Source organism: Mustela lutreola, chromosome 1 (genome assembly GCF_030435805.1).
Source record: "Mustela lutreola isolate mMusLut2 chromosome 1, mMusLut2.pri, whole genome shotgun sequence".
Lineage (NCBI taxonomy): Eukaryota > Metazoa > Chordata > Mammalia > Carnivora > Mustelidae > Mustela > Mustela lutreola.
In genome coordinates, this window is record NC_081290.1 from 182125902 (window position 1) to 182270080 (window position 144179).

Sequence of the window (144179 nt, forward strand, 5' to 3'; positions counted from 1 at the left end):
CCCATGGAGCCACCCAGGTGCCCCTCATTTTATTTTTTTAAAGATTTTATTTATTTGAGAGAGAGAGGGAGCACAAGCAGGGAGCAGGGGAGGGGTAGAGAAGCAGACTCTCTGCTGAGCAGGGAACCTGACTTGGGCTCTGAAATCATGACCTGATTGACCGGAGCCGAAGGCAGATGCTTCACCAACTGAGCCACCCAGGCGCCCCGGGAAGAAATGACCTTAAACATGGTGTGGGAAAGCACACTCTGTAAGGCTGCGTGAACACACACAGAGCAATTCTTACTTACCTTCTCTGCCAAGCCGTGAATCAGCAATCTTCAGCCGTCACCAACCCCATCCTCTTCATAACCTGCAGACACACATAACTGATGAATTCTACTTTACGCAGGTGTTCCTAGAGAATCCGCTCACGACCTCTGTCCCATGTCCCATACATCAGCCAAACCATTCCTAGTGTGTTCTGCCCTGCCCTCCCTCCCCCGACTTTCCCAAAAGCCAGCAGGCCAGTACAGCCTCATGTCGGTGCAAATTCAGCCTCTTTTCCGAGACTCTATTGCTTGCCTCTCCTGTCATGCTTTTTTAGGCCCTTAGGTTCTCCGTCCCCGTGTCTGCACTGGAATTCCCTCTAATCCTCTTCGGAACAGGCCAACTGCATCATTCTTTATAGGGTCTCCTGGTAGGTGACGCGCCACCAGTTTTCATAATAAAGCAGCTTTCTTAAAAGCTCTCCCCCCATTACCCTAACACGCACACGTGCGCACACACACACGCGCGCACACACACACACACTCACACATCCATATATCCCCCGTGGCTGGCAGCTTGTGAAGTCAGGGGTCCCACCCACCCATTCATGTTGACCGTGACATTACAGCCACACTTCCCTCCTGGGAGTGGTTACCTCAGAGAAACTGACAGTTCTCCCCTATGTGCTTTTGCAGACGCCGGAGAGGTGAATCAGGATGGTGCTTTGCTCTGAAGCTCCCTGGGGACGTTCTTGGAGCTCTCCTGGCATTCTCCATGCTCCCCTGGGTTTGGTGAGTCGTCACCCTGTTAGATGCCGAGGTTGATTTTTAACAAAATGCTGACTATTTAGCTTGTAGGGTATCTGTCAAGAGTGACAACGATCCACGAGAGCATGGGAAATAATTCACAAGTGAGCAATCCTGTCTTGAGTTTTCTCACAAATTGCCATACCTTGAAGCTTGTCTGGGTTGGCAATAGAAAATCAATGCACATAACAAGAGATGGTTTAATCTCCTTAGGTATGTGTCACATCACTGCACACGTCTCCATTCCTTGCAAACACACCGGAAGGTGTGAGAAGTTCCAGAAAGAGGTGTGGCGCGTGCACAGAACAGTTTCAGAGAACAGAGAAAAGGCAGGAATTCCACTGGCAAAAACGAAATGCCCCTCAGGGACCCATGTGCCCCCCACCCGGTGTGGCCAAGTAAGATTTGGGTGGTCCGTCTCACTAGACTGAGCACAGAGCACCCCTGTCCTTCTCAGCTGCTGAGAGAAGTAGTGGGTGAGTCGGCTGAGTGTGGAAGCTGGTTGTCTGCGCTGCTCTGGCATGGGTGGTCCCCCATCGGTGAGCTCAGGGGTGCCAGCGCTCATGACCTCCTTCCCCACTCTAGCCAACCCTGCTTCTCTGCTGCCATGACCCAGGAGGAGACAGTGTGGCAGAGTCACCGGTCTTGGATTCTGGAAAATCCAGCGGCCGTTATTCTTGGGATAAGGGGCATGATTCTTAGGAATAAAGGATCGAATACTTTTGTCTTCTGCCACCAAGATTTTCCATGGAGTAGAATACTTCTAATTCACATTTCAAATCCTGCCATTGGCCTGAGACAGTTTCAGAAAATTGTCAAAAGGTGGTTTGAAGATTAGTGAAATAAGCCGGACACAGAAAGACAAATACAGTTAGGGTTCCCATTAGATGGGGTCCATAGAACAGGCAAATTCCTATAGACAGAGGGAGAATAGAAGGTACCGGGAGCTGTGAGGAAGGTGGTGGCCAGTTACTACTTTGTGGGTACAAAGTTCTGTCAAGGGGCATGCAAAAGTTTGGAAATCGTGGTAATGATCGTGCTATGTAACGAGTATAATAAATGCCACTGGATTTTACACGTAAGATGATTCCAGTGGGACATTTTATGTGATAAATATATTTGCTACACTAACAGATATTCTGAAAAGGGTGATCTAAAGAAATTAGGGTGGAGTTTTTCCCCTCCTCCTAAAAGAAAGGGGCTTTTTCTCCATCCCCCAAAACTAAATTATTTAAAGAGTTTGTACCATCACTCAGGAGAGGTTCAGATCCTCATGTCATCCGATGACGGAGGCATCTATGCTCCTCCTTACAGACTGGACACCAAGAGGGCTCAGAAATTTCCTTGGGATACAAATGTCATGTGTATAAATTGTTTAGCACCACAGGCTTATTCTAATGGAGAAGACCAGTTATTCGGCCAACCCATCCACATCTGTGATGTCTTTTTCTAGAGGGCACTGCTTTTAAATGACTCTTCCGGTGGTTGTTTGTAAACCTCTACCCAGTATGCTTACAGGGCTCTTTCATGATGTGTCATCGTTAACGATTATCTGCAACGTCCTGCTGTGGTAGAGGCGTCAGTGTATAGTCGTAACCCGTCCGGCTTCCTCCGCCCCCTGCCTCCCCAGCACCGTTAGATCACTGTTCTCGCTTTGCGTCTGTGACTTCCGAGTTAACCCTCCACATCTAATTCAGACGGACAATTCTCTGGGGTCCCCCTCTTGGGAGCTGGTGGTCTCAGTGGATTCCCTCTTTCCTTCACTTTTCAACCCCCTCTGACATCTGTCAGCTCGAGCTTTCCTTTCGTGTTGTCGACGCTGAGAGCAGTTACAGTGGTTGCTGGTCATCGTTTTCACGATGATTTCTTTACACATTGATTGCCAAGGTCAATGCTAGTGAATGGTGTTTGCGTGATCGTAATCACATAATATTAGATGCAGAGACGCTGGGTGTGCCACGAGTCTTCCTCTTGCTCCAAGATTGTGATGTTATAACCCCTCTGCTGCTCAGAGAATAATCCTAAAATTTAGTTCCAATGAATTCTCCTGCTTTATACCTACTGATCGCTAAAAGTCATGCCACATTTGGTTTACTGCAATTTTGGATTATAACCGTCATATGTAATTTGTTGGTTGGTTGGGTTTTGTTCACTGGAGTGTCAGAGAGCCTTACCTTTTTTTCCTTGCATTCTGTGCCCTGATCATTTCCCAGAGTTTCTCAGAGTTTCAGTCTTGTTACCTAGTCACTCCGTCATGTTCTCTTGGCGCCAAGGACATACCTTGCAGAGTCCTCCGTGTTTCTGCTGCTGTGCACACCATTGCTTTCTCAGCTTGCTGCAGAAATCCCCCTTCGCTGAGCTCAACACGGATTCCCCCATTTGTTTGAAGTTTTTATGGCTTAGCCTGACTTCCTCTGGGGTTCTTGTTTCCGGTTTTGTTTATCTTCTTGGGAGCGTAGAAAGAGGTCTTTCTTTTATGTTTCCCTATTTCCTAAGTATCTCTAGAGTCTTGATGCTCTAATCTTAATTTTAAATGAAGCAGTAAGTCCACCGTGTGCATGGGGCTTGTTGGCCAGCAAGATTCACTCTGGGGTAAGAGACCCAGAGAATCCCAACGGCCAGAATTGGGAATGAATGTATATGTCCTCCATGGTACCGTGTGTCTCCCTAGCAACTTAATTAAATTTTGTAATTTTTAAAGATTTATTTATTTATTTGTCAAAGGGGGGGGGGGTTTCTGGGTGGTTCCGTGGGTTAAGCCTCTGCCTTTGGCTCAGGTCATGATCCCAGGGTCTTGGGATCGAGCCCCACATCGGGCTCTCTGCTCAGCAGGGAGCCTGCTTCCTCTCTCCATCTGCCTGCCCCTCTGCCTACTTGTGACCTCTCTCTCTGTCCAATAAATAAATAAAATATTATAAGAAAAAGACAGAGAGAGAGAGAGACAGAGCACAAACGGGAGTGACAAGCTGAGGGAACAAGGAGCCCAGTGAGGAACTCGATCCCAGGACCCTGGGATCACTGACCTTGACGCTTAAGTGACTGAGCCACCCAGGTGTCCCTAATTCAATTATTAAAATAAAAACTGATTTTTTGGTGGTTGTTGTCCAGAGCTGTACCTGACCACCTTATGACAAACTGTCCCCACACCCAGTGACCCTATTAACCCATGTGTCTCCTCCATGACTCTTACCACCCTGAAAACTGCCTAATTTGTCTCCTTGCTCATACTGTCAGGAAGACAAAGTCCATGAAAGAACAGCTCTTTTCCTTCTGGTTCACTGTCACACCCTTAGTGCCTGGAAGTTATATCTGAGCGCATAGTAGATGCTCACTGAGGACGGCTGGAATTAACGAAGCAATGATCAATGAATAAAAATGTGATGTCTGGACGAGTACAATCTCAAGAAGAAAATACAGAAAGTTGCACAGCGGGAGGAGGGTAGTTGCTTGATGTCGTAGAAAATTGAGTATGCTTCCTACTTCAGGATATTTCTTTATGAAACCAGAAACAAAGCCAATCCTTAGGCCCCAATAAAAAATGAAAACTTCTGTTTGGGTGTCCCCACAGCTGGTCGTCACCTAGAGGGAGCTCATCTCTTCTCACAGTAAGTGGAGCCCAAACTCCGTAGCCCACTCAGTGCTCACAGCTTCACCTTGGAAGAACCTCTCTTCATCTTCCCCACATCAGGCACTCTTCCGACTTTTAAATAATTCAAGAAGGAAAATTCTTACCAAGAGAGGGCTGAGATATAGATACTGGTATATCAGATTATTGCTTAGGGTTCTCCTGGGTAGAAAATAATCGAATTTTGTGGAAAGACTTTTGATTTAAGAGTGCCTCTTGGAATCTGAATTTTTCATTAACTGCTTTAAAAAAAAAAAAAAAGTACAGGTTTTCCCTCCTCTTTGAGGTAAGGGCGTTCCCATGTGAGCTTTTATTAGATGAAATAATGTCAAGCGACGACACGATTGCCATTCAAGTGTATAGAGACATTTTTGAGCATTCCCAGACCCAAACAATAACCTCCTTTAGGTTTTCCTGATACCTTAGGACACATCGAGCTCACAGCGGCACAAAATAAATCAAGATAAATCACAGATGCTCACAGACACAGTGCAAAGCCACGGAAGCTTGGTACAGAGCTGCCGAGAAGAGTTCCCAGGCCAGGAGCTTGCTGGGGGCCACTCTCACGGCTCGGGGTGCAGACTCTCTTTCTAACAGCTCACTGCAAAACAAATACCGGATGCAATTTGCATTTCTTGCCTTTTTTTGGAGGGGGTGGATAAAAATGAATACACTCTTTGGATTTCCTTAGGTCAGTGCATACAGACACCCATGCAGGTCTTTGGTAAAAGCGATGTGCTGTATCTTGAACTTCCAAAAAGTGGGGGATAGACCAGGCAGGGAGCAAACATAAGACATTGACTGGACCATTTACTAAGACTGTGCTGTGAGGATGCTAGAAATCACTAGAAGGCGATCATCTTCTGATTGAGGCCATGACAACTAATACAGTTCATTGTGTCCCATGTTGCTTTTACTGCCTGTCCTTCCATTGTATTCCAGGAAACCACCCTCTTTCTGTTCGCTTCAGCAAACATTTAGGGCTTGCCTACTGTGGATTACAATGCAGTTATGCAATCTTTTTTCCAATCCCACAACTATCTTGGGTTTTTCATTTCCTGTTTCCACTTTAAGTGGCTTTTTCCATACGTGATTACCTCCTGAACACCGCTAAAGAGTAACTTTTTTTTTTTTTAATTCCCCCAGTTAAACTGTGGTACATCCAGGCAATGGAATATCATTCAGCACTAAAAAGAAATGAGCCATGAAAAGACATAGAGGAACATAAAATATATATTACAAAGTAAAGGAAACCAATCTGAAAAGGCTACATGCTGTGTGATTCCTGCTGTGTGATAGTCTGGAAAAGGCAAGATTCAGCGGATGGTGAAGGGATCAGTGGTTGCCAGGGGTTAGCAACGAGTGAGTGATGACCGGATGGAGCACAAAGGATTTTTTGGACGGTAAAAATACTCTATAGGATATCATCATAATAAATACACTTTATTATACATTTGACCAAATGCATAGAATGTTACACACCAAGAGTGAGCCCTCATCTGAACGATGGACTCTGAGCAATAATTATGGGTCAAGTGTAGTTTCATGCGTTGGTGCCTAGATGCCCGCAGTGGGCAAGGCCGGGCCTTTATGGGGCCAGGGTTGCATAAGAAAACTCTACCTTCTGCTTGATTTTGCTGTGAACTTATGCCTGCTCTAAAAAATAGACTATTAAAAAAATCCTCAGTTCTCCCTACATAAGTCATCCCACAATATGATTGTACGTGGTTATTCAGAACACACTCATGGAAGAAAATATTGCCTATAATTCAGTTTTATTTCTTCTGAATTCACCTTCCTTTTAGACACACAAAGGCATCGCGAGTGTGTGCCTATGCCTGCTGGAGCCTGTGCTGCCCGAGCTCCCCGCTCATGGCCAGGACAGGAAAGCATGTTTGCGTCTGCATCTGTCATTTTAAACTCTGGGCCAATGAACCTCCAAGTACAAAATGTACTTGTAAACCACTGACCTCTGATGAATTCCTGTGCAGACACAACCTTTAAAATGTTGGAAAGCCTTTGAACTAGGGGGAAAAAAATTAGTTGCTTAAGGCAGTGATTAATCAATAAGCCAACTAACCCAAAAGGGCATTATATTACCAGGTAAATAAATAAGCACTAGAAATTGGAAAATGTTGTACCTATTTTTACCTTGTGAACCTGAGACACAGCCAAGAATCAATAGCTGAAAAGATCACCCAAGTGTTCCAACAGTTGCATTGGTATGCAAAAGCCATATTTCTTTTTTTTTTTTTTAAGACTTATTTATTTTAGAAAGAGCCACCCAGGTGCCCCCAAAACCATATTTCTATAGTATAGTGTTCTATTTGCTTAACAGAGAAAGACATTTCCCTGAATTTCATATAACCAGAAATCGGTACTGCAAGGTGGATATTGCTGCATTTCCAGAACTAATTCTGTGTGTGTAGAATTTGAAATGGAACTCCCACACCCATTTCCCCTCTTTCTTTGATGGAGCTTCTGACTGGCTCCTGAGCCAGCCATTGGGAGCATAACACCAAGCTGTGGGGGACATCCTGGGGTTGTTGGATTTGCAACCCAGTAACTCCACAGTAGCCTCATGTGGGCTCTGGAAGGTGGACTTGTTTCTGACAAACAAAGGTGGAAGTGAAGGGGCACCTGGGTGGCTCAGTCAGTTAAGTGTCCAGCTTGGGTTTTGTCTTGGGCTGTGATCTCATTGGTCCCATGGGTCATAAGATCCAGCCTCTCATCAGGGTCCACGCTCAGTGGGGAGTCTGCCTCTCCCTCCGCCTATTCCCACATGCTCGCTCAGTCTCTCGCTCAAATATATATATTATTATATTATGCTATGTTATAATACAATAATATATGTATTATTAAGATATAGATAGATACATAGATAGATACATAGATGATAGATCTTCTTTAAAAAAGGTGGAAGTGGAAACGTCAAGATTATGCATGTAACAGATGAAGGAAGTAACTCTAGGTTTCTTTTCTGGTGTAGTCCCCACTATATCCACAACTGCTTATAATTCAGGAGATTTCCTTCATCTTGCTTAGTTGTAAGAAGTAAAGACCCACCCACTGCTTCCAGTAATCGGGAGTGGGACGGATCAGGAACATTGGTCCATACAGAAGAACTCCGATCAGAGCTCAGAAAATCAGGGAAGTAGGAACAGCTCGGCCTCAGAAGAACAAACACTGGAGCATCGAGAGATTTCCAACGCAGAGATATTTGGTTTTCGTTTCTGATTCGGCTAGAAGAAGAAAACACAAATCCTCTCTAAGGAATTCCTTCCTCAAAACAGGTCTCAAAGGATTTCTGTGAACTCTAAGTAAAGGAAAGAAAGAGAAGAAAGAAGGAAAGAAAGAAAAAAGGAAAGACATCATTAGTGACATTAGCAAAAATGTAGAGGAACTACAACTTCCTACATTGCTGGTTGGAATGTAACAATGGTACAGTTATTTTGGAAAACTGCTTGGCTCTTATACAGTCAAATGTACACTTGCCACACATCCAGCATCCAGACAGTTCCACTTAGGAATTTACCCACGAGTAAAGAAACCACATGTCCACTGAAAGATTGGGACTCAAATCTTCATTGCAGTTTTATTCCTAAGACCCCCAAGCGTAAAGGGCTCAACTGTCCTCCAAACAGATGAATGGGTGAACACATTCGATACAAGCATACAGTGGAATACTACTTTGCAATAAAAGAAAAATAAATGAATTATTGATAAATGCAAACATTATACTTAGTGAAAGAAGCCACAAGAAAAGAATATATCCTATATGATTCCCTTTATGTGAAATTCTCGACCAGGCAAAATCAATAGTCCATCAGAAAGCAGAATAGGGCTTGCTCTGGGCAGTGGGTAGGGAGGGAATTAGCTGCAAATAGACTAGGGACATTTTGATGGGATAGAAATATTCTTTATCGAGATTGTGGTAGTGATTACAGATACATACATTTGCCCAAACTGATCAAACTACATGCTTAAAACACATTTTATTTGCATTTTATTATATGTAAACATACCACAGTAACACAGTTTTTTAAAAGTAAAAAGTCTTAATTCAAAAGTAAGAAAAAATAATTATTTCATCCTTTATGAAATAAGATATTGATGGGTTCTTTGTCCTCTTTCTGATTTATCACAGGTATTTGAAAAGATACCTGTGAAAAGACTTGCTTTTGTTTTTAGCTGACTGTTCTATTTCTTTAATATTTAATGTTAAGATTAGTGGCCTTTGATGTAAATTATTCCCATGAAATGAGTAAGTCATTCCCTCAATAAGCTAGATATTAACCTCTTTGCTCTCAATTTTTTCCCTATTAATTTTTAGCCTTGGGGAAAAAAAAAAACAGCAAAACACAAATTATGAGTACAGTTCCTTGAGCAAAGAGAAACTGTACATTTTCCAACTAAAATTATGTATTTAGAGTCATCCAGACTGCAACATGGCTTTGGAAGGAGATTGCATTTTTTTCTCTTTAATACGTTAGATAATGAATATTTGAAAGACATAGCAAGTCGCCTTGGCACTCATCAAAACACTTACATGGTTTTTTTTACATTCCTGTGGATTGAAGTTGAACGCTTCGTTATGTATGGGCAAATATGTATCTATATTTATTTAGACTTTCAACAACAACAGTAACATTAAAGAAGCTTCCGTCGTTCTGTAACATATGCTTCTCAGGGATATTCATAGGACACTTATTACCTATTGCATTTATTTTATTTTAAATGGTGTCATACTGACTTGTTCAGCGGCAGCCGACCGGAAGCAAATGGGCTCTGGTCGTTAGTTCTTGGTCATGGGCATCCAGAAATCCCACCTCCAGGGGTCGCTGTTGCTGCCTTCTGAGTGTCTCCCTGAGGTGTGATTCTCAGCCCCCTCAGGCCTCGCCCTGAAACCTGGGCTCTTCATCTCTGCGATGCACCATCTCCGGAAGTTCACAGTCAAGCCCCAGACACAGGGCCAATTCATGTGAGATAAGCACGGCCCATTCTGGGCGCACGTTCCTCTCCGCTGGGAGGGGACCCGACGGAGCTCCTGCTGCTTGGCCTTCTACCAGCACCCCCTCCCCGCCCCCAGGGCAGGCCCTCTGTGCGCCTGGCTCTCGCTGCTGCTCCGGGGATGCTGAGTCATGCAGGAAGAGATCAGAGGCTGGGGCCCTTGGAGACTCCCACCACTGAACAGGTACTCTCTTAAGCTCTGCTAAGCCTCTCCAGTACTTGGGAATTACTGACGGTCTTTGCTGTGGGATATTTAGTGGCTATTCTGATTCTTTTCATTCCTTTACGTTTCTGATGATTAATCTAGTCTCTATCAAAGAACAGATTTCACATGAAGATAAATATGATGTATCATGATATTATGGATCTTGATCCTCATTGAAGAATTCTCAACATCTTTCTTCTCTCCCGACTCTCTCACTCTCTCCTCGACTTTCTTCAGCTCTTCTGTCTCTGCACCAGCCTCTCCTGTTCTCAGAGGCAGTACCTCCCTCTCCACCCCTCTTTCCCTTTGACCTTCTCAAGCAGGCAATGGCGCCTACACCTCTCTGTATGAGGGTAAGGCTCCCCTCTCCACCTCCTCAGTGGGGGTCCCTCCCCAGTTCCCTACATGGGGTTAATACCCCCATTAATTAATTAATGCAGTCTAGTGACATTATAGAAAGTAGTTAATGATAAAAAAAAAAAAAAAAAAAAGATCACTTTCTACGTATGGGGTCAAACACAACTCCCTCCATAAAAACTGTACTCCCAGGGCACCTGGGTGGCTCAGTGGGTTAAAACCTCTGCCTTCAGCTCAGGTCATGATCTCAGGGTCCTGGGATAGAGCCCCGCATCGGGCTCTCTGCTTGGCGGGGAGCCTGTTCCCCCTCTCTGCCTCTCAGCCTGTGATTTCTCTCTCCCTGTCAAATAAATAAATAAAATCTTAAAAAAAAAAACCAAAAAACAAAAAAACTGCACTCCATAGCTTCTGACACATTTCATACATGTTAAGCCCCATGTGTTCCCAGTGCCCTTCCCTGCCTCACGGGTCTCTTAGATATTTAATGCTGGAACCTACACAGAGCATGCTTCCCCACCGTGATTTCCCGTCCTAAGGATCATATCTGACTTCGGGCGCCATGTCTTTTCAATCTGGACTGTTGTGACAGATTTTTAATTTACTCTTCTCCCTTCTAAATGACATTTCACCGTCGTCTGTGATCCAAAATACTCAATAACTAATCATATGTTTCCCATTGCTCCTCGAATCCATGGTCTGAATTCACCTCTTGCTTTCCCTCCCCCACGTTTATTTAAGCTATTCCTCCTGTTTAGAATGTTCTTCCCCGAATTAACCCTGGGGAAATTCCATTTATTTTTCACAGCTTGGTCCAAATACTACTTCCTCCATGGAGTTTAATCTCATTGACAGTTTCCTTAAGAATTCCTCCATGCCAGGGCGCCTGAGTGGCTCTTAGCAAAGCGTCTGCCATTGGCTCAGGTCCAAGCCCTACTCAGGTTGTGATTCAGGCTCCTGGCATCAAGCCCCCTGCTCAGCAGGGAGCCTGCTTCTCCCTCTCCCTCTGCCCCTCCCCCTACTCCTGCAATCATGGCTGTCTGTCTGTCTCTCTTTCAAATAAAAAAAAGGAACTCCTTTATGCCTACTCTATGGCCTTTTCACAGTTGGCTTTGTTTTACTATTGTTTTTATAAATTTCTTAATTCTTCTGTAAGATTGTATGACCCTGGAGGGTGCAGGACCACATGCTTCGTTCACATTTGTATTTTCCATGCCATTAAGTATAGTGACTTCCCCATTGTAAGAGTATGTTCCAGTTTTCTTTTGTCGTGTCGCCATTAACGATACAATATATTGAAGAAAGTCCCATGGGAAAGCAGCACATACTTCTTAACTGTGTACTGAACTTCGTAACTTAAGATGCACACCATTAACCAACATTTCTTTCTGTGACTTCAGACGTTTTTAGTCACAGACCTTTTGAGAGACCATTCCATGTAACTAATTTACAGATCCCATAGAGCCAGTCACAAACTTCAGCTTAAAAATAACTGCTTTTTCATAGTTCATTGTTATTATCATTATTATAAACATGGTCAGTTGTCTCTACAACATGAGAGATCAGAGTGGCCCGTGTCTGGGGAAGAATTTTTCCCTTGCGGTCCAGGAGAGGGAGAGACACTTTCTTTGAGAAGAATGTCTGTCCCCTATTACCATACTGACTAACCCAGAAACAGGAAGTTGGTGGATCTGAGTACAGATCTCCAAAAGCAGCAATGCTGTGTGTAATACTATTCGCAGTTGCTGAGGTCACCATGGGGAAGCAGATCTAAGAACAGCTAACCCCTGAAGAAGGAAAGGTACAAAGTCTGACAGCCATGCTTCAGACCTACGTGAACTGTTTGCTCTTCTGATTAAATTCTAAGTCTTCATGCTGGTGTAATATTTTTCTTATTTTACATAGCACAGGTTATGTCTCCAATATTCAAAAATAATGAATAATAGTTAAGGAGATTAAAAGGGCAAAGCTTTTAATTTTGGGTATTATTTATGTAAATCAGACACTTAAGGCAAGTGCAGGCTACTGCGGAAGGTTTTCAGTTGTGTTGGCTGGGGTTATTAGTGATGTTTAAACGTATTATTAGGATAGTAATTCAATATTCACTTGTGGAATGCAATTTAGAAGAGATGCAGGATGTAATTATTAGTTACCCTGAAGCTAATTGTTTAGACAAGAACAAATATTTCATTATCAGTTAAAACGATTACGCATTCATCGAGGTGGTCTATTTTAGGACATTGCTGTTTCAATTTGCCTAGACCGAGATACGCAGTTAAGGGATTTTTCAAATGTCCTGACTCAGAAATCAGAAATATGTTGGCCTTTCTACTGACAGTGTTTTTCTTCCATATATTACAGTTTTTATTAATTAATATCATCCATTTGCAAGGGATTTTATAATTTGCAAAGAACTTTCATACACATTAGTTAGCGCATTTACTCTTTTACCCTTTGAGCTTATTTTAGATGAAGAAACAAGATACGAGGTCCTATGGACTGAATTATATACCCCCCCAATTTCATATGTTGAAACTTTAATCCCCAATGTGACTATATTTGAATATAGGGTTTTTAGGAGGTAATTATGGTTAAATGAGGTCATCAGGGTAGAGTCCTAATCTGATAGGATTGGTGGCCTTGTGAGAAGAGGAAGGGAGACCTAGCTTCCTCTCTGCCATGTGAGCACATAGCAGGAAGGCGGCCTGTACCAGCCCAGAGAAAGCTCTCACCAGAAGCCAACCACCCTGGTGTCCTGACTTCCAGCCTTCCAAACTGTGAGAAAATTCACTTCTGTTATTCCAGCCAAGTCTATGGTCTTTTGTTATGACAGGTAGAACAGACTGTACACTGGGGAATTTGCCCCAAATCTCGTAAGGGGTGACACTGAGCCCGGGACCTTGATCTGCCTCTTACCTCAGGGCTGTTTGCACCAGAACATACCACCTCTGGAGAAATCATCAGACAGGCTGAGAGTGATTTATTTTTGCTCAAACTGTTACATAAAGGGCAAGAAAGAAATTTGTACTAGCATGAGAATGAAGAAATCAATGCATTGGAAAGAAAATAATAAATATTTAACTGGCTGAAATCCCATGGCCTTTGAGAGATGTTCATCTTCTCTTGTGGTTTTCCTTTATCTTAGTGTGTGGTTAGGTCATGTTTCACTTTTACCAAGTGAAATATCCTTGTTGCCCCGAGGTCTCCTGATGGCCCCACTCTGCTCTGAGGCCCCACCCAAGGTGGACTTCCTGCCTGAAACAGCAGCAATTTCAACTAATTTTTTTAAAACCCCAAGTTATGAAAGCATGGGGGAAGCTGTTTCTAATACAAAGGATGAGAGAAATAGTTTCAGGTCAACTATGAGAAGGCAGATTCGGGAGAGGAATTTCATAGCACTCAGGGCTGATCCTGTCTTTATGAGAAGCGGTGAACTGTCTGAAACACAGTCGTCAGGACACAGCCTTTGAACTGGGAAGAAACATTCTCTTATTTTAAAAATGGCCCCATGGATAATTTCATCCACTTAGTGTTTGTCAGATGTTTTGTGTTTAGATGGGAGCAGGAGCCCTCCAAACTGGCCCAGTGCCCACCATCGCTTACAGACATCTGGCCCTCTTAACTTTTCTTCAGTGCTGAAGAAGAAACAAAATTCTGATTTTCTCCTCCATTCTCCAATGCACCCCCCCCCACCTGGCCATCCCACTCTTGCACATTTGCACATATTTGTACATATTTTTTAAACTGTGCACACTTAAGAGTGTGAGAGACACACTCTTCTTTTTGACAGAGAGAAAGATCACAACTAGGCAGAGAGAGGGGAGGAAGCAGGCTCCCCGCCAAGCAGAGAGCCTGATGCAGGGGTTGATCCCAGGACACTGAGATCATGACCTGAGCCAAAGGTAGAGGCTTAACCCACTGAGCCACCCAGGTGCCCCTCCCCACTTTTTAAAAATAACTAAATGGAGTTTCTATTTCATGGCCCCAATGTACCTGGTGGTAAACCTTGTCAGTTTTAAGGATTCTTTCTCTTAGTCCTCTTTTCCTTGAGGTTAATTTGAAGTCCTGGCATCATGGTTTTTGTCTGTAGTGAGTTCTGGGAGCACTGGCTTTGAACGTTAGTCGTGTTTGTCTGCCTGGGGAAGCATGTGCTAAGGCAGGGTCGTCCGACATGAAATGCTGGGGTATCAGGTCATTGCACAACCTCCTCTCAAGTGTGGGACTCATTCAACTCAACCCACTCTCTGTGCTCACTAGTATTTGTACCTTCTTCACAGCCCATGGGCCTGGGAGAATTGGGGTGCTCTGCTGCTTCCATGCCTTGATGACACATGATTTAGGTCACATGCCAACTTCCAGGTCTGTCTTCAGATCTCCGAATATACAGGAGGCAACCGTCACCCATCACCCGCCTCTGCTTGGCGCCTGAAACTATCCTTTCGTGAGAGACACCCATCAGCATCTCTTTCTCTTGCCTTTTGTCTCACGTGCTCCTCAGTCCCCCAGGCTGGGGAATTTGCTTCCTTGTCCTGACCTCCCATCAATTCTGGAACACTGCTAGATATTGAGGATATTTAGGTCAACATTCTGCTCTTGACATTTAAAAAGATCCAGGATCTTGCAATTCAACCCTCTCCTGCCTTTTTTCCAAACCCATTGTCCCTGCTAGGGTCTTCAGATGTCAACTGTGACACTCAAAGCCTAAATCATACCTTCCCTGAGGAGTTTTTCTAGGAAGGAGGTATGTGTGGCTTGCCTAGTTAATTCCCAAAGTGAGGTTAAAAGGGAATGTGAGGACGGCACCAAATATATACTCAGTATATTGTCCTATCACATATGCTATTTTGGGAATATAATTATTTTGTTCTCTCCCTACCTAACACCCTCCTCCAAACACACACACACACACACACACACACACAACCACCCAAAAGATGTTCTAGGCATACTTTGTCAAGAAGGGAAATGAAAGGAACTAATACTTATTTAATGTCTGCTCTATGTTCCAGGCTCTTTGTTAGCTCCTTTTATATAAATTGTCTCTTTTCTTTTTGCCAAGAGAGAAGAACTTGTTTCTACATTGTCCCAGGGTGCACTCTTCCTAGTTTTCCCTAATCCACCTCCATCCCATGAAGAAAGCCTAACATTTAGCAGAATGTCCCTACGAAAAGATGTGTATAACTCACTCTTCGTGCTTCCACATCTACTGTCCTTGTTCAAGTTTATCACTGGGATTGAAAGCAGACAGATGTTATTCCAAGAGGGCCCTATCTAGCCTGTTGAAAGCAGACAGATGTTATTCCAAGAAGGCCCTATCCAGCCCGTTGAAAGCAGACAGATGTTATTCCAAGAGGGCCCTATCCAGCCCGTTGGCCAAAAGATCTGGAAGAGACCAAGACACACCCAGCATCAGGCCAGAGGCTGTCCTGAGGTCACTTTGCATTCAAGTTAGATTCTGAAGCCACCCCAGAGACAAACTGGCATGAACATCAACTTAATTCCAAAGTTAATGCAATTATTAAGACTGTCCTCTGGCCCAAGTGGTTTCATTCATTCGAAAAATATTTCAGTGTCCACTCCACCAAGGGCTAGATAGCAGAAGTTGTCACATTAATAATACCCACCTCTCGGGAGTTCTTTGACCTTCCAAGTGATCCAGTGTGTCTGTTTCATAATTGTTTTCATCTAAACATGCCCTTTCATGTCATACACAATTGGTACATCCAAAAAAATTTTTTTTCATTTTTCTCCAACTCAATTAACTAATTTTCTGATTAAAACTTGGCTGAATTGTGAGTGATTTTGATGTAATGTGAAGACAGTCCCATAACTCCATCTCACCTATTGTCCACTCAGGAAAGACTCAGGAATGGCCAGATCCACGGCAGACACCATAGAAGAGAAAGCAAGACTCTGTTTTACTGTTTTAATCTGCACTGGTAGAAAGGGTGTTGCCCTTCCCGGGGGACATTCCATGAGACTTTCCGTCATTTCTCATTGAGATACCCCCCAGTTAATTTCCCTAAGAGCTTCATAAGATAATGAATAAATAAACACAGCATTAGTGAAAAAGAAGAACAGGACCGATGTTTACTAATGCTGCTGATGGCATTTTAATTCGGGTTTTGCCATTACAGACGCTTCCTCTTATTTAAAATAAATGTCAGTCAACAGAGTTGTTGCTCTACTTTGAGAATTTTGTGGATTCCATTAATCATGTTTAATGATTTATATCTTTCTTAATGGTCCAAGGGAAATAATTTAGAAACCCATACCATAATTAAAATACTCTCTTGAGTATCCGTGCTGAGCAACTCTGAAAGATGTCTTCCTACGTTCTAACCATTAGTAGTTAAGCAATGTCTTGTCTCCCCTATTGAACACACATGTTCCTTGTCATCATCACCAAAACTTTCAGCATGAGTTGTGACCATAAAATAATGAGACTGGCTTTCCATTTCATCACCCATAATCACATTTTCTGCACTGTCTTCATTCTCCTTAATAGCAAACATCAAATAACGTAGAACAGAGAAGCGGGGATGTGTAGAATATAAAACTTGAATTGGCCACACTGCCAGATTGCAGCCTGGTATACTGAGACCATCACAGAGATTCAGAAGCAGAAGACCCAGGCTTGATTCCTAGGTCAGCCTCTAACTCAGTGCAGAGTCAAGTTGCTCATTTGGGGCTCCCCCTACCACCTTTTTCCCTGTGAGATGAAAACAATAGCTATTTCACAAAATTCTTGTGGGAACAAAAGATTTCATTAATTGTATGTGACGGTGTCTAGCGCCTTTTGGGTCAAATAAAAGGTATGCAATAAATGTTCATTTCCTTCCTTTCTACCTCTCTTTCTTTTTATGAGCCATGTGCAGGGTTCAAGAGATATAGCAATTAAAAAAGAATTCAATCTAGAGAAAGAAATATTCTCAACAGAGTAATGGAGCTCCCAGCATGGAGGTGTAGTGTAGGAACTGGATCTGGGGGGAGTCATGCAGGATTCATCTTGATGGAGATCTGCAGTTGGGCCCAGCTACACAACCGGTGTTTAAGAACCAGCTCCATTCCTAGGAGGTGGCCTGGCAGAAAAACATGGCAGGGTCTCAGTCAGGGAGGACACTGGGATACTAGATAGAAACCACCACTGGATAGAGAAGGGGTCAGGGAGAATGTCAGGAATATGTCTTAGAGCACTTGAGACAGAGTGGGTTTTAAAGACAAAGAGAAACCCAGTTACCAGGATTGAGACACATGAAGGAGGAATTGGGCCTTGGGAATGATAGAGGAACCCAACCACGAGTACCAAAATGTCCCCATAAAGTCACCTTGGTGGCTGGGTGATTCAGTGTTGAGTCCACAAGACAAGCAATCCTGAGCACGCAGGTGGGGACTCAATGACCCTAGCTCTGGGAGCGGATCTAGAAGATAGGCTAGACGTCAAAACCATTGTTGAGATCCAATAGAAGCCTTAAAAGCAGATTTAGGTGACTGTATTTAAATGACTTCTAAGCTTTTGTTGTGAAAAATGAAACAATGAGAGCAATACTGCTCTGGGGAAGATTTATTAGTCATGCGCTAAAAAAATAATAACTAAAGAAAAAGTTAACTTTCCATGCAAAGAGAAGACAAGCTCCACAGTGAAATGGTAGATAAAGGATTCTTGGCAGAACAGGGGATTTTGGAGCGACTTGGGCAGCAGGAGGAAAGGGTATGAAAGGAGGGTTGCTTTCTGAATATGAAATGTAGGTTGAGAGAAAGCACAAGAAATTGTAGGAAGAAGATTAAGTAAAACGGATGTTTATAAGACAGAAGGTATGAAATCAGTAGGAAATGTTCTCAGAATCAAGGTAATCGGACACCAAAAGGCACAACATCTGTCTGACAAATCCATGTAGTACAATCCAAGAAGGATTCATATTTACTTTTTTCTAGGACTGATAGCCACCCTGCATTTTTGTAGTACATATCATCCTCAAATTCTTTATATGGACTCTTTAAAAGGCAGCATATTAACAAAGGGGGGAAACCGTAATATATTCCGCACAGACCTGGTCTTAAAAGGATTTGCTCACATTGCATTCCAGGCTAACCTTCTGAGAATATAGTGTTCTTTTCATTCCTATAAAGATAGATTTAGCAGCTACATGCATTATGTACTAATTGGTCAGTTCAGGAAAAAGACATATTCATTAAAATGGTAATGTCTTTTATAGTAGAACTGTGTGCCTTTGATGAAAAGTGACTTCTCTAGGGATGACTTACAGTAGCTATTTAAGAAAGGTAAGCAATTCTTGGTTAAAAGCATGAAATTTTTGTATTTTTAGCCGGGTATGTGAAATAAATTCTGTCAAAACCTGCTAGGGCCTTCCCACTGGGGCTCCTTAAATAAGTGTGTAAGCAGAAGGTTCATCTGGGTCAAGAAAAAAAAAAAAAAAAAGGCATGAAACTAGATACTTAAAAACAAAAGTTTTTAAATCTGAGCCCCATAAACACAAAAGTGTGATTTTTTGCTAAGTCATTTAACCTTTCCTTTCCTCTGTTGTGTGTGTGTGTGTGTGTGTGTGTGTGTGTTTCCCATCTACAAAATATCATGCCTCTCTGCTTTTCCATAAACCTTCTAAAGCAATATTTAATGTCTTAACTGTCCGCACTACTCCCGGAATATGACTTACACCTTGAGTCTCTTCTTCTATGTCCTCAGAGATTATCAAACTTTCCAAAAAAACCATCTTCTATGTTACTGTTGAAAATATAAATTCTATAAAATAGGAGACAAAATTAAGTCTTTTCTACTCTTTGAAAGACATAAGTAATGACTTTGATTTCTGTTATGTAGTAATAGAATTTTGCAAACAGATTATGGCCAGAATAAATGCTGGAGAGCTAAGATACACTAAATAAGGATTCTGACTTCAAGTATAAAGACAAAGATCCATGGAGAAACCTATAAAATTCAGGAACAGATTTTTTATATTGTTTTTAAAGCATGAATAGACTTGCAGCTGACTTCCAGGTAAATGCAGTAGATGGAGCATGCATTTATCTGTTCCTTTCTGAAAAAGGAATTCTTTTTTTAAATTAAATTAAATTTAATTTAATTTCTTTTCAGTGTTCCAGAATTCATTGTTTATGCACCACACCCAGTGCTCCATGCAACACGTATCCTCCTTAATACCCACCACCAGGCTTACCCAGCCCCCCACCCCCCTCCCCTCCATACCCCTCAGTTTGTTTCTCAGAGTCCACAGTCTCTCATGGTTCGTCTCCCCCTCCAATTTCCCCCAACTCACTTCTCCTCTCCTTCTTCCAATGTCCTCCATATTACTCCTTATGCTCCACAAGTAAGTGAAACCATATGATAATTGATTCTCTCTGCTTGACTTATTTCACTCAGCACAATCTCCTCCAGTCCCATTCATGTTGATACAAAAGTTGGGTATTCGTCCTTTCTGATGGAGGCATAATATTCCATTGTATATATGGACCACCTCTTCTTTATCCATTCATCTGTTGAAGGGCATCTTGGTTCTCTCCATAGTTTGGTGACTGTGGCCATTGTTGCTATGAACATTGGGGTACAGATGGCCCTTCTTTTCACTACATCTGTATCTTTGGGATAAATACCCATTAGTGCCATTTCAGGGTCATAGGAAATCTCTATTTTTAATTTCTTGAGGAATATCCACACTGTTTTCCAAAGTGGCTATACCAACTTGCATTTCCACCAACAGTGTAAGAGAGTTCCCCTTTCTCCACATCCTCTCCAACACATGTTGTTTCCTGTCTTGTTAATTTTGGACATTCTAACTGGTGTCAGGTGGTTTTGGTTTTTCTCAATGTGGTTTTGATTTGAATCTCTCTGATGGCTAATGATGATGAACATTTTTCCATGTGTCTGTTAGCCAAAAGAAGACATTTGTATGTCTTCTTTGGAGAAGTGTCTGTTCATGTCTTTTCCCCCTTTTTTAAAATGATTATCTGTTTTGTAAGTGTTGAGTTTGAGGATTTCTTTATAGATCTTGGATATTAGCCCTTTGTCTGTACTATCATTGGCATTACATTCTTCCATTCCATGGGTTGCCTCTTTGTTTTGTTGACTGTTTCCTTTGCTGTGCAGAAGCCTTTGATCTTGATGAAGTCCCAAAAGTTTATTTTCACTTTTGTTTCCCAGACCCCAGTTTCATTCTCTGCTCCTCTCTCAAGAAGCTGGACACAAGTTTGTACCCTCCCAGGGGGAAATGGGAGGATTCCTGTCAACCAGCCAGGAGTAAAGGTCTGCAGATGCTCACAGGTGCAGATCTCCCAGTGAATCGGCTCAGTCCGTGCTCACCAGTCTCAGGGAGACCCGCCACTCAACACTCCCTGCTGTCCAGTTGTTTAATGTCCCACTCTGAAAGTGGACAGCCAGGGATCACTGGCCATTTGAGGAAAGGCTCTAAAAAAAGTATATTTGATGAAGGAACTTAGAGAAAGATATAAGGTAGATAGCAGGAAGAAAAAATTTAATTGAAAGTAATGTTACTTTCAGAAATTAAAAGAACACAAAGACTAAAATGAAAACAGAAGAGCTAGAATATAATATTGAAGAAATTGTGCAGAGAGTAAAACAAGAGATTGAAATTAGAGAAAATGTGAGGATCCAACCAAGAGATCACATACTGAATAATGAAAGTTTGAGAAGGAAAACAAGAGGAAATGGAAGAGAAGAAATAATGGAATTATTAATGCAAGAAAGTTTCACAGAAAGGAAAGAGATAACTTTGAAGATTGAAAGAACAAATGCAATGAAAACTGGAAACAAGGAGAGAATCCTAAAAGCTTCAAGTGATGAAGAATGGGCCGTGTAGAAAGAATTGCAATGAGAATGGCCCTAAACATCATGCCAGTGACCCTTGAGGCAGAAAGCAACAACCTAGTAATCAAGTGCAAGTAGAAAAACAACCTTGTAGATTTGCAAGTCTTCAAAAAATTTACTTTTGTCTTTTTTCAGGAAGTTGCTAGAGCAGTGATTCTCAAGGTGTGATTCAGAGACACCTAGGGATTTCTAAGGCTTTATCAGGGGGTCCACTAGGGCAAACTGTTTTCATTACCATACTGAGATGTCACCTGTGTTTCCCCCTTATTCTCTCATGAGCGCAGAGTAGGGTTTTCTGAAGCTACATGGGATTTGATGTTACAGCGGAATGCAGAAGCAGATATGAGAATCCAGCTCTCCTTTATTCAACCAGACATTAAAGAGATTTGCCGAAATGTAAAACAATAAGACGTGTCTCTCCAATTTTTGGAGATTTGAACATGTAATATGTTCATTATCCTTATTTTGAATAAATGCATGAATATTTTTAAGTTTCTCAGTTTTAACTTCTAAACACATAAAAATTAATAACTAAACACATAATAATTAATAGACGAGAGATGTAGCTTTCTCTCGTCAAGCCAGCTTTCAAGATGGTGCTGAAAGACAAGAAGCAGAAGAAGTCGACTTGGAAATTTAATTTGGACCTTACCCACCTAGTAAAAAACGGCATTTTTGATTCTGGAAGTCTTGAACAGTTTCCACAGGAGAAGGTTAAAGTCAATGGTAAAACTGGAAATATGGGGAATGTTGTTCACATTGAATGCTTCAAGAATAAAATCACAGTTGTTTCTGAAGAAGGACGATCTTTCTGATTGGCTTTGTGTGGTTGCTTCCAGATTAGTTACTTCCAGATTAGTCAAGATGAAGATGGGTCTGAGTCTGAAGACTATGTGAAGCTGCCCCTTGCAGGGTTTTGCTCCCTAGTGAAACAAATGAATCGTGCAAAAGAAGGAAACATCTAGACATAGACTTTTAGCTTATTGATGAATAAAAAGCCTTGTACTGTGTAAAAAAAAAAAAAAGAATAGATGTCACTCACGGAAACAAAAGCTCTTTGGGAGTGTCCTTAGTAATTTGCAAGAGTGTAAGAGCCTTGAAACCTAATAGGTTGAGAACTAGTGTTCTAGAGGATGCCCTCCCCCAGAGAAGGGAAGAAGAAGCCATGAGGTCTAGGAACAGACAGCAGAAGAAGATGAACAGTTCTCAACAGGACATCCACACAACAATTTTTACTGTCCTAGTTAAAGCAGCTTCTTTAGGAAAGCTAACTGAGTTGCATACTTTCTGAGAACTTGCATATAAGCGAACACATTTATTTAACGAAAGTTTAAATAAATAAATAAACAAAAAAATTTAAAAAACAACGACAACAAAAACCCCAATATTTACTAAGTGCCTGTGGTATGTCAGGAATTTAGTTTTTCTGTTTCCCTCATACCTGGAAATCCCTTTTTCACCCCTCCGAGTAAACCTGATTTTGTTGTTCCTTTGTAGAGAATCTGTTTTTTGTTTTACTGTTAAGAGTTCAGTCTCTCTATACGGCGATGTTTGTAACACTTCACTAGGCTATGTCCAAGTATGGATTTCTTTTCATACATTTTTCTCGCAACATGATACCCCAGTATCTGGACAACAAAAAGGTATCATCAAACATCACGGAATCCACACAAGAGATGCGCTGCATGGGATTTGTTAAACTGTAACTCTCATGGTCTTCAGCTGCCCTCCGTCCCTTCTCCTGTGGCGCTGACAGGGTAAATCCTCAACCGCAAATAAAGTCTGGACAACGCAGAGGTCTCATCTACTCTATGTTTGTAATTCAAGCTATTTTTATTTCTGAGGAAATAGCAGCTAAGGATGTTCTTCCACAGTTCCATAGCTGTGTTCAAATGAAAACCAGAGGCCCCAAATGGAGTCCCTCATGTTAAGAGCCCCACAGCAACAAAACAAGACTTAACACCCCTGGTGCGGTTCCGCCCAGCCTCCTCCACGCCAGAAATGCAGCCTGTAGCCAGCCCACCTGGGATTTCCTGATCAGCTCTAGGAAATTTCTGCTAGACTCTTCCCATTCCCCTTAGAAGGCCGACCTGGCCTGGAACAGTGCATCCCTTGCTGCCTGTAAAAACCATTCCCTTTCTGCAGCTCCGTGGAACTCCTTTCCTTTGGCTAGATGGGATTCCGCCCAATTCATGAATTGCTTAACAAGGCCAATTAGATCTTCAAAGGTCCTCAGTTGAATTTTTGTTATTTAACGGGTGAATGGAGACTATATCATAAATTGGAATTTAGCTTTTTGTCAGTTCTGTATTCATTCACGAGCCCATCAGTATAAACCAAGAAACCAATGTAAGGGTTCCAGCACAGAGCTGGGTACAAATTGTATCTCCATCACTCACTGTGTGACATGGGACAAAGTATTTCACTACCCCAGCCTTAATTTAAGTATCTATAAATGGAGATAATATTCTTATTGATTTCGGGGAATTGTTGAAAGCAGGGCAGTCCCAGGGTGAAATGAGTCGAGTCATCTGGAATACAGCGTTTAAGGAGGTCACATAGGAATTAACCCCAGTGGGTCACTTACCTAAATGCAAGAGCTAAAGCTATAAAATACTTAGAAGAAAATGTAAGAGTGCCTCTTTCTGAACTTGGGTGAGGCAAGGTCTTCTTGAATAGAAGACCAAAAGCATAAGTAACACAAGAAAAAATAAACCGGATTGAATTAAAATTTAAAAATTTGGTGGCACCTGGGTGGCTCAGTGGGTTAAGCCTCTGCCTTCCCCTCAGTCATGATCTCAGGGTCCTGGGATAGAGCCCCACTGACATCAGGCTCTCTGCTCAGCAGGGAGCCTGCTTCCCCCTCTCTCTTTGCCTGCCTCTCTGCCTACTTGTGATCTCTCTCTCTCTCTCTCTCTCTGGGTCAAATAAATAAATAATGTTTGAAAAAAAAATTTTTTTGTGCTTAGGGATAACTGGATGGTTCAGTCAGTTGAGTGTCTGCCTTGGGCTCAGGTCATGATCCCAGGGTGCTGGGATTGAGCCCTATGTCAGGCTCCCTGCTCGGCAGGAAGCCTGCTTCCCCCTCTCCCGTTGCTTGTGTTCTCTCTCTCACTGTGTCTCTCTGTCAAATAAATAAATAAAATATTTTTTAAAAAATTTTTGTGTACTTGAAAGGGCACTGTAAAAAATGAAAAGATACCTACAGGATTGGAGAAAATGCTAGCAAATCATGTCTGATAGGACTTGTATCCAGAACATACAAAGATCTGTTACAACTCAGTAATAAGACAAATAACCCAATTAAAAGAAATGGGATGGAAGATAAATACATGAGGTGACGGGTGTGCCCTTTAACTAGATGGGGTGAATCTTTGCACAGTGTGTTCACATTACACACCCATGTACCTTGTGTGCATAATGTGCAATTGTGATTTACAGTTTAAATCTTACAACTCTGTTAGTTATACCTTAAGAAAACAGAATACTTTTAGAAAATGGGTAAAAGATCTAAGTAGATATTTCTCCGAAGATAGACAAATGGCCAATAATCACATAAAGAGATGCTTAACCTCATTTGCATTAAGGGCACGCAAGTCAAAACCACAGTGAGATACCACTTCTCACCTGCCCGGGAGACAGTTACAAAAACAGATGGAGACTAACAAGTACAGTGAGGACGCGGAGAATCCGGACAATTGCTGGCAATTTTTCAGCAAATGGTGCAGCCCCTTTGGAAAATGGTCTAGCAGTTTCTCAAAATGTTAAACACAGAGTTACCATTTCACCCAGCAATTCTAGCCTATAGACCCAAGAGAAATGAAAACATACATCTGCACAGGTGTTCATAACAGCATGATTCGTAATAGTAAAAAAAAAAAATCCAAATGTCCATGAGCTGATGAATGGATAAACAAATGGTGGTCTTCCATACAACGGAATGTCACTCGGTAATAAAAAGAATAAAATAGAGATAGAGGCTACAGAGATGAACCTGGAAAACCTTACAGTGAGTGAAAGACACCAGTCACAGAAGACCACATGTTGTGGGATTCTCTTTACATAAAATGGCTGGAATAGGCAAATCTGCAGACAGAAGGTAGATCAATGGTGGCACAGAGCTTGGGAGTCTGGGGGACGTGAGGAGTGACTGATAACAGGCATGGGTTTTTTGGGGGTGATGAGAAAGTTCTAAAGTTGGTTGTGATGTTTGCACAACCCTGTGAATACACCAACAGCCCCGGAACTGTGCACTTGAAATGCGTGAATTGTACAGCGTGCGAACTTTGTCTCAAGAAGGCTGTTCGGTAGTGGATGAAGGCACTGGTTGTCAGGGCCACGCGAAGGCCGTGTCAACAGAAGGCTCTTGTCAACGCTGAGAGTGAACACTTCCTTAAATTTTGTGCCCCACGTGCCTGCTAGCCTCACCCAAGTCTTGGCCTTGAATGTGTGACCTAACGAGACCTCGCATGAAATGTACTTAACGCTAATACATAGCACTGTTCGCTGTTGGAGGGGAAGAAATACAATTTTACCTCTCTCCTTCTGAGCCCTTGGCTGAGACCCCTGTAATGAAAGACAAAACAACAAGAGGAAAACATGCTGTTTATTAACGGGTGTACCTTGTGCGTCCTCTGAACTGCTACCTTAAATACCATCATCAGTTGAAGACAGAAGAAAGAAGCGTGTGGTGAGACCAGTCACAGGGAAGTTACGGGAAAAACACAGTAACCAGGGGTGAGGTTTGTTATCTGGAGTCAAGTTGTGCCTTTTCCACTGATAAGATTCTCTTGTGATTTGGAGTCACGGCTCTTCCTGATGCAGAAAGGGAGACACGGTTACAAAAGGAGATTGGATTTGTGAATGCAAATTTCCTTTACAAAACGGAACTCTTCAGACATTTTCCCATGTCCACTGTTTCTCAAAACAATCCTTATGCCAAAGAGGCATATTTTGGGGTAACATATTCTGCTTTTCTTCCCCGTTAGGACTATTAAGTATCAGGAACTTGCCAGGCTCTGGGCATATATAGATAACCATAAGGGCTAAAATATGCCACATCCATAGGGCCCGACCTTATACTAAACGGTTTCTGTGAAGCTGAGGCCCGAGGGCCTAGTTTATACAGTAGGAGATGGCTCAGCCTGTGGGCAGGGACAGGCAGCCTGAATCCATCCAAACCTAAAGAGCGTCGTCCAGAAGACTGTCAGAAGGAATAAGATATTATTTGTTTTAATTAATAATCAAACATGAGCCATAAATATGTGTGTCAAGGCTGGGACAGGCTAACATGGCATGAGAAATCCCTCTGCACCCAGAGAAGAGTAATTCCATCTGGGGATTTGGGCAAGACCTTAGAAAGGGTCACTGCTCCTCCCCCACCAAGACCCCCACCCCCCGCACCACCACCACCGGGGTTGAAAAGGAGGAGTGCACTGGCTGGAGGGGACGGAGAGCATTCCAGCCACAGTGAAAGTGAGCCATGGGAGAGCTCCGGGCAGGCCCAGGGGACACGGCTGTGCTGTGGGGCAGACGCCGGGGTCCAGACTGATCCTGGGTGCGGCGGCGGGCAGGGAGGGGCTTTCCATGCTGCATAGGAATCTGAGATTGGTCCAAAAGGCAAGAAGGACCCCGCAAAAGCCCTGAAGCAAGCATGCACCATAATCAGACGGGAGGACAAGAGAGCTTCCGAAAAGAAATTCAAAGAAAAAAAAAAAAAAAATCAAGTCACATGACAATAAAGAGACAATGGGCTGTTCTTCAAACCAAAGCTTAAGTTTCTCAAGTTTCCTGTTCAGGGTTGTTCTCAACTAATACCTGTAGGAATTGAGGGACTCTTGAGTTCCTTCATAGAAGACCTTGGAAGAAGGTCAGTTTTCCCTTCGTAGATTCGTGGCAATGGCCTTCATGGTTTTTATATAATTAACATAATATTTCCTATGGGGTTGCTTTTTATTTAAATCTGTAATGGAAACTCAGCAAAATGAAAAGCTTATCTCTTCGTGCACCCTTTCGTTAAGTGTTCTGTTTCAACCCCTCTCCCTTACTCCAGATGTGGGTTTCAAGTATCACTTACATAAAATGAGTTGAATGTCAGTGACCCTCTGGGATTTTATTTGTCTTCAACCTTGCAGGTGAAACATGGTGTCTGAGTGAGCAGGCCTCTGGGAGAGTGCTTTGGGGTGGGACCCTTGTTTATCTCTTGAGAATTTCTGGCCCACACACTTGGCTGCTGGTCAGCCAGGAAATAACTATTTCTGTCAAAACCACTTGCAAGCAACAGCTCCATCCCCAGGATGTGAACCACCATCTCCTAATAGCATCTGACCTTCCGCCACCATTTCCTACGTTGTCAACAACAGATTCTCCTGGCTCCAACGCAGCTCCCTACCCCCGGCCAGCTGGTGAGAGGTTATGCACAGAACTGGGATTTTGCATCAAGCCTTAAAGGAAGTTTGTCATATTTGTCCCGAGGCTGCTGCTTGGTATTGCCCAGGCTGATGTTCTTTCTCTGGTCTCATTGCTAAGCCCTCGAGTTCTTTCCTTATAACTTGTCCCAGAATTTCTTCTCACATTTTGCCTGAGCCATGGAAGGGAGCTACACAAAACTGTGACTCATTTCACCCGTATTTAAGATAGTTCTTGGGTATTTTGTTTTGTTTTGTTGTCACTTGAGGACTTAAAATGTTCTTTGGAACAAGAAATGGAGTACATGTCTTGGATTCGTAGATGAGTGGGTTGTAAGAATCCCCGGAATTTCGTCTCTGGCACCCCCTCTGTGACACGTCTGCCTGGAGGCCACTGGTCCAGTCTCTGCTGCACCATTTCTCGTGATGTCACTCCTTAGCTGGCCTGCTGCAGTTTGGGATGGATCCAGCTGTTTCAAACATCTGTCTCACTCTGTTCGTTGCAGTTAAGCTTATCCTTCCATAGACTGCCCTTGAAGTATCAAAGTCTTCATAGGATGTACCCTTTCTTCCAGACTGAATTTAGGTGTCGGTCGAATCCATATGCTTTGTAGGATTACTATTATCTTTGAAGTATTGAGGCTTCCCTTCTTGCTAAAGTATCAGATTTCCTAACGTAATAAGAAACAGAGATAACAATGATGATACCTTCCATACTCTGCTGTGAAGGCCAAGTAAAATCATAAAAATGAAATCACTGTAAAGAAAATATAGGCTTCTACAAATATCATACAGAGAGTATTAGTATTAGAAATAGAAACACCTGGGATCCCAGTGCAGATATCCCATGACTTAGAGCAAAGGACTGACCAGATAGTGACCCAAAAGAAGCTGAACTTAAGGACCCAGTCTTTAACATTGGGAAAGAAGCCAAACTGTCCCATACTCTCAGTCACTTCCATTCATACAAGAGATATTTTACTGAGCCCCTACTCTGTGCCAGGCACTGTTCTAGAATTAAAAATGGAGAAATGTGCAAAGCAGACAAAGGCACTGCCCTCTCTCAAGAAATGTATATCTTGATGTGAAAGCCTGGCAATATATAAACCAGTACATCTGATATTGATGATACAGGTGGGAAAAAGTGAAATAGGATGAGGCTGTTTGTGGGTAAGGAGAGAGATATTTTATATAAGCTGTATAGGTAAGGCCTGATTCACAAGGTGACATTCAAGGTGAAATAAAGAAATAAAGGAGTTAGTCATGTGACTCTCTGTGGAAGCATGCTCAGGAATAAGAGATGGCATGTGCAAAGGTCCTGATGCAGGAGGAAAAGTGCAGCATGTGGCTGAAGCAGAGTGAACTAGACAGAAAGTAGCAGGAGCTTTAGGGCCATTGTAAGGATTCTGGATTTTGTTTTAAGTGAATTGGAAGTCATTGGAGGACTTGAGCAGGGGATAGATTGTAAGAGAATCAGGATCCTACTCTATGATGCATAGACACCTGGGAAATGAGTTACAAATTTTCCAGTAAATTATACAAGAGATCATTATGGTGAATTGGACTAGGGGAGTATCCATGTATGTGGCTAGACAAGGTGTGACTTTGCTTGTATTTTGCTTTTGTGTTTTGTTTTAGCTTGTTGTGGGGGAAAAAAATTCCCAAATTTCTTCTGCAGCAGATAGCATGAGCAGGTGGAAGTGGAGGGGTTTCTCAGTAGAGCATATATTACAAGCTGTTATTGGCTTAACAGTGAGAAAGCCTCTGGTGATTTCTATGTACTGTCAAGATAGAGCCATCAGGATTTGCTGCTGGGGTATATATGAAATATAACAGAAACCAAGGAGTTGTGGATGCTCCCAGGTTCGGGGCCTCGGAGCTGGAAATTATAGAGTGTTTGGAAGCATGGAGAGGAGAGGAAGAAGTCGAAAATGTAAGCCGTGGTTAAACTGTAAACTTTATCTCACGCTAAGGATCCTGGACTTCAGCCTGTGGGCAGTAGGCTTCGGGCATAGGAAGCGATATGACAAGCTTGTGTTTTCTAGAAACAACTTCAGGAGTGCCTGGATGGCTCGGTCATTGGGCATCTGCCTTCTGCTCAGGTCATGGTCCCAGGATCCTGGGATGGAGCCCCAAAACGGGCTTCCTGCTCAGTGGGAAGCCTGCTTCTCCCTCTCCCACTTCCCGTGCTTGTGTTCCCTCTCTTGCTGTGTTGCTCTCTGTCAAATAAATAGATAAAATCTTTAAAAAAAAAAAAAAAAAGTAAAAATAATAAAAAAATGAAAAATAAAAAACAACTTCAGAGGTACATGCAGAATAGAAAAAAAAAAGGATTAAGACTAAAAGATGAAAGCTAATTTAGAACGATATTGAAGTAGTTCATGTGAGACATAGTGAGAGCCAGAACAGGGGCTGGGTGTGGCGGGCTGACCTCAACGTCTCCTGGCCCAGCAGTGCACTTACTGTGGAATTACTGAGGAAAGGAGAAAAACAACCTTAAAAAAACTATTTTCACCAAGTGATGGTGAACAGACGCCAATGTGTCCTGATTTATCACCTGATCAATGCATCTCTCACCCGGAGAGTTCTAGAAAATGTAATGATGAGTTCACACTCTTCCAACTCAACCAGCATTTTTCCAGGAAGTGTTTATTGAGTGCCAGCCACTAGTTAGGTCCTAGGCCAATACCGTGCCTAGAACTATGGCTTCAAAAAATGTAACAGGTTAGAAATCAAAAGAACTTGAGTTTTAGTTGCTGTTGTGTTTCTGGCTAAATCACTTCACTCTTTTTGACCCTGGTATACTCGTATCTCGCAAGGAGTTGAGTTCTCCCTCCCAAGCACCTGAATTATCTGACACCCAACTGTGCAGAATAAAAAGTTTATTGAAATATTTTTTGGTTGCCATTCATATGCATTATTATTCTCAAACCTAGGTTTCTATCCAGCGAGCACTTTCAGGCATATAGTGTATGTCAAGATTGAACACATTTTGATTTGAACCTTTTGTTTAAGGGTGATGAAGTGGTAAATTGCTTTCATGCTGCAACTCAGTCAGAGTTATTTTTTCTCTTGCCTTTTGCTGAACAATGAAAATATAAACTAATCATGTAGATAACCCTTAACATTTTGTCAGTAGTCTCATATTAACAGATAAAGTCAATGGTGAGTATTTTTAAGCAGCGGGAATTCTGGGTGTGTTCACAATTTTTGTGTACTGACCCACAACCTTACCTCATCTTTCCTGCTAAAGTGTAAGCCAAAGAGCTCTTTTACTACTTTTTTAATTGAATGTTGGACTGTTGTTGTTGGTTTTTTTAAATATAATTTGTTTTTAGAGCAGTTTTAGGTTCAGAGCAAAATGGAGTGGAAGCCACAGAAATGTCTAGAAATGTATAGCACCTATCCCCACATGCACACAGCCTCCTTCACTGTCAACACCCCACATCGGGCAGTACATTTGTTACCATCAATAAACCTACATTGACACACCATCACCCAAAGTCAGCAGCTGATTCACTCTCAGGGTTATACACTCTGTGGTTTTAGCAGACGTATAATAACGTGTATCCAGCATCGTAGTATCATACAGGAGAGTGTCACTGCCAAAGCCAGCTCCTGTGCTTTGCTTGTTCATCCCTCCCTGGCCCTAACCACTGGCAACTACCGATCCTTTCGCTGTCTCCGTAGTTTTGCCTTTTCCAGAATGCCATGTAGTTGAAATCACATAGTATGTAGCTATTTCAGACTTCTTTCACGTAGTAAAATGCATTTAACTTTCCTCCACATCTTTTCATGAATTGATGGCTCATTTCCTTTTAGCTCTGAATAATATTCGATTGGATGTACCACAGTTCATTAACCCATTCACCTATTGAAGGACATCTTGGTCGCTCTCAATTTTGGCCATTATGAATAAAGCTGATATAAACATCTGTATGTAGGTTTTTGTGTGGATGTAAGTTTTCAGACCCTTTGGGTAAATACCGAAAAATGTACTTGCTGGGTCATTTGGCAAGAGTGTGTTAAGTTTTGTAAGAAACTGTCAAACTGTCTTCCAAATTGCCTCTATCATGTTGCATCCCCACTAACAATGAATGAGAAGTTCACTGACAGTGAAAGAGAACTCTGAGTGCTCCATATCCTCAGCACCATTTTGCATTGTGTTTTGAATTTTGGCCATTCTACTAGAGGTATTGTGGTATCTCGTTTTTCTTTTTTTTTTTTTTTCCTTTTACTTCCAGTGTGATTTGCATACGGGGTTATATTAGTTTATAGTATACAATATAGTGATTCAACCCTTCCATACATTGCTCAGTGCTCATTACCATAAGTGTACTGTTTAATCCCCGTCACCTATTTCACCCCTCCCCCCACCTACTCCCTCTGGTAGCCATCAGTTTGTTCTCTAGAGGTTAAAAGACTCTTTTTCATCTTTTTCCTTTGTTTCTTAAATTTCACATATGAGTGAAATCATATGGTATTCGTCTCTCTCTAACTGACTTATTTCACGTAGCATTATACCTTCTAGATCTATCCATGTTGTTGCAAATGAGACGATTTTGTTCTTTTTTATGGCTAAGTAATATTTCATTGTGTATATACCACATCTTACTTATGAATTCATCTATCAATGGACACTTGAGTTGTTTCCATAATTTAATTTGACTATTGTAGATAGTGCTGCAATAAACACAGGGATGTATGTCTCTTTTTGAATTAGTGTTTTCATTTTCTTTGGGTAAATACCTTATGGTAGAATTGCCAGATCATATTGTGATTTTTTTTTATTTTTTGAGGAGCCTCATACTGTCAGAAGGTTGTCTTTTAGTTTCTTTGATTGCTTCCTTTGCTGAGCAAAAGCTTTTTATTTTCATGTAGTCCCAATAGTTTATTTTTTCTTTTTTTTCCCCCAAGAGACAGATTTAGAAAAATGCAGCTGTGACCAGTGTCCAAGACATTACTGTCTGTGCTCTCTTCCAGGATTTTCATGGCTTCAGCTCTCATATTTAGATCTTTAATCCATTATGAGATTGTCTTGTTGTGTATAGTGAAGAAAGTGGTCCAGTATCAGTATTTTGCATACAGCTGACCAGTTTTCCCATTTGTTGAAAAGACTTTTTCGCATCACGTTTTCTTGTCTCCCTTCTCATATATTAATTGACCAAATAATTGTGTTTATTTTATTCTGTTCTTTTGACCTAAATTTTTATTTGTACCAATACTATACTGTTTTGATTGATACAGCTTTGTAGTATATCTTGAATTCTGGGATTGTGATACCTACAGTTTTTTCTTTTTCAAAATTTCTTGGGCTAACCAGGGTCTTTTGTAGTTCCATACAAATTTTAGGATTATTTGTTCTAGTTCTGTGAAGAATGCTGTTGGTATTTTGATAGGGATTGCATTGAATCTGTAGATTGATTTGTGTAGTATGGCCATTTTAATGATATTTGTTCTCTGATTCCATGAGCATAGAATATCTTTCCATTTCTTTGTAGCATGTTAAATTTCTTGCATCAGTGTTTTATAGTTTTCAGAATACAGGTCTTTCACCTCCTTGGTTAAGTTTACATATTGGTATTTTATTATCTTTCATGCAATTATAAATGGGATTGTTTTGTTAATTTCTATTTCTATTAATCCATTTTTAGTGTATAAAAAGGCAACAGATTTCTGTATATTGATTTTGCATCCTGTGATCTTACTGAATTTATTTATCAGTTCTAGTAGTTTTTTGATGGAGTCTTTAGGGTTTTCTGTATTTGCATCATGTCATCTGCAAATAGTGAAAGTTTTACTTCTTCCATACCAATTCAGATGCCTTCTATTTCTTTTTCTTCTGTGATTTTTGTGGCTAGGACTTCCAGCACTAGGTTGAACAAAAGGGGTGAGACTGAACATCCTTGTCTTTTTCCTGATATTGGAGGAAAAGCTCTTGTTTTTTTCACCACTGAATATAATCTTAGCTGTGAGTTTCTTGTATGTGGCCTTTATTATGGTTTTTTTTTTTAAGATTTTATTATTTATTTGACAGTAAGAGCGGAAATACAAGCAGGGGGAGTGAGAGAGGGAGAAACAGGCTTCCCACTGAGCAGTGAGACCAAAGTGGGATTCGATTCCAGGACCCTGGGATCATGCCCTGAGCCGAAGATAGCCACTTAATGACTGAGCCACCCAGGTGTTTTTGGCCTTTACTATGTGGAGGTATATTCCCTCTAAACCTACTTTATTGAGGATTTTATCAGGAATAGGAATATTCTTGTCAAATGCTTGTTCTACATCTACTGAAATGATTGTGTGGTTTTTAATCCTTTCTTACATTGGTGTGATGTATCATGTTGATTGATATATAAATATTGAACTATCCTTGCATTCCTATAATAATTCCCACTTGATTGTGGTGAATGATTTTTTTTAGTGTATTGTTGGATTTGGTTTGTTAATGTTTTGTTGAGGATTTTTGCATCTATGTTCATCAGAGATATTGGCTTGTAGTTTTCTTTTTTTGTGGTGTCTTTCTCTAGTTTTGATATCAGGAATGCTAGTCTTATAGAATAAATTTAGAATTTTTCCTTTCTCTTCTATGTTTTGAGTAGTTTGAGAAGATATTAACCTTTATTTATTTATTTATTTATTTTAATTTTATTTATTTATCAGAGAGAGAGAGGGGGAGAGAGCAAGCACAGGCAGACAGAATGGCAGGCAGAGGCAGAGGGAGAAGCAGGCTCCCTGCTGAGCAAGGAGCCGATGTGGGACTCGATCCCAGGACGCTGGGATCATGACCTGAGCCGAAGGCAGCTGCTTAACCAACTGAGCCACCCAGGCGTCCCTAACCTTTATTTAAATGTTTGGTAGAATTCTTCTGTCCTACACCCGTCCTCTGGTCCTGCACTGTAGTTTGTTGGGAGTTTTTTGATTACTGATTCAATTTCATTGCTGTTAATCGATGTGTTCAAATTTTCTATTTATTCCTGATTTGGTTTTGGAGGGTTATATGTTCCTAGGAATTTATCCATATCTTCTAGGTTTTCCAATGTGTTGATGTACAATTTTTCATAATATTCTCTAATTCTTTGTATTTCTGTGGTATCAGTTAATTCTCCTCTTTCATTTCTGATTTTGTTTATTTGAGTCCCCCCCCCCTCTCTCTCTTTCTCTTTTGATTAGTCTGGGCAATGAGTTATCAAAATATTGGTCTTTCCAAAGAAATACCACCTGGTTCCATTCATCTATTCTATTGTTTCTTTTGATTCTATTTCAAATGTATTTCTTCTCTAATATTTATTACGTCCTTCTTTCTCCTAGTTTTGGGTTTTATTTGTTCATCTTTTTCTAGCTCTTTCAGATGTTGGGTTAGATGGTTTACTTAAGGTTTTTTTGTTTTGGTTTTGGGTTGTTGTTGTTGTTGGTTGGTTGGTTTTTTGCTTCTGAGGTAGGTCTATATTGCTATAAACCTCCTCCTTAGAACACTTTTGTCAAATCTCAAAGATTGGACTGTTGTGTTTTTATTTTAATTTATCTCCATGTATTTCATGTATCTTTTTATGTCCTTTTTGATTTCTTGGTTGACTAATTCATTGTTTTTTTTTTTAAAGATTTTATTTATCTATTTGACAGAGAGAGATCACAAGTAGACAGAGAGGCAGGCAGAGAGAGAGAGAGAGAAGCAGGCTCCCTGCTGAGCAAAGAGCCTGATGTGGGACTCGATCCCAGGACCCTGAGATCATGACCTGAGCCGAAGGCAGCAGCTTAACCCGCTGAGCCACCCAGGCACCCAACTAATTCATTGTTTAGAAGCATGTTATTTAACCTCCATGTATGTGGTCTTTTCCATAGTCATTCTTCTGGTTGGTTTCTGGTTTTATAGTGTTATGATATAACATAACCATAACATTCATGGTATGAATTCAATCTTTTTTATTTTGTTGATATCTTTTTTAATTTGTTGATATTTGTTTTGTGGCCTAACATGTGACCTATTCCTGAGAATGTTCCATATGCACTTGAAAAGAAGTGTATTCTGCTGTTTTAGAATGGAATGTTCTGAATACTTCTGATCTAAGGTGTCATTCAAAGCCAGTATTCCTTGGTGATTTTCTGTTTGGATGATCTATCCATTGATGTATGCAGGGTGTTAAGGTCTCCTACTATTATTATATTATTATCAATTGGTTTCTTCATGTTTGTTATTAACTGCTTTATATATTTGGATCTCTTATGTTGGATGCATAAATATTTACAATTATTATATCTTCTTGTTAGATCATTCCCTTTATGACTATTTTGTGTCCTTCCTGTGCCTGTTAGAATTTTTGTTTTAAAGTCAACTTTGCATGATATAAATATTGCTACCCTGGCTTCCTTTTCACTTACATTTGCATGCTAAAACTTTTTCCATCCATTCACTTTTGTTCTGCATGTGTCTTTAAGTCTGAAATGAGTCTTTTGTAGGCAGCATATAGATGGGTTTTACTTTTTTATCCATTCTGTCACCCTGTTTTTTTCATTGGACTATTTAGTTCATTTACATTCAAACTAATTATTGATAGGGGTATACTTATTACTATTTTATTATTTGTTTTATAGTTGTTTTTGTAGTTCTTCTCTGTTCCTTTCCTCTCTTGCATTCTTCTTTCCTGGGTTGATGTCTTTCTTTGGTGATACACTTGGATTCCTCCTCATTTTTTGTTTATCTATTACTGGTTTTTTATTTATGGTTACTATTAAGTTTATATATGACATCTTAGGCATCTAGTAGTCTATATTAAGTTGATGTTCACTTAAGTTTGAACCCATTATTTATTCCTCTCCTCATTTTAGGTATATGGTGTCATCCTTTATATCCTTTTATTTTGTGAATCCCTTGACTGATTTTTATAGATATTCTTAACTTTATTGATTTTGTACTTCCTTCTTTTCTTACTTCTGATTATGGTCTTTCCTTTCCACTCAGGATCCCCTTTACCATTTCTTGTAAGGTTGGATTAGTGGTGATGAATTCCTTTAACTTTTGTTTGTCTAAGGAACTCTTTATCTCTCCTTCTATTCTGAATGATACCCTTGCTGGATAGAGTACCCTTGGTTGCTTGTGTTTTATTTTCAGCACTTGGAATATACCATGCCACTTCCTACAGACTGCAAAGTTTCTGTTGAAAAAAATCAGCTGATAGCCTTATGGGGTTTCCCTTGTTTGTAACTGTTTTCTTTTCTCTTTCTGCTTTTAAAATTCTCTCTTTACCACTACTTTATGCCATGTTAATTACTATGTGTCTTGCCATGAACCACCTTGGGTTGATTTTGTTGGTGTTTCTGTGCCTCCTGGATCTGAATTTTGTTTCTTCTTTGAAGAGTTTTGATCAAGAAAAAATACTGTACTTTGTCAAATGCTTTTTCAGCATCTACTGAGAGTATCATATGGTTCTTGTTCTCTTTTTTATTAATGTATTTTTATGTAGTTCTTTTTGATGGGGTCTTTGTCTGGTTTGGGATCAAGGTAATGCTGGTCTCATAAAATAAGTTTGGAAGTTTTCTTCCCATTTCTATTTTTTTGGAACAGTTTCAGGAGAATAGGTGTTAATTCTTCTTTAAATGTTTGGTAGAATTCTCCTGGGAAGCCATCTGGCCTTGGGCTCTTGTTTTTCTGGGAGAATTTTGATGACTGCTTTAATCTCCTTACTTGTTATGGGTCTATTTAGGTTTTCTATTTCTTCCTGGTTCAGTTTTGGTAGTTTATATGTCTCTAGGAATGCCTCCTTCCCAGTTGTCAAATTTGATGGTGTATACTATGTATACTATGTCTCTAGGAATGTCTCCTTCCCAGTTGTCAAATTTGATGGTGTATACTATGTATACTATGTCTCTAGGAATGTCTCCTTCCCAGTTGTCAAATTTGATGGTGTATACTTGCTCTTAATATATTCTTATAATTGCTTGTATTTCTTTGTGTTGGTTGTGATCTCTCCTCTTTCACTCGTGGTTTTATTAATTTGGGTCCTTTCTTTTTTCTTTTTTCTTTTTAATAACTGTGGCCGGGGGTTTTCAATCTTACTAATTCTTTCAAAGAACCAAATCCTACTTCCGTTGATCTGTTCTACTGTTCTTTTGGTTTCTATTTCATTGACTTCTGCTCTAATCATTATTATTTCTCTTCTCCTACTAGGTTTAGGCTTTATTTGCTTTTCTTCTCCAGCTTCTTTAGGTGTAGTGTTAGGTTGTGTATTTGAGACCTTTCTTATTTCTTGAGAAAATCTTGTATCACGATATACTTTCCTCTTATGGCTGCCTTTGCTGTGTCCCAAAGATTCTGAACAGTTGTGTTTTCATTTTCATATGTTTCCATGAATTTTTTTTCAATTCTTTTTTAATTTTCTGGTTGACCCATTCATTCTTTAGTAGGATACTCTTTAGCTACCATGTATATGCGTTCTTTCCAACTTCGCTCTTGTGGTTGAGTTCCAGTTTCAAAGCATTATGGTCTGAAAATATGCAGGGAATAATCCCAGTCTTTTGGTACCAGTTGAGACCTGATTTGTGATCCAGGATGTGATCTATTCTGGAGAATATTCCATGGGCACTAGAGAAGAATGTGTATTCTGTTGCTTTGGGATGGAATGTTCTGAATATATCTGTGATGTCCATCTGGTCCAGTGTGCCGTTTAAAACCTTTATTTCCTTCTTGATCTTTTGCTTAGATGATCTGTCCATTTCAGTGAGGGGGTGTTAAAGTCCCCTCCTATTATTGTATTATTGTCTATGTCTTTATTTGATTTTGTTATTAATTGGTTTATATAGTTGGCTGCTCCCATGTTAGAGGCATAGATATTTAAAACTGTTAGATCTTCTTGTTGGATATGTCCTTTAAGTATGAATACAGTGTCCTTCCTCATCTCTTATAATAGTTTTTGGCTTCAAATCTAATTTATGTGATATAAGGATTGCCATCCCAGCTTTCTTTTGATGTCCATTAGCATGATAAGTTGTTTTCCAATCCCCTTACTTTAAATCTGGAGGTGTCTTTGGGTCTAAAATGAGTCTCTTGCAGACAGCATATTGATAGGAGGTGGTAGTGGTGTTTTTAATACATTCTGATACCCTGTGTCTTTTGATTGGGGCATTTATCCCATTTACATTCAGGGTAACTATTGAAAGTTATAAATTTAGTGTCATTGTAATGCCTGTAAAGTGACTGTTACTGTATATTGTCTCTGTTCCTTTCTGGTCTGTTACTTTTAGCTCTTTTAGGTGACCTCCCAGTCTCCAGCCCTGGAGGATCTGAGAGCTCAGGGCCCTGCTTCTCAGTGCACCCTCAGAGAAAAGAAGTCAATCCCTCCCATCTCCCTGATCTCTGGCCACACTCTGAGCTCTCCCGGCCTGTGACAGAGCATTTTTAATCTCTGGCACACAACCCCACTTGGAGTCTCCAAACCCAGCAGATTCCTGCAGCATGCTCCCACGCCACTCCTCCCAGAGTAGGAAGGAGAGGTTCTCTCTGGATCTGCCACAGTGGGCAGTGGCCCAACTGTACCTCACAATGCAATTTAAGGTAACCCCGAACTGAGAGCCCACTCCTCGGCTCTGTCTCTGTAGCTGGCTTCCCTGCTCCAACACCTGGGAGCTCTGCCAAACTTAGGCACCCCTGGTCTTTTTGTGACCCTGTAGGTCCTGAGAATACACCGTCCCTGCAAGTTCCACCCCCAACTTAGCCTCTGGAATGATGGCCCTCTGTGGAGCAGACTTCTTTTAAAAGTTCTAATTTTGTGCTCCACTGCTCTCTCACTTGTGGGGAGTCCACCCCTCCTCCTCCCCCTGCAGTCTATCTTTCCATATATTGCTTCAGATTCACTTCTCTGTACATCCTACCTTCCAGAAAGTAGTCGTTTTTCTGTTCCTAGAATTGCTGCTATTCTTCTCTTTGATCTCCTCTTGAGTTTGTAGGTTTTTAGGATGGTTTGATAACTATCTCAATGAATTCCTGGGGCCAGGCAAAATTAAGTCTCTTAGTCCTCCACCATCTTTCTCCTCCCCCAATACTGTGTTTTAAATTTCAAACTCTACTTGTTGATTGTTGGCATTTAAGACAGTAATTAGCTTTTATATTTCAATCTTATATCCTGTAACTGTATTATAAATCTCTTAACTAATTCCAGGAAGCTTTTGTGTTATTGATTTTTCAGATTTTCTACATGGGCAATCATGTCATCTGTGAACAAAGACAGTTTTATTTCTTCTTTCCTAGTCAGAATTCTTCTTGTTTGTTTGTTGCATTAGCTAGGATTTCCAATACAGTATTGAACAGGAGTGATTAGAGAGGACATACTTGCCTTATTTTTTACCTTAAAAATAAGATGTTAAAGCTTCTAATTTCTCATTATTAAGTACTGTATTAACTGTAGGGTTTTTTGTAGGTATTTATCAAGTTGAGAAACTTACTCTCTATTCTTAGTTTTCTGAGAGTTTTTGATCATGAATTGATATAAGAGTTTGTCAAGTGGTTTTTTTTCTGCATTTATCAATATAATCATGTGATTTTTCTTCTTTAGCCTGTTGATGTTATAGAATTACATTCATTGATTCTTTAAGGTTGAACTAGCCTAGCATAGCTGGAATAAATACCACTTGGTTATGGTGTACAATTCTTTTTATATACTGTAGGATTTGATTTGCTATATTTTATTAAGGACTTTTGCATCTATGTTTATGAGAGATATTGATCTATAATGTACTTGTAATATTTTTTTTCTGGTTTGGGTATTAAAGTAATGACAACCTCACAGAATGAGTTAGGAAGGGTTTCCCCTCTTTCTATTTCCTGGAAGAAATTTTAGAGGATTGATATGACTTTTTCCTTAAACATTTGTTAGAATTTATTAGTAAACACATCTGGGCATGGTGCTTTCTGTTTGGTAAAGTTATTATTGATTTCATACACACACACACACACACACACACACACACAATCTTAGTCAATTCAGCCCACTATAACAAAAATAGCATAAACTGGGTGGCTTATAAACAACAGAAATTTATTACTTACAATTTGAGAGCCTGGGAAGTCCAAGATCCAGGTGCCAGAATATTCAGTATCTGGCAAGGACCAATTTCCTGGTTCATTGACAGTCATCTTTTCACTTTAACTTTACATGGCAGAAGAGGTAAGTGAGCTCTCGGTGGTCTGTTTATAAGAGCACTAATTCTATTCATGAGGGCTCTTCCTTCAGGACATAATCCTCCCGAAGTTCCTTATCTTAATACAATTACACTGGGGGTTAGGATTTCAATGAATAAATTTGGGGTAGGGGGAAGGCACAAACATTCAGTCAATAGTATAGACCTATTCAGATTAGTCTGTTTCTTCTTGTGTGATTTTAGTAGATGATGTCTTTCAAGGAATTGGTCCATTTCATCTAGGTTATTAATTGTGGACATATTGTTGTTTACAAACTTCTGTTCTGGAGGTGGCTTATTCCCAAAGAATATTGAGAATATATTTTAATTGGCATTCCAACGAGACCTTTACTTTAAAACTTCTTGTATATTGATACCTACATTGCACACGATTAGGGCCAATAACATGATAGAATGGAATAGATCTCTCTTGACTAGATTATAGTCTTTATTCTAACTGTTACTTGGTAAATGATCCTGAAAAGTTCAATCCCCATTTTCACATTTTTGTGTCTCACTCACCTTTAATTCTACAACATTGCAAATATTTACTGAGCATTCACTCTATGTCAAGCACCAGACCAGGCAAGCAAAGTAGACATAATCCCTGTCCTTGAGGCTTTGCATCTAGTTAAGAAAGCAGAAAATAAATAAAAAATTTCAATACAATGAGCATTGAAGTAGGAGTATAAAATGCTATAGGAGCACATGGTAAAGAGATCTAAACGTATAGTAAGACTTCACTGAGGGATAGACTAGATACCGTTAAGATTCCCATCAAAAACTTCTAGTAGTTTGGAAGTGGAGTTTTTTGGGTTTTCTAATCATGTCATCTGTGAAGAGAGTTTTCCTTCTTTGCCAATTTGAATACCTTTTATTTCTTTTTGTTGTCTGATTGCTGTTGCCAGGACTTCTAGTACTATGTTGAACAAAAGTGGTGAGAGTGGGCATCCTTGTCATGTTCCTGATCTCAAAGGGAAGGCTGTTTCTCCCCATTGAGAATGATGTTCACTGTGGGTTTTTCATAGACAGGTTTTATGAAGTTGAAGAATGTTCCCTCTATCCCTATACTTTGAAGAGTTCTAATCAGAAATGGATGCTGTATTTTGTCAAATGCTTTTTCTGCATCAGTTGAGAGGACCATGTGGTTTTTCTCTATTTTCTTATCGATTTGTTCTATCACATTGATTGACTTGTGAATGTTGAACCATGCTTGCATTCCATGGAAAAATCCCACCTGTTCATGGTGGATAACCTTTTTAATATACTGTTGGATCCTATTAGCTAGGATCTTGTTGAGAATCTTGACATCCATATTCATCAGGGATTTTGGTCTGAAATTCTCCTTTTTGATAGGGTCTTTGCCTGGTTTGGGGGTCAGGGTAATGCTGGCTTCATAGAAAGAGTCTGAAAGTTTTCCTTCTGTTTGTATTTTTTTGAAACAGCTTCAGGAGAATAGATATTATTTCTTCTTTGAATGTTTGGTAGAATTCCCAGGGAATACATCAGATCCTGGGTTTTTGTTTTTGGGGAGGTTTTTGATCACTGCTTCAATCTCATTACTAGATATTGGTCTATTCAGTTTGTCAATTTCTTCCTGTTTCATTCTTGGAAGTTTACAGGTTTCCAGGAATTTGGTAATGTGGCAGGATACAAAATCAATACACAGAAATCAGTTGCTTCCTTATACACTAACAATGAAAATACAGAAAGGGAAATTAGAGAATCAATTCTATTTACTATAACACCAAGGACCATAAGATAATTTGGAACAAACCTAACCAAAGAGGTAAAGAATCTGTACTCAAGGAACTACAGAACACTCATGAAAGTAATTGAAGAAGACACAAAAAGATGGAAGACCATTCCATGCTCTTGGATCTGAAGAATAAACATTGTTAAAGTGTCTATACTGTCCAGAGCAACCTATACTTTCAATGCCATCCTGATCAAAATTACACTGGCATTTTTCAAAGTGCTAGAACAAACAATCCTAAAATTTGTCAGAAAAGACTGCAGATTGCTAAGGAAATTTTGAAAAAGACAAATAATGCTGGGGGCATCACGTTGCCTGATTTCAAGCTTTACTACAAAGCTGTGATCACCAAGACAGCATGATACTGGCACAAAAACAGACACATAGACCAGTGGAACAGAGTAGAGAGTTCAGATATGGACCCTCAACTCTATGGTCAAATAATCTTCGACAAAGCAGTAGAAAATATCCAGTGGAAAAAAGACAGTCTCTTCAATAAATGGTGCTGAGAACACCATTTAGACAGATATGTATAGAAGAATAAAACTCGACCATCTTCTAACACCATACACAAAGATAAACTCGAAATGGATAAAAGACTTCAATGGGAGGCAGCAATCTATGAAAATCCTAGAGGAGAACACAGGCAGTAGCCTCTTCAACATCAGCCATAGCAACTTCTTTAAAAAGGCAAAGGAAACAAGTGCATAAATGAACTTTTGGGACTTCATCAAGATCAAAGGCTTCTGCTCAGCAAAAGAAATAGTCAACAAAACAAAGAGGCAACCCATGGAATGGGAGAAGGTATTTGCAAATGACACTACAGACATAATATCCAAGTTCTATAAAGAACTCAAACTCAACACTCAAAAAACAGAGAGTTACATCAAAAAGTGGGCAGAAAACATAAACAGACACTTCTCCAAAGAAGACATACAAATGGCTCATAGACACATGAAAAAATGTTCATCATCATTAGCCATCAAGGGGATTCAAATCAAAACTACATTGAGATACCACCTTATACCAGTTAGAATAGCCAAAATTAACAAAACAGGAAACAAAAAGTATGGAGAGGATGTGAAAAAGGGGAGCCCTCTTACACTGTTGGTGGAATGCAAGTTGGTGCAGCCACTTTGGAAAACAGTGTGGAGGTTTCCTTAATAAATTAAAAATAGAGCTATCCTATGACCCTGTAATTGCACTAATGGGTATATACCCCAAGGATACAGAGGTGGTAAAAAGAGGAGTCATGTGTACCTGAGTGTTCATAGCAGCAATGGCCACAAGTGCCAAACTGTGGAAAGATCCAAGATCCCCTTCAGCAGATGAATGGATAAAGAAGATATGGTCCATATATACAATGGAATATTACGCCTCCATCAGAAAGGATGAATACCCAACTTTTGTATCAACATGGACGGGACTGGAGGAGATTATGCTGAGTGAAATAAGTCAAGCAGAGAAAGCCAATTATCGTACGGTTTCACTTACTTGTGGAGCATAAGGAATAACATGGAGGACATTAGGAGAAGGAAAGGAAAAGTGAAATAGTTTAAATCAGAGAGGGAGATGAACCATGAGAGACTGTGGACTCTGAGAAACAAACTGAGGGTTTTGGAAGGGAGTGGGGTGGGGGGATAAGTGAGCCTGGTGGTGGGTGTTAGTTAAGGAGGGCACATATATTGCATGGAGAACTGGATGTGGTGCATAAAAAATGAATCTTGGAACACTGAAAAAATAAAATTAAATTAAAAAAAATAAAGCCCCCCCAAAAAAGATTCCCAGCAAAGAAGTAAAAACACATTAATGTACGTAAGACTTTTTTTTTTTTTTTGGACTTTTATTCTAGTAGAATGGACCAGATTAATTGATTTTCCACAAAATGTCAAGATAATTCAATAGGGTAAAGAATAGTCTTTTCAACAAATCTTGTTGAGACAGCAAGCTATTCTATATGTGAAAGAATAAAGTCAGTCTCCTTCCTCACACCGTACACTAAAATTAACTAAAAATTGATCAGGGACATAAGCAAAAGAACTTATACCATAAAACAGAGTAGTAAATAGGCATTATCCTGAGTTGGGCAAGGCTTTCTTAAATTCAGCACCAAATACATAGCAACAAAATAAATAAATTATTAGACTTTTAAATAAACTGAAAACATTTATGCTGCAAAATAAAACAAAAGCCTTCAAAAAAGTAAAAGTACTACGCATAAAATGGGAAAAAACATTTTCAAATCATTTATCTGTTATTTATCTGGTAAGGTACTTACTTCCATAATAAATAGAAAACAAATATAATGAAAAGACAGTTTAATTTTTTTTAATGGGCAAAGAATCTGAGTACACATTTTAATAAAGAGGAGATCGAAATGATGAAAAACCACATGAAAATATACTTAAAACCATTCTCCATTATGGAAATGCAAATCAAAACTGTAACAAGATTCTGCATCATATGAATTAGAATGGCTATAACCAAAAAGACAAGCCAATAACATATGTTGGCAAAAATAGGGCAAAATTGGAACCCTAATATAGTGTTGAGAATGTAAAATTGTACAGCCTCTTTGGAGAATACTCTGACAGTTCTCAAAATGTTAAACATAGATGTACTGTGCCCAAGATAAGTTAAAACATATGTCCATATAGAAACTTGTACATGGGCGTTCATAGCAACATTCTTCATAATAGCTGAGTGGTAGAAGCAGCCCAAATGCCATAGCTCCAGCTGGATAGATAAATTAGTGTGGTATTCATCCATCAATGGGATATTATTGGCAATAAAAGGAAATGAAATATTGATACATACTGTAACATGAATGAACCTTAAATACATCTTAAATCAAGCCAGTCACAAAAGACCACATACAGATGGTCCCCGACGTATGATGGTTCGACTTACGATTTTTCAACTTTATGATGGTACGGAAGTGATGCACATTCAGTAAAAAAAAAAAAATGTACTTTGAATTTTGCTCTCTTCCCAGGCTAGCAATGTGTGGTGCAGTGCACTCCCTTGATGCTTGCCACAGCCTCAAGTCAGCAATGCCGTCATGACTGTAAACAGGTGATAAGACCATTCTGGGCCCTTTCAATGATTCTGTTTCTCAGTTTCAGTACAATATTCAATAAACTACAGGAGAGGTTTAACACTATTGTAAAACAGGCTTAGGGTCAGATGATTTTGCCCAACCATAGGCTAATGTAAGTGTTCAGAGCACATTTAAGATAGCTAGGCTAAGTTGTGATGTTTGGTAAGTTAGCATATTAAATGCACTTTTGATTTACTGTATGGTGAACTTAGGATGGGCTTATTGTGACCTAACACCTTCATAGGTCAAGGAAGATCTGTATCACATGCTCCCATTTATACGAAATGTTCAGAATGGTACGGTGAACCTGTGGAGACAGAATTAGATCAGTAGTTGCCTGCAACTGGGCAGGGTTGAGAATGGGAAGCCATTGCTAATGGTTAAGGTTGTTTTGAAGGTCATGGAAATGTTCTAAAATTGATTGTGGTGATGGTTGTACAACTTGGTAAATACACTAGCAGATATTGAATTGTCTGCCCTAAATAAGTAAATTGTATATCACATGGCCAGTGTCTCTATAATCTTTTCCTACAATATAGGAAAACATTTTGTATTATAACACCACCCTTCTATTTCTCTCTCTCTGTCTCTATCTCTTTCTCTTTTCCTCTGACACACACATATATCATAAAAATTTTTATAAAGCAACACTTATCCTTTACATCTTTCTATTATTTTGTATTCTATTTTATTCTATCTCATTAAAGAACAGTCTTGACCTGTGCGCTGGCTTACCTTTTGCTGCATAACAAAACACACCTCAGTTTGGGCTTAAAAACAACATGCTATTATTATTACTTCAAGGTGTTCTGTGGGCTGAGTGGTCTACCCTGGGTGTCTTGCCCTTGAATTTTTTTTTTTATGCAGCTGTAATCAGGTGTAGGCTGAGCCTCCAGACTTCTGATGGCTCAGCGGGGTTGGGTATCCAAGGGACTCTCTCCGACGGCCAACGGTTGCCACCAGCTATCAGCTGGAAACTGAGTTCTGGTTGTCAACTAAGCAATTAACACTTGCCTTCTCCACTTGGGCTGTATTCTCACAGCTTGGCATCCAGGTTCTGAGAGACAGTGCCCCAAGAATGAGCATTCTGAGCTCAGGAGCCCTGAGTGGAAGCTGCAAGGTTGTTTATGACCTAAACTCTGAAGTCCCAGAACGATACAGGTGATGCCTTCTATTGATTAAAGACTTGCTAAGACAACCCTGATTCAAAAGGAGGAGACATAGACCCCTTCACTTAATGAGAGCAGGAGCAGAGAATTTGGAACCATATTTAATCCGTCTCAATTCATTGGACTGATTTTACCACTCACGAATGAGCCACAACCTCTAGTTTGAAAAAGACCACTGTAATAGGATGAGGTAATGTCTCTTCAAAGTACTAATATTTCTTGAAGCTGTGGATTAATTAGATCTCGTATCGGGTTATAGAAGCTAATGATTTCTTCCACTTGCAACCAGAGGAAAAGGAGGACCACAAAGCAAGAAGTGTGGCAGGATCTGATGTCTGTGCTCAGGTTGCTGCCTAGAAGGACATCACAGTGTTCTCCAGGCTCCCGTGGCTTTTATTCATGCCCAAGTAAATCTAGGGTAAATCATTAACTATAGGGTCACACACAGTATGACGCGCATGCGTGACAGTCAGCAGTGCGCACCCTTGGCAACGCTGCCTGTGTGCTTGGAGGGATTTTACACATCTATCAATGGGGCTAAGAGATCAAAGATTTGTGGAGAGACACCCACATTCTTTAATGTTGTCCCCAAACTCAGATGGCTGTGGAAATGATATTCTTGGTAAAATGCATCAACTACAGGGTGTCGAAAAGAAACCTGTTTTACACTCCCTGTACTATCACATCAATGTGTATTATATCTTAATTTTCAGAGTAGTCTTTATATATTAAAACTCTAAGAGGACTTGCTATGAACACATGTTTCCTGTCCTCCTGATTCATCAATGCGAGACTGAACCAAAGGCAACAGGGTGATTGAGAACAGAAAACTAAAGGGGTGACATGAACAGTGGGTTTGTGAACCAGCTAGGATGTTGCTGAGCCAAAGCATTTGGAAGACTGATTTGCAAGCCAAGGTAAGCTGCGATTAGAAGGAGTCATAGTCAGTATGAATCATACCCACATGATTAACTACAACACAAACGTAATCTCTGAGAAAAAGAAAAACGCATTCTTCGTCTGTAATTTTATTCTACCAGGTATCACGAGATGCTTCTAAATGGACAGTCAGGCTTCTAAGTGACCATGTAATTCCCCATCTCCGCGTGGCAGGAAGAAGAAAAATATAAATATGCAAAAGCCGGTCTCTTACATGGTTGCGTGGATACCAAGCAGATGGGTAGATGAACATAAAACTGTTCTTTATAAACAGAGAGAAGCCCTGTCAATCCAGGTTGCGTCCGTCTGGCTGTGCGGCTTACGACACTGCCTTACCCGGGAGGGATGGCATGTGAGAGAAGCAGAGAGACAGTGAGCTGGGAGAAAGAGCTGTTTGAGCTTCAGAGTCTAATTAGTGTTAAAATAATAAAGTAGCTCCTAATTACACAAACTTTGGCCTGTAAGCTCTTGTGGATGCACCTTGGGGACTAAAGGTCTTTGGATTAGATATTTCAGGGGCCTGTTGATAGTCCCAGCACTACTTACTAGCTAGCTACTTAACAACCGCGCCAGAGGCTCCATGGTCTTACCTGTGAAATCAGGGGTGGCAAGGAGGCCCCCTCCTAGGGCTTTTGCGAGGGCTACCTGAAACCAGGTTTGCGAAACTCGTTGCACAGAGTCGGACACATCATACATGTTCAGTAATGATAAAAAGTAATACTAGCAACTTTGTGATGACTGTTGCCTTCACAACGACCTGCTCTTTCTTCCCCTTTCTCTTCCAGTTTCTTATCAGACCCTGGGTGCTCTCATGCTCTCTGCTCTTCAGTCATTAAAAACACCCATTTGGGGACGCCTGCGTGGCTCAGTGGGTTAAGCGTACGACTCTTGATTTCGGGTCATGATCTCAGGGCTGCGGGATCGAGCCCCACGTCCAGCGCTGCTCTGAGAGTGAAGTCTGCCCCTTAAGACTCAGATTCCGTCTCTCTCTCCCTCTGCCCTCCCCCTCTAGACAAAACAAAACAAAAACTGCGCGTTTCTGCCATGCAACCTCACTGTGGCACAGTAGCCTCCGAGAAAGAAAACTCAGATGGCAAAGGAGGTAAGATCGAGTCTACTCACCCGTCTCTCCAACCTATCATGAGTGGCCGTGGCCTCAAGAGTCCTTTGGCCGTGACTTTGCTTCTCAATAATTTTATTTCAGTTATTGAAGTAATTAGACCTGCTGCTATCTAATTATGGGCAACACGTGCTCTCAGGAGGTGAGATAACCTAGAGCCCCAGCAGCCCACACCTCCTCCGTCTTCCTCATCCACCACCTGCCCCCAGTGCCGGCCCTGGGCGTCCACGCGCATTTCCCTTCCACGAGCTCCTGGCCGACAGCGGCCCAGCTCTCGTCTGAAGGTCCCTCTGAGCACGAGGCAGGCTGTCCCTCTTTATTCAGCTCGAACTATGACACGCATCTTTTTTAAGCTGAGCCCGAGTCTGACTTCTCACCAGTGACCTCCTTCCGATGTCTGAAGTGGAAGAGCTAAAGGAACTGTCTCCCACATGCCGCCCTTCCAGATGTTTGGAAACCTTAATCCTGCCTCCTGTGAATCCACCCCGAGCGTGACCATGCTCTGCTCCTTCCTCCTGCAGATATGAAATAATCCTCCAGCATCTTCCTGTCCTATTACCCGTCCCCTAAACGCCTTTTCACTTGAGCTACGTGGTTCCTAAACGTGAGACCTGGGGTGGCAGCTTGTTGAATTATCCTACTTATGGCTCCACCAGAGAAGATGGCGGGGCTCCCGCTTCCTAAGGAGGAGATGCTGCATGTGCACTCAGTCGAGAGGCTGCAGGAGCCAAGGCCTCTCCTGGCTTGGCCGGCGTTCACCAGCCCACGTTACCAAGCCGTTGCAGGTCTAGGAGCCTCGCTTACCCCGCAGTCCCACAGCCGCACATAGCAGGTGCCGCGGAGATGTCCCTCCAAGATTTCACAGAAGAATGGGTTTTACATAACGAAGTCTTCATCATTTCCTGCTCAGATGCTGACGGCAGCACGTGATGATCTCTTGTCCCAATTTCATCCTCTCCTACACTTGGGGCCTTGCTGTCGTCCATTATGTCTTCTTTATTCTCATTAGCTCGTTTTCTCAGGGAAACCCCCTTTCTGAACCCGTGACCAGTTTGCAGACTCCGGGAACGGGGCTGTGGACATCTTGAAGATGCACATGCAGAATGCTGTGTGGGAACAAAATCCCATCGCTCTCGACAGGTTAAGAACTAACGACTTATTTATTTATTTATTTATTTATTTATTTATTTTTATAAACATATATTTTTATCCCCAGGGGTACAGGTCTGTGAATCACCAGGTTTACACACTTCACAGCACTCACCAAAGCACATACCAAGAACTAACGACTTATTGAGGAAAATTTCAAGGGGCGCCTGGGTGGCTCAGCCGCTTGAGCCCCTGACTCTTGATTTTGGCTGCACTGTCATGGTCCCAGACCTCAGCGTGGTGGGATCGAGCCCCATGTGCGTCTCTGAGCTCAGTACCGAGTCTGCTCTGGATTCTCTCCCTCTCCCTCTTCCTCTGCCCCTCCCCTCCCCAAATAATGAATGAATAAACAAGCAAGCAAACAAACAAATAACATCTTTAAGATAAATTTTCAAATAGTTTATGGCCAGGACAACTGAGGGGGAGTTGAAACCTTAAATGGGGGGAAAAGAAAATCAGGGAAGTGGAGTTTGGGGAGAGGTGTTGATTGAAAATCTTTACAAGGGATTCTTTCTGCAGTGGAACCGGTTGGGCCCTAAATCTGCTAAGCGCAGCTGTTTGTACCAGCTTCTCCTCTTTTCGCGGTTCAGACCCTCACAACCTTTCCTGACCCATCTCCTCGTGTGCATGGTGAACGCTCGTTCCAGCCACAGAACGATCCTCAGAACTGTTTTTTCCGGATTTTGCCAGCTGGCCCCTCTCTGTGAGTCATAGCAGGTTTGTAGTTAGCCTACAGCACGTGGTTTGGGGGCCAGACTTTCATTCCTTGCCTTACCTCCTAGCTTGAGAGATTTGGACACACATTTTTGGGACCTCTTAAATCTTCTGTGTTTGTCATCTTTTAGAAAAGTGGAGAAAATACAGTGCATCATAGGCCTGTCATAGAGGATTCAGTGATCTGACATCAGTGTCGTAGGTAATTGTCAGGTTTTCCAGTAGCGCAGCCTATTTTGAACACTCATACTACGTATGAGGGTCTTCTGAGTCCTGTCTCCTCCAGGCAGAACCCAGAAGTCTGTACCCTCCTTACAGCGTGATCTGGGTTCCACCAAACAGGTTCTCGCCCACCCAGGACTGCAGCTCCAAAGGTACCTTGAAAAAGGAGGTCTTGCGATGCCCTCATTTTCTTGATGACGCTAGTGGAAGAGACAAGGAGTTGCAAGGGCCAGGTTGTGGCAAGGAATCTTGATGGAATCTTGATGCGGCAGAATCAACCATGCCGATCAGTCTCCTTCTCACTGGACCCGGCTCCACAGTAGGGTTCTGGATATTTTTGCTAGAAATTCATTCTCGAGTATGGTTCTCCAGGCGGACAGCCATATGTTATGTTTTTCTGCATAATAGCCTCTGTGGCTTGCAACCCGATACCGGACTGATGCAATGAAGCACGGCCCTTCGAATGGTGCTCCCCATAAAACAAGGACACAAAATCCCCCACTCTGTGATGTCACCCCGAGGACAGTCACTCCTTGGTGTCCCTTGCACAGCCTCAGTGGAATATGGTGATTTGCACTTCTTTCCTGAGCTGTCTCTGAAACCTTCTTAAATGGCTTTACCTCCCCAGGGCTCGGCAGAGGCTGCGGGAGTCATGAGGTCTCGTGCCTGTAAGGTTGTTTGTAACTGAGTGAACGGCTCAACCAGCAGCGACTCTACCGAACTATACCTCAGCCAGGCAATGTTTTTCCAGTGTTTTTCATAATAAAATATCATGAGAAATTTTGTCAATCACTGAACTGAAATAAAATTGATAAGATGACAGGGGCACCTGGGTGGCTCAGTGGGTTGGGCCTCTGCCTTCCCCTAGGTCATGGTCTCAGGGTCCTGGGATCGAGACCCACATTGGGCTCTCTGCTCAGCAGGGAGCCTGCTTCCCCTTTTCTCTCTGCCTGCCTCTCTGCCTACTTGTGATCTCTCTCTCTCTGTCAAGTGGATAAATAAATAAATCTAAAAAAAAAAAATTGATGGGATGACTGAATTTCCACCAACCCCGCAACATTTGAGAAAAGCAAAATGAGGTCTGTTTGGCGAGACAAATTTTAAACACACACATATACACTTTTCTCATTGTGAAACAGTACACCCTTCTTATTACAAGCTGAAGAAATTCAAGAAGTTTAAGGCAAAACTAAAAAGAGTCATAATCTCACTACCCAGATACCATAGTGGGTTTTATCTTGTAGGAAAATATTCCTATTTTTATCTACTTGTTAATTATTTCTTTTCCATCTTTTTTCCAGGAATATATCACATAGCTGAGATCATAAAATTATACTCACAACTTTGTATTCTATCTTTTGTTTAAAATCTTATCACAAAGATTTCCTCATACCTCCCAATATTCTTTGCACATATGAGGATAGGCCATTGTATAAATTATAGTAACTTGTCAATGGTCCTCAAACTGTGCTCTCAAAGCCCTATGTCTCTCCCAGATCGCCCTCCAGTGACGTCTGCTGTGGGACCAGAAAGAGGCAGGTCTTGCCATTCCCAGAGCAGATCTGCTCTTACGGCTCTTAACTGCTGAGGTTCTAAGTAAGATTTTGTTTTATTATTTCACTGATTGTTTTGATGGTTTGATTGATTTGTTTGATTAAAAAGACTTCCATTAGATTTTTCTCAAAAGTGGAAATTCACTAATTCAACATTCCTCTGTTATTTGGCTCTTAGGCTACTTTTTAAGTTTCTGATAATACAAATAAGGCTGAAGTCAACTTATTTTTATTTATTTTTAATTTAAATTCAATTAACATGTAGTGCATTCTTAGTTTCAGAGGTTGATTTCAGTGATTCATCAGATGCTCATTGCATCATGTGTCCTCCTTAGTGTCTGTCACCCAGTCACCCCATCCGCCGTCCCTTCTCCCCCCAAGCAACCCTTGGTTTGTTTCCGATATTGAAGAGTCTCTTACGGTTTATCTCCCTCTCTGATTTTGTCTTACTTTATTTTCCCTCCCTTCCTCTATGATGCTCTGTTTTGTTTCTTAAATTCCACATATGAGTAAGATCATATGATAACTGTCTTTCTCTGTCTTATTTCATTTAGCATAATAAATCCATGTTGTCACAAATGGTGAGATTTCAATATTTGATAGCTAGGTAATACTCCATTGTGTATATAGACCACATCTTCTTTATCCATTCATCTGTCGTTGGACATCTTGGTTCTTTCCAGTTTGGCTATTATGAACATTGCTGCTATAAACTTGGGGACATTGGGGTGCAAGTTGTACCTTCAGATCACTATGTTGTTTCCTTTGGGGTAAATACCCAGTAGAGCAATTGCCGGGTCATAGGGTAGCTCTATTTTTAATTTTTATTTTTTTATTAATTAATTATTTTTATTAACATATAATGTATCATTTGCCCCAGGGGTACAGGTCTGTGAATCATCAGGCTTACACACTTCACAGCACTCACCATAGCACATACCCTCCCCAATGTCCATAACCCAACCACCCTTTCCACACCCCACCTCCCCCGACAACCCTCAGTTTGTTTTGTGAGATTAAGAGTCTCTTATGGTTTGTCTCCCTCCCGATCCCCTCTTGTTTCATTTTTTCCTTCCCTGCCCCCAGACCCCCCACTCTGTTTCTCAAATTCCTCATATCAGGGAGAGCATATAATAATTGTCTTTCTCTGATTGAGTTATTTCCCTCAGCATAATAACCTCTAGTTCCATCCACGTTGTTGCAAATGGCATGATTTCATTTCTTTTGATGGCTGCATAAGTATTCCATTGTGTGCATACACACACACACACACACACACCACATCTTCTTTATCCATTCATCTGTTGCTGGATTTCTAGGTTCTTTCCATAGTTTGGCTATTGTGGACATTGCTGCTATAAACATTTGGGTGCACATGCCCCTTCGGATCACTACATTTGTATCTTTAGGGTAAATACTCAGTAGTGTGATTGCTGGGTCATAGGGTAGCTCTTTTTTTTAACTTTTTGAGGAATCTCCATGCTGTTTTCCAGAGTGGCTACACCAGCCTGACTTGCCGCCAACAGTGTAGGAGGGTGCCCTTTTCCCCGTATCCTCTCCAACATCTGTTGTTTCCTGACTGGTTAATTTTACCCATTCTGACTGGTGTGAGGTGGTATCTCATTGTGGTTTTGATTTGTATTTCCCTGATGCTGAGTGATGTTTGGCACTTTTTCATGCATCTGTTGGCCATCTTTGCAGAAATGTCTGTTCATGTCCTCTGCCCATTTATTGATGGGATTATTTGTTCTTTGGGTGTTGAGTTCGATAAATTCTTTATAGATTTTGGATACTCACCCTTTATCTGATATATTATTTGCAAATATCTTCTCCCATTCTTTCAGTTGTCTTTTGGTTTTGTTGACTGTTTCCTTTGCTGTGTAAAAGCTTTGGATCTTGATAAAGTCCCAATAGTTCATTTTTGCCTTTGCTTCCCTTGCCTTTGGCAATGTGTCTAGGAAGAAGTGGATGTGGCTGAAGTCAAAGAGGTTGCTGTCTGTGTTCTCCTCAAAGATTTTGATGGATTCCTGTCTCATATTGAGGCCTTTAATCCATTTGGAGTCTATTTTTGTGTGTAGTGTAAGGAAATGGTCCAGTTTCATTCTTCTGCATGTGGCTGTCCAATTTTTCCAGCACCATTTGTTGAAGAGACTGTCTTTTTTCCATTGGACATTCTTTCCTGCTTTGTCAAATATGAGTTGACCCTAGAGCCAACTGTCTTGATGATTACTGTCTTGATGATTACAGCTTTTTAATACACCTTGAAGTCTGGAATTGTGACGCCACAAACTTGGCTTTCTTTTTCAACATTCCTCTGGCTTTTGGGGGTCTTTTCTGGTTCCATATAAATTTTAGAATTATTTGTTCCATTTTTTTTAAAAAATTGATGGTATTTTGATAGGGACTGCATTAAATGTGTAGATTGCTTTAGGGAGCATAGACATTTTCATAATATTTGTTCTTCCAATCCATGAGCGTGGAACATTTTTTCATTTTTTGTGTCTTCCTCAATTTTTTTCATGAGTACGTTATAGTTTTCTGAGTACAGATTCTTTGCCTCTTTGCTTAGGTTTATTCCTAGGTATCTTATGGTTTGGGGTACAATTGAAAATGGAATCAACTCCTTAATTTCTCTTTTTCCTGTCTTCTTGTTGGTGTATAGAAATGCAACTGATTTCTATGCATTGATTTTATATCCTGAGACTTTACTGAATTCTTGTATGAGTTCTAGCAGTTTTGGAGTGGAGTCTTTTGGGTTTTTCACATAAAGTATCATATCCTCTGCAAAGAGTCAGAGTTTGACTGCTTCTTGCCAATTAGGATGCCTTTTATTTCTTTTTTTTTTTGTCCGATTACTGAGGCTAGGGCTTCTAGTACTATGCTGAATAGCAGTGGTGATAGTGGATATTCCTGCTGTGTTCCTGACCTTAGGGGGAAAGCTCTGTATTTCCCCACTGAGAATAAAATTTGCTGTGGGGTTTTAATAAATGACTTTGATGATATTGAGGCATGTAGCCTCTATCCCTACACTTTGAAGACTTTTAAATTTCATTAATTATTTGTATTAACATATAATGTATTATTTGCCCTAGGGGTAGAGGTCTGTGAAGAGTTTTGATCAAAAAAGGATGCTGTACTTTGTCAAATGCTTTTTAAGCATCTATTGAGAGTATCATATGGTTCTTAGTTTTTCTTTTATTAATGTATTGTATCACATTGATTGATTTGCGGATGTTGAACCAACCTTGCAGTCCAGGAATAAATCCCGCCTGGCTGTGGTGAATAATCCTTTTAATGTACTGTTGGATCCTATTGGCTAGTGTTTTGGTGAGAATTTTCGCATCTGTGTTCATCAAGGATATTGGTCTGTAATCTCCTTTTTGGTGGGGTCTTTGTCTGGTTTTGGGATCAAGGTAATGCAGGCCTCCTAAAATGAGTTTGGAAGTTTTCCTTCCATTTCTATTTTTTGGAGCAGTTTCTGGAGAATGGGTATTAATTCTTTAAATGTTTGGTAGAATTCCCCTGGGAAGTTGTTTGGCCCTGTTGGGAGATTTCTGATGACTGCTTCAATTGCCTTACCAGTTATGGGTCTTTTCAGGTTTTTTTTTTATCTCTTCCTGGTTCAGTTTTGGTAGTTTATGCATCTCTAGGAATGCATCCATTTCTTCCAAATTTTCAAATTTGCTGGTGTATAGTTGCCCAGAATATGTTCTTATAATTGTTTGTCTTTGGTGTTGGTTGTGATCTCTCTTCTTTCTTTCATGATTTTATTAATTTGGGTCCTTTCTCTTTTCTTTTTGATAAGTTTGTCCAGGGGTTTATCAATCTTATTAATTCTTTCAAAGAACCAGCTCCTAGTTTCATTGATTTTTTCTTTTTTTTTTTTTGTTTGTTTGTTTCTATTTCATTGATTTCTGCTCTGATCTTTATTATTTCTCTTCTACTGCTGGGTTTAGGCTTTCTATGCTGTTCTTTCTCCAGCTCCTTTAGGTGGGGGTTAGGTTGTGTATTTGAGACCTTTCTCATTTCTTGAGAAAGGCTTGTATCACTATGTACTTTCCTCTCACAACTGCCTTTGCTGTGTCCCAAAGATTTTGAACAGTTGTGTTTTCATTTTTCATTTGTTTCCATGAATTTTTGAAAATTCTTTAATTTTCTGGTTGACCCATTCATTCTTTAGTAGGATGCTCTTTAGCCACCACATATTTGTGTTCTTTCCAACTTTCCTCTTGTGATTGTGTTCCAGTTTCAAAGCATTATGGTCTGAAAATATGCAGGGAATGATCCCAGTCTTTTGGTACCAGTTGAGACCTGATTTGTGATCCAGGATGTGATCTATTCTGGAGAATGTTCCATGGGCACTAGAGAAGAATGTGTATTCTGTTGCTTTGGGATGGAATGTTCTGAATATATCTGTGATGTCCATCTGGTCCAATGTGTCATTTAAAGCCTTTATTTTCTTGTTGATCTTTTGCTTAGATGATCTGTCCATTTCAGTGAGAGGGATGTTAGAGTCCCCTACTATTCTATTATTGTCAATGTGTATTTCTTTGATTTTGTTATTAATTGGTTTATATAGTTGGCTGCTCCCATATTAGGAGCATAGATATTTTAAATTGTTAGATCTTCTTATTGGATACGTCCTTTAAATATGATACAGTGTCCTTCCTCATCTCTTATAATAGTCTTTGGCTTCAAATCTAATTTATCTGATATAAGGATTGCCACCTCAGCTTTCTTTTGATGTCCATTAGCATGGTAAATTGTTTTCTACCCCCTCACTTAAAATATGGAGGTGTCTTTGGGTCCAAAATGAGTTTCTTGTAGACAGCATATTGATGGGTTTTGGTTTTTTATCCATTCTGTATACCCTGTGTCTTTTATTGGGACATTTAGCTCATTTACATTCAGAGTAGCTATTGAAGGATATGACTTTAGTGCTGTTGTGTTGCCTATAAACTGACTGTTACTGTATATTGTCTCTGTTCCTTTCTGGTCTATTACTTTTTAGGCTCTCTCTTTGCTTAGAGAATCCCTTTCAATATTTACTGTAGGGCTGGTTTAGTGTTTGCAAATTCTTTTGTTTTTTTCTTTGTCCTGGAAGCTTTTCATCTTTCCTTCTATTTTCAATGATAGCCTAGCCGGATATAGTATTCTTGGCTGCATATTGTTCTCATTTAATGCTTTGAATATATCATGCCAGGTCTTTCTGGCCTGCCAAGTCTCTGTGGATAAGTCTCCTGCCAATCTAATATTTCTACCATTGTATGTTACAGACTTCTTGTCCTGAGCTGCTTTTAGGATTTTCTCTTTGTCACTAGGACTTGTAAGCCTTAGTATTAGATGATATGGTATGGAACTATTTTTATTGATTCTGAGGGGATTCTCTGTGCCTCCTGGATTTTGATGCTTGTTCCTTTTGCCATATTAGGGAAATTCTCTACTATAAATTTGCTCCAATATACCTTTTGTTCCTCTCTCTCTCTTCTTCTGGACTCCCAATTATTCTAATATTGTTTTATCTTATGGTGTCACTTATCTCTCAAAGTCTTCCCTTGTGGTCCAGTAGTTGTTTATCTCTCTTTTGCTCAGCTTCTTTATTCTCTATCATTTGGTCTTCTATATCACTAATTCTTTCTTCTGCCTCATTTATCCTACCAGTAAGAGCCTCCATTTTTTTTAATTGTACCTCATTAATAGCTTTTTAAAATTTCAACTTGGTTAGATTTTAGTTCTTTTATTTCTCCAGAAAGGGATTTTATTTCTCCAGAGAACATTTCTCTAGTATCTTCCATGACTTTTTTGAGCCCAGATAGCACCTTGAGAATTGTCATTCTGAACTCTAGTTCTGACATACTACCAATCTGTATTGATTAGGTTCCTAGTCGTTGGTACTGCCTCTTGCTCTTCTTTTCTGGTGACTTTTCTGCTTTGTCATTTTATCCAGATAAGAATATATAAACGAGAGAATAAAATAGTAAAAGGGTGGCAAAGACCTCAGAAAAATGTATGCTAACCAAAACAGAAGAGAGATCCAAAACTGGGGGGAAAAGAAAGGGGGAAAAAGAAATTTTTAAAAAATTAAATAAATAAATAAAGATATATAATTATTTATATATATATATATCAGACTGGTGACTAGAACAGAGCCACCCACTTAGTTTTGGGTGTATTTTTGTCTCTTAGAGGAAACTACCTCCCAATATTTTAAAGAAAGAAAAACTTATATAGATACAAAATTACAAAATGTATATATATACATTGTGTATAAGTTTGTGTGTATGTATATATATATATATATTTTGTAATTTTGTATCTATATGTGTGTGTATCTTGTATTTTGTATCTATATAGAGAGATACAAAATAACAAAATAAGGGTAAATATGATGAACAGATGGAATAAGACTGTATAGATGAAAATTTTTTAAAAATTCTAAAAAAGGAAATGATAAGATAAGTTGGTTGGAAAAAAAAAAGAGAGGAGGGAATGTGCTCAGGCTGGAGACTAGAACAAAGCCATGTGCTATATTAGGGTATATTTTGATCTATTAGAAGAAATTGTATCCCAAAATTTTTTAGAAAATTAAAATCTATATGTTTACAAAAAATAAGTTTAACTACAATGAAGATATAAAATAGGACTATAACAATGAAGGTTTAAAAAGATTTTTTAGAAAGGTATTGTTATGATAAACTAGTTTTAAAAAGTTAAAAGAGGAAAGGATGAAAAGTTTAAAAAATAGAATAAGAAAAAAATAAAATTAAAAAAAATTTAACTTTGTAAGACTAAAGGATCATGGGGGAAAAGACATGAATTCTATGTGTTGCTTTCCCCTAGCTCTGGAGCTCCTCTGTTCTCCTTGATCGCTGAGCTTGGTCGTGGCTTGATGTTCTTGCTGATCTTCTGCTGGAGGGGCCTGTTGCAGTGACTCTCCAGTGTCTTTTTGCCCGAGGTGGAATCACACCACCCTTACCAGGGGCCTGGCTAAGTAATCTGCTCAGTCTGCTCTTGGTAGCTTTTGTTCCCTGAATGCTTTCCATAGAGCTCTGGAGAATGGGAATGAAAATGGCGGCCACCTAATCTTTGGCCTGGAGGAGCTGAGAGCTCAGGACCCCACTCCTCAGTGCACCCTCAGAAAAGAGCAGTCATTCCCTCCTGTCTCCCTGGTCTCCAGCTGCACTCTGAGCTCACCTGCTTATGACCAATAGTTTCTATCTCTGGTGCACCACCCCATTTGGAGTCTCCAAACCGAGCAGATTCCTGCCATACTGCAGGAAAAAGGTAAGCCTCCCCAGATCTGGCACTTGTAGGGTCCCTGCTTGAGGATCAGTGGTCCAACTGTGCCTTGGATCATGGTTTCAGGTAACCCCAAGCTGAGAGCTCACTCCTCAGCTCTGTCTGCAGCTGGATTCCCTGCTCCAATACCTAGAAGCTCTGTCACATTTAGACACCCCTGGTCTTTCTGTGACCCCGCAGAACCTGAGCCACACTGTCCTGGCAAGGGCTTCACCCCTGCTTAACCTCTGGAGCGATGTCCCTCAGTAGAGCCAACTTCTAAAAGTTCTGATTTTGTGCTGGGCTGCTCTACTGCTTGCCAGCAGCTTCCCCCTTTCCTCTGCAGTCTATCTTCTCATCACTTTGGGTTCACTTCTCCACACATCTTACCTTTCAGTAGTGGTAGTGGTTGATTTTCTGTTCCTAGAATTGCTGCTCTTCTTCTCTTCTATCTCCTATTGAGTTTGTAGGTGTTCAGAATGGTTTGATACCTATCTAGCTGAACTCTGGGGTCTGATGTCATTTCAGTCTGCTATTCTTCTGCCATCTTGCCTCTCAGGACCTACTCAATGTTCCCTTTCTCTTTTTTTAATTTTTTGAGAAACCTCCATGCTGTTTGCCAGAGTGGCTGCACCAGCTTGCATGCCCACCAACAGCCTAGGAGGGTTCCCCTTTCTCTACATCCTTACCAATGTCTATTGTTTCCTGACTTGTTAATTTTAGCAATTCTGACTATGTGAGTTGGCATCTCATTGTGGTTTTGATTTGTATTTCCCTGATGTCGAGTGATAGTGAGCATTTTTTCATGTGTCTGTTAACCATTTGTATGTCTGGAGTCAATTTATTTTACTAAAAGCTTTATCTATAGTATTTTTGAGAGTTTCCTTTGCATGGAGTCCTAAAATTTGAATTAATGGAGCATAAGTATGAAAAATCTTGTTTCCTAGTATGTATTTACAGTTTCCTTTAACATAGTTCTACTCATTCACAGTCTTGCCAACAGAGAACCAACACCAAACTCTTTCTAGCACTATTAGTAATTTAAAAGGCAAAAATATTTTTAATCACTTTAATTTGCACTCATTTGATTATTGATATTTGGATAAACAACTTGGATATTTCTGTAAACTTACTACTCATTCGTGTTCCATCCTCTGTGAATTCCTTTCTTCTACATGACCTTTTACCACTTATCTCTTGCCTCTTAATGTTTTTCTTATTTATTTAAATGATTTTATATATAAAGTCAGAATAACACTTTGTCTCTCGAAATCGTGCCAAAGATGTTCCCCACTTGTATAGATGCCTTTACCTAAAAAAAAAAAAAAAAAAAAAAAAAAAAACCTTCATCAAGATAACAGTTTTCGTGCAGTAAAATGCACCAAATTGGAGGGCATAATTTGATGTGTTTTGAAAAACACATACATCAATGTATCCAATGAAGATGGAATATTTGCATTGCCGGAAAACCTCTCGTACATCTCTTTGCTGCAAAATCTCCATTCATCCCCAGGGAAAAACTTTTATCTGCTTTCTGTTGTTATTGATCATATGGAGTTATGTAGGATGCATGTTTTGTGTCTGGCGTCAGATTTTTGAGATTCATCCATGTTGGTGCTGAGCAGTATCACATGCAAATATGTCAAAATACATCCATTTGATCACATTGGAGTTGTTTTAGTTTGGGGTTATTATGAAAGGAGCTGTCAGGGAAGTATGTGTACAAGTCTTTCTGTTAACATCTGTTTTTATTTTTATTGGATCAATGCCTAAAATGGAAACGATGAGTCATTTGATAAGCATACAGTTAACTTTGTCAGAAACTGCCAAACTGTTTTCCAAGCTGGTTGTAATTTTTAACATTCCAACCAGCAAAAGATGAAGGTTCCAGTGATCCTGCACATGTACTCACATTTGCTATGGTTAGTCTTCTCAGTCTTAGGAGCCGAGTTTGTGTGGTGACATCAGACTGTATGTTTAATTCCCATCTCCCCAATGATGAACAGTGCTGACTCCCTCTCCATGGGCCTCATGACCATTATTTTATGAAGCCTCTGTTCTCTTTTGCCTATTTTTACAGATTTTACTGATTTTTTTCTTGTTCTCTTTATGATATAAGACTTTTTTACACTTTCTGTGTACATGCCCTTTATCAGATATATCGCCAATATTTTCTCCTAGTCTGTGACTTCCTTGTTCATTTTCTTAAAGATGGCTTTCCAATAACGGAAGTTTTTCATCATTGTAAAGTCCAAATTCCCATTGCTCCCGTTGATGATTTATTTGGATTGTGTCCTGTCTGAGAAATCTCTCTGTGCCAGCATTGTGAATGCCTGCTTGCTCTAAGTTCTATAGCTTTAGTCTTTATAGGTACCTCTGTGATGCATTTTGAGTTACTTACATGAACAAACTGAGAATGAGTCAAGGTTCATTCTTTAATGAAGATAAACAGTTGTTCCAGCAATATGGCCAGGATTTCCCTCATGGAATTACTACGGCACTTTTATAGAAAATCAACCGGCCATATGCGTGAGTGTATTTCTTAACTAACTATTTTACTACATTGACCTATACCTCTCTCCTTAGACAAATCTACACTGTCTTGTTTACTGTAGCTTCAGTAAGTTGGAAGTCCTCCAACTTTGCTCCTCTTGGTTAAAATTGCTTTACATATTCTAGGTCCTGGTGGTGCCTGGGTTGGTTAAGCACCCAAATCTTAGCTTGGGCTCAGGTTGTGATCTCAGGGTTGTGAGATTGAGCTCTACATCAAACTCTGTGCTGGGCACGGAGTCTGCTTGAGAGTCTCTCTCCCTCTCCCCTCTGTCCCACTTGTGCTCTCTTGTGCTCTCTCTCTCTCTCAAAAAAAAAAAAAAAAAAAAAAGGTAATACTCTGGGTTCTCTGTATTTCCATATAATTCTTGGTATGAATTCTTCAGTTTTTACTGTGCCCTCCCTCAAAAAAAAGCAGCCAGATCTGATTTTTATTGGGATTAAATGAAATCTATACATTAATTTGGGAAGAACTCTTATTTTCACAATGTTGAGGCTTCTAATCCATAAACATGGTATCCTTCTATCCTGGCCTCATAAAAACAAGTTATGAACTATTTTTATTTTTCATCTGAAAGAATTCACGTAGCACTGGTAATTTTCATCCCTTAAATATGTGGCAGAACTGACCAATGAAGCTGTTGGCTGGGTATTTGTGGGAAGATTTTTAAGTATAAATTCAGCTTTTAAGATAGATATAAAAGCTTCTGAGGTTTTCAACTTCTTCTTGAGTCTATTTTGGCAATTTGAAAGCTATTTGGCTTTCAAGGAACTGTCCATTTTACCTAAGTTGTCAAATTTATTGTCAAAACTTTGCTTAAACTATGTTCTTCTTATTATATTAATGTCTGTAGGATCTATAGTGAAAGCTCCTCTTTTGTTTCTTACATTGATAATTTATGACTTTCCTCTTTTATTCTTAACCAGACTAGCTACAGGTATATCAGTTATATTGATTTTCTCTATTGTCTGCCTTTATTATCTCTGGTTATATTCCCTTTTTTGAAGTCTATTTTGTGTGATGTTAATATAGCCACTCCAGTTGCTTTATATTAGTATTTTCATGGCATAGTTTTTTAATCCTTTTTCCTCTATACTTTATATTTAATCCTTGTGTATAATCCTTATAGATAATCCTTATGTATAATCCTTATACCTACATACTTTACATTTAAAATATGCTTCCCTATAAATAGTGTAAAGTTGGATCTTCCTTTTTATATAATCTGACATTCTCTGCCCTTTTGTTGCAATATCTTTATGAAGCCCAGTGTGGATCTTGTTTGCTTCAGATAGAGCAGAACAAGATAGATTCATGAAGTCAAGTCATTCTTCTGAATTAATAATACCCAGAAGGATGCATACTTTTAAAATTGGTATGTTGCTTATAAGTATTTACATGACTGAATTTCAATAAATTAAGATAATTGCTAAAACGGGTAGCTACCAAGAACCATCACAAATTGTATGTTCTGTAAAATCATCAACCAGTTTTTTTTCAACTCCATAATTCTTAATTCAAGCCTTTCTTCAATTAGAACAATGGAATTATCTTAAAACCAGTAATCATATTTAAGATGTCTATTTTATGAATTTTTCTATTTAGATGCTTGGGTACAATCTTTTATTGTGGCTAACAAAGTTTGCCAGAGTGATTTAAATAAACCATTTCACTTCTAATTCACCTTCATTTCACTTGTATTTTCAACTTCATTCTAATTTTCCATGACTTCTTATTTACATAAGTTTATTTCTGCCTTCTTTATGACTTTTCAGTGATCTGTGTGTCTGATTTTGTTCTGGTACCACACTTTCTATTTTTGTAGCTTTGTAACATCTTTTGATGTCAAGAAAGAGAAGACCTCCTCATTAGTGATTTTTGTTGCTGCTGTTGTTGTTCTGTATGAAATTAACTGTATATCATCATTTTAATCCTCCTCCAGAAAACGTTTAAACTCTTTACTTTTTCACATGGAAAAAAATGTCATTGTGATTTTCACTGAAATAACATTAAAATACTAAACAAATTATAAGCATTTGATCTCTGTTAAATACCAAATATTTTCATCCAGTGACACAGCATGTTTTTTCTAAATATTTAAGTGATCTTCTATATCACTTCTTACTATTTTGTTTACTCCTGTAGGTTTTCATTCCTTTCTTTTAAGTTTATGTTTTGTTGCTATTGTGAAGGACATAATTTCCATACAGTTTTCAGTTGTTCACTTCTGGTATAAAGAAAAGCTATTGTTTTTCATGTATTTTCTGTCATCAAGATTATAAATCTTATTCTTGAAAAACTTCTTTATGAACCTACGTCTATTCATTCAGTGTTTATTGGACATGCCTCTGTGCCAGGTCCTGTGGGTTCTCACCCACATCGCTATATTCTTTCTCATCGCTGCATTTTTTTTTTTTTCCTGTACCTTTGTAAACCGGGTGCTTTTTAAGTGAGCTCTAAAATTTTCTGCATGTTCAAGCTGCAGTCTCTTACTGTGGCTCCTAGGCCAGACCCTCTCTCTCTCAGTTCTAGCCCACCTTTCTGGGTTTACCCCATGTCATTTTCTCCCACACATGCTCTGTTCCACCTACCCAGACAGGCACTGCAATTCTCTCGTAATTTGATTATGCGTTTCTGCATACCTGTGATGTTCCTTCTTATTTGACTACTGGGGAATTCCTAGTCATTATTTGAAGGGCAACTCAAATGTCACTTCCTGTCTATGGCTACGCGGGACCACAGGCTCAGACAGAATTAGTTCTTCTTTCATTGGTTTTACTATAGAGCAGAGTGGGCATACATCTGTTAGAATACAGGCTACATCATATTACATTTATTTTTTGAAGCCTCTGGTTCTCCTCCAGAGATTGTGTCTTCCTTCTTTTTCATCTTTATATCCTCAGTAGTCAGTTGATTTTTATAAAATAAATAAATGGGGAATGAATTTATTGTTCTGTGATTTAAATAAAAATTAGTGACTTCTTATTTCTGGAGCCTAACATTCTTTTCCTCATTAAAATTTTAGCCTTCTCCCATTTATATTAATATGGGGCTACTGGCATGCTCTATGATTTCTAAAAGATTGTCCCTCATAGTTCTGAGATCACATGTGATGTCTTTAAACTGGTCTATAAAGCGTCTAGAGCTAGAACCTCAATTCTTTTAGATTAGAGCTTCAAGGGTCTCCTAATACCCTCCTTTCCCCCATTTTGACTTAAATTTCTTATTTATAATGTTGAATCTCCCCTAAGTCAGCAGACCATTTTACTTACTGCAAAATGGAAGAAAAGTGGAACTTTAAATCTATTAATTCAAGTATTTATTCTGTCTATTTATTCTAATGCTATGCAAGAGAATTAGTCTGGTTAAGTCAATAGTTACAAACACCAAAGTAAAGGCAGAGTGTGGCAGTAGCTAAGCCAGAGGTTCAGACACGATGCCATGGGACAACAAAGGACAGATTTCCAGCTGGGAAAACTGAACAGGGTTTCTTGAAGGAGACAGATTAGGGTTGGTTTGTAGAATGGGGTAGACAAGAGGAAGAATTTTTCAGGCAAAGAAGTATAAGCCTTGCTGATCTGCAATTTAAACTATACAAGACATTCTCTTAACAAGAATTTTTTATTAATTAATTAAATGGTAGTCAAGTAACATTTCAGGGAAAATTCAGATGTTCTTCCAGTATTTTCTGTTTCAGTTTCTCTAATCACCCAGAAGCTTATCCTAAAATGTATCCTTGACGCGCTCCTTTCCTTTATCCCCGGTCTATAGTCAACCATCAAGGCCGTTCTTCCTAACTCCAGCATGTCTTTCAGATCTGCCCATTTCTCATGATGCCCACGGCCACCACCCAAAACCACTTCTTTCTCCAGAACGGCTGGCCAAGCTGCCTCCCCCACCTCCCCAAGGCCACTCTTGCTGCCTCAAAACTCCTCCTTGCACTGTACCTGGAGTTGTCTTTTATAAAATGCAAATCGTGTCATGCCTTGTCTTAAAACCTTTTGTTGGCTTCCCATTGCCCTTAAAATAAAGCTCCTCTTCCTTGCTTTATAAAGCCTTCCACAGTGCGTTCCCTGTCTATCTTCAGAGGGCCACCTACAGTGCGCCATTGTTTTTTGGTCTCTGTATGTGTTTTGGTTTGGTTTGGTTTGGTAAATGAACATAATTTTTTTTTGAGTATGCTAATTGTTTGGGATTCAGTGAGTGGTAGTGGAAAGATCCTATTATTTTGAATCAAAAAACTTTCGGTTCATGTCAAAGTTCTGTCACTTAAAATGTGGGTGACCTTGGACAAGTTACATAGCCTCTATGATGTCCTTTGTTCTTCCTATCTGTAAATTGGGGATATTAATAATCCCTAGAAAACATTATTGTAAGATTAAATGCGATAACATATGTGACAAAAAGCTTTCTGTGTACTGTGCCATATTATGCAAATATTAGGAAAAATGTCCTCACCCAATAAGAAACATGTACCATACGGTGAATAAATACAGCCTTACTTTGGACATTGAAGAGCCATCATGAGCTAATAGCTGGAAATAGCCTAAATTCATATACTGAAAAAAAATTTTTAATGAATTACATTTAATATACAGTTTAAAGGGGGATATGGCAGTTCAACGCTGTGGAAACATTGAACCAAACTTCTACTAAAGATTTTAAGAAGTGAATAGCCGTGTAAGTTTGATCATTTCCTGTAAAGAACCTGGCAATGTACCATATTTTCTTTCTTAATGGTTTTTTTTTTTTTTTTACTTACTTGGAATATAGCCCAATGTTATTGATATTTTGGAAATATTTGTAAGTACTTTTTATACTACTGTCTGTGGGTTTTGGCAGATTATTATTTTCCTTTAAAGGAGCTATTTCTAAAGATTTGCTGCTTTCCCATGATTTAATAATATTATGAACAGTTTTTTTTTCCTAAAGGACTATCTCCCCAATGTAGTAATGAAATTCAATAAGGAAAGAATAGGGTTTATTTAATGAAAATTAATTTTATGGCTTAAAAAGAAAACAGAAATGCATTTACTTCATTAAACAAGAGACAAGTGAACTTGGAAAACCTTTTCCCTGTGTGATAGGAATACCAAGCAGACAGAATTGATGAAGCAGCATTTAGCTAACTGTGCTACTTTTTCTCTTTTATAGTCTCTCTGCCTTTAATTCAGGTAACAGTAGGGAGCTGGAAGTTGACCGTTTTTCATATGCATTCTCTTTGAGCAGCTCTTCCAACTGCCGGGAAGGAGTTCCTCTACTGCCATCTTGTGCATTTTAGAGAGGGATTCACCGGTCTGAGATGAGCGGGTTTATATTTAGTTCAACGTGTGGGAGGGAGGGAAGTGGAGGGCGGGGGTGGCAGAGAGCTAAAACTTTTTGAAACACTTTTTTAAATGTATTACGTTAATTAGCAAGAGGGGCTGAGTCACAGACAATACATTATGGGCATAGGAATTAGATATTTCAGGGGAAGTGGCAGGAAATTGAATAACAGGGACAGTGAAGCCCAAAGAGACTCTTTAAGTTTGGAAAGATCGTTATGATGGGGAAGAGCTCAGCTGAGAGCACAGGAGAATAGATTTGATTACAGTGACACAGTGGCTGAGTCCATTTCTCTGGAGACAGTAAGATACATCCTTTTTAGGGCCACCCCACTCTTCGACAAAACTATTACACAGGCCAGCCAGGAAGACCCGCCTTGGCTCTCTTTCCTCAGGCCTCCATGCCCCCAATACCTGCTCCAAGAGCCCCTTCCCCTGCAAGTTGAATGCACTTAAGTCTCATTCCTTGCCAGAAGTTGGTATCCCAACAATCCCTACTGCCCCCGTTTTAAAAAATTCACTATCACCAACCATCACCAGGGTCTCTTGCTTTTTTATAGGAGGCACCTGAATACTCTATAGGAATTTCAGATTGAAAAGGTTGATGGGTGAGGTTGGGGCTGACAGCCCTCCATTTCTTAAATTTTTCCACATAGGCATTTAAAAACATGCTATCATTCACAGAGTTGCTAGTTAAGAGACCTAGGAGTCATCTTTGACGTTTTCTTCTTCCTCACGCTTCCACCTCTTAGCCAACACCGTGTACCCATCCCCACAACACACACACACAAGTGCATACACGTAGACCCAACTGATCTCTCCGTATTGTGAAATCTAGCTCCTAAATGTCCACCAGGGTCATCCACTGGTCTCCATTGCGACTGACACATCACACCGTCATAGGTTACCATCACTGTTCACACAGCTAACTTATCTCTCCACAGGCAATATTCAACATGCAGCTGGAAAAATCTTTTCTTAAAAAAAATTTTTTTATCATGTTGCATGTGATCATGAAGCACGTGATAGCCTTGAGTAATTTTCTAGTGATTTTAAAATAAATTCCAGACATTTTTGCATGACTGAAAGGCCCCTACGTGATCCAGCCCCCACCCGGTTCCACAGACGAATCTCTCGCCGATCTTTTCCTTCCATTCCCACATCAAGGACATCAGTCTCCCGTGAGTTTCTCCAAACACCAAGCTTGTATCACCTCGGGGCATTTGAACGCGGTGTTCCAGTGTTCACCTGGTCCAGTCCTGGCACCTTGTACTTCTTTACTGTTGCACTCCTCACAAATCATCTGTATAATTTCGTGCTTAGTAGCCGTCTCTAAGCCCAGACTTTAAATTCTATGAAGGCAGAATTTCCCAGATCTGTTGCATTCCCTTCTATCCCGAGGCCAAAAGAGGCAATTAATAAAAATGTGTTGAATGAATCAACATATTAATTTTTGCCTCCTATGATTTTTGGTTGTCTGAAATATGTTCTCTTCTGGACAGTAAGCTCCTCAAAGACAAACGGTCATCAAATTTTTCATGAGACCTTGCATTGGAGATGGTTTCAGAGACAACCCAGACATGATCTAACCACCTAATGGAGGTAGAGCATAGAGACAAATACGTATACTAGAGCATTAAAAATGTCATAATACGCAACATGGGCCTATGTCTCTGGAAACATGGATGGGAGCTGTCAGTTTGGCTGAATTTGGATAAACATGTCAGAGAAGGTGAAATTCCAGTAGAGGTTTTATTTATTTTTTTTTTAAGATTTATTTATTTATTTTAGAGAGCGAGATTGCAGACACGGGAAGGGACAAAGGGAGAGGGAGAGAGAGAACCCTCAAGCCGACTCCACACTAAACACAGAGCCCGAGGCTGGGCTCGATCCCATAACCCTGAGGTCATGACCTGAGCTGGAATCAAGAGTTGGTTGTTTTACCCACTGAGCCACCTAGGTGCCCCTCAAGCAGAGAAGCGAGGAAGAGGACAGTGGTTCTAATGTTGGACAAGGGAGGGGCATTAGATCCCTCTCCACCCGGACGTCCATCCCAGTTAGCAAATGCTAAGAGCACACACTTCATTCGTGCTCGTGATTGGAATGGTCAGAAATGTGGAAATAGCGGTATGTAGGATACTTTGGTAAAGTCGGAATAAGAGACTAAGAATGAGCTTTCTTCCGTTTTTAATATTCGACAACATTGGGACAACTATATTTGAAACAACTTCTAGGAAGCACCCATAAGAACGACGTTTCTGGGATTTCCCACATGTTCCCTCCAACCAGCTTGCATATGAAACCTTTTCGAAAGAGGCTGTTGAGCTCCGGCTGAAGCTGGAGTTTACTCGTGAGAGCGAACTGGAGTTTTCCCTCCATGAAGACTGTTCTGAATTGTCCTCAGTTCTTCTGTCCTCAGAACTTCCTGTATTTCTGGCCTGAGAGAATGCGAGGGTGACATGCTCTTAACTGTATGCTAACACTTTTAAACAAATCCTCGATCATTCTTCTTAAGCCACCTGCCTTTGCAACATGGTTTACTGGTCCTTGGTGTGCTTTTATCCACGCGTATTAGCCTTCCAATTTCTCTGCCTTGGGCGACTCTTTCCTGAAGCAAAGCATAAAATGCAGATAGAACCAGCTAAGCCTCCCTTCAGAAATCTCGTCCCACACTAACTCTCTCGTTGTTGCGTAGAATTGAGTTTCAGGAAACCAGTTCCTTACGGTTTCCTCAATTTTTGGAGAATTGAAAAAGTTAGCAAAGGAAGTCAAGTCATTTATGTTTTACGAAGAGAGATATTCAGTACTACATGTGAATTCTCAGTTGTCTGAATGAGACACAAGGGAAAATCCTGAACTGCTGCTTATGGAAATAAAATGGAAGAAGGAACATATTCATACAACGTTTTTCTCTAACAGAGTAGGTTGTCAGCCTTCCAGGAGCAGGTAAGGATCAGGAGCAAATTACAGAATCGTGTTGCTCTGCTGGTGTAATAATTTTAAGTAAACAGAAAGTAATACAAGGTTTTAATTATGAGTATCTTAAGTAAATAACTTACTGCTTTCTTACTGAAGACTCACCATTCTTTTGTCTGGTTTGGGTCTTGCTGCAAAGTTTCCTGTTCCTATTGTACTTTTTTTTTTCCTATTAGTACAATTTATTACAGAGAGTATAGTGTGCACTGTGCTCAACACTGGACGGTCCCATTAATGTCTTATTTATGTCTGTGTTGGAGAATTCTATTTCTGTGCCCGAGAACCTAAGGGTAGAATTTATCATTCCTGCTCTAATACTGGAGCACATTCCCTTTCCACACATGTGTATCTTTTACAATATTGAATGGGTCTCAGAGGAAAAACTGGGGAAGGCTTGAGTCCTCGGGTACTGAGGGAACAGCTCAGCATGAAGATTGGCTCGAGTGTCCCAGGCAGGGATTCTAGGCTCTGCTCCAATCCAGTTGGCCACAGGACTTTGAGCAAATACCTTGAGAAACACGCTGGCCCTGGAGGGACACAATGGTCCCGAGCTCTCACCTTCAAACTGCAAGGCAGTGCTTCTAGAGTTAGGCAAGGAAGTACATGCAGATTCAAGTTAGAGCTGGAACCAAGGGCAAAAGTGAAGGTACACTTTGATGATTTAAGAAGCTGTTCAGTTGTTATTTTAAAAAAAAAAAAAAAAGTAATGTTGTTTTGTCCAAACTTGCTGATTGTTATGAATATTTTTCTGCTGAGTTTCACTTTAGAAAGGCAGTATGTGCATCAAAATTGACATAGCCATAAGGAATTGTAGAAGTGTTAATATCCTTTGATGTGGATGAGAAAATACAATCTCCATATTTAAAACTGTCAGATGACTTTTAAGTGGATAACATTAGATTACTGTCAGAATTGTTCAGTATTTTCTCATCTATGTACGATTGTTTCTTGGTAGAGGAAAGCTGCAACCTGGTTTCTTAGGCTAAATGGCCGTTTTTCTGCTCTGTCCCCAAGCTTGCTACTGAACCTGTACCAATGCAAGGGTATGAAATTAAATGATTTAAGAGGGTGTGTGTGTGTGTGTGTGTGTGTGTGTGTGTGTGAAAGAGAGAGAGAGAGAGGGAGAAAGGGAGAAAGAGAAGCAGAAGGGTAAGAAGATATCTCTGAAAGGTATATTTAAAATTAAGATGATTTTCCCAAAACCATGAGTTTTGGATTTTTTAATGACACATATAAGGAGGACATTTGGAATGAGAGGCTCAAAACAAGTATTCTTCTGTTCAAAGACTTTCAGGTTGTGAGCGTGCGTGTGTGCGTGTATGTATTTATTACGTAACAGCTGGGAATCCAAATCTCAGGATTGATTTTTTTCCTCTTCTCGTCCAACAGCATCAGAAAAAGTAAAGATACATTATCCTGTATTAGCCGTCTTAAGCTAAATACATAAAAAAGAAAGAAGATAATGGGGACATTATGATGGACTCAGTTACAACCAATTTCTACTTAGAATGGAGCAGCCAGGGAGAGGGATGGAGAACTTGAACACTGGAGTGTCATTTCTCAAAGAACTGTAGGGATCCCTCGTTACACAAGCCAGTTACTACCTCCACGTAGTCTTACAGTTTTTGTTACTCTTCTTTTCTCCAACAGCTCTGAGCACCGTACCTAGCACATGTTAGGTCTAAATACTTCTTGATCGAGGGCTTGCTAGAAGTCATAAATACCCAAGGTTTATTAGTAATGACTAATTTTTCTAAGCAGGTTCCAACTGAGCCCAGCTAGAGAGAAGGTAGAGGAGGAGGTAGCTCTTGCAAGAGGGACAGAGGTAGGAAGAAAGAGCGGGTGGGAGGGAGGAAGAACGAAAAATATTTTCATCTGATTTGGGGAAATAAAACAGGGTAGCTTCTAGGCTCTTAGATTCAGAAAGGAGAATGGAAATAAGAGAAGTGGATTTGTTGAATACCTATCATGTGCCAGATACTCTGATAGGTTGTCGGAATTTTAAAATTTGATCTGTAGGCGTGTCTGCCTTCTTCCTGATATAAGGGTACCTTTCAAAAGTAAGTATCAGAGAGACTAAGAAGAAAATGTTTCTCTCACAACAGACCTTACAGAAGTCTTAACACTTAGCAACACCAAATCCTCAGTCATGTACACTTTCCTGGATTTTGACACCAAAGTAACCTTTAAATGAGTAATAAAATATTATTCAACTAATGATATTATCAAGCTTTGAAGTTAAATAATATTAGGTACAGCACATACATTTTTCTTAGGCATTTAATTCTTAAAAGCTTGTCTTCGCTTTTAACGTTTTTTAAAGATTTTTTTTTTTAATTGATTTATTTGACAGAGCACGAGTGCACGAACAGGAGGAGCAGCAGAGGGAGAAGCAGGCTCTCCACGGAGCAGGGCTCATCAGTCCCAGGACCCCGGGATCATGACCGGAGCTGAAGGCCGACGCTTAATCGACTGAGCCACCCAGGTGTGTGCCGCTGCTTGTAACTTTTAAAGTCTAATTATTTTAATTAATTTTTTGGAAAAATACCAAAAGTAGGAAGGAGTCTCTACTTTAATCAAGGTCTCTAATATAATGACAGTCTCCCATGATCCTGAGATCAGGACCTGAGCCAAAACCAAGAGTCTGCCCAACGGACCCAGGCACCCAGCCCCAGGCCCCAGAGACAAGGGTTCTAAGCGACGAGCTGAGCTGGGCTGAGCTGGGCAGGCTTATTGCCCTAACCAATGTTAACCTCTCCGTGATGCTTAACATTTAATGGCCTTTAATTCTGCATTTAAAGAACGGGGCTTGGAATGTATTTCCATTGGGAAAGGGAATCTGTTGACTTAATTTCACAGAGAAATCCAAGCCTGATACCAGATCACAGATCTCTATGAGGGCAAATGCACTGAATTCTTAACGTGCCTGTGATGGGCTGCACTCACTGGGGAGAACTGGGAGATCTGACAGCGCAGGGGTTAAAGCGGGTCTGGAGGAGAAGCTTCAAAGGCAAACAGGCCTCTAGAGAGTTTTCCATCTGGTTCACTGTTTACGGACCATAACCTCACACGCTCTCACCATCACCTCTTGGCGCCTATAAAGCCTGACTTATTTTATAAGCCTTGAAAATGTACATCACATGAACATCAGATGCTGCTAGTTTGGGACCTACCTCAAAAAAGAAACTATTTTGTTGGTGGTGGGTTTTTAGCTTTGATTTGTGCAATTTCCAAGAGGCCCTTTTTCTTCATTCTGCAGCTCAGACTCTGGCCACTAGAGGGAGCTGCTGCCTCAGTTGTAAGACACACTGACCGGCAGGCCCTCACTCTCATCCCTGTGACTATTGGGTATGGTTTTATACCGATTCCCTCAGAAGCATAAATCGATCATTAATCCAGTCAGCTCTTTCATGACTTGAAAAATAGACTGTCCTGGCCTCAGAGTCGTATGGATGGACACAGCCCTGCTCACCAGGATGAGTTCTCGGGGATCTGGTTTCTTTCTGTAGCCTAGCTGATGATTGTCTGTCTCCTTGGCAACAAGACTGTTTCCCTACTTAGAGAGGGAGATGAACGGAGCGAGTCCCCACAGGTAATCCCATCAGTAAGCAGGTCAAAAGTATAACCCTGCTTCCCCCAAACAATACTCATCTCCCAAAGCCTCCCCAGGTGCTAGATGACATAAAACAGGAACCCGGGTTCGATATGGACGTTTGGAGTGGGCTTTGGTGGCTGCTGTGCTCTGTGCCAGCGGAGACCCAGATCTCAAGTATGTCAAAGCAAGAAGAAATTCATGAAACTATGATCATCAATGAGGAAGGAAGGACAGGTTGAATAAAATTTCTTTGGGAAAATGAAAATCTTCTAATTGGCTTCTATGAGCAATTTGTGGTCTCAAGCACATTCTAACAATCTTTCCATGGTCCATCCACAAGAAGAATGAACAGAGAGGGGAAGAGACCTTAAAATATTTGTAGAAAATAGAAGAGGAAAATTTCTACCTCTCCCAGAAGTTTTAAGATTTATGAATCTTAAATAAATATCAATTTCTGAATCATTCACTTGTTTCAAATTCATGACTTATTCATTCATTCAAGAAAATTAAGTGCTTTTTATCTGCCAGGTTCTAAGTACTAGATATAGAATCCTTATTGCTTTTTTTCTCTTTATGCTTTTTAAATTTTAAATTTTTATTTTGAGATAATTGTAGATTCATATTCAATTGTAAGAAAAAAACAAATCAGGGGCACCTGGGTAGCTCAGTAGGTTAAGGGTCTAACTCTTGATTTTGGCTCAGGTCATGATTTCAGGGTCGTTGAGATCAAGCCCTTCACTGGGGTCTGCACTGAACATCCCCACCGGCTCACGAGTGAGCTCTTTGTCTCTCTCTGTCTCTCTCTCAAAAAAAAAAAAAAAAAAAAAAGAGAGAGAGAGAGAGATTGAGAGAGAAAGAAAAAGAAACAAGCAAACAAATTTAATTTTGCCATTTTAAAGTACCTTATTTCCTTCTGGTTTAGAATTTAGTCTTTGGGTTAATTACTTAGAATTTAAATTTCGGCGATGTGTTGTTACGTAATTTGTTTAGTTCCCCACCCCCTCCCATCAGTGGAATTGGGGCTGTGAGCAAGTTGGTTTCTCTATAGACAGGTAAAGAATAATTACATGTTTATACACAGGAGGTTTAGAGGAGAAATTACTACCCTGCTTAACCCTGGGGTCTTGGAATGGACTTTGAAGTGTATCTGGTCCGACTGACACTGCGTTGAGAGGACTCAGTGAGCAGATGTGAGGACATTCCCTCAGCTCTTTGCTCTCACCGAGAATTCCCTTTGTTGGTGACTTTCTGTTTTCCGCTGCGCCAGCTGGTCGTGACTGGTTGCAACATCTCTAACAAAACACACTGGATTCTGTTTTAAAGTCCCAGGGTCGTGTTTAAAAAGCCAAAAATAAAATGATGTTTTAGCATCTGATGTTTTCAGATACTTACACTACTCTCCTCCTTTCTAAAAATAACAGAGATAAGTAGATTTTTAAAGTTCTGTTCTTCGAACAGCACAAGTCAGAGACCAATAAAGTTCTAGCTTAGGCACACCTGACTCCAGAGAATTCAGCTGTCTAGACGCAGACCATATCCTTCCATCCAGCATGACAGACAGACAGATGGAGACAGAGTTTGACTCTCTCCTCCTGCCTCATGGTCAAGCACAGTCAAGACAGCCACTGAGTAACTGCTTTCTCTTTACCTTCAAGAGATTCTCATCGGGGATTCTTTCCCCCATTTCGTGGGCCTCTGAAATATATAGAACCAAACGTACGTGACCACCTCGCTTGAGTGTGTACACCAGTTAGCCTGAATGAGCACCTGCGTGTGTTATGCAAGTCGGGTGTGTCTGAAGCGGGAGCTCACACTTGGTTTTGTTTTCTTTTCTATCTATATTCCTCTAGCTTGACTTCTACACCTGTCTTTAAGTTTTGTTTTACGTCATCAAGTATTTTTGTTACTCGGCTTCCCCAGAAGACCAGGATATTAATCAACTTTTGGCTCTCAGCTGCTCAGCCAAACATTTATTTACCTGTCTTCAAATTATTTGCTCAAATTATATCTTCTAAGAAAAATGAAGTAGAGGGAAAATAAGTAAGGGGGAAAAAATCCTGCTCTTGAGGACTAAAATCACCTTTCATAAAATAACTAGTAAATATTGGAAACTGTGACTGCAGGTAGCAACCAAGTACACATTTCAATGAGGCATTTTTACTCTGTCCATGTGGCTAGAACTTCGGTTTAAAGTTGTAACCAAACTCGAGTGAAACAAGAATAAGGTTTCATCTCTATAAGATCAGGAAGCACGTCTTCTTTTAACACATATTTCTGCTTTCTTTTCATGCATACTCACCCAGGTAGAACAACTACATTAACTTATTTCTAAAGTCAAATGAATGTGTGATGTACCCTCCAACAACGAGAGCCTTAAGAACCAAAATGACAGTGCTCACGTGACACATGACGAGTTGCTTGAAGACTTTTGGCGACTCAAAGGCAAATTCAAGGTCAGAGTTGGAAAACCTCTTCTGGTAAACTGTAAAATAACTAGGACCCCCTCCCTTTGGGCCATATACACAATCCTAAGACTCACTAGGACATATCTGTACTGAGATAAATAAGATAATCTGGACTCGAAGTCAGAGTGCCCAGCAATACCTCTCTCTGATAATCCTTCACTTGCAAATGACAAGTTCTAGTTCATTGTCGATTCCAGTGATTTGTTCTTTATCTCTCTTGTTAAAAATGCCTATATTCCTTAGCTTTTTCCAGTCAAGGGACTAAATGTCTATCTTTGAGGTCCTGGGGAAGACTGTAAGCATCATACCATGCTCTGTGGAATGGGCTCAGAATAGCTTGTCATATATTATCATAAAAACAGGTTGTCGTCAATAGAATAATTGCTGCATGCATACATCTTGGAACAAGTGAGACCTCACAAGCTTTTCTATTGTAGTCAATCCTTATGCTCCCCACATAAAACAAATGCCTTCTGGGATTTTTTTTTTTTTTTTTTGCAAGACACAACTTTCTCTGGTTCATATTTCTTAGTTTTCAGTATAAGGTATCTGAATGATAAAAGAAGCTTGTGGTTCTGGCTATAGAGAAGATACTGTAAGCAGCCACCGATGATTTATACAGTGCATGAATGAAAAAAGTTGCACACATAATGAAATACTGGCGAGTTGTCCTCATTACCATCATAATATTTGGCCCTGAAATTCAATAACTCCTTCTGCATATAGATGCTAGGGAGCATTTTAACATTAATTAAAAGCTCCAGTGGTAGTGGATGAAAGGGATACTGTTCATGCAACTTTACATATAAGAAACAGTCACAGAGATAAGAAAGTGACCTGGACAGATTTTTTAAATTATTCATAATGCCACAATATGTCACTGGTAAAAATGGAAATAAGCGTAGCCGCCCACAGCCACCACGGGACTCGGCTGTGGCCTCGTAATGGAATAGAGGCCTGGTAATTAGGCCTTCTGGTTTCTACAGATGTTCTCACTCACTCTTCTGCCCTGCATTCCCTCAGCACTAATGAATTCAGGATTAATTTGCAATAGATGATTAAAAAGTAAAAAGCTTTCTTCAACTCCTTTAGGGCAGAAACCGGTTCTTTCATTTTCCCTGAAATTTCCCTGGATTTCGCCAGCTCAGCCTCACGACGTGTGAGTCAAGAAGGCTTCCTTACTTCAGGATTCCTCACGGTCTCTGCTACGCTGCTGGACACCACGGAGCTCTGAGAAGGAGTATTGTTTGCACATGTATGTGACCATTAAACCTCTATGTCATGGGTGTGGCAGGCGGAGTAATGGCCTCCCAAAGATGCCCATGTCCTAATCCATGGAAACTTACACCGTAAAGGGAATTAAGATAGCAGATGCAAGTAAGGTTGCTAATCAACTGACCTCAAAATACCGAGGTTATCCTGGATGGCGTAGGAAGGATCAATGTAATCAAAAAGGTCTTTTTATTAAAAAGTGGAATTGGACGGCAGAAAAGGGTCATTTTAAGAGTGATACAGAAGGAACCCTCGTGTCCTGTTGGTGGGAATGTAAATTGGTGTAGCCACTGGAAAGCAGGTTCCTCAAAAAATTAAAAACAGAGGGGCACCTGGGTGGCTCGGACAGTTAGGCTGACTCTTGACTTCAGTTCAGGTCATGATCTCAGGGTCATGAGATCAAGCCCTGCACTGGGCCCTGTGCTCAGTGGGGAGTGTACTGAGACTCTCTCCCTCTCCCTCCGCCCCTTTTCCCCCATGTTCACACTCTCTTTCTCTCAATAATAATAATAATAATAATATCTGAATCTTTTTTAAAAAATTAAAAACAGAAATACCATGTAATCCAATAATTCCACTACTGGGCATTTACCTAAAGAAAACAAAAACATTAAATTGAAATAATATGGTGCACCTCTATGTTCACTGCAGTATTATTTACAGTAGCCAAACGGAAGCAACGTTTAGTGTCCATCGAGAGATGAATGAATAAAGAAGATTGAGATCATTCGATCTATCTATACACACACACAACGGAATGTCACTCCATCATAAAACAGGATGAGGTCCTGCTGGCTGTGACAGCATGGCCGGACCTAGAGGATATAATGCTAAGTGAATTAAGTCAGACTGAGAAAGACAAATACCATATGATTTCACTTCCGTGTGGAATTTGAAAAACAAATGAATAAACAAGAAGCAGAACCAGAGCTATAAATACAGAGAACAAAGTGCTGGTTGCCGGCGGCTGGAGGGCAGAGGGGGGTGGTCAATGGTCAAACGAGTGCAGGGGAGTGGAGGTTACAGGCTTCCAGATACAGAACGAGTGAGTCATGGGAATAAAAGGCACAGCGTAGGGAATATAGACAGCGACATCGTACTAGTGTTGTACGGTGACAGGTGGGTAGCTACACTGTGGTGAGCACAGCCTAACACAGATGCTAAATCACTATGTCATTTCCCTGAAATTAACATATCAGGATATGTCAACTATATCCGAATTCAAAGAAAAAAATTATTTTAAATATTGTATTTATTTATTTGATGGGAAGGGGGCGGGGAACTCAAGCAGGGGCAGCAGCAGAGGGAGAGGGAGAAGCAGGCTTCCTGCTGAGCAGGGAGCCCGACACAGAGCTCGATCTCAAACCCCAGGATCATGACCTGCGCTGAAGGCAGACACTTCACCGACGGAGCCACCCAGGTACCCCCAGAGAAAAATGTTTTAAGAGTGATGCAGTATAAGAAACACTACAGGCCATTGCCAAACTTGAAGATGAAGGAGACAAAGGAACGCGGGCAGCCTATAGAAGCTGGAAAGGGGAAGAAAAGAGAGCCTTCCCCAGAACCTCTAGGGGAACACAGCCTGGCCAACACCTCTATTTTAGCCTAGGTGGGCCCATTTCAGGCTTTCCACCAGCACTGTAAGCAAAGAAAATTTGTGTTGCAATAAGGCACCACGTTTGCGGGATTTATCACAATAGCTGTAGGGAACGAATCCAGCGGGCCACCCATTAACATCTCACTGACAGCTCTCAGAATTACAGTTCTGTGTTACAGTATGGGGAGGAGAATCTATTCTGCCTGCAACAGGGGCCCACAGCAGACTGGCAAGCAGTAAATATTATAGATTGAATAATTCATCTTTATGGTGTGAAAATTATGGGTACTTGGTCTTTGGGCCAGCCAGTCTGTTAGCCTCCCTATCCCACTACCTGCACATTTTTCATTGTATAATAATAATTCCCATTAACCATTTTGAGTCGTGCAGTAAAAATGTGTTGACTTTAAATAATGTTGTTATAAGCGGTGTGAAACAGGTTGGTGCATCTCAAAGTGCCATGTGCTTGCAAACCATCGGGAGAACGCCCTTGAAATGCAGATCTGATCCCATAGGTCTCAGGAGAATCTGGAAGTATGTATTTCTAACAGGTGCCCGTGCTGGGGATCTGTGCCCTGCGGCTTAGATAGGACAGAAAAAGAGGACAGCACATGTCAGACCCCGCTTGAGTCCCTGTTCTGGAGTGTTCCTTTTTTTTCTTTTTCTTTTAAAGATTTTTATTTATTTATTTGACAGACAGATCACAAGTAGGCAGAGAGGCAGGCAGAGAGAGAGGGAGGAAGCAGGCTCCCTGCCGAGCAGAGAGCCCGATGCAGGGCTCCATCCCAGGACCCTGAGATCATGACCTGGGCTGAAGGCAGAGGCTTTAACCCACTGAGCCACCCAGGCGCCCCCTGGATTGTTTCTGTCCTCACAGGTAGAATTGGTAGCAACCTCCCTTTGCCTCTGCTGTTCATGATCTTAAGCAGAAGATATTCAAGCAATTTTAGTTTAATACTTAGAAGACTCCGTTAGAAGCTTCTAGTTAATATAGAACATCTTTAATTTTAAAGTGAATGTATTCTCATGAGAGACAATTTGTAAAACAGAAGAAAGAAGAATAATATTAATCATCCACAGCCCTAGCACCCAAAGATATACCCTATTAACATTTTACTGCTTTTCCTTCAAGTCTTCTTTCTCTGCATAGTTTCTGTTTTACATATCTGAAACCATGTTGCGTATCTCAAGTTCTTATCTACGTTTATGTACATAAATACATATAGGCGAGGCGGATTGAATCATTGTTCACAATTCCTCACTCCCCCCTAATGGAATTGCACATCCGCACTGTTGCCGCTCTGGTGAAGGGTCCAGTCCCTCACCCCCTTCTAACAGAAATATGCATTCGCTCTTGTCAAGCTGGGACACAGAGAGTACTTACCCTCCATGCCTTGACTTTGAACTTGGCCAAGTGACTTAGGTCGATCAAAACAATATTGTGGTCAATATAGGTTTTATCATTGGGTATGGCAAGGCCCACAGATAAGGAAACAACCATCGCTGGCAAGAAAGTTTGTTCTGGCCACAGATCTTGAGAGAAGGGGGAATGCCGTACCACTGGCCACACAGGGAAGCCCCGGGCTCAGTCAGGAGGCGAAAGGCCTGATGGGAAAATGTGAGCAACAGCTCTGTGGTGGTTTCTGTGGGGAGGAATGAGCAAAGATGGATATGCAGGGTTGGTGAGTTTGAATAATTCAGTGCGCTCTGTGGCCTTGGGGCGGCCCCTTAGTTGTTTGGTCCCTGGCCACAGGGCCATTGGGCCAAGGGGATGTCCGCCTTAGAGCTTGATAAAGGAGATGGTAGGGGTTAAGGCCTGTGAATTGGCTTGCATCTGAAAGGTGCTATCTCTAGGAATCAGCTAACCTTGGAAGAGCAGTCCGTCCAAGGTCAACAAGACGGAAGCTGTCAAAGCCTCCAAAATACAGAATAAAGATGCCATGAAGACCTCCTGGCCCAAGCAGAGGCTTGGAATGTGCTGTGGTGGGTGGACGCATTCTCTTGAAATGCGGTTGTCCTTGAGGAGAAGCGCTCACACGGCCAGCACCGGAGAAGGACCACCGGGGCGGAGCGGACTCCCTGCTCAATGCCGGGAGCGAGCCGGGCCCTATCCAGTGCACACAATGAGAAACCGGTGTTTACTGCTGCAGGCCGCTGAGAGTTTGCAATGGTTCGTTACATGGCAATAGCTGAGTAAGACAGAAATTATTAGTGGAGGTGGGGTGCTGCTGTAACCAATCCCCAAATATGTATCACTGGCTTTGGGACTGGGGAGAAGCCAACCAGGAAATTGTTATTGGAGCTTGGAAAAATGTTGATCCATGTTAAATAGCAATGGCACTTTTTTTTTTTTTTAAACTGTTACTGCCCCAGAGTGAGAGACAGACAATGGCCGTGATAAAGTTGGAATGATGAGTCCGCAAGTCTCCAGGCACAGTGTGGACGTGGTGAGTGACTCACTGCAAATTTAAAAACATATGATAAGATGTAAGAGATGAGGTCAGACAAAACATGGTTGGTTTGTAAATAAAACTGAGAATGAACAGCCACAGCCCAGAAAGCCTAGGATTTACAGGGAGGAAAAATTACACTGTATTGAGAAAAATGCTGTCAGTTGAATTAAAAGTGATCGTGACTCTTTGAGATATACAGATACCTCTGGGTTCCTCCCTGACCCCAAACTCCCTTTAGACAGGAAGCAAGCTGAGAAGCCTGCCCAGCCACTGAACTGGACATATGCTCCACTGCCACGTTCAGACGTGGCCAGGGAGGGTATTTTGGCAAAGAAAGACTTCCTGAAGAGTGGAAACAAGGGTCTGGGGAGAAGTGAGATGGGTCTGGGAGCAGTTCCCGGGGAGCAGTAATGGAGTCTAGTCCAAGAACATTCCCTACCCCCAAGGTAGAGGAACCTGGCAGCATTTGCCTACCAGGATTTCACCATCCTATAAACTCATGACTGCTATAGGCTTCTCCCTCTTCCCCTGTTAGAGTGGGGGTGTTCATTGTGGTCATCTTGTCCCTGTTCCACTTTTCTGGGTCGTGTGTGGGAGGGGACAGATAACTTGTCTTTTTGGTTCAAAGGTCTCCAGACCGAGAGGAATCACATCTGGAGTTGACGTAAATAGAGCAATGCTATCTTTCTAGCCCGATGGCATCATAGAACAAGATTTGGGGGATGTTGGGTTGGGAATGAATATCTGTGGGAAGGATGTGAATAACAGTGATGGAGACCAGACTGTGGTAGACCGAATGGATGGAGACCAGACTGTGGTAGACCGAATGACTGGCGCCAGTTCTTTATTCCCTAGCAGTAGAATGATGTACCCACATTCTCGCCACACTCTCATGGCAGGAAGCGTACTTCCTTCCTCACCCCTTGACTTTGAACTTGGCCCTATGACTTATGGTGGCCAATGAAAAGTCATCAGCCTTGAGGCAAGTAGACACTTAAAGTGTGCTGCATATATGCTCTGACCCTCTTGCTGTCTTCTGCCCCGGGAGTCTGCCAGGAGAGGAACTTGCCCTGGGTAACAGGTCCCCCTTCAGCCTTGGGCTCCAAAATGAATACAGTGTCTCATACATGAGCCTGAAATCAAAACCAGCTTTTCTGAGCCCCAAAGCAGAGCCCCACCCCAGCTCTCCTGCAGACGTGTGCATGAGAACTAGATGTGTGTTGTTGCTCTGCGCCCGGATTTAGTGCCTGTTTGTTATGCGGCGTTATTGAGCAATGGCAGACTAAGACATGCATCTTTCTACACCATTACATATTCTTTCCTTAGGAATACTTGGGTGAATATATCAATTCTTTCGCGTAGTTTCACTTAGCTACCCATTCGATTTTGAGACATTAAGGCTTATTCTCAGGTGTTTGGGGGACGGGGTTGGGGCACGGATTAGAGGGCCTCTATTTTTTGCCTCTTTTAACAACCCTATAATAACATATTGACACGTAAAATTTTTCCATACTTTGGTTTATTTTTATAGGGTTCAAACTGGATAATAGTAGCTCCATCCTACGGTTGTTGTGGAAATTAAAAGACACAAAATACACAAAGTGCCAGGCATATTATTTGTGATATAAGGAACACTCAATAAGTGATTGTTTTTACTATTTTTTGTTGTAAAGTCTTAGAAGTTCAAAAAAAAAAAAATTCAAAGCTGTTCTCCCAAAGAGCTATAACAGTTTACATCGCGAGTAGAAGCATAAGAGTTTTAGCCCACCTAAAAAAAACTGCGACTGTTAAAGCCTTTTGCAATTTTAACAGGTAAGAAATAGTATCTCACGGATATTCTAATTTGTATAGCTTTTATTACAGAGAAGGTAGAATTTTTTTAATGAATTTCCTAATGGATGTATGCTCCTCTGTGAATTTTCAGCTAACATATCCATTTCCGTCCATCGTTACGAGGCTAGTCTTCCTCGGGTCTGACGGGCTTCCCTGGTGCCGAAAGCCTGACTAATTTCTGGGTAATTCAGAGTCACGAACTTTTAGCTAGTGCCGTGTGTTGATGGGATAGTATGTCAGATGAACCAGGGTCAATAAAATATATCATTGGGATGTATTTGACCTGTTTCTTTTTACTTTTTTTAAATCTAACTACCAGAAAATGTGAAATTCCATATTTCTCTAGGGCAGTGGTGCTCAGACCTTTGAATGCTGCTTGCCTGAAATTGTTTATGGTCACACCTCATCACCCTCCTGCTGGGTCCTCCCGACACTGTCTCCCGCACAGCGCATCAGCTATGGCCTATTGTCATACCTTCTAGATAGCGCCGTGCTGAGTCCGGACCCCCCATTTCCATGTCTCTGCTCAATTTCATCCCTATTTTACCCACCTCTTCCTCATGCAGTTTGCTCCTCTCGTGACTAACCCCCCGTGTCTAGGAAGGATCTATTCCTGAGTGAAATAGCAAACTTGATAAAGATTTTCAACCGTACAAAGTATTTTTGTCTATTTTTCTATTATCAATTTGTGCATATCTCCTTATTCTGTTTCTTTCATTTGAAACATATGATTCTGCAAAGGCCTTTTTTCTGTTTTGCCGTTGAAAGGTCACAAATATACGAGGCTACTAAACAATTTTCTATGTTTTCTATGTTTTTCTATGTGTTCCAAATTCCCCTGCCTCTGCGCCCCCCTCTCTGACACAACCCTGAATCTTCTGAAACCACATTAGTGTGGACAACCATAGGTTATACATGTGGCTACTGACACTCAAAAGTTCCCCCCAGCACCATCTCCCATTAACCAAAATGTCACGGACATTGGCTCTTAATTCCTGGGCTTTTTTAGTCTAGAGGGCAGGGTAGGTATGTGTTAACCCCACAGAGACTCTTGAAAAGCTATTCCTGAAAGAGTCCAGAAAAAGAAATCCTTGCTAAGGTAAGACAGAATTCTGAATGTGTCAAAAGAGATGATCCTATGTCACTTGGAAATTCAACCTTGTTTTTTAGAGACATGGCTCTTTCCTGGTTGTCTAAATCGTCATGTTTGTGGGACTTTTTCACCGCAGGGAAATATCTGCAGCACATTTTTAATGCCAGACCAGCTTCCTCCTGGGCTCTACCCCTACCTGGCCCACTGCTTTTCTCCCTCCGCTGACATCCCCCTGGGCCCTGGGGAATTCAAGCCAATTTGAATATGTAATCATGTGGAGTCATCAGCTCAAGCGTGCTCTCTGGGGGGTTCTCTGGCTTCTACCCAGTTCCCTGCGACTAGTTTTCTAAGTGTCTTTGAGAGATGCTGAGAAGACCATGTTGACTGTTAACCTTTTAACAGCTTAGTCATTTTCTGCTCACACTGGCTGGAAGCCCAGCTCTGCAGAATGTACAGGAAGTGGGCAAAGGAAGTTTCTTCCCTTCTAAGATTCACTAGGGCTCACTTTCCACTGCCTGAGGGAGAGAATTGAACAGGCTTTGACTCAGTGTAATTTTTAAAGCATTCATTATTCCGACAACAGAGTTCCATGAAACCAGCATTTATTCCTTTTGTGCAAGTCCTAGAGAGTTCCCCCAAAACATATTATAATACCAGGAAGTAAATAATCATTGCCTTGTTTTCAGAATATGAGAAATTTCTGCAAAGACGCCTAAATATTATGATTAACTTAAAACTAGATGAGTTGATGTGTAGGAATTTACAACATCCAAGTACTTCTCTGATTGAATCTGTTTCTAAAACGTAAAATCTCAAAAGGTAGGGCATTCGTCTTAAATAGCAATTTAGAAAGGGGTGCCTTGGTATTCCAGAATGTGATTTAAACACCAGGGTGCTCAGTGCAGAGGGAAGGACCTCCCTCTGGATTTAACAGACCAACATGCACCTGCTACCAGTCTTGAATATATGACAATGGAGAACTATACCAGTAAACGTCAGGATGGCACTCAGCATTCTTTCCTCCACGTAGTCTCATCAGTGTGGACCCATTTAACCTTCGAGGACATGTCTGGGAGACGGATATTATTAGTCTTAATTGTGGATGCTGTGAGCGTTGAGACTTTGTTCCCGTTCCCACGAACGGTCTAAGAATAACCCATCTTTCTTGAACTCGAGCATAGCCACTCGGGTCAGAACTTCTCCAGGTGGAGCACGCACTATTTTTAGGTGGGGCTCCATGAGGCAGCTGTGATGCAAAGTGTCACAAGTGCATGCCTTTTTGACTCGTGCTCTTCCCCTTCTCCAAACTCCTGGCACCGTGGCACCAAGGGCATCTGGGACACGCCGTGCCAGCATGGTGCACACGTCCCATCTCTTCAGCGTGGCTGTAAGTCGCCGGAGGCTTATGATATGTGAAACCTGATCGCCGGGCTCTGATCAACCTGCATCAACGAATGTTCATCCATAATGGGCTTCCGTCAAATTTCCAAGGCCGCCATGTTGCCTCACCATCCTGAGCCCAGGGCAGGAAAAAGTGCCAAGGAAAAAGTGCTCCATATCACTGGGCATCAGGGAAATACAAATCAAAACCACAATGAGATATCACCTCACACCAGTCAGAATGGCTAAAATCAACAAGTCAGGAAATGACAGATGCTGGCGAGGATGCGGAGAAAGGGGAACCCTCCTACACTGTTGGTGGGAATGCAAGCTGGTGCAGCCACTCTGGAAAACAGCATGGAGGTTCCTCAAAATGTTGAAAATAGAACTGCCCTATGACCCAGCAATTGCACTATTGGGTATTTACCCTAAAGATACAAACGTAGTGATCCAAAGGGGCACGTGCACCTGAATGTTTATAGCAGCAATGTCCACAATAGCCAAACTATGGAAAGAACCTAGATGTCCATCAACAGATGAATGGATCAAGAATATGTGGTATATATACACAATGGAATACTATGCAGCCATCAAAAGAAATGAAATCTTGCCATTTGCGACGGCGTAGATGGAAGTAGAGCGTATCATGCTTAGCGAAATAAGTCAAGCGGAGAAAGACAACTATCATATGATCTCCCTGATATGAGGAAGTGGTGATGCAACATGGGGGCTTAAGTGGGTAGGAGAAGAATCAATGAAACAAGATGGGATTGGGAGGGAGACAAACCATAAGTGACTCTTAATCTCACAAAACAAACTGAGGGTTGCTGGGCGGAGGGGGTTTGGGAGAAGGGGGTGGGATTATGGACATTGGGGAGGGTATGTGCTTTGGTGAGTGCTGTGAAGTGTGTAAACCTGGTGATTCATAGACCTGTACCCCTGGGGATAAAAATATATGTTTATAAAAAATAAAAAATTTAAAAAAAAAGACTCTTGCCAAGGACTCTTGTATCTAGAGCCCTTTGCCTGATAGCACCCTGCCCCCCACCATTGCTGTCTGCCTCAAGTGCTACCCATGGCTTCTCCTCTCCTTTCTGGCAGCACAAACCAACAGGCCTTGCCTGAGAGCAGTAGAATTATAGAATCTCCAATTTGGCAGGACCCTTTCATGCGAATATCTAAGACCCTACCCCGTTCTTGTCGTCGTTGTTTTTAATTTTGCTGCTACAAGAATAAAGAATTTGATGTGAGTGTGGGGATAGGGCCACGTTGGCACATTTTTCTCTGGCTGTTTCCCCTTTTCCAAGGCTGTGGGTAACTCTGAGCTCATTGCCTCGGGAAGGGCTGCAGCTGGTCAAAAAGTGGAAATAACCAATGGACACTTTTTGTCTCTTGTCTGGGGGTGGGGGGTTGGCACTTAGGGTTTTGGAGATGACTTGAAGACAGAATGTGTGGGAGAAGCAGGGGTCAAAGGGACATCACTTCTTCCAGTCCCTTCCTAGAATAGGATATCCTGTGGTTTGAGGGAGGAAGCACTGAGAACTGAGAGAATGACGAGTCCAGGAGCCAAGTAAGTGCCCTTCTTTCTAGGCAGTACCCCCGGGGGAGGTGGCAGGACCCCGAAGAGGAAATGGCTTCTTACAGAGTCTCAGCACAGTGGCCCGTCACCTCTTAAAGTTTCCCGGCCTTTAAGTGATGCAGCCACAGATTGATGTGTGTGACCCCATCCGGGGTCATGATGCAGGCCAGATGCTGTCTCAGGGTAAGCCAAGGTGAGCAGGCAGCGGAGGCCCAGAAGGCTCCCGCTCCCCTGATTTCCTGGCCAAGGCACATGTAAATCCCTCCAGGGCCTTTTTCTCAGCCCCCCAGAAAGAGGGTGAAATTAAAAATTACCTGAGCTTGTTACTCTTCACCTGAAAGGAGGAGGATTGAGTGTAGAATTGAGTTGAGTTAAAAAATTCTTGTTTCTCTAGAGTAACTGAGTCTGTGAACCAAGAGCCACCCATCTACTGTACATGTAAAACACCTATAACTACATAATAAATGGCCAGCTGTTATCTGTAATAACATAATAATAGTATCTATTAATACTATTATATCAGTGAATTTGAAGTCACCTACAAAATCAGAAAGGTGATCTTTCACACGGATGACAGCCAGTCGGCCGCCACGTGGTTCCTACGTCCAGATAGAAAAACGTTGATCGAGTTTATTGCTCTTTCGAAATCCACTCTTAAAAAAAAAGAAAAATGTTAAAGACGTACTGTCACTTTAGGGGAAAAAGGGAAGAAGAGAGGGCGGAGTGTAGGGCTTCGTTCCCTGGAGACTGGTCCTTGTCTCTGTTTCGCTCAGCCCTCTGCCGGTTCTTGGGCAAGTAGAGGAACGCGCATGTGTTTCTGTTACACTTGGCACTCTGCTGGGTTTGACCATTCATTCCAACTGTGTGACTTCTGAGTCCCAGTTACATTAACAAGATTCTGGCCGCCCGCTTTATGTCAGAGCATCAGCTCATCCAAAAAAAATTTTTTTAAGGAGAGAAAGAAAGACTACATGTGCATGAGTCGGGGTGGGAGTTGTGGGGCAGAGGGAGAGAGAGAGACTCTTAAGCTCAGCACAGTGTCCACTGTGGGCCTGGATCTCACAACCCCGAGATCATGACCTGAGCCTAAATCAAGAGTCGGACGATTAATGGACTGAGCCACCCACGCACCCCACCTCATCCAAAATTTGGTCAACACATGTCTCTCGGTCCTCATCACCAGCCCCTTTGTTCTTTCCTGACATAGCAGCGCCACCTTTGTTCTAGTCTCAGCTCTCCTCCACACCCCTCTGAGATACCCCGGCCCTGTGAAAACTGAACAACCGTGTGAGCTGATGATTCCCGGATCAGCGTGAGTGGAGTGAATGGAGAAATACAGATTGCAGAGTTGGATGAGTCTTCAGAACACTGAATTGATATGGATTGGGGATATCGTCAAACTTCACTAAAGTCGAAGGCCCAAGGACCCAGAAGTATAAGCGGAAAGGGAACAGGAAGACCTGTCCCTTCTCTCTTGGTACTCTTCTATGAGACTGGAGAATCGGTCCTTAGGGAGAAGTTCTACCCAAGGCATCTGGATGACAGCTGTCTATTTAGTGAGAAATGTTGGACAATGATGCAGACAAAGAATAGGACTTCATTTTCATAGAAGAATTGAGGACTTCATACCTTCTTTCTTTGTGGGCCACCCTTTTACTAGAAGTCTAAGTGGAGCTGCCCCTGGTTTAGTGGTGATAGGAGTGAAGCTACTGAACTTCCAATTACTCCAAGATACACACACACACACACACAATGGGAGCAGGACTTCCACTACTACTATATTTTCCAGGGTTATTAAAATAAATTGACCTGGGATTTAGAATTGATGTTGAGGAAACATTATCTATATTATATGATGTTGAGGAAACATTACTATATTAGGTGTAGAAATTGTATAATAATGAAATGGTCTGTAGGCAAAATATATCCTCTCTCTGGCTACCGTTCTCTAAATAGAGCTTTCTTGGTTAATACTGAGTACATTAAAGTCAGTAATGATAGCAGTATATAGAATGGAATATCACTGTTAAATTCCAAATAACTGATGAAATACCAACTTAAATTAATGTACGTCACGTTATTTATTTTTCTGCTCCACAGCGGTGAGTTGGCACGAAACTGAACTGCTCTCTAAAACAGAACTAGAAATTTCTTTCTTGCAAGGTTATGGAGAAGGAAATTAAGCCAAAAAATATAATTTAAATCTGAAAGAGGCAGATGTAATATTTATCAACCATCTCTACTAGATTAAAATATTTAACCCCCTCAAAGTCACCTGAGGCATAGTTGGGAAGACAAGTGCATCGAGGCAGAAACTGAGACTTGGGAATGTACGTAGCTAACTGAACAGCACACAGCCAGTGAGTGGCAGAGGCAGGGTGCCCACCGAGGTACATCTCGTGCAGGTATCTGATTACTAGCTCCGCACTCCTTCCCAGGGCACCCCATTGACCGTCCGAGCCATTTTACGGGGAACAGAACCAATAATGCATTTCTTCTCTCTCCTGACAGATGAGAAACCTACAGCTCAGAGGAATGAGTGTCTTCCCAGAGTCAAACCCATTTTTTTCACAACGGATTTGCCACCAGAACACAGATATGAAAACCATCCCTAAATCTAAGCCAAAAGGGAAAAGGAAAAGATTCGCGTTAATATCATTGTCTCTAGACACGTGGACTAGGACAGGCCTACCAGCACTCGATCTCCAAAGTGGTGGGATCAACAAAAAAACCACAGGAAAATTGGAGCAGGAAGCTGCTGAGGTGGGAAGGGGCTCCTTGAAGTATGTCTGGGTCTCGGATACCCCGAAAGTGGAATGTGAAGATGGTATCACCATTGATACACCCCTGTAGAAATTCCAGACCAGCAAGTGGTACGCGACCATCACGGTGCCCCGGGACACTGACTTCACAGACGCACCTTCCACCGACGGGACTTCTCGATCGTTGCTGCTGGCGATGCTGACTCTGAAACAGACATCTCCGAGAGTGGGCAGATCTGGGAGCGTGCCCTTCTGGCCTACACACTGGCTGTCAGACGACTCATCGTTGGTGGTCACGGAGTGGATTCCACAGAGCCACGCTTCAGCCTAAAGAGGGACAAGGAAATCAGGAAAAAGCACCTGCATTAAGGACTTGGCTACAAACCCAACACAGTAGCATTTGTGTCCATTTGTGTCCAGACTCTATGTTGAATGGAGACCACATACTGGGGTCAAGTGCAAACGTGCTCTGATTCGAGGGCTGGCCAGTCATCTGTAAAGACGGCAATGCCAGTGGAGCCACGCTTCCGGAAGTTCTAGACTGCGTCCTGCCACCAGCGGACAAGCCCTGGCATCTGCTCCTCTGGGACATCTGCAAAGTCGTGGTATTGCTACTGTCCCTGCAGAGACGGGTGCTCCCAGACGGCACCTTAATGGTCCCGCTGTTCTAGTCAACAGCACAGCTAAAGTAAACTCTGTTGAAATGCTCATTGAATGAAGCCCTTCCTGGAGACAAGGGGGGCCTTAATGTCAAGAACATGTCTGTCCCAGATTTGTCGTGGCACTGCAGCTGGTGACGGCAAAAACGACCCACCATTGGAAGCAGCGGGCTTTACAGCTCAAGGGATCATCTCGAACCATCGAGGCCAAATTAATGCTGGCTGTGCACCTTGCTGGATTGTCCTCTAAGCTCCTGTTGCTCACGGGTTTGTTGAGCTGGAAGAGAAGATGAATTGTCATTCTGGGAAGGAGCTGGAAGATGGCCACGAGTTCTTGAAATCTGGCGTTGCTGCCGTTGTTGATAGGGTTCCTGGCAAGCCCATGCATGTTGAGAGCCTCTCTGACTATCCTCTGCCTCATTTTGCTCTTCGTGACATAACACAGATGGCTGCTGTGGGCGTCATCAAAGCAGTGGACAAGAAGGCAGCTGGAGCTAGCAGGGTCACCAAGTCTGTAAGCTCAGACGGCCAAATGGATATTGTCCCTGATACCACCACTGCCGTCTTAATCAGTGGTGGAAGAACGTCCCAGAACTGGCCATTTAAGTTTAATAATAAAAGAGTGGTTCATGATAGTGCCTCGTAAAACCATCGGAAGGTAAGGAAAATGTTTTGTGGACCATTTGGGGTGTGTGTGTGTACGTGGCAGTTTCAACTTATTAGTTTTTAAAATCAGTACTTTTTGATGGAAACAACTTCATCAAAAATCTGTCACAGAATTTTGAGACCCATGAGAACAAATTTTAATGAGAAAACTGTATCTTCTTTTGGCCAACGCTATGAATTGCTATAGTGCTACTGAGGGAAAAAAATAAGAGTTGTCCATAATCTGTTCCTGTTGTTCATCCGATGAGACTTCAAAATTTGATAATTCTGGATTAATATTTCTTTGTGGGGTGGAAATTTTTTTGTTGGTTTTTGTTATTTTTTTTCACATTGTCTGAAAGGATGAATCATCTGTTTTTTAAGGACATGGTAAAAAGTTCTATGGCAGCAACACTTCGTAAGTTTGGACAGAGAAGCAAAGATTATCTTTGTTTATAGATAAGCTTGTTATCAGACGGCCAAAATCTGCACTACTGAAGTTCCATGTGTTGCATATCAAATTTTATGGGGTTACTTCCATCTCAAGTGCATACGTTGGTATGACCTCAAATTTTAGTTTCCCACTTATATGGGAAACATACATTCTCACATCTACAAATACTGAAGTCGTCCAAAGAACCCAAAGTGGAGAAAAATAAATAAATTTTTTAAAAAGAACCCAAAGTGGGAAAGTAAAATTGTATTGGAAGACTATCCTGCTAGGGTTCATTGTACCTAGATTCTAGAGGGAAAAAAGCTACTGAAAGTTGGAAAATAAAAACAAAAAAAAAAACAGAGAATTAAAACTCAGAACTAATTTCCTCTCCAGGACGCGCTCCATCATGCACAGGACTGTCGCGTTGTGTGAAGCCAGTGTAGCATAGGTCATTGTTTGATGTCCTCCGCGACCTTTGTCCAGCATTTGCTGTTTAAACTAGATGACATCCCGGCCATCCTGACTCCTGAAATCTAGGCAAGACTGCTTGTGGTCTCCACACACTTCAGCGTTGGGAGCTGCGTGCCCTCTCCACGATTTCTGTGGGTCCCGGGGGCTGTTTCTCATGACCACCTCTTCATCCCGCTGCCCTTTTGTTCTCTTTGCTTCTGGCAGCTTTTTCTTTTTTGCCACTTGGGTTCTTGAGGTACCTTCCTTAGTTTTACACACAACTACAAATTTTCACACAAAAGGCTTCGTGTAGCAGAGTTTGCAGAAAGTTCAGAGAAATTAAGAAATAGATGGGGTTGCCTTGCTGACACATAGGCCGTTAGAATTGAGTCATAGTCCCCCTGTTCTATGAGTCTTTTGGCTGATTTCCATGTTGCTCAGACATTCTCTTTGCTTTCTGTTCCCTCCTTCCCACTACCACCAGCTGTTTTTTAGACACAAAGTGATCCTGCTCTCCATTTGTCCTGCCCAGACTTCTGAATCTTGCTGTACACCTATTTTTTTTTCATACTCCAGCGCTCCAAGGAGCTTTCTTTATTGAAGACCATTTATTCCCAAAAGGAATTCTACTATCAGCTGTTAAGAAAACAATACGATTTTTTTTTTTAAACCACCCACCAGCGATACCACATGTTCTGAGGAGTACTCCCAGAGAAAATCTCTCACAAAGGAGCCAATAAAATAGGAAATAAATACACATAACTCAGAATTCCCTAGGGCTTTGCCACCTTATAAGAGCAGAGACCACACATGGGGCGTGTATAAGAGCTCGGCCTCTACAACCTGCTCCCCTTTGCCCGGGAACCCTGAGCCTGGTGTCCTGACAGATAGGAAGAAGGTAAATACAACAGAAATGTGCCTGGTACCACTATGAAAATGATCTGACTTACCATCCGAAGGGGTAAGGTACCTGGTGGCGAAGAAGGGACAGTTACTAAGATGACCACAGGCAAAAGACAGCCCCCACCCCGAGGTTTCAGTCAGCTAGTTATGTTCTGGGCTTGAGTCACCAGGGTTCAGTGGTAACATCTAACCGTCTTCTTGTTTCATCTATTTTAGCCTTACTCTCTTCCCACCCCCAAAACTCTAGGGTTCTCTGGGGTTTCCATTGCTGACCAAATGGAAAGTGTCAACACTCAGAACGCAACCAACAGTGGAAATCCATGTACCTTCATGTGAGTACGTCTCTGCTATGAGCGATGGGAAGAACTAGTCAGGGCAAGATCAGTTGTGCCCAAGTTTTAAATATCGCTGCTTCCCTGCCACTCCCCAACCCCCTCTTCCATTCCTCTTTCTGCAGCTTCCAACTTGCAGAGCTCCGAACTCAGAAAGGCTTTATTCATAAAGTTTCTAGTGATGTCCTCTGGTGGCAAAGCCTGACCTGCACAGATGGGAGGCGTCTTGTGGTCTTTCTGAGCCCCCCTCCCAGGTGTTTCCTGCGCAAACATGAAAATACTTGTTTACAGGGTGTTCCTCCAAGCTCACCAAGGGAGGGCCCCCAAATTATGGAATATAGAACGTACCTCTCCGAAGTCTGAGACTTTCTGAATTCCAAACCACTTCTGGCCCCAAGGGTTTTAGAGGAAGGTTGTGTGTCTTTACTGGCATCTGCTAGAGGAAACGGAGCTGTTGTGGCTGCTGGGGGAGGCGTGGATGATTCCAGGGGTCCTATTTTCAGACGGCCTCGTTGGAACTTGTGGTCTGTCGAAAGGAGAGAAGACTTAGATCGGGACTGTGTTGTAGACACGTGGAGTCATGTGGAAGTGGTGGCGAGTGACAGTATCTGGGAAACCCCGCTGAAATCCTTCAGCCCAAGCCAGACTAGACTGCCTTTCGGGGCCTGCGGTCCTGCCGCTCCCCACCACCGACAGTGCTGACAGATGAGGGCAACACAAGAAGGTCACAGATGTTCGAGTGGATGTGCCTTCTTTTGATTTTAAGAAATAGGGTCATCAGAATTATTTTTTCATTGTTCATTTAATTTTCAGAAAAGGGATTATTTTATTTTTAAAATTTATTTATTTATTTATTTGACAGAGAGGAAGAGGGAGCACGAGCAGGGGGAGCAGTAGAGGGAGAGGGAGAAGCAGACTCCGCACCAAGCTGGGAGACATGCCAAACAGGACCCGCGGTCTTCGAATGTTGTCCAATCAGACATCATTTTTCTCTCTCTCTTTGGATTTTCTTCTCCCTTCTCCCCCTGCAGGTCTCCTCCTCAGGTAGGCTGCCTTGATTTCCCAGTTTAAACCAGGTTCCATGTTCCTCAGGCCATCATGTGCTTCTCTTTGATAGCTCTCGTCACAGTGTAACTCGATGTTGATTTAATGTCTGTCTTCCTACTGGAAGTCAGGAAACAAATCTGGCCTTTTGTTATTGTTGTTTTCTGGTTTGGCTTAGTTTTTGCTTTTCTTTTTTCACCAAAACATTGTCTAATGCTAACACAGATTGGGTGATAAATACCTCTTCGCCGAATTGATGAATTACATGCTCCAAAGACTCAAGTAAGCTGGGGCCATTGGATATGTTCACCCGAAGGTCACTATAGACTTTATGAAAAGGTGTCAGCAAAAGCAGACGTAACCACCAAAACCAGAAAGCAGTAGACTGAAGGACAGGGAGCCCAGGGAAAGGAGGCACGCAGCAGGTGTGGTTATCATGGTGAAAACAAAAGCATGGAAACTGCGGAGCTTCAATCAGTGACTCAACCAACATGAACATTTATTGCAGAGCAGCACTTGCTACATTTGTGTCATTGTGATTCAGAAGGAATACCTGGATGATGTTCTAAATGCTGTAGCAAATGCTTCATTGCAACTTGTTTTGTTGGCGTTTATTTAAATGCCAGTAAAACTCTTTCCCATGGATATTAAATTTTATAATTAATCATTCATGAAGTCTTCTTTAATCAACTTTTCCTTAAGTATTTCAGATTCTTGTCAGGCCTATTCATTTCCCCCGTGAAGATCTAAGAACTGGTTTTAGGTGATAAATTGACTATGTTCTCCCCGAGCGCATTTTTCTTAAGCGTTTGAAAACATTCATCTACATTAATCTGAGTTGTGCAGTGGGGCCCAAGCCACAGTAAACACAGTCTAATGAGCAGCATCTGTCAACCCCTATGCAAATGATGTCGCGCATGCTCAAGTTCCTTGCATTTTTATGATAAAATGAGTTGATCTGTGCTATTCGGTGAGTCAGTCAGCCAACACTTGTGTGAGTGCCAACCACCAGTCACGTCTGGGAATGACACGGTATAGACCACACTATGATGTGATTTATAACACTGTGCCTGCCCTCGTGGAGGGGATAGTTCAAGTGAGGAGAGAGACGTGAGCACAGATAGGAGTAGCGCAGCGTTACAGCAGCGGTCATGGAGGCAAGTATAATTCATGGAGAAAAGGCTGGAGTTTAGGATGCCGGGGGATCCGAGCAGCGCTCTGACTGGAACTGCATCTTAAAAACTTTGTGAATAAGGGGATTGGAGTAGGAAGAGTCACGGGCAGAAAGGGCGGCCCAAATACGGCAAAGACACAGAGCAAAGATGCAGGGGCATGAAACAGCATGTTTGCCTTGGACATGCCGGTCGTTCGGCATCTTGCAGGTCGTTAGGGAGACCCAGTGGAAAAGGAAACAGCAGAGACACGCAGAGACCGGATCACGGAGGGGCTTGGGGGCTGTGCTAAGCAATTTGGATTCTATTCTCTTGGCAAAGTATGGCCTCTGGAGTGTTTCAAGGAAGGAGGGGTGGCTTGGTGAGATAAATATTTTAGAGATTTCACTCTGGCAGTTTAGAGACTGAATTAGCCAATTGGGGCCCTAGAGACATTTTATTCATTTATTCAAATGTTTCTAAAGCATCTTTTAAGTGCCAGATACTGTCCTAAGCTTTAAGAATACAGCAATGAACCAAAGAGACAAGATGCCTGCTCCCACAGAGCATTCTAGCAGAGACATACAGACCATAATCAGAGAAGTGAACGGGTAAGCAAGAAAAACAAAAGCTAGCGTCATGCACTGTGCAGATATGAAAACAGGCTGATGTGAGAGAGAGCAGCCAATGGCTATTTTAAATTGCATGGCTACAAAGACCTCTCTGAGCACAATCAGAATGAGGAAGAAAAAGGTGGCTCTGTACCCGGGGGCAGGCCCTTCCCAGCACAGGATACAGAGGGGACAGAATCCTTAACACAGAAAAACTTGGCCAGCTCAAGAAATGGGAAGTAGGCCGCTATGCCCAGAGAATAGCGGCGAGGAGGGGAGAGAGGAGCCGGGGTTGCCCAGGTCAACCCAACGTGAGTTCAAAGGCCGTGTGACCCAGACATAGGAAAATGTGTTTGAATTTCATTTTGAAGACTATAGGAAGTCACATATATAAGTCATTGCCTGGTTTTAGGCAGGTGAGTGATCTGTCCAGGTGTACATTTTTAGGTGATCCCTGGCTGCTTTGTGGAGGCTGGACAGGCACAAAGCCAGGTGAAGTCAGAAAGCGATGACCGTTGTCCTTGCGGGAGAGACTCAGGGGGACGAAGGTGATGCTGGTGGAGACGAAAAGAAGCAGACGGAATTGGGGCATGTTTGTGTGTGGAGGTGAGAAGCCCTGGGTGATGGGTTAAATAGGGAGAACGGGAGACAAAGTGGCATCAAAGAAGACCGCTGAATGCATGGCACGTGCAGCGAGTGGACAGCGGCAGTGATTGCCAAAGGAGGAGCAGATCTGAGAGGAGAGAGGGGGAATTTCTGGGGGGCCGCGTGCAATCCGAGGTAACTCTTACAACCAAGTGGAGGTGACAAGTTGGCAAAGCGAGTCCGTGTCTGGAGTTCCAGGGAGAAGTCAGAGCTGTAGATAAAATCAACCCCTGAGCTGTGGTTAAAGCCCCCCTAGACTGGGTGAGGGGAGACGGTGTCCCTGGGGTGGAGAAGGGTGCCTAGGAACCAGCTCCGGCTGCTGAACAGTTGTGAATACGGTTTTGGAAAGATATTGTGGAATCCTAGAAACCGGGAGAAGAGCAAATGGCTTTAGAATATGATTGGGAGTGGAAAGTAAGGCAGCGTTATAAGACACAGGGTCTCTTTTGCAGCAAGCTGGCTTGTCTGCATCTCTTGACCATCTATCTCTGAGACCTTAGTGCCATCAGAGTGTCTGTCCAGTACAGGGCACAGTGCAGTCCCTAAATAGATCTTGCTGACCTTAAAGCTGAGGCTAGAAGCCTGGGCTGGAGATGTATACACGCCTGGGAAACTTCAGATTGAAGCCATGGGAGTGGGTGACTGAGATTGCGGGAGGTGGAATTCCTGCAGTGAGATCAAAGCCAAGGGCAGGCAAAACCCGGAAAGTAGCAGCATGTACAGTGTTGAGCGGCAGAACATGTAGCAACATCTAGCAATGGAAACCAGCAGAAATGCTCAGCCCACAGGAGCAGAGCCAGGAGGGCGTCGTTGGGGGGTGGCGGGGGCGGGGGGGCAGAGGGCAATGCTATGGAGAAACAGACGCAGGGAATGGGAGAGTAAATGAGGGAATCCTGGTTGTCGTGGGGGAAGGAGAGGTAAGAGATCAGGAAAGTTAAGTGTGGCCGTTCTTTGAGGAGGTGGGGAGTTACCCTCTCATGAGTATAGAGTTTCAGTTTTGCAAGATGAAAAGGGTTCTGGAAACGGAGTGCACAATAATGTGACTGTACTCAACACAACTGAGCTGTATCGTTTAAAGCGTTGAAGATGGGGGCACCTGGGTGGCTCAGTGCGTTGAGCCTCTGCCTTCAGCTCAGGTCATGATCTCAGGGTCCTGGGATCGAGCCCCAAATCAGGCTCTCTGCTCAGCGGGGAGCCTGCTTCCTCCTCTCTCTCTGCCTGCCTCTCTGCCTACTTGTGATCTCTCTCTGTCAAATAAATGAATAAATCTTTAAAAAAAATAAAAAATAAAATATTGAAGTTGGGAAGTTTTATGTTATTTTGCCACAATTAAAGAAACACTTTTTAACGCAGGTGAACAAAAAAGCTAGAACTAGATTGAAGAGAAGGGACCTCCTTGTTCTGAAGCTGGAGCAAAAGAGGAGAAGCAGATGCTGAAGAGGATAAATTTGCAGATACCAGTGCAGGACGTGGAAAGAAGAGAGAGTCCCTTAACCTCCCATTTCTCGCTGAAGCATGAGGTGAGGTCATGGGTTAGGACCGGAGGGCGGGCAGGGTTCACTCCCGTGTCTGTTATCCACGAAATTTGAGGGAGACAGCATCGTGAGATGAGTTTGCATGCCTTCCCTCTCCTCTCCTGCTGGACATTCCCCCCCAAGTGTGTAACATGCTCTTATAGTTGGTCAAGGAGAGTCATGAATCTCTTTTCGCACAGAATCCCCAGTCTCGTAACCGAGACTCTTCAGACTTCTGTCAAAGTCAACGTGCAATTTTTTTCTTCTGTGGTTACGTAGTATCAGTAAGATCATGATTTCACAGACAAGTCATCTTTTTAAAAATATCTGTTTTATCTTCATTCCAATATAGTTTACAGACAGGGTTTTATCCGTTTCGGGTGTAGAAGGTAGTGATTCTGGACCTGTCACGCGGTGCTCATCACGACAGGTGCCCTCCTTCCTCCCCATCACCGGCTTCACCCCTCCCCAACCACCTCCCCGCTAGTCACCATCAGTCTGTTCTCTGTAGTTAAGAGTCTGTTTCGTGGTTTGCCTCTCTTTGTCTCTTTTTTCCTTTGCTCGTTTTTGTTTCTTAAATTCCACATATAGGTGAAATCGTATGCTATTTGGCTTTCTCTGGCTTATTTCGCTTGGCATAACATTACCTAGCTCCATCCACCTTGCAAACGGCAAGATTTCATTCTTGTTTATGGCTGAATAATATTCCTGTGTGTGTGTGTGAGAGAGAGAGAGACACGTGTCCTTTATCCTTCCATCTCTCTATGGACATTTGGGCTGCTTCCAAACTTCAGCCATTGTAAATAACGCTGCTATAAACATAGGGGCGCGTGTATCCCTTTGAATTGGTGTTTTTATATTTTCGGGGTAAATACCCAGTAGTGCAATTTCTGGATTGTACAGTAACCTTGTTTTTAACTTTTTTGAGGAACCTCCACACTGTTTTCCACAGTGGGTGCCCCACTGTGCCTTTCCACGAAGGTGCCTTTCTCTCCACATCCTCGCCAACACTGGCTGTTCCTTGCGTTTTCTATTTTAGCCGTTCTGGCGGGGGTGAGGTGATCCCTCACTGTGGTTTTGATTTGCATTTCCCCGACGGTGAGTGATGTTGAGCATCCTTTTAGGTGCCCAGATGAGTAGTTTTGAGAAATTTTGTGGACAGCTCACTTTGCAATCTCAGCCCGGTCTTACAGGAATCTAGAGGAGTGAAAGAAGAATAGTAGTAATTTTATTTTAAATGTGAATTACTTAAGATATCTAAGAGTTGCTTGCATTTATTTTATGACATCAGAAAAGAAGTACTGATGAGGTACCGAAAATGTTAAAAATTCCTTTAGTGGAATGTCATGGCCCAGGGTTACTCTGCTGGCTTAGTAAAGCCACAAGAATAGAAACGGACAGATATGCCTGCACCTTCCCTGACATTTAATTTATCCCAGTTCACATGTATGGTAATATCTTATTTCCTTGTCAAATTTTGTTTGTATCTATGTATACAGGCTGGAATTTTTAAAAGAGCAAGATGGGATTGGGAGGGAGACAAACCATAAGTGACTCTTCTACAAAACAAACTGAGGGTTGCTGGGGGGAGGGGGTTTGGGAGAAGGGGGTGGGATTATGGACATTGGGGAGGGTATGTGCTGTGAAGTGTGTAAACCTGGTGATTCACAGACCTGTACCCCTGGGGATAAAAATATATGTTTATAAAAAATAAAAAATTTAAAAAAAAGAGCACTGTATATCTTATACCTTTTTTATCAAGAAAATGTTTAGAAGTGACTTTTTTGTATCATTCACAAATATATCGGTATATTTTCTAAAAGCCAGGAACGCGATTTTTTTAAATGCAACAATATCATGATTACACCAAAAATTAATAATTCCTTAGTATCATGAAGCATCCACTCAGCATTTAAACTTTCCAATATAGTTTGCTGGCGTTCGAATGAGGATCCCAAAACACTCCATATGGAGCAGTTGGTTGTGTGTCCTCCACGTCTCTTCCCGTCTAGAGTGCCCTTCAGTCGTTCTTCCCCCGACCCGGCCTCTTCCTTTTACGCTGAAACTGGACAGTGGGCCAGGAGTTACGCTAGATGCTTAATGGAGATTTTTCTGTTTATTCTTCAAGTAGCTATTATAATTACCCGATACGAGACCAGGAGTAAAGGGTTAGAAAAATGAATACGCTAGCAACGGCAGAACTGAGGGGAAACCTGCAGGTCTACTCAGCTCCAATGCCCATTTCTTTCCATCAGCTTGTACTGATGGAAAGTACAATCCCAATTCACTTGTACCAGGGCCCCCAAAGCCCAAGAAGACCTCCGTTTAATTTTGAAATGCCATCCAAACAAACTGGGGTCCAGGCATCCCAGAAATTTGGGTTTCTGTAATGAATGCAGGAAAAAGAATGTCAAACCTTCCAACCATCTCGTTATTTCCAAATTTCAGGATCTTTATAATTCCCACAAAAGCAACAAAAATTACTGAGATAGTAGCTGAGAGACTGCCCCCCACACACACACTCCGCAGTCACTCATTCTTGCCTTCACCTTCCAGTAGCAGCTTTTAGCTTTTCAGGGCTCAGAAGGCACTGAAGAGGTTGTTGCGACTGGGAATGGAGGGTCACAGGAAACAGAAATCCAGAATGGCATCTCTCATGGATCTCTGCTTGTCCCCTAGTTTGCAGAGCTGACCACTACCGAACATAAAGGAAATCAGGCAGACTTTGTTTGTCTCAAAAGAAATTAATGCTTTAAAACCTTATAATAAAGCAAACTAAGTTTAAAACACTTGCAGTCTCTCAGACAGACAATATTTTGATCAGGGATCGTGTGCTTGATCAAAGAGTCATCTCAAAAAAAATGAAGATATATCCAACAATACGTCAAAAAAACAAAACACAGCTAACGTATTTGCAAATGTTTCAAATAATAAAACAATACTCCTAGTACTATAAATGAGCATAAATTTATTTTGTATATTGATTTTTTAAAAGATTTTATTTATTTGAGGGAGAGAGAACATGTGTGAGAGCACAGTGGGGGGAGAGGCAGAAGGAGAAGGAGAAACACTCCCCACTGAGCAGGGAGCCAAGTGAGGGCTTGTTCCCAGGACCCTGGGGTTATGACCTGAGTTGAATACAGATGCTTAACTGACTGACCCACCCAGACAACCCCGTATACTGATGTCTAAAACAGTCCCAATTTACTAGATGGCGTGTAGAGCTTACCAACAATATAATCCTACCATTAATCTCCATATTTACTAGCATTATACTTACATTCAGTCTCCTAGACTTAGGTATGTCAATTTCATGTTACTTTTTGATATACATGGTGAATGCTAACTTTATGCCTTAACAAAAGTTGATTTTATTCCCGTATGTTCTCAAAGCACATTTAATGAGTCAGTCTTTGGTAGCAGATTCAGTGTTAGATGCTAGACACCAGAGATCTAATGAGCAATAAAACAAGGTTACTGCCATCAAGTGGCTCAGCCTGAGAGAGCCAACATGAAAAGGAACAGACAGTGTGGTGTGATGAGTGCTGGGTGTGTACCATGATACAGGGGTGTGTGCAGTCCAGGAAGGCTTCACAGAGTAGATCATATATGAACCGATGGTGGGAAGACAATGGTGATGTTGTTGATCATGGTGATGGTGTTGATGGCGGGTTGATGATGGTGGTGGCGGTGATGATGGTGATGATGGTATTGGTGATGGTGGTGATGGAGGTAATTATGATGATGATGATGATGGTGAGGATGCCGTTGATGATGGTGATGGTCCATGGTCATGGTGATAATGGTGATGCTGGTGATGATGATGGTGATGATGATGGTGGTGATGATGATGATGATGATGATGGTGAGGATGGTGTTGATGATGGTGATGGTCCATGGTCATGGTGATAATGATGATGCTGGTAATGATGATGGTATTGATGGTGGTGGTGGTGGTGGTGATGATGATGGTGATGATGGTATTGGTGATGGTGGTGATGGTGGTAGTGATGATGATGATGGTGAAGATGGCGCTGATGATGGTGATGGTCCATGGTCATGATGATGATGGTGATGCTGGTGATGATGGTGATGATGATGGTGGTGATGGTGGTTAGTGATGATGGTGATGATAATGGTGAGGATGGTGGTGATGATGATGGTGATGGTAGTGATGGTGGTAGTGATGATGGTGAGGATGGTGTTGATGATGATGGTGGTGGTCCACAGTCATGGTAATGATAGCAGTGTCATCGCTGAGTACTAGCTAACGGGCTGTGCCTGTGCTATGTTTATATATTTCCTCACTAAATCCTTACAACAGTCCATCAAGATCAGCTTTACCCACATTTGTGTAAAAGAAGTAACTGAGATCCAAGAAGTTAAGAATTTTACCTAATGTCATATAAAGAGGTAGGTGAAATGAAAACCACCTACTCAAACTTCTCATTAAATCAAAGCTTCTGGTTCCAACAACAGCTTCTCATAGGAATCCCCTCAGCCTCCCTGCCCAGGAGTTTGTTGGCTGGACAGGAGAGGGGGACCTCCCAGGCAGAGGTGCAGGTCCTTACCAAATCTTTGAAGTAAGGGACAGCAGTCCACATCTACCTCAAGGGGAGCCTGGTGGAGAGGAGAGAAAAATTATACTCCTTGCTGAAAGCTTGTTGTGGCACAAATAGATACACTAAACTAGATTTTACCTCTTTGCCACCTGACTCAAGATGAGAGCCGTAGGAAAACAAAGAGGCCTCCAAACACAAGCAAATAAAAAGGTTAATTCTGTTAAAAGTGTTGGGAATGGGTGGAGTGACCAATGGAGTTCATTTACGGTGAAACTGAAAACTAGATGTCTTGTCCTCTGTCTTCTAAATGGCAAGTTATTTTCAAGCAGAAATGAATGACCAAGTTACCTGGTTTATTAATTACTTAATGTATTCATTCATTTGACAAATCCCCCTGGACGCCTCTATGTGGCTGACACCGCTGGGCCCTGCCGAGCAGAGGTTGGAGACCATATGAAGCCTTCCTTCACTAGACGTGGTCGGAAGGAGGAGAGTGACCTCTCAGCAGGTCGTGGCAGGACGTGTGCATTGAGCACACGGCAAACACGGATTCCAGCGCGCAGTGTGTCCTCCCTTCCGCAGACGGTCCAACAGCAGGAACAGGGGTGTTGTCTCCAGTGTCACCCCAGGTTTGCAAATGCACAAAACATAGCACTGTTCAAACTTAGAAGCTAGTCAATTGGAAATTATCTTCAGGAGGAGACCGAGTAAGGGGAATAACAGCAGACAAGAGTCAGCGGTGGGTGACTTTTCAGAACCTAAACTCCTTTGTCTTTCTCGAAGCCTCTGCCTCCGTCCTGGGGCGCCTGTCATGTCACAATCAGAGTATATCACCTTTCTGTCCTTTGGGAATCGACCTTCCTGACAGATACTGCCGATAACACTGGGAAAAAAATGTTTGCTTGGGAAAGAAAAAAAGAAAAAGAATTAAACCTTGCAATTATTCGTGTTTAAAGGCCCCCATTTCCCTCAGTTTTCTTCAGCTAAAAGCTATCTGGCAGGGTTTTGGATTTGAAGGGTAATAGCCAGAGGAGTCAACAACTGTTAGCAAAGTAATACTTAGATAAAGTAAACGAATAAATAATCCGACACTGAAATCGCAAGATGGACACACGTGGAGGGCATTAAGCAGCAGAGGACCACAGGGAGGCAGCCCGCCTTACATGGAGGCAAACCGTGGTCTCTCCAGACGAATCAGCACATGCGTGGGTCCGGGCGGGGGAGGCAAGAGGACAGGGCATGAAGGACTGTGCCGCCGCCAGGGTGCCGCGACCAGTGGAACCAAACATGCCCTGGGTCTTCAGCTTCAAGGATGCCTCCAGCCAGCCCCCTCCTCCTGTTCGGAGCCCTGCAAGTGGCACTGGCATGTTTCTCCTGCAAACCCCCATACCTGGGGTGTTTCCGCATCAGACTCACAGGGGAGGCAACTCTGTATAGTGCTTCCCAAGGACACGCTGCTCTCACACAGATTTGACCCTGATAACCGGCTAGGTATGAAAGCAGCTGAAAAGCAAAAGAGTGATGAATTCGAGTAAATCTCAGTGCTTCGGAGTTTATGGTTTGAAGACGTTTGTAATGAAACCATCTTTGCCTATTCACGCATCACTCCAGGAGTGTTCCCTTCTGGGTCACCATCCATTTCCCAGCACGTATAAACACAGTTTTATCTAAATGGCCTTATAAAAATGTCTTCTCTGCACGTGACTTCCCCCTTCAGCTACTCCACGTTTTTCTTTTCTCCTTTGTGGCAAAACTTCTCGAGAGATCGGACTGTTCACTGTGTCGTCCTCCAGCTCCACCACACTCAACCATCAGCACGCTTCTGCCACCACCACTCCCCAGAACTGCTTTTCCAAGGTCATGAGTGACTGCCAGAGGACAGAGTCGATGCTCAGTGCTCATCCCACTTGATGGACCAGCGACACTTAGTATGATCGATCACGTTCGACTTCTTAAAGACACTCTTCTCGCTTGGCATTCATGCCCACACACAGGCTGCCTCATTTACTGGTTTATATTCTTCTCCATGCCCAGTGCTTGATTCTTAGGCCCTCTCCTCTTTCTCCCTATTCTCCCCTGGCATCTCATGGCTTTAAATAGATCATCCCTGTATTGGTGACTGCCGGATTTAAACTCCCATGCTGCACCTCCCCGCCTGGGATCTTGGCTAATCCATCCAACCATCTACTCAGTAACTCTACTGGAGGTCTGAAAGAATATCTCAAAATTAATATGCCCAAAATGAAATTCCTGATCTTCCTGCCACTCTCAAATTTGGTTTACCCCACAGTCTCCCCCATCTCAGTCAGTAGCACCCATACTTCCACCTGTTAAAGCCAAAATCTCAGCATCTCCTTAAAGTCAGAGTTTTTTTCTTTTTTTTCCATATGTAGAGGAACCCCAATAAAATGTCCTTCGAGGAGGGACCCAGGGCCACAAGTAAGGGTAGTATGAAGATTAAATGAGCTAGTATTTGTCAGATGCATAGACCAGTACCTACGCATAGTGTAAGTGCTACATCAGCGTTGCTTAAGTTAATAAAATCCTTATTCCCTTTCTTTATCGCACACTGTCCCTCAAATCAGTCAGGAAATCCCTTTGGCTTTGTATTCAGAAAGTATCTGCAATTTGATGACTTTACACTCCACCCCTCCCTGCCACTGCCACCAGAGAGCCCACCACCACTGCCTCTTGTCTGGATTATTGCAGTAGCCTCTTCACTGATCAGGCCTTCTGTGACCTCTCTAACCCCATCTCTTAATATTCTCCTCCAAATTTACTCCACTGCCTTCCAGTCCTGCCAGCCGCTTGCTGCTTCTTGAATACTCCAGACTTCTTCTCACCTCAGTGCCTTTGCACTGGCTAGCCCCTCTGCCTGGGATGCTGATGCCTCAGAGAGCCTCATGGCTCAACACTCTTCTATGTTGTGCACCTAGGAAAGCCGCCTCGGACCATTCCTATTTAAACTGCGGCTGTACCCTGTACATGCTCCCAACACACGCACATGAGCTCCTTGCCCCGCTCTATCTGAACAGCACACGTACGTACGTCACCTTCAGAAACGTGTATGGGTTCCTGGCTTCACCCAGGGATCCCACAGAAAATCATGAGTAAGTTCTGAAGGATGAAAGATCCACTGGATGGAAAGGATCAATCTGGGTGGCTAGGTCCTTGCATGGAGAAGAATTGTCCAGGAGACATTTGACCATGAGCAAAGGCTGACTGCTTGCCAGGAGCTACATCCCCCGTACCTCACCCCTGCTCCACTCAGCTTTGCCGTCATCGTTCAAGAGCCTCCTCACCTGCTCAGCAAATAGCCCAGAGGGAACAGGGCCTTGAACGGGAAGAACTGTAACAGCAGCACCTATAGGACCGGGCAGCCAGAGGAGGAAAAACAAGCAGAAGGCCCCAAACTAGCAGCTCCTTGTAAACAAGAACCACAGGAGAGGAAAGACAACTTTAATTTTTCGATGACATTTGAAAAAAATAACAATAGCTCTTAAAGAAATTCCATCTCAATATGAGAAAAAAAAAAAAAAAAGGCTCGACCTCAAAAGAGGCTCCCCCCAGCTTTTTTTTTTTTTTTTTAACTTTATGTGTTCCAGAGCTGAAATGAAGGCGCTGTTGTTCTCTGCTGGGGCTCACATTGAGGCCTGTATGATCGAGCGAAAGAGAGCTTCACACAAAAAAGGAAAAACACAAAGAGATGGAAATCATTATGAGAAATTTTTAAAAAGGGTCGGAGGACAGATGCAGAGACCTAACATGTGAATAATAGGACTTCCAAAGGAGGGAAAGGGAACAGATGCAGGAATGCATTAATTCAGGAAATAATAGAGGACATTTTGCTGGGTTGGAGAAAGCCTCGAGTCTGCAAATTTGAAGCGTTCATGGAGTTTCAGACAGAACTGTTGGGGGAAGATTAAAAACAAGCAAACAAAACACGCTTGGGCATGTGGTGGAGAACTCCAGAAGTCATTAAAAAATGTGTAGGACATCAGACATGACAACTGTGTTCCGCACAAAGGAGAAGGTCAGCGCGACCAGGGAGAAGACAGGAGATTGAGACGCATGGAACAGAGGGAGGAGGGTCCCAGCCCCAAATCTTAGCCCTCGCTGAGAGAGCCCTGCCAGGGTCGGGGGGAGGCTGGGAGCTGCTGTGCCGACACCCAGGGCTACTTCACCCTTCGAGATTTATCCCGAAATACTTCAGAAAGGACTGTAAGCTGCTGACAAAATGCAGAACAGAGTTTCCAGTGGGGCACAAGATGGTGAGGAAACCGTGTGGCTGTGAGTCTCGGTCTTTACGGACATGTGCGTGCGTGTGTGCGCGTCTGTGTGCGTGTGTGCGTGCATGCGTGTGTGTGTGTGTGTGTGTGTGCATTTTTCCACCGAGATACATATATTTAAGTCTGAATGGAGAATGATGGATGCCTGGGAATTTGTAAGGCCGGTGGTTAACGATGGTCATACAAATAGAAGAAACGTCCTGCAGGGAAACCTACAAATGTCTGAGAGCACTAAACTACCTCATCGGTCCTTGGGAAGGGAGACAGGAGCAAGTGGAGAAGAAAAACCTTTCTTAACCTTTTATCCGAGATACAAGCAAGGAAGAAAAAGCCTTATGAAGGTAGAAAGGACAATTAGAAAATAAAACACTCTGATGGAGAGATATAGCTGAAGCCTTGTTTTCCTATGAACCACAGAGAAAGGAGGGGTTCCGTAGAAGTGAGCAAACTTCTGTCAGTTCTGGTAGTATATAAATCTTATACTTGGGGTTCATTTGGCTGGGCTTTTTATTTTTTTCCTTGTCATTTACTTTTGCCAGTCCTTTTGTTTGTCTGTTTTTATTTGTATACTTTGTAAGTCTTACCTTTGGGGCCCATTTGGGCTGAGCCTTCTCTCTCTTTTTTCTTTTTTTTTTTTTTTCCTCTCTCTCTCTCCCTATTTTTTTTTCTTTTCTCTTTCTTTTTTGGTGGGGACTCCTGATTGCTCAGAAGCTTCCAGGGTGCACCTTGCCTGGATCATGGTTGATATATTCAGCTACACATTCCCTCAGCCACCTCTCACCAAAATGACTAGGAGGAGGAACACCCAACAGAGGAAAAATTCGAAGACTGTGACCTCTCCATCACAGCTATTGGATATGGACATAAACAGTTCAGGCTAACAAGAATCCAGGCAATGGCTAGGCTGGAGAAAGCCTTTAATGACAAAATGGAATTGATTAGGGCAGAAGTGAAAGCCACCAGGGAAGATGTTGACAATGATCTCAATGAGTTCTAATCGAATCTAAATTCTCTAACAGCTAGGGTAATGAGGCAGAAGATAGAATTAGTGATCTGGAGGACAAACCAGTAGCGAAGAAGGATCAGGAACAAACAGTTTTTGCCTGGAAAAACAGTGTTTGCCTGGAACAAACAGTTTAGAAGCCATGAAAACAGAATTAGGGAAATGAATGACACCATGACATTCCAACGTCAGAATTACTGGAATCCCTGAGGGGGAGGAGAAAGAAGGAAGACTAGAAGATACAGTTGAACAAATTCTCCACGAAAATTTTCCCAGTCCGGCAAATGCACCCAGCGTTTGTGTCCTAGAGGCAGAAAGGTCCGCCCCCAAGATCATAGAATCTAGAAAGACCTCTTGTGAAAATGATGAATCGTAATTTTAGACAGGAGCTCTTGAAAGCAGCTAGGGCGAAGAGATTCCTTATGTACAGAGGAAAGCCCGTCAGAATAATGACAGACCTGTCCACAGAGACCTGGCAAGCCAGAAAGGGCTGGCGAGAAGTATTCAGGAAACTAAACGAAAAGAACGTGCAGCCAAGAATACTTGATCCAGCAAGACTGACATTCAAAATGAATGGAGATATAAAAATATTTTTTTTTTAAATAAGGCATAAGCCCTGATTTTTAGTGGGGTATTTTAATAACTGCTTTTAGTACATAAACTTTCTATTTTTGTTTACGCCTGTGTTCAATGCAGTTGGCCTGTTCATGTTTTAATGTAGGTCCTCAGGCGCCATTAGTCTGAGGAGAAGAACGTCTGTAGATGTTAATAAGATTCCAGCCAGGTCTGCTTATCTTGAAAGCTGGTGATCTCTGCAGGACCCTACGGAAGGTCCCAGCCAGAGGATCCCAAGGCCTGTTGAGGCAGAGGATGGCGTGGGGGCTCCTGAGGGAATGCTCAGTCACTGTGAGCAGCATGGCCTCAGTCTGGGCCTTGGGGCTGACGGGCTGGTGCCTGAGGGGAGGGCTTTGACCTTCATGCTGCAGCCCCACCCCCATGCCTCCCAGCAGTGCACTGAGGGGAGTGGGCATCCTCAAGGGAGCCCTGGGGTGCTCCCTGTCTGCCTTTCCTCAGCTTTCTTCAGTTGCGACAATGAACACTTTTCGAGCACACCGTATGCATAAGACCCTGTTCTGGGCTTTTTTTTTTTTTTTTTTTTTTTTTCTTTTTAGGGCACTTTTTCCAGACTTCCCTCAGGTCTGGTGAGTGAGCCAAAGTTCTAGGACTTGTGTGTGGCTTCCAGACCCTTCACTGTCCAGGTTTGTCTGGCAACAGTTCGTGCTGACCCATGACTTAGTTCGCGACAGGTGGAGGCCAAAATTAGAGCTAAGCGCCAGATAGTGAGTTTTTAGGGAAGGTAAACCTACTCCATTCAGAAGGCTGTTCTCTCCCATCTCAGCTCCTTCCTTGTTTTGTCTTTAAAGTGGCCTTTCATTTCTGAAATGATGACAAGGTTTTGTTTTTTTTTTTTTTCTTCTTAACAATTTAGTTGAATAATAAAAGATTGACAGCCCTATGGCCCCCAGATAAATTAATGTATGGATGGGTGTAAGATGTATTGCTCTATGAATCCCAGTCTTTGGGGACCTTCCCGTTCTGCATGGTTTCCTTTCTATAGCTCTAAGGGCTGTCCGTGCCCCAAGGATATAACGTTTCTGCGGTTGCTTTGTACCGCTTGCACACACACCTTGGCCAGCCATGGAAAGGGTCCAGTCATTCAAGGAGCCAGATTTACTCTGGTGGGACGGGGGCCCCATCACAGTCCTGCCGCGGGAGGCCGGAAGAACACGCTACATTGTTAAGCATCGCATGCTTCCGGCCCTTTTAAAATCTCTGCAGGAGTCTGTCCCCACATGACCAACTGATGTCAAAAACCTGAATACGTGGTCCCCCACATATTCCACTTAGGAAACTCGTCATAATCCAACATCATTCTGGAAGGAAAATTGTCAGATACACATAGAGCGATCATCACTAATATGACAAAGTTGCCCTGAATCTGTCTTCAACATTCAAAAGGAAAAAGGATGAAAATTGGCAGTTATAATTTTACCAGGATCAATCCAAAGACAGACAGGTACCGTCTCATTTACATTATACTTTTATCTTCCAAAATTTCGAAAATGATTTCTGATGTTTTATCTCCATCATTTAGTGGTTAACATGGTTAGAGTTTACTCTAAACCCAAGTTGAGTTTGGAAGTTTGGCTCATTCGACATGGCGCTTTGCTTCTTTCTACCGCAGGAGACAGCGCGGTTTAGGGAATTTTGGTCTGACAGCAAGTATCTGAGTTTAAATCACGACTGAAAATTACTTATTAGCTGTGTTGCTTTCAGCAAGTTTGAAATCTCTCAAAGTCGAGTTTCACATCTGTAAAATGGGTATTATGGGACCAACACATAATTGTGGTGTATCTGGTGTGAAATACTCAAGAAATGCCAGTCCTGTGCTTTAAAAATCCAGTGAGACTTCCAGTTTTAATTTTAAATGAACTTTCACAAGATACCTCCTTTTCTGCTTGAATTATTTAAAAAAAAAATGATGGGGAGGAAGAGTTTAAATTTGCTTTTCAAGTCTGTGAAGAATTACACAAATGAGCCTGGAGTGAAACGGTTTTGTGCCAAATGTTTTGCCTACTCATACCACCAAATACCCACAAATACGAACCACAGGTGGTCCGAGCCTTAAATTCACACCACTGTCTCTTTAAACAGTGTCCTTAGCACTCTGCTTTGGCGCTGAATCACCACTGACTCAGAGGTTTATAAATACTGCTACTTGAATCACTTGGAATTTTCTTCAGTGGTCCCCTACTTCCCTTTCTAAGTTTCAATTGGACCTGACCTGCGAAGGGAGTGATATCTGACAAGTTCACTTCCCACGTTACTGGGGCTGCTAAGTCTCTATGACGTCTGGATGCGTTTATAAGAGGGAACATTCTAAAAATAAGCTTAATATATTCTCATTCCGTGCACTATATAACTGATGTAACTTGAAGACAGTAAGCTCCCTCATCAGTTGTCGCTAACAGCTTACTAAATGTCAGAGAGAGATGGAAATGTTCTAAATCAGGACACCACCTTTAATGCTTTACCTGATAAATTAGAATGCATACATTTTTCTAGGGGGAAAAATGCTTCAGAAAGATAATGTAAGTATATAACATTCAAAAAATCTCTGTCTCATGTGGTGGAAATAGTTAAAAGGTAACACTCAGGAAAACAGCTAAGGTGCCGTGTTGAGAGCAGCCGAAATGTGATTGCTGGAACATGAAATCCTTTCAGTAAGGGATTTATTTGAGGACTCAGGGCTGAGGAATTAGAGACAGAATGTTCAAATCATCTCATGCTCTGTGCTCGCTGTAATGTATGGCAGCAAAGACGATCCGAAAATCTTTCGTATTGCTTTTGTATTCCAAAAGCAAGTTATTTGCAGTAGCTTTATTTTCCCAGGTTTATTTAAGACTTGTTTGCTTTTTTATGTAATCATTATCTGATAGATGGTTGGGGGGGGGGGTGGGAAATGCCCAGGAGCACCCTCAAGGGCACAGGAAAGCCAGGGAGATAACATTTGGCCAGAGATAATCCACAAAAAATAAGTTGTGTCTGGCAGTGAGTGGGAGGCATCTGGAATGAAGCTGGTCGCAGTGCTTGACGGCTCGGACCTCTGTCAGCCACCCTCCAGGTGACCCGGGGTGTGAAACACGCTTGCTTGCACGCCTACTCCTACTCACGTGCTGCTCTCCTTTCCGTCAGGCCCGCACCCGCCGCTCCAGAGAGGTCGTGGTTAGAGCACTGTGGATGACAAGCCTCAAAAAGGGAGAAGCCTTTCCGTGGCCCAGGTAAGAAAGGCTCACCTGGGTCCTGGGGAAGAGCCCCCTGGGCTGCTTCAAGGCCAGAGGAATCCTGAAACCGGGAATCGTGAGACACACTTGAGATGTTTGTTTGTTTTTCTGGAAGGCCTGCAGTCACCCTGAAAATCAAACACGTTGTAGAACAGACATATGTAGGCTGGGTGGTGGCAGGAGTGACGGAGGACTCCGCGTCATGGCCTTCTGGAAAACCCCCCCAGCTCACCGCTGTACTTGTTCAGGATGGCTCTGTCCCTCACTATGCTGTTGAATATCTCAGGGGTGTCCACACGTGCTCCAGACCAGCAAAAAAATTCAAAATCAGATATTGTCCTCACAGAAAATCTTTGTTGGCATTTTTACGGTAGCCAGAGAGGTCACCCTGTGATTGTAAAAAAAGCAGAGTGATCCAAAAATCCAGCATTTGTAAGGAAGCAATTGGTTTGCAAGGAGACAGAGTGTTCCCTCATAGTTCATCAGATTAAAAGTCATAATTATGTGCCAGTGGATTGTGTTTGATTGGAAGGTGATAATCTACAGGACCCTGCAGATTCCATGTCCTACAGACCTCTTCCATCTGGACTAATCAGAGGACGGATCTTAGGATTTGGCATCGGAGTGAGTTTGCAATCCTAAGTGACAGCCCTAAAGGCCACAGATTTTTTGATCATCAGCCAGCGTGTATTCTCTCGACTTGATTGTTGTCTTCTGCTCAAGTGAAGTCATTATTGCCGCTGAAGGCATTTACTTAGCAGTCAAATATTTACTCTTCAAAACAAAGGAGCGCCTCCAAGTTGGGGGGATAGAAGCTGACTTGAATCAGTTGAAAACTGCATGAGCTAAGGCCACCTTGCTGAAGGGAACCAGAAAAAAAAGAATTCTCAAAGGAATCGTTCTGGCTCTCAAGAAGGAGATGAGCTGTGAATGATTTTTTTTTTTTTTTTCAAAAAATGTTCTCTCTAATCTTCGCAATTCTAGGGAAGGTGATACTGGAATGAGTTTCAAACCCTTCCTCCCAGAAATGGACAAAATTTAATACCAGAACCAAGTCCTCCATGCTGAAAGCGAGATGTCGCCCAGAGAGGATTATCTGATCTGTAAAGTCAAGGAGAAATAGGATCAAAAGATCTCCCTGGAAGCCGGTGGTTCTCCCCCGCTGGAGGCGGTCCTGACCGCAGGAAGCACCACAGGTCTTGGCAGATCTCTCCAGCAACCCCGGAGAAGGAGGGTGAGAGCGAGAGGCAAAGCTGAGCAACCTCTGGGACAGAGGTGGCAGGACCCGGGCAGAAAAGCAAACCAGGGGGGATAATGGAAACCCTCACAGCGACTCCACTCGCGGCCTCCTCGTCTTCTTGACGGCAGCCCCCATCCCTTCTGCCACGGAGAAGGAACCTTCCTAAGTTGGGGAAGAAGGCAGGACCCTCAACCCCCTCCTGAAAGGGCAAAAATGACCATGAGAAAGAGGAAGACCACTCCCATGAGGACACTTTGTCTATAGGAATGAACCACGGCATGTAGTCACGTCAGAGCACTGAGGGGATTCTGCCAGATCTGTTTTCTCTCATCCAGAATTTTCTCCACCGGACCGCTTCCTCCTGATGAATCAAAGTGCACTCCCCAATTAGAGATATTTGGGACACTCTGCGTAAAGGGACATCCATCACAATGACAAGTCACTCTCCCAGTTCGGTGGGTAAAAGCCCCAGGGAAGATCTCAGAGAAAGCTGTGTCCATCGTCTGTACTTGGAGACTGAACAAAAAAAAAAAAAAAAAAAAAAAAAAAAAAAAACGAGTGTAAACTATCTGCCATGATTTCAGCAAAGAGTGGAAACACAACTTCCATGACACACCTCCGTCCCCTCCCTTCCTCAACCACGTGTGACCCCATTCTCTTCCCACCCTCGTGAGGCTGCGGAACAATCCAGCTCATAACCTTATCCAACACCCAGCACTCTCGTTATCTATGCGAAGATGAAAAATCAGAACAAAGCAAAACAAAAAAACCAGACTGGAGTCAGACATCTTCTCTGCAACATTCAATGCCAGAAGTAAAGGGAATCCCATCATTTTTTTTATGTCTCCTTTTTTACCTTTATTAAGTTTTTAATTTTAATTCCAGGTACAGTTTATGTACAGTGTTCCATTAATTTCAGGTGTACAATAGAGTGATTCAACAACTCTATACATTACTCAGTGCTCTTCTTTTTTTTAATTAACACATATTGTATTATTAGCCCCAGGGGTACAGGTCTGTGAATTGTCAGGCTTACACACTTCACAGCACTCACCATAGCACATAACCTCCCCAGTGTCCATAACCCAACCACCCTCTCCACACACACACACCCGCACCCCAGCAACCTTCAGTGTGTTTCCTGAGATGAAGAGTCTCTTATGGTTTGTCTCCCTCCCGGGTCCCATCTTGTTTCATTCTTCTCTCACTCCCCCCACAACCCCCACCCTGCCCCTCAGATTCTTCATATCAGTGAGATCATATGATAATTGTCTTTCTCTGGTTGACTTAGTTCGCTTAGCATGATAACCCTCTAGTTCCATCCACATCGTAATTCTTTAAAGTAGAAACAATCAATTCTAGGGGCGCCTGGGTGCCTCTGTCGGTTAAAGGTCCAACTCTTGGTTTGGGCTCAGATCGTGATCTCCTGATCCATCAAGACCACCTCCCCTCCTTCCATTCCGCTCCCTCTGCCCCTCCCCCTACTCATACTGTCTCCCTCTCTCTCTCTCTCTCTCTGCCTAAATAAATAAATCCTGAAAAGAAAGAAATCATAAATTCTAAAACACTACTATTTTAACAATTCAGCAATCATCCAGGAAGAACTCCCAGAGGATACCAAGAAAAACCTGTGAAATGGAAAGAAATATTCTCTCTGATAAAGTCTTCATCTTAATAGCTCTCAGTCATTAGATATTATTTCATTTTAGTAACCTGAGAAAGTTTATACCTTAGGATTTAGAAGACATCAATGGTGAGACTAAATATGGGCTTTAATCCACAAAATTACTGGAAGAAAATTAAAGAGGAAAAAACCACAAACATTGACTGTATCAAGATAGACAACAGAAGCAGCGAAAAGACAGAAACGTGAAATAAAAGAAGTAATAAACCGATCTTATAAAAATAAATGTGAAGGAAATAATCTCATTATTAAAAGAAGCAAATTTTAATTGGGTCAGAAAACAAAATCCAACTCTACGTTGTGTGTGAAGAGATATACTCAAAAGTAACTCAGAAAAGTTAAGATAAACAGTGGAATAAAGATACATTATGTAAAAATTCACTGCAAAAAAAAAAGTTAACAATGCAAACATCAAAGTAGAACTTAAGGAAAAAAACATGAAAGAGAACAGAATCATTTTTGTTAAAAAGTGCAAATTCACAAGGAATGTTATGGGTCATAAATTGATGTGCCCAGTAACATGCCATAATGAGTATCATTTAGAAGTTTAAAAATAGATGACTGCAGATTTGAAGAAATTAACGTAATTAGTGCATTCTTAAAAGATTAGGTCAATAAAAATATTCAATAATAAAATCACTTACATGTCTTCATACATGCCACATTTGTTGAGAGTACGGCTCTCTTCCACGCTGCCATGGTATATGCACAGAATCTTACCGAGTGTTGGACGGTAACAGAAGTCTGGACAATTTCAAACCACTGAAATGGTACAGCCCCTATCTGACCATAATGCAGAAATAAATTAGAAATAATCATTAAAAGAGGTGCCTAGGCGTCTCTTGGTTAAGTGTCTGGCTTCGGCTCAGGTCATGATCTCAAGGTCTGGGGATGGAGCCCCACACGGGGCTCCCTGCTTATCAGCCAGTTGGCTTCTCCCACTCACTCCGCAGTGCACCTGCTTGTACATACTCTCTCTCTCTCTCTCTGTCAAATAAATAAATAAATAAAATCTTAACAACAACAAAAAGACTCATTGGAAAAAAAGCAAATCTCCAATTAGTTAGAAATTTTAAAAGGAAAAAAATGGAAAGAAGGAGGGGAGAGAGAGAGAAGGAAGACATGCTGTGTAAAGAAGGAACATTTGTTTACATAACTCTTGGGCCAAAGAGGAACTAAAACCTGCAACTGGAGGTATTAATTATAACATAATGTTAATTATAATATGGATATTAATTATAGTGAGACATTATATATGAAAATTTACGAGATACAATTCTAGGTCTTTTCTTAAACAAAAGCACATAATCTTACTTGCTTTCTTTAATTACTTCTCACCATTTTTCCCTCTTTATTCATCTTGAATGTCTGTTTGAAGGACTATGACAATGAGAGAAAAGATAGGAAAAAATGTAGCCAACGTGAGATACCGATAAATCACCGGAGGAATTTTTTAGCATGGCGGGACTTGATCATGTCCATCATGGCCAGCTTCGGCTTCGTGGGTCTCCAGGTTAGTGAGAAAATGATGTGAGGTTTTATGATCCAAGTGGTCACAGCTCTGGAAACAGACTTCCCATGTCCTAATGAAGGATGAACTTTGGAAGCAGCCAGCCATTGTTCCAATCCCTGTGACTACATGAAATGACCCACACAGAACTCTCCCTACATACCAGCCCGTCTAAAGAACTTTTCATGTAATAATTCATTTAATCCTTACCACAAACTAATGACACAATGCAATGCCCCAATGTAAGCTTCTTTCTAAGTGCTAAATTGATTTATTACTGAAGATTGTATTCTCTGCCCTCCCCACTTCCAGTTTATAAAAATGTGTGGCCCTTTTCTAATCTTGTAATTAAGTGATCACCCAGCGAAGCATGTCATGTAATCAGTAAGCCTCCTGCTTTTCCAGAATGCCCTCTATTTTTCTAATATATCCACCATGTGTTCCTTAAAGGACCATCCCAGAACCTCTCTTGTTGTCTAAAACTATGAGAAAGAACCAAGTTTATTAAAATTATCTTCTTTAGATTTAAAGAACATCGTGTTTCCCTTCTAGGTGATGTTCAAAATTTTTCCCATGTGTGATGACAGAGATGAATCAGGGTCTTGACATATGTTCAAATAATAGAGCTTTTCCTTTTTAACAATATACTTACAGGGAGCAAAACCAAATAAATAGAGCCAAAGAATGTTAAAGGCAGTGTTCAGCTAACCAAGGAGCCACTGCAATGTTATTTCACAATGAATCATGTTTTAATATTTCACAGAAAATTATTAAAATTAAAAATTAGATGACTATAGCTTAGCAATCAAAAATCGTCCTATGAAGCCTGTACAAAATCAGCCTGAGAGGTCACTGCAAACTCTCCTAGCTCTCTAAAGATAATTAGTTTCTTTTGAATAATGCTTAAAGGAAAATCATCTTTTAGCTCTATGAGTGAGTTAATCTTCTGGGATTCTTTTTCCCCCCAAACAGGAAATTTCTCTGAAACTCTATGGGGCAAAACTACAAAAAGAAAAGGGAAAAAAGAATCCTAAGCTAATGAACAAATAAGAAATCGAAATTGCCTTGTTCATTCAACTACCTAATCCCTTATTATGTCTGAGACCTACCATGCTTTAATTTTTTACCAGCTAGAAATGAGAGGAGAATGCTTTTAATAGAAGTTGGAAATGCACATATTTGGGTGTTCACCAAAGCCCGGTATGAGCACATTCTGCAGACAGTGGAGTGGATTCCATAAAATGGACCCTCCTAAGCTAGTGAGGAGACCCTTAGAGACGGAATAAGGGTCTATCTTGCTCCAGCATTTTACCCTCCTTCATATCCCAGCATCCATTGACTATCAGTAATAAGGTACCCTGGTTAGTACATTCATTCAACATACATCCTTCGTAATGATTTCTGTTTATTATTCTTGCTACTAGTGAACTATTTGTTGTAGTGGTGGTAGTGGTGGTCGTTGTATTATTGTTAATCATTGGGAAAAGAGTCGCTTCCACTCGTAGAAGGACTGCATCCTACCTAGGATCTCTTCCTGGTTACTCCCAGGGCTCCCCTTCCCTGGAGCAAGGAGCATTGTTGCTATTGCTGGACAGAGCCAAACGGGCAGCTTCGAAGTCCTATAAAATAGAAAAGGCGCCATATCTTAAGACAGATCGTAACCCTGAATTCAGTGTAGCAAATGGAAACCACACCCCTAGAGTCTAAAACTATGTCACTTGGATTAGAGGATCTGGCCTCCCTGTCCTCTGAGGGGCCCTCTGGAATCGAGACACCCCGCGCACAAGTGTGGTGGGAGGCCCGACCACAAGACCAAGAGTGTTCGCCAACTTCAGCTGCATCCAGTTGGTCTTATTCTATATCGGGATTGTGGTGTCTTTGTGGGGACCTGTGACAAATATGCTTTTCCAGAAAATTTTGCAAACACAGTCATTGAAACGATGACATGTATGAGGCTGGCAGAGGAGGATGCAAATACTGGAAAGGAAATGTAGAGTTTTCTTAATAAGAACGTTTTGGTTAGAACTTCCACTTCTGGCCCTGAGAGATTAACAGGCTCCAGAATTACCCTCCCACCACAGACAGATAGAACCCTGGACCAAAAACATAACAGCAGCAGCAGCTTCAGTATTGAACCACCGGTAGCACGGCACGGTGGTGTCTTTGAGAAGGGAGACAACGGGTTGAGCCCTGTAGTTACCTCAGCTGTTAGCCTGGAGACAGTTTCTGGAGAACAGTGCAGGGAGGGGAGGCCAGGCAGGACCCAGAAACGTCCATGAGTTGAGGAGACAGGTTGGGCTTGTGGACGTGGAAAGGGCCAGAATTCACAGGGTAGAGCACTGGAGAAGAGGGCGATCTGCAGAGAAAGAGCACCAGAAATCTGCCTGGAGTCTGCTTGAATTGTGGGCTGAAAACCAGTCTTCACAGGCAGTGGCTGAAACTCCATGAGGCCCAAAAGGGTTAACTTCTGGAGAACAAGTAATTACCAGGCAACTTGAAGCAGGATGAGTCAGGAGCTCACACAGGACTAGGAATCAATCATTCAAGTTCCCAAAAGCCAGAGTAAAGAGATGCTGATGAATGCAGGGGGCATTCAGTCAAGGTCCCCGAGAGCTCCTGCCTCTGGGATGATTTTAAATTTTAAAAACCTACTCCAGATATTTACAGTGAGGAGTTTAGAAGCAAGCCTCGATCTAATCTGCATATAGCTTAATTGTATGCTAGAGTGAAGTCCAACCCTCTTCAAAGAAATACAATAAAACCCAGCACGCAATAACATAAAGTTCACCATGTTCATCGTCCCCCCCAAATTACCATAAGAATAAACATAAAGAGCAGGAAAAAAATGCGATTCACAATGAAGAGAAAATAAGTTAATGGAAATATAACAAAAATAACAGAGATGATGGAATTAACAGGCAAGAATACTAAAATAGATGTTATAAATATCTTCAATATGTTTTAGTGTCTATAGGAAAAGATGAACATGTGAGAATTTCTAGATGGAACTTCTAGAGATGAAAAATAAAATATCCATTTTATAGGGTTAATATCAAATTAGATATTGCAGAAGGAAAGATTGATGAACTGAATGATATAGCAAAAATTTATCCAAAATGAAACAAAGAAGAAGAAATGAGGGAAAAAATTGACCCCTGAGTGACATGGGAAGATGTCTAAGAGTGTAACACACATGTGTTTGAAGAAATGATGGCCACAGGTGTTCCAAATTTGTTCAAAACTGTAAATGCCCATACCCGAGAGTTTCAACAAACAGCAAGGTACACACACACACACACACACACAGAAAACACCAAGGCACAACACAATCACATTACTGAAAAACAACAACAAAAAGAAAATCCTGCAGTTACCTAAAGAAAATTAAAAGGCACCTTACATAGAATGAATTAATTCTTAAAATTAAGAATTTTAAAACTATGCAAGCCCCCCAAATTGTGTTAGTATCTACTGCAGTTTAACAAATCACCCCAAAACCAGCGGCTGTCCACCAGAAAGACAGATGATGTCTCACAGTTTGGGGGCATAAGGAATTTGGGACTGGCTCATTTAGGCAGCTCTTTGAAGGCATCTTACGAAATTTCTGGACTGCGGCCAGAGAGTCCACTCCCAAGGCATCAGTCTCCTGTCTGACAAGCTGATTGATGCTGACGAGTTTCTCTCTCTCCACATGGACCACTTGGTGAGAAGGCTGGAGAGCCTCGTGTCATGGCGAGCAGCTGTGTCCAGAGTGAATGGGACAAGAAACCCATGGCAAGATGTTCTGACCATATAGATAGCCGGTCCGAAAAGTGACGGACACCCTGCAGTTTCAGTCATATTCTGTTGATCACGTGGTTAGCCCTGATTCAGTGGGGGTCAAAGCTGCACAAACACGGGAGCACCAGGAGGTGAGGAACCTTGGGGACCATCTTGGAGGCTGGCCGCCATAACCAGAGAACAATTTTTGAGTGCTTGAGAGAAAGAAAAAAGCCCCAAAACGTCAACCCAGTACTTTATATGTGACAAAATTTTTCGAAGATAAAGCCAAAATAAAGAATCTGTCAAATAAGAACTATGAGAAGTGCCACCAGTGAACTTGCACTGCAAGAAACATCAAAGAAAGTGCTGCTGACAAAAGGAAAATTGCGCCAGATGAAAACTTGATTCTACCCAAAAGGAATGGAGAGTGCTGGAAATGACAGATATGTAGGTAAGTGTCAAATACATCTTTCCCCTCATTTTACGTTTACGTAAAAGATAATTGACCACTTAAAACAAAAATTGACAATAATGTATTGGAACTTATCATGCATTTAGGTTTAAGAGGGTAGGACAGCAGTACACAAAGAGTGGAAAGAGAAAATGGGAATGTGCTGTTGTCTGACCTTTGTGTTATACGTGAAGGGACATGGTATTTCTTTAGTTCGCACGCTAATAAATTAAAGATGCATATTGTGGGGGCACCTGGGTGGCTCAGTGGGTTAAAGCCTCCACCTTCGACTCAGGTCATGATCCCAGAGTCCTGCGATCGAGCCCCGCATGGGGCTCCCTGCTTGGCGCGGGGAGCCTGCTTCCCCTCTCTCTCTGTCTGCCTCTCTGCCTACTTGAGATCTCTCTCTCTTTCTGTCAGATAAGTAAATAAAAATCTTTTAAAAAATGCCTATTGTGAACATTAGAACAACTGCTGGAAAATATGTATCCGAGTAAATTTCATCAAGAAGACAACAACAGTGTCAGGCATGTGTAGATTTGATAAAATACAACCCTGAAAGCCGACCAAGCAGAAGTCTACAGACGATGATGGAGAAATACATAAATCCCTCATGTCTAAAGTTAAGAAGACTCTAGACACTGTTGGTGAGGACGGATAGCAACTTGAACTATCACATGCCGCTAGTGAGAACGTAATAAGGTACAACTGCTTTAGAAAACTAGTGGTTTCTTAAGAATGTCTCTGGGTTCTAAATGCCTGGGTGGCTCAGTTGGTTAAGGTCTGCCTTTGGCTCAGGTCATGATCCCAGGGTCCTGGGATCCGGTCCCACATCGGGCTTCCTACTCATTGGGGAGCCTGCCACTCCCCTTGCTTGCACCCAATCTCTCTTTGACAAATAAATAAAATATTCTTTAAAAAATTTTTAAAAAATAGAAAAGAATCTCTCTGGGTTCCTGTGGCCTCACTGGCCAAGTCCAGCAGACGTAGTTAGCCGGTCGGCTAGCACCTGCCAAGGACGCTGTCACAGAAGAAACTCTACAGAAGGGGGAACACGGGAAACTCAAGACAAATCCAATCTCTAGAGGTCAAAAAAGAGATCAGTGGTTGCTTAGGACCAGGGAGGGAGGACTGGCTGGGAAGAAGCATGAGGGAAGCTTTTGAGGTGGTGAGTCCGCTTCTCGAAGTTCATCCTGCTCTAAACTGATAGCGGGCGGCTCACACTGTCGGCAGAGCATGCTTGAGTACGATTTATTTTTAAAAAACACTTTGGCCTCATCGTGTGTCTGGTGTATGTTGTAAATACAATTTTCAAGGGTTCCTGAAATTAGTTTGTCACCTTAAATAGATCAAATAACTTCTGTGTGTCTCAGTTATTTAGCAAGGTGAAGTAAAAGTCATCTGCTTAAATTATACTAAAAATCTGAGATTTCACACACCTACGTTGCGCTCTTTGAAAAAGAGTTTTATTTAAAGATGTATGGTAGTGACCTGTAACTTTCAAATGTGAGTTTGCTTTTAAATAAAAGTGTTTTTCTGCTGTAAGGTGCTTACAGCAATAAGTTCTATGAGAACTTAAGTTCTCTTAAGAACTCAAGTTCTATGAGAAAGTGGGGTGAAGAAGGGCTGAGTCTCCCCATTTACAGGGAGAAAGGACAAATGCTCAGAGATCGAACGAGCCACCCCAGAGGTACTTCGGAGACAGAGCACATGGCCAGCCTGGACAGGGGAGGGTTACAGGACGGGGAGTCAACATGCACAAGCTGTATTCTCGCACACCATGCTGTGTGCTCCTCTCTGTGCGGGTTTTGCCTTCCACGGCATTACTTGGTGGCAGTTAAACCCTGGGGAATCAAATCAAATCAAATAAATAAAGTGCTGGAGAAAATCTACATCACCAAAGAATGTGACTTTCACCGTATCTGGGCACCATTCTCCAGTTTCCCGATCGTGCGTAACTTACAGAAACAGGTGTCAGACTAGAGACTAGAGTGTACTTTTTTGTGTAATCTTTGAGCCCAAAAGTCATTTTTCCTTGGGGAAACTTTCCCTGCCTTCTTGCCCCAGGCCAGGGCAGATCCAGCCAGGCTCACATTCCCGGAGCTGTCCATACTTTTCCCTCGTGTTTATGTCCTTGTTTATTACCTTTCCTGTTGGATTATCAGTTGTCCTTTTCCTCGTTAGTGTACCCCAACACCTGCCATAGTGCCGAGGCTCAAGCGCCGGCCCAATATTGGGTGACTGAAAGAAATAATTAATTAATTATATGTTAAGACGCTCTTAAAGGAAAACCTTACTTGCCCTCAGCTATGGCAGTTATATACACTTTACAATACTGTTCTTTTTCCTTATGCCTTTGTTTTCTTTGTATTTAAAATAAGAGATGGAAATCCCGGATTATGTATGGCTCTACCCAGTGGGTGTCAGTGACAAGGAACGGTGGGAAGACACAGGCAGAAAGATCATGAGCTTGAAAGATGAAGAGAAAAATAATTGTCCCTGCGGCTGCCAGACTTCGGTTGTAAACGATTATCAAGTGAGCCTGCTTGGAGCAAGGTAAGTCACCTGACTTCACCTGTCAAGCCCATCCTTTGGGCTGAATTAAGAAAGTCATTGAAAATAATATTATTACAACAATTTGCTTCTGCAAAATTCACTTGGTGATTTACCATCCACTTTGGTTTTCATTGTGAATGGTACTAGAGAGGATTAGACCACAACACACTTACAGCTTTGTAACAAGTAGAGGGAGAAAAGGAATCAGATTAATAAATATTGCCTTATTTTTTCTCCTCCAAAATCCTATGCCACTGTTCTTTCCTCAAAATTCTACAGAGTACTGAGGTGCCTGGCTGGCTCAGGTGAGAGAGTTTATGCGACTCTTGATCTTGGGGTTGTGAGTTCGAGCCCCACATTGGGCGTGAAGGCTATTTAAAAAAAAAAAAAAAAAAAAAAAAAAAGATTGTTCCAAAATTCTACAGATTATTGAGATTTAAATTACCATAGAATTCACTGATGAACAAACTAAGGCCCAGAGAAGCTACTTTGGGTCCTGCCTAAGGCCATCTGATGACTTTATGGAAGAGCTGGGGTTAAGAATTCAGATGGTCAGACTCCCTGTTGGGTAGGACTGAGTAAGTTTTACTTGATCGTGAGTCTCCTCTCTTTGTGATGAAGTTCTAGAACCTAGGTGAGGTTCGGTGGGCTGAGGTCCGGAGCCGATGACCAAGAAAGAATTCTTGAGACATCTTTGGTGCAAAATGGTGGTTTATTAAAACACGGGGACAGGACCCGTGGGCAGGAAGAGCTGCTGCCCTGGGTTGTGAGGGATGGCAGGTTATGTACCCTGCAGTTGGGGGAAGGTGAGGGGAAGGGAGGTGTCAGTGGAGTTTTCATATGTTAAAGAGGGCCTACAAGGTGCCAGGATGTCCCAGGCCTACCGGAGGCCTTGCCCTTGCTGTTGGATCAATGTTGTCTTTAGACCAGCCGTTAACATTAAGATCGTTGGGAGACTTTTTGGTGGGGGGTCACAATCCTGCTATCAATCGTCTTTGTTAGTGAGATTTAGGACATTTGTAAGCCACGGGAGACTCCTGTCTAGCAGGATTGTGAGCTCTGCAAGTTAACTATTTGCTTATTGTTCATGGCAGTCAGGGCTGCCTGAGGGATGCTACACAGATGACAGAGGGGGAGCGGATGGAGAGGGGGGTGCAAGGCGCCAGCTTTTGCTTTGTCTTCAGCCAGCCCCGTGCTCCCTCATCATTTGTAGGGAGTTCTGCATGTCTTCCTTCTCTCTCCCCTTTCTAGAATTGGGTTTTGATTAATGAAAATCTGCCATAAATCACGACAGCTCGATATGAAAACCTGATGCTTGTTTCTGCTCTATTGCCATTTGCCGGGTTAGTTCTTCCACGTGTGGAAGGTGAAACACAGGAAGCTCATACCCAAAATGCACACAGCAAAAAACAGAAGGTGTCACGGAGGGGAGAGGTCAAAGAATTTGTTTTGAACATATAATTTAAAGTCATAGTTAACCTAAGGCAAAGTCATGTTCCTAAATTCCAAATTTTCCATCACTCTTCAAGAGGTATTAACCTAGCCAGCTGGGGATCAGATTTTTTGCCTCCAGATGTGGCTTAAGGCTTGGGAACTTGTCCGGGGTGTTTTGCCAGACGACTGGCAAACTGGATCCAGGGAGGGCTCCTGCGCCAGGTTCCGAATTAAAGGTCCTAAAGTAACATAAACTCAGAACCGCACAGTTGGAGGCTCCGCTCCAAAGTAAGATGGACGGTGGCACCTGGATGGCTCAGCGGGTGAAGCCTCTGCCTTCAGCTCAGGTCATGATCACAGGGTCCTGGGATCGAGCCCCGCATCGGGCTCTCTGCTCAGCAGGGAGCCTGCTTCCTCCTCCTCTCTCTCTGCCTGCCTTTCTGCCTGCTTGTGATCTCTCTCTCTCTGTGAAATAAATAAATAAGATCTTTAAAAAAAAAAAAAAAAAAGAAGAAGAAGAAAAATGCATTTGGAAGACGAGCGCTTCCTGGGAGGAAGGATGCCTCGTGGTTCTGAGCACGAACCCTGACCCACAAACTCACCGTGCTCCAGGTCCACCTGCTGCTCAGGAGAACCTCTCTCTTTGGGCAAGTCATTTACCCTCACTGTACCTCCGTTGCCATGGCTATAAAACGAGGGAATTGAAAGCACTCCCGTCACAGAGCAGTGGTAAGGGTTAAGTTAACTGGTATTTAATGCATTCGAAGTACTCCCTGAGGCCTCTAATTACCATGTCAGTGTTTGCCCAATAAATAAAATGATCTCCCTGACAGCATTTAGGGGACTTCTGTTAAGGAAGTTCTTTCTCTATAGTTCCTGTAAGTGTAGCCTGTGGTCCTGGTTCCTCACATGGGGGTGACAGTTTGGAAAGAGTGCTCCCTGTCCCACCTCGACACACAAATGAACGGAAGCCTGGCATAGAAAACCCAAAGCCTGCCTCACCGCACTTAGCCGCCAAAGCTAATCTCTTAGGAAAATGAAAGAAAACAATCTTTCAGAATAAAACAAAAACCAGAAGGAATGAGGTCTGCACCTAAGAGATGAGTGAGGTCCTTGATCCCAGCGTTATCCCTGATGAGAAATCGGGGCATTAATTCCTGTCCCCTGAGTCTCCCAGAGGTACTTTCAGTGAAAGGTAAATTGCTTTTGCCTTAAGGCAAGTTAGCTTCACAGACAACTGAGCTCATTCAAAGAAGGTCTTCTGAGCTGTCCATCCGTGGGAGAGGCTCCTAGTTGTCATTCACTGAATAAACACATAATAGCAAATATATATTATGCAAGTGTTTTACATTTACTTAATTTACATACAGTGTATACTTTGTCAAGCATTTTTCTAAGTGCTTTACAATAATTCTATAAGGTTATTACTGATCTTATCTCCACTTAATTTTTAAGATATTTTTAATTTACTTGAAATTGAGAGAGAAATTGAAAGAGAGAGAGAGTGAAGCAGACTTCCCGCTGAGCAGAGAGCCTGACGTGGGACTCGATCCCAGGACCCTGGGATCATGACCTGAGCTAAAGACAGACACTTAATTGACTGAGCCACCCAGGGGCCCCAATTTTATCTACACTTTAAAGATGAGGAGTATGAGGCACAGAGAAGTTTAAAATGTTTCCTAAGGTCACACATCGAACTGGGATTCAAACCTACACTGGCCCTAGAGTCCATGCGTGGAGCAGTTGTGCGGTGAACGGATCCAAGACACAATTCAGAGGGACAGTGACAGAGCCGGAGCACTCGGCTGCCCCGATCTCCGTCATTCGCACGGAGTTAAGGAACTGCAGGCTGCAGTATTTCGGGGCCACAGATTGGGAACAGACTCCACCTCTTCCCAGGCAGACCCCTGCCAACGACCGCAGATGAGAACATGAGAACGGGAGGGTCTGTCCGAGTCTGCCCTCAGCAGGACTCCTCTGATTGGCAAGTTCACAGCTGTAGCAGGAGCTCCTTCTGGGGCTGGCAGAAACTGTCGGGTCGGCACAGTGGCCCGAAGCTCTCCCTGCCCTTCATACCCCTCAGGGAAGCTCTTGCGCTCCTGACTCTGCCGGAGGAAGCAGCCGGCATTCCCAGGCGAGCGCCTGCCTGAGAGCTCACCGATAAGGGAAGAGGACGCAGCTGCAGTAACAGAAACCTGAACTCGAAGGCGAGGCGTGCCGACCCAGCACCCGGAGCTGTCCGGCTAGACGGTGAGTGGCCCCGCTGTCTCACTCTGGCTTCTTGGGGCGTCACCAAGGGTGACACCACGTTCACCCTCCCTCCACAGCGGCTTTTAACCTTATGCTCCCATACCTGCTTTCCTTTTGTCATTTCCACACCGGCTCGAGGGTGAGATCTGACTTAATTGCAGAATATTGACAGTTTGGGCAGATGCAAATGCTCCTCACTCCCCCGGTTTTCCTTGGAAGAGAGCACAGCGGCTTGCACCCCACGCAGTTCCACAACGGAGCCGACTTGCTCCCTGTTTAAAAGGCAGACGTTTTGCCTGTTCAAAAGGCCACTCATCTTTTACATTCCGTCAAAATTAGAGGCTCGAATTTAATTGACTCCTTGGTAAACATTACGGAATGGTATTGTAGGAAGGCCGGGGAGATGCGAACACATTCCAGTTTCCCTACCATGGACTCAGCCTCCTGGAAATAGAGATAGCACCGTATGGTAAAAACTAAAAGACAGGAGATAACTTCCAATTTTTTTTTTTTAAATTATACGAACACGTAGTAAAGAAACCTTTAGGGGGGCACCTGGGTGGCTCAGTGGTTTAAGCCTCTGCCTTCGGCTCAGGTCATGATCTCAGGGTCCTGGGATCGAGCCCCGCATCAGGCTCTCTGCTCGGTGGGGAGCCTGCTTCCCCCTCTCTCTCTGCCTGCCTCTCTGCCTACTTGTGATCTCTGTCTATCAAATAAATAAGTAAAAATCTTAAAAAAAAAAAAAAAATAGAAACCTTTAGGGAGAGATGCTGCAGACTATTTATGTAGTAGATAACCGACCACCGAGGACATGGTAGGAATACCAGCGGCCTTCTGTGATTGCAAGCGACAGATCGCACCTGTGGCTAACGGAAGCCAGCGGGGTGTACTGGAAGGGTGTCAGGCTCAGAGGATGCGTGGAAGGCTGGCCAGCAGGAGCTGTAGTGATCGGATTCCAGACCAAGAACAGTCTGACCAAGGAGCCTTGCTAGTGCGGGATGAGAGTCCAGCTACCTCGGCGTTAGGGTTCTCCTGTGTGAGGTTTCCCGCTCCAGGCAGAGAAGAGCAGATCGGGCTGGCTTGCGTCACTCCCCAGTTCTTGGGGAGGAGCCCACAGGACTTCTGATGACAATCCCAGCAGACAGACTCTACTGGGGAAGAGAGAATTCCTAAAAAGGAAATCAGGTTGCTTAACCAAAAAAAAAAAAAAGTGCTGAACGGTCAAACAACGTTAACCGTTTGATAGGTTATGTCACTTTCCAGCTGGTACTAGTGACAGGTTCAGTGAGAGGGAGATGACTGTTCCCCGCTCCTCTCGAGGCCAGTCGGGCTTCAGCTGAACACATACAACACGAATCAGGAGAAGCCTCTTCGTACTATTGGCTCAGTTCTCTGAGAAAGGTATGGGTAAATTAGAGTGTCTTGGGGGGCAGGGAGGGATGGACACCAAGATGGTGAGAGAACCATCCTGATAAAACCTTACGATAAAAATCATATTCTACAAAGAAAAGCGGAAGGAAGACGACTATTTCATTAGGAGAAGGAAAGGTCTCTGGAGAGAGGGGGAAGCTGCCATCACACGTCCGTCTTGTGTTGGTGGCTTTCCCTTGGTGGCTCAGTGGGCTAAGCCGCTGCCTTCAGCTCAGGTCATGATCTCAGGGTCCTGGGATCGAGTCCTGCATTGGGCTCTCTGCTCAGTAGGGAGCCTGCTTCCTCCTCTCTCTCTGCCTGCCTCTCTGCCTACTTGTGATCTCTCTCTCTTTCTCTCTCTCTGTCAAATAAATAGGTTTTTTATTTAAAAAAAGAAAAATAGAATTCCCACTTCCCCAAGGAGTAGATCCAGAACCAGTAATGTTTGGAACCAAGGGATTAATTTTGAATGGATGGCAGGAGTTGGGGTCTGCTTTCACTGGGCGCCAAATGCTGAAAGAATTCCTGTTTTAAAGAAACAAAACAATACCCCAAAATTAGACCTACTATGGTTGGGAAATTATAGAAAAAGAGAACTGAGCTTTATAGAACTAGAGTAACAATAATAGCTATCTTTTCTAACACATACTCTACGCTAAGCACTGTGTTCTTTTTAAAAAAAAAAAAAAAAGATTTTATTTATTTATTTGAGAGAGAGAGAGGGAAAGAGCACAGAGGAGAGGGAGAGGGAGAAGCAAACTCCTTGTTGAGCAGGGGACCTGATGTGTGGGTTCCATCCCAGGATCCTGAGCTTAAAGGCAGACGCTTAATTGACTGAGCCACCCAGGCGCCCTCTAGGCACTACGTTCTACTCATTAAATATCCCTGCGTCTCAAACTTGCACACCTCAACATCCTTCCTGACAGAAGAAAGGGAATTCTTATTACTTCCAGGTGCCCCCTGCGGGTGGGCAGGGCAGAGGAACCCGTGGTGAGATTGTCGAAGGCTCTCAGATTCGACGTTTAAAATTTATGGGACTTCTGAGGCTGCTTCCTAAGATATCAGTGTTTAAGTTTTTTACACATTTTTTAAAAATTATCAACAACTTAATTTGAAATGCTGGGAGCTACCCTTGTATTTATCTTATGGACTTGTTTGCAGGGGGTGGGGGGGGGGTCCCCTTGAAGCATCATTGAATAACTCCACGGGTCTGCATACTCCAGTTTCTGAAGGGCAGTCAAATATTTAGGAAATAATTTTTTTTTTTAAATGTTTCAAACTCCTGAAGATGGAATGTACCACCGAGAACAACCTGCCCATGGACGGGGTGACTTGCGGCTCACTAAGGGTGAGTCCGAAACTACGCCCATGAACAGGACTCAGTTCCTTCCATCGCTCCTTCCATTTCTCCAGCAGAGTCTCTCTCGGCCCCTGTCCTCAGAATTAGCCCAGCCCCGGAAGCTCTGAGCACAGTGAGACGCGCAGGGGAAATGTAGCAGAAGGTCGACGACCCACAGAAGCTTTCAAAAGGCTACCAAATAGACAACCAGACAGATAGGAGAGAATCGCTGCTTTGCTCCTGATTTAAATATGCTCTAAGTCCTGTTTCTCCTATTCTTACCTAAAAACAATAATAGGTGCAGAGAACTTCTGTGAGTAAGCCAGCAAAAATATTACTTTTTTAAAATTATTCAAAGAATTTAGAGCTGGAAGGAATCTTAAGATTAAGGTAGTCTGTTGCCCGGTGAGCTAGGATCAGTTGGAGTGGGGGAGCAGGATTTTGGCTTTTCCTCCTAATTTGGTGAAGGGTTTCCTGTCTTGGCGTCCACCATCTTGGGCCCGTGTGGTTGGATATGGCTTCTTGTGGAGGGCTGCAAGGGCAGGCCTCTGACCTTCCCAATAAGTGGCCATGACTTCTTTGTTGCTGACAGTCAAGTATCCTAACTAACTGCCTCCCCTAACATAATCTCCCTCATTTTATGGTCAAGAAAACCGAATTCCTAGCAAGTGAAATGGCTTGACTGAGATCACACAGCCTTCGGGACAGAGTTGGGCCTTTTTATTCCCAACGGAATACTGTTTTTGCAATGACAAGGTGTGCGATAGAGAAGCTTCAAAATGGCACATTCATGGGGTGCCTGGGTGGCTCAGTGGGTTAAGCCGCTGCCTTCGGCTCAGGTCATGATCCCAGGGTCCTGGGATCGAGCCCTGCATCAGGCTCTCTGCTCAGCAGGGAGCCTGCTTCCCTCTTCTCTCTCTCTGCCTGCCTCTCTGCCTGCTTGTGATTTCTCTTTCTGTCAAATAAATAAATAAAATCTTTAAAAAAAAAAAAAAATGGCACATTCAGGCACAGCCGATGTCCTGGCCCTGTGACCTTGGGCAAGCTGCATATCCTTTCTGATCCTCTGTTTCTTCGTCTCTACCTGGGAACGATGAACCACTTCAGGGGATTCCTCTAAGAATTTAAAGAGAGAATGTTTGCAAAGCAGTTTGTGGGGGGCCCGGCAAATGGAGGTGGCCTACAAAAATACTTCTGTTCTCCAATTTTTAGCCTTTCTTGTTTGGTTGCTTCCCAAACCTTCTTGCTGATACTGCCCCCATGGTTTTATTAAGAAGCACGGGCTTGGGATGCCTGGGGGGCTCAGTCATTAGGCGTCTGCCTTCAGCTCAGGTCATGATCCTGGGGTCCTGGGATCAAGCCCACATCGTGCTCCCTGCTCCGCAGGAAGCTGCTTCTCCCTCTCCTACTCCCCCTGCTTGTGTTCCCTTTCTTGCTGTCTCTCTCTCTCTGTCAAATAAATGAAATCTTTAAAAAAAAAAAAAAGAAGAAGAAGAAGAAGAAGAAGAAGCATGGGCTTTCCTCTCTTGTTTCCAAATCACACCATTGACAGACAGACACACAGAGAGAGGGAGGGAGGAAGAGAAGCCAATGCAGTGAAATAATAGCAGTTGAGGAATCTGAGGAAAGGGATTTCACACTTGTTTGCAGTTGACTTCCAAGTGTTCTTTTTTCTGGTAAAGATTTATTGATTTATTTGGGAGAGAGAGAGAGAGGGTACACAGGGGAAGAGCAGAAGGAGAGGGAGAGAGAGTCTCATGCAGACTCCGCGCTGAGCGTGGAGCCTGACATGGGACTCGATCTCATGACCTGAACCGAGACCAGGAGTTGGTCGCTTCACTGACTGGGCCACCCAGGCGCCCCCAACGTGGGTTTTTGGTTTTTTTTTAAGTTGGAAATCTTTTCAAAATAAATTGTTTTTTAATGGAAAGATAAACCCCATACCTCCACATCTTATTTTTCTTCCATTCCAAAGCCCTGTTGCACAGTAGCTGAACCAAGGTTTGTAACCACACATGCATCTTAAATTACCCATTAGTAAGTGTGCCCTCTGCTCTAGAGGAAGTCAGATTTGTGATTCCTCTTTCACTTGTCCAACACACGAAACAAAGAGGAACAGTACCAGGCCCAGGGCACAGGCTGGAGCTTTGAATGCTAAATCTGTGGTTACCCTGTGTCAGCCACCGATGCTGAAGAGGTCATGTGCTGAGCTGGAAAAGTCCCAGTGTCAGGGAAAGTAATTGAGAGCTTTTCTTATCCCAAATAGCATAGATTCCCACCAAGAAGAAACCCAAATCTGTTTTCCTTTCACAGTGATTTAATGCAGCATTTTAAAAAATGATTTGGAAGATACGTCCACCAGCAACTGAATCCGAAACACACTTTCCTTCGTCTGATGGAAGCACCAACATCCTGGTCAGCCATAGATTTGGTAAGCAGAGACGGTCCCTACATGCATTATTCTTAAGTTTACAAAGAGCCCTCCGTGTTTCGACATTTAAATAATCTGTGGACAATTTCTACTTGAGAAAAGGAGAACAATATTGATGTTATCCTAACAAGGATTTTTTTCAGGTCAGCACAACGACCATGTTTGTTGTAACTTGACACATGAGGTAGGAATGCTAGGATAAGCCAAAGCGACTTCCCAGGCCACAGACCTCAGCATACAATTCATCCCCTTACCCACATATGTAAGAAGAACTTCCCAAGTTTCTCTTAGTCACCAGTTATCATGGTATTCGCCATGGAACCACAACTTCTAGGTGAGGCCCCTGCTCTCACTGAATTGACAACCTAGTGGGGAAGAAAAGCGTGAGCAAGCAATTGTCACAAGTGTGGTGAGCTCTCTGGCAGGGTGCTGTGTGGGAGCCCTTGAGAGGGACACCCCGCCCAGCCTAGGTGGGGCTTCCCAGGGAAAGTTTACATCTAAGGTGACACCTGAAGGCCAAGGAAGAAGAAACCAGGTCTGTTGAGCAGAATATCTTCCAGGCAGAAAAAAACAACCATGTATAATTATCTAGAAGTTAGAGATTCCAAGGAAGGTTGGGGTGAGGAGGAAAAATGAGACTGGGAGGCCAGTGGAAAAGCCAAATGCCACCCACCCACGACCACACACTCGCCCCCCTCCCAGAGCTTGCCTCGAAGAGAGGACATCTCCGCAGTGTGGCCACACGAGGGCTGCGTCCCTGGCTTCGCTCTGACGCACGGTCTTTCCTCTAGAGGTAAGACTGCCTGGATCAAGTTGACTTTGGGAAGAACTGTTTTGGGGGATCACTCTTCTTTACTGCCTTCTCCCCGCCCTCTTCAAGTCTGTTTTGTCGATGCTGATGTTAGAGCAGAAATAATTACCATTCATGGAATCCTGCAGATGTGCCCGGTGCTCTCTCAAGTCCCTGGCAGGGATTATTTAACCAAGTCTCAAAAATAATCCTAAGGGCTGTAATTATTATCCCTATTTTACAAATAAGGAGACTTGCAATTGCATACACAAGCTGGCTGACTTTCCCAAGGTCACCGTACTAATAAATGGCGGAGCTGATGGTAGAACCCGGTTCTGTCTGAACCCAAAGCTCCCCTTCCTAACCATCCTGGTACCCGACCCCACGGTTCCTAGTTTATATGCCATTCCCTACAGAGCCTTCTTCTCAAATATCTATTGACTAATAAATTAAAAGAAGTAAAAAAAAAGAAAAAAAAAAAAGAGAGATCATTATGGGCCCAGCACCTAGGATGTATTCAAAGTGCAAACGAAAGTATTAACTGATAGGATTAAAAACATCAACTGTGATTTTTAAACAGGGAATTCTTAAGGTGACAAATGACTTCAAGGGCCAAAACAATGAGACTCTTCTTATAGAAAGATGCCTGGCACGGGTGTATGGAATGGTAACCATGGCACCCCCTTAAATCACACCATGGAAACTACTCCCTACCTTCCTGCTTGTTGCTATGCTACTTCCTCTTGGATGATGCTTCTGAGGTCTTAGCAGAAACCCACGCCGCCACCACCACTTTCTTCCCGTGTCTCGTGAATCAGGGTGTTATATAGGGGGGAAAATTAGGCCCTCTCCCAAACCATAATTATAATAGCAGATAGAGAAGTAGGAATTTCCAACCCCAGACAGGAGGACAATTGAGAACACCTTCATACCATGAATGTTTTTCATATCCTGTAATTATAGAGCAGGTCTGTTTTGTTGGTTGTGGTTTTTTTTTTTTTTTTCCATAAACACAACTAGCTGTTTTTAGAAAAAAATACTTCACCTTTTGGAAACTAATTTTCTTGTTCGATGAGTAATAATAATAATAATAATAATAATAAGTTCAACAAAAATGATCCCTGAAGATCGCTCTAGGTCAAAAACTCTGAGAAACAAGCTGTGTTTAAGACTTGTCTTGGAGGTCTGAGTGTACGCTTGTAGACATGGGCCAAGGTTGGAAGGGATCCTCTACTCTAACCCTGCTAGACTGGCTTACTTCTGTTCTCTTTCCGTATTCCTAGCATAAAAAATACTCAAGTGTTTGCCACTCAAGTGTTTGCCACTCTTGAGCCACCGCTAATCGGATTCATGAATCCTTCCCGACGTGCGGCCATTGGCCGATGCACAGACCATATGCCGAGGAGGCCAAGAAGCTTCCCGCTGCTGAGACAGCCCGCTTCTTTTTCAGGAACCTGTAGTTGCCATTGGCTTCTCTTCATCCTGAGCCAAAACCCACTCCCTGTAATTGTACTTCCCAGAGGGAAAAACACCCTAGGCCACAGGACAGGTGGGCAGGTCACAAGGCGACGTGGGATTTAAAAGGCCACAGAGCAACGAGGGTGCTTACACGTCTTCCTTGGGTTTCCTTTTCATCAAATACATAAAAATAATATATGCAGGGAACAAAGACAAAAATACTGACCTTGGGAACAAAAGGGAATGGGGTGAAGGTGAAGCAGGCCTCCCTATGAACAGGGAGTGTGTTCATGCTTTTTTATAAATAAAGGAAGAGGGGGCCAAGGTCCAAACTCTAAATGACCCAAGGCTTCTTCTAGTAATGAAAGAGAGAATGTGAAAAAAACCCAAATGAATCACTGTCTTGATTCAGGCGAGGAGGCCGACAGGGCCGTGAAAAATGGGTCCCAGGAAGAAAGGTCGAGCCTGTGAAGACAAGTGTGGAGTCGTTTCAAACACAGCTTCCCTGTGCTCTGATGAAAACCTTGCGGGTCCTTCTCTACAGGGAACACTCCCATCACTGCCAGCCACCCTGGGAGAGGAAGCAGAGGCTGCATCTGGAAAGATAAGTTGTAAGTCAAGCGCTCTACAGAGTGGCCACCTGCCAAGGGTCAAGGGGTGGGTTGAAGGGCATTCTCTTATTGGCTCCTTTGTGTCCCGGGAGGGCATGAAATATTTCTGGATGTGTGTAAGGAGTGACATTCTTTAGACAAAAGGGAGGGCAGCTCCCACTCTGACTGGCTGCAAACTTGAGCCAATCTCTCCCGCTCTCTGTGGTTTAGTGTGCTTGTCCCAGACCAAAAGGTAGAAGGATGCAACTGAGGCCTTCTATGGGGGTGCTGGCATTTACTATACTCGTATTACTTTCTCTATCATGGATGCTCTGCTCCCAAAATTCTGAGAAGGGAATATGTAACCTTCCCTCCCTGAATTGTCTCTGCCTAACAAATAGCCATGGTGACAGATGACATTGTTTGGGGACACCTGGGAGCCCCACATTTGCTGTCATCCCCATCTAGGGTCTTTTATTGTTCAGAGCCAAAACCGGTCCCAAGCTAATGAGAGGGTAAGCTGTGTCCAGAGATCACACATCTCTCACAAGACCTATTATCATCCCTCCTCCAGGGGATTTGGGGACTTCCTAAACAAGTCCAAAGCCAAGGTCGGTTTTCTTCCTATTTTAGGGTGACCTTACCCACAGTCCATACTGGACCTGACATGATTACCTAATGAGAGTTCCCAAGGGCTCTGAAACCAGAGACAATCAGTGTACCAAGGAATCTAGAAGTGACTACAGAGCTACCCACTTAGCTCATTGGTGTCAGAGGACAGGTTCCAACTTGGTAGCTAACCATACTCAACCTCAGGTCTAATTCGCACTCCTTAAATAAATGTTTCTTTTTTTGTAAAATATATTTGTACCTCCTGGTTTAAAAACAAAAAGTAACATCAGTTTAAAAGTTTGTAGTGACATATTGATCCTTGACTTTGTTCTCTGTTTTGTTCTGCTTTGTTTGACTTTATTGTGGTGAGACCACTTAACATAAGATCTAACATCTTAACAAAATTTTAAGTGTACAGTACAGTATTGTTGACTACAGGTACAATGTTGTATGTCAGAGCTCTAGGACTTAGTCATTGTGCTTAACTGAAACTTGACCCCATTTCCCCCTCCCCTTGGCCCCTGCCAGCCAAGATTCTACTTTTTGATTCTGATCATTTTGTTATTTTAAGTACCTCATATAAGTGGGATCATGCAGTATATGTCTTTCTGTAACTGGCTTATTTCACTTAGCATAGTGTTCTCAAGTTTTCTCCATTTTGTTTCATGTTGTGGAATCTCCTTTTTTAAAGCTGTATAGTATTCCATCATGTCTATGTACCACATTTTCTTGATCCATTCATCTGCCAGTGGGCATTTAGGTTCTGTCTGCATCTTGGAGATTGTAAATAGTGCTGCAGTGAACAAGGGAGTGCCAGTATGTCTTCTAGATCCTAATTTCAAATCTTTTAGATAAATATCGAAAAGTGGGATTGCTGGGTCATATGGTAGTTTTATTTTTTGTATCTTTGGAGGGAATTTGCATACTGTTTTCTACAGTGTCTGCACCATTTTGTAGTCATACCAATAGTGTGCAGGAGTTCTACTTTCTCCACATTTTCATCAACGTTTTTTGTCTTTTGTGTTATGTTTTGGTTTGGGGGTTTTGGATTTTTTGATAATTATCTTCTGGACAGATGTGAGGTGATAGCTCATAGTGATGATTTGTTTCCCTGATTATGAGTAATATTGAGTACTTTTTCAGATACCTGTTGGCAACACACCGTATATCTTCTTTAGAGAAATGCCGATTCATGTCCTTGGCCCATTTTTTAACTGAGTTCTTTCAGACCTAAATTTTTTTTGTGTGTTGTCTTTCTTTATATCACTTGTGCCAGCAAGAACCTGAAGTAATACTTGAATGAAACAAAAGAACAATTTTGTGATCAATGATCCCATCTTCTCCCTAAATCTCCTTCATGTGAATCACCCAGGAAACATCAAACGGACTGTCCGTTTCTGCCAGCCCACACGGGCCCTGGGTGAACCGTGGCTGGGTGGCCTGTAGGACGCTGCTGCCTCTTAGATTGCCGACTCTAAGCAAAATGGACACATAGGTAGTTATCTGCCTCTAAAACACTGACTGAGCTCTTGGTAATAGTCATGAAGCCTTCTGGCTTTTATTCATTTTATAACTTTTGACCATGGTCAGACCTTCCCAATTATTTTGGGTTCTAGACTTTGCACTTAGAGCCAGAGTATATGGAATTGCTGCAGGGCAGAAGACCTCAGAAAGAAGCCATCCCTTTCTTTTCTGCATTTTGTTACTCATTCAGGTTGCAGTGGACCACAGACTCCATAATTCGGTCTCATTACTAGCAGAAGTATCAGTGAAAACCTACTGATTGCCCTAAGTACATACATGTTAGTAAATCTGTGGTAATTATATTACCTGAAGACAGTTCCTTTCTTGTGACTTTCATGAATTACACAGATTATATATTACTTCATTTTTGTGGTTTTCCAAATAAATTCGACCACATGCTATACCACTACAGCTAATTAATAAGGTATTAGGTCTAATTCCATTAAAGGCATTTCTGCTCATCATTCTTGGCCAAGTAATCCCAAGACCCTAAAGTATTTCAAAATGTATTCTTAAAAGAGTTAATATTGTTTTCCATTTCGGCATATGATTTCCCCATAATCCAGGCTTCACCTGCTCTTTCGGACTATTTTTGCGTCCATTCTCTTCTCTGACCCGTGGGCCATGTTGTGCTTTTCTGTTCCTTTCCCACTATTCTCCTCTCTCTGTGGCTGGTGGCTTCAGCTCCGTTCCATTCACCAGCATTTTCATATTCTTCCTCCTGGACATCTGCTGCCGCCGCTCTCCTTTTGTGTCCCCGGCTTGCCTTCCATGTCCTTCCTCCCTCCCTGTCCTCCGTTCTGCCCGCTCCTTTGTCTTTGGTGCTGCTGACCCGACGCAGCTCGGGCTTCGAGGAGCCAGCTTTCTGGCCACCGCTGAGGATCCAACGGCTCTCGAATCTGTGAGCAACTTGTAATATTCAAGCAAGGAAGAGAAGCTCGGAGAAAACCCTCCTCCACGACCGTTCCAGTAACGCTCGTGTTCTAGCCGTGGAAGAGGGACCACCTTGATTTAGCGTTCAAGGTGACTTGCGTCCTTCAACAGACGGATCTGGTGGTCAGCCTTCCGGAGTGGGTGCTGGAGGCTTTCCCTCCTCCCCCCGCGGCTGCGTGGTGTGTGTTTTCTCGTTTACCAAGAAAGTCCTTTCACATCTTTGCACTCCACTTTGCGCACCTGCCTGGCTGGGAGATTTCCCGGCGCCTATTGAATCCTGAGAGTGGAGGCAATGGTTTATTCCTGCTGCGGGCACCCCCCGGGGGGAGTGTGCAGGGAGCTGTGGGGGTCCCCGACATGGTCTCCTGGAGCATTGCCCAAGCTGTCCTTGCCTGTCAGTCCACACGGACGTCTGAGCCCTGAACGGTTCTCTGTCCGACTTTGAAGACCACGCAGGGATTTCTTAGACACTCGCTGCTTTCCGGGAGGCAGTCATTAGGCCGGGCGACAGGACGCAGGCAAACCGAAAAGACAGAGTCAGCAAGGGAAGCCACGAGCAAGCAAGTGACGGAGACAGTTTGTAAGAGCAGCTGGGATGGAGATAAGGCAAAATCAGGGTTGACTGGGAAAGGCAAGGAGAACATTCTCTTTGAATGAGGCCAGGAAGAGGGTAGCTCTAGGTAAGGAGCCCAGGGGGTCCGGAAGATGCCAGACGGTGACCGTGCCACGTAGTGCCCCACAGGCTGTGTGCCCCTGCGTATCTGTCCTTGGACCTTTCACCTCTCTGCTTCCCCACAGCTTCAGTGTCTCCTAATCTAGTGGGCTCATGGTTCTCCAAATCCACTCTCCCCAGCAGTGTTATCCGTGCAATTACATGGTACCACCAGTCACGGGTTGCTTGGGCCAAGAATCTGAAGTCATTTTTTTTTTTTAATGCCAGTAGTAGACAGTGTTACACTAATTTCAGGTGTGCAACACAGTGGTTCAGCTCTTCACACCGCACTCCGCGCTCACCGTGGGAGGTGCACTCGCAGTCCTCCCCACCTGTGCCCCCACCCCTCCCCCCACCTCCTCCCTGGTCCCCACCAGTCTGTTCTCCTAGGCTAAGAGTTTGTCTCTTGGTTTTTCTCTTTGTTTTGTATTTTTTTTCTTTGTTCATGTGTTTTGTTTCTTACGTTCCACAGCTGAATGAAATCATACGGTGTCTGTCTTTCCCTGACTGTGGAGTCGTTCTGCTTCTCCTCCTTCCCTCACGCCCACATCGATGAACGCGTCGGACGTTCTCCTCTAACACATATCCGTTCCCTCCCACGTCCGTTGCTGCGGCCCTAACCCAAGCCCACATCGTCTCTGCGGGACAGCGGGATGATGACTCCTCCCTCGTCAGCCTCGCTCCCCCTTCCTCCCCCTCCAGTCCTTACCCACACAAGCCTCACAGGGATATTTCTGAGGTGAACATCAGAGCATTCGTCGTCCGGCTGAAAGTCCCCCAGTGGCTTCCCACTCCTCACCCTGGCCCTGCGTGACCTGACCCCTACCTCTTTCTCTGACCTTCTCTCTCACCACCCAGCTCCGTTCACACAGGCCTCCTTTCAGTCCCTCAGACCTCCCCAGCTGAGGGTAGCCTCCATCTTTGTGGCAGCTGTTGCCTCCATCTGAAAAGCTCTCTCCCCCCAATTTTTGTGGGATTCTAGTCTCCGTTTAGTCTCTTCAGTTGAAATGTCTTTCCTTGACAAAAAAAAAAAAAAAAAAAAAAATTTCCTGACCATTCTGGCTAAAGAAAATCCTTCCTGCCCTTCTTCACTCTCTTTCCAATGGCTACATGTTATTTTTTTTCAGAGGACTTACCTGGAATTATCCTACGCATCTAGTTACATTTGAGTTTCCTGTATGTCCCCTCCTCTGGGTGTATCCACTGCAACTCTTCCAATAGTTAAAGTGATGCCCAGAAGTACCTGATAAATGACTGTTCATGAAAAGAGTAGTTGTGGAATGAGGCCCTTTCTGCATGTGGGAGAAATTCCACCTGAAGCTCGGCATGAGGACAGAACCCAGGGACGAGGACGCATCCTGTGTGTAGACACTGGTGTTATCTTCTCATCCAAGCAGCTGGGGTTTTAGACTTTGGAGAAGCCTTGTGGAGAAGTAATCGGTGAAAACCAGATAGCAAAAGCATTTCTATACATTCGGAGGGCACACCGCCAGTGATCACTTTGGCAGATCATTCTACCCACCAGTGTGATGGGAAGTGGTTAGAGCCTAAAGCGCAAGGAGGACTTTCAAGTACAATGAGCACAATCAAGTACTTACTCCACGGCACATCTCTGCCCGGGCACCCTGTACTTCTGATCTTATTTTGCGCTCACAGTTACACTGTGAGGTGGTCATGTTCCCATTTTGTAGATGAGAAAAATCGAGGCTCAGAGACCTCATATAACACTTAGTGTCAAAGAGCTGCTGAATGGCAGGAAAGAACTCAGACACAAGACTGCGTGAGGCTAATGCTGGTGCCTCTCCCAGTCTGGCACATTTCCCATGGGAAGACACAACCCCAGTGATGAGTCACGAGCTAGCTTTCGAGGGTCAGAGACCGTGGAAGACATTCCAGTCATAGTGCCCTCTGGGGGGAAGTGGACACCTTGGCAGGAGCGGAGAGCTCTCCTTTAGGGCTTTGTCACATCGATGGGAAGCAGCAAAGAAGGAGGCAGGGAGACAGTCGCCTAAAGCCTGTGATACAAGCTTCCCACAAGCCTGTGGAACCACCTTGAGCTAATCAGAGATGTGACTGAAGTGAGGTTGGAGAGGGACAGGCAGCAGGAGAGCCTCAAAGAGTTGTATGAATTCCGTGATTGCCTGTCACCCCAGGCACTGTGGTCCTGGCTCCTCACCCGAGGTCTGGCCCTGTTAGACCCTGTCCTGTCATCACAGACCTTTCTTTCGGGGCACTTAGCACAGTTGCAATTCTGCACTTTATGTGGAATTTCACATAGTTAAGGACATTATCGATCTTATACCCATGATGATGGATCGTGATCATCACATCAAAAAGTGCGTAATGTCTGGGAATTCTCAGTACGGTGGTGCCAAATTTAATCACTGGGTCGAGGGACTAACAGCCAGATCTTTCCATTTCCAGATCTTTCCGTGTTTCCCCTTGTGCCATTAACTTGAATGAATGAATCAATCAATCAATCAGTAAGTAAGTCAAATCTGTGGGGTGGTATTTTGGCAGCAGTGGTTTCTAACCTGGGCTCTCATGAGAAACCACCTGGGAACGGCGAAATATTTTGATGCCCAGAACCCTTCCTGACCAATGTTATCAGAATCTCCGGTGGCTGGATATAGGGGTCACAGTTTTCAAAATCCCCAATGATCGCAGGGAGCAGCTAACTTTGAGAATCGTTGATCTCTCGGTTTTAACAACTACCGAGGATCTCTACCTGATCTTTAACTTACTTTTTTTTCACTGGAGGTTGAAAATTGGTGATTTCCTAAGTCTATAATTCCGTCTCCCTGTATCTTTTTTTTAAAAGTTTTTCTCAATCAGTTGGCTGTTCTAAAATACCACTGTACTGAAAAGGTAGATACTTAATTCTTTTGTCATATACCTTCTTGCTTTGGGAAACTCACATGGTGACATTACTCAGATGTCCTTGAGGGCAGAAGTCCAAAATCCACTTCAGTGGGTGGAAATCAAGGGCCGGGGGTGCCCTGCTTCCTCCAGGCTCTGGGGGAGAATCCAGACCTGGCGTCTTCAGCTTTGGTGGCTGCTGGCATTCTGTGGCTTGTGGCCACATCATTGCCATCTCTGCTTCCGTGGCCACATTCGCTCTTCCTCTTCCGTGTGTGCCTCAGATCGCCCTCTGCCTCCCTCTTACACGGGTACCCTTGTTTGCATTTAGGGGGAATCCAGGATAATCTCTCCCTCACGCATGCGCCCTCCTGCTCCTGCTCTCTCACTCTCTGTCTGTCTCTATATCATGGACATCTTTTGAGGAGTCAGTTTTCAACCCACCACAGTCTTCAGGAGACAGGCCATACGTGCTGTTGGTCAAGGTGAGCTTTTTCTATTCTCCATTCTTTCTCTCGCTCCTTCTAAGTCATCTTAATATTACCTCTTTGCTTAGAGCCCACCAGACTGATCTGTCTCTGCTCCCAGATAGATGATAGGTAGATGGTGGATGATAGAGGGGGTGCAGGCTGGTCCTCCGTTCTGCTCTGTCCACCCAGCCAGCACCTATATCAGAATAAAGCACGGGACGCCTGTCTCCTACATGTGTCAGCAGCTCAGTTTCCTCAGTTTCTCTCCTTTCATCTCTCTGCTGCTTTGCCTCTCTAAAAATGATCTTTGTTTCCACTGAGGCTTCCTGTCCACAGGCTTCCGTCTCTGTCTCTTATATATGTTATTCTCTGTTTCTCCTCTTTAGGGTAGTTAAGCCTATTTCTTTTCCTCTCTGCCTGGGAGATATTTGCCCCAGAGTTCATCATCTCAGAATGCGTCTTCCTCATGGCTTCCAGTGCTCCTCGATGAAGACAGGCAGCACTAGATTTCAATAAAACCAAGAAAGTGATTCCCAGAGACTAGCCCCCTTGATTCTAGACCTGCAGGATTGTCCACAGGACAGGTTAACCCTGCCTTTCAGGAAGTTGGCTGGGCTCATCAGATCTCACTAGTCCCACCCTCTTTCCCCCTACTTGAGTTCTCAAATGGCTCTGTTTAACATCAATATTTCTTTCTGTGTTCGTGGCAGGTGGTAATTCATCTGTAAATGTTCATTTGGCCTTGAACGTCTTTCACAGAGGCACCTGCCGCCGTGCCAAAAAATAATTCTATCCTTATGCTAGGCAGCCTTTCCAAGAAACTTCACACCAGGTTTTTGAAAAAAAATCCCCGGCTTTCCAGTTTCCCAGGGAGGTAGAGGAGTGTCCTCACATCTTATAGGGGAACAAGACCTCATATTTAACTGTAGCAATCAAGGTACTAAATTACAGGAACATTATTATTTTTTTTGTTCTTTTCATTTGTAATAGTTCAAACCCTTCCTGTCAGTTCAAATGAAGACTTTTTTAAAAAAATTAATTCTTTTGTATCAAGCCAGTATCACTGCTGTGTGATTCTCTGCTGCTGGAGCTCAATTATTTAGAAAACTCAAAAAAATGGGGACACCTGGGTGGCTCAGTGGTTAAGCTTCTGCCTTCGGCTCAGGTCATGATCCCGAGGCCCCGGAATTGAGCCCCATGTGGGGGCGACGGTGGGAGTCCCTGCTCAGCTGGAAGTCTGCTTCTCCCTCCTCCTCTGCATCTCCCCTGACTCGTGTGTGCTTGCTCTCTCTCTCAATCTCAATCTCTGTGTGTCTCTGTCTCAAATAAATAAGATCTTTAAAAAAAAAAAAAAAAAGAAAACTTGAAAAAATGGAATATATAGATAATTTAATTTTCTGGTGAAAAGGAAAGCTATTTTTATTCCTAATGTTCATTATTAAATATCTCCCCAAAATGTACGTCCACCCCTTACTCCATTTCTACGTGACAATGCGGACCTTATGCAATATTAT

General features: G+C 42.4%; 1 protein-coding gene and 1 long non-coding RNA gene across 2 annotated transcripts; both read left to right on the top strand.

Moving 5' to 3' along the window:
- Window positions 1-9641: 9641 nt before the first annotated feature.
- Window positions 9642-78436, top strand: LOC131835532 (uncharacterized). The gene is made up of 3 exons (XR_009355225.1): window positions 9642-9874; window positions 72886-73017; window positions 77685-78436. It is a non-coding gene; the product is annotated as an uncharacterized LOC131835532 (long non-coding RNA).
- A 4214-nt stretch (window positions 78437-82650) lies between these two features.
- LOC131828735 (uncharacterized) lies at window positions 82651-114803 on the top strand. Its single transcript, XM_059169733.1, is given in 8 exon segments — window positions 82651-82818; window positions 90653-90846; window positions 91063-91266; window positions 91268-91336; window positions 91338-91878; window positions 93871-93986; window positions 98791-98957; window positions 112562-114803. Coding segments are annotated over 5 exon segments (1164 nt in total). The 3' UTR covers window positions 91867-91878; window positions 93871-93986; window positions 98791-98957; window positions 112562-114803.
- The last annotated feature ends 29376 nt before the right edge of the window (window positions 114804-144179 follow it).